The sequence below is a fragment of the Cnephaeus nilssonii genome (genome assembly GCF_951640355.1).
Source record: "Cnephaeus nilssonii genome assembly, chromosome: 7".
Classification (NCBI taxonomy): domain Eukaryota; kingdom Metazoa; phylum Chordata; class Mammalia; order Chiroptera; family Vespertilionidae; genus Cnephaeus; species Cnephaeus nilssonii.
Window position 1 is genome coordinate 70,656,117 of NC_137078.1, and position 105,142 is coordinate 70,761,258.

Here is a 105,142-nt window from a genome sequence, read left to right on the forward strand (position 1 = left end):
AGTTCATTTTAATTGCCTCTGGAAAGAAGATTGGGGACTTGCATTAATCTCCTCACTATAACCCAAGCAGGAAAGGCGGGTGGGGTGGATAGAAATGATAGCAGAAAAGGGAGAAACAGGTCAGATTTGAGACATATTTTAAACATAAACTAGCCAGGATATAATAAATAGGAGGGAGAAGAAAACAAGAATTCCACAATGGATTTGTTAAGTTTGAGATGTCTATGAGAACTCCAAGTAGAACTGTTCAATAAATAGCTATAGGCAGTATGGACCTCACAAGAATGGTCTTGACTAGATAAAGGTTTATTTGCTTTATCATCATTAACTTATTTCCTCCTCTAAAGTAATCGTATTTTTTAGAAGAGAAAGTGAGGACTTTAAATAGGAAAGGGGGAAGCATACATAATGCAGATATGTACTGCTTATAAACTATAAATTAATGATAAATTTCCCAGATGAATAATGTTGGAGTATCTCTGCACATAATCTTTATTTGCATCTTTAGAGACCATTACTATTTAAATTTTGATGTATTTCCTCTTAGTACATAGACCTTTCCTCAAGGTCTATGTAGATTGGTATTATTTTTACATGTTATAATCATGAGCCCTTGTCACTCCCCATTAGAAACCCTTCTTAGTATCTTTCATTGGCTGCAGGATATGTCATAAAAGAGATATGTGTCAGAATTATTTTCCCCTTCCTTTTATAGGACACTTAACCTTTTGCACTCGGATGTCGAGTGTGACTCGACACGGTTAGCATTAGAATAAAGGAATCGAGAAAAAAGCAAGCGAGTGCAAAGGGTTAAATTGCTTTACAAATGAAAACATGTGGCCCAAATACTCCATGGGTGTGCAATCCAAAGTAACTTCTGCAGCAACCAATACAAACCAGACCTGTTCAAATTGATAGAATGTTTTACAGTTTAACAAAGCAGTCATATCTACTCTCATATGATGCACAGAAAAAACCCTACAAAGAAGGTATGAGCAGACCTTATTACTTTTAATTTCGTCAATGAGGAATTTGTGGCTCAGGGAAGGAAAATGCTTTGCCTGATGTCACAACATCAGCTAAAAGTGGGTTCTTTGGCTTCCCACTCTTTCCCCTGCCCCAGCTATCCTTGGTAAAAGGAGAATTATTAACCAGTCTGTGTCAAGAAAGAACACGGGGCGTTTTTTCAGGAACAGAGGGCAAGACCAAAGATTATAAAATCCTTTATCTCAGAAGTAGGCAGGAGGAGCCAACAGTATTGGCTTTTAGACTTGGCAGGGCTCAAGGTCTAATAAACAGCAATCCAAAAGGGCTTGAGTAGCAAAGATCTATTAATGAGACCACTTTGATTTAAACACCTACAGAAATTTATTTAAGAATGTTAGTTTAACGGAGGATTAATTATTGTTCTCTAGCACTCTTTTTTAAACAAAATATATTTTTATTGATTTCAGAGAAGAAGGGAGAGGAAGAGAGAGATAGAAACATCAATAATGAGAATCATTGACTGGCTGCCTCCTACACTGGGATCAAGCCCACAACCTGGGCATGTGCTTTGACGGGGAATCGAACTGTGACCTCCTGGTTCATAGGTTGATGCTCAACTACTGAGCCATGCCAGCCCGGCCTACTCTTTTTGTTTTTTTAAGAAATTTACTTGTTTTATTATTTTTAAATTATTTTTTGAAATACTGTTATTTAATTTTTAGAGAAAGAAAAGAAGGGAGAGGGAGAGAGAAACATCAATGTGATAGCAAAACATCGATCAGCTGCCTCCTGCACATCCCCCTACTGGGGATCCAGCCCACAACCCAGGTATGTACCTGACGAGGAATCAAATCAGCAACTTTTTGGTGCATGGGATGATGCCCAACCAAATGAGCCACACTGGCCAGGGCATCTACCACTGTTTTTTTTTCCACACCTGCTCACCTTTCTGCCTGGAACATAACTCTAGTCCACCTCCACCAAAAAAAATCTACTCTGTCCTTGAAACACCACATTCAATGCCTCCTCCTCTATGACAGCACCCCAAATGATGACACTGTCCCAGCATTAAACAGGGTACTTTACATGTCTCTCTCTGAAGATGCTTCTCAAGCTCTCCTAGGTATAACAGGTATTAGTATGAATGTGCCCCCTGCCCCCATACACACTGGTCATGTTTAATTCTTGTTTCACTGCAGATAGCAAATACTAAAAGTATGCTCAACAAAGGAGCACCAGAACAACAACAAAAAGGCTCAGTGCACAATTATTAATCACATAAGTCTGTATAATAAGCCTGTCTTTCCTTAATTCAATAAGGAACTCAAAATCTTTGTGGAAAATATAGTAAAATATGGTATAAAGACAAAAAGAATCCAAAACTTTACCAGGACACAAATCCAGAGACATTTTTGGTTTTGCACACTATATTATATAGCTGAATTTATACCATATATAATTTTGTACTCTGCTTTCTTCACTGAATATTATAAGTTTTCCCCACATCAACAAAATTTTTTAGAAACTTTTTTTTTTCAGAGAGGAAGGGAGGAGAGAGAAAAATAGAAACATCAATGATGAGAAAAATAGAAACATCAGCTGCCTCCCCTATGCCCCCCACTGGGGACCGAGCCCGCAACCCGGGCATGTGCCCCCAACTGGAGTCAAACCCGGGACCCTTCAGTCCGCAGGTCAACGCTCTATCCACTGAGCCAAACCAGCCAGGGCAGAAACATTTTTTAATGTGCTACATAACATTCCATCCAATGGAAGATATTTATTTAACTAAGCTGCTACTGTTGGTAGACAAGTTTTTCAAAAAAATTAATATAATGCAGTTATGTACTGCTTATACACTATAAATTAATGATAAATTTTCCAGATGAATAATGCTGGGGTGAATATCTTTGCACATCACCTTTATTTATATTTTTAGTTATTTCCTTAGGTTAGAATATTAAGAAAATTACTAAGTTAAAGAAACGCCCCTCTGCATCAGAAGGGAAACTGATATTCTTTTTTTTTTAAATATATTTTATTGATTTTTTTACAGAGAGGAAGAGAGAGGGATAGAGAGTTAGAGACATCGATGAGAGAGAAACATCGATCAGCTGCCTCTTGCACACCCCCTACTGGGAATGTGCCCGCAACCAAGGTACATGCCCTTGACCGGAATCTAACCTGGGACTCTCAAGTCCGCAAGCCGACGCTCTATCCACTGAGCCAAACCGGTTTCGGCAGAAACTGATATTCTTGATGATGATAAACTTTCATCAAAATAGGGACTACCACAAACCCAATGTCCCATGTGAAAGCAGAAATAATCTACACAGCTCCAGAGAATTAAAAAGACATCTTCATCAAACTTTCACTGAACAACTCTCCAACCAGGCTTGGGCACAGGGGACAAAGGATAAATGAATCATCTTCAAGAAGCTCATGATCTGGTGAGCAAAAAAATTAGCTGCCTGTTCAAAGGTCATATTCCCTATTTGTGGTGGTTTTAAATATGTCCATAAATTCTTTGATATTCCTGGTTTTGAGGGGTGGACTTTTAAGTTCTCTCCCCTTAATGTAGACTAGACTTACTGACTCACTTCTAATAAATAGAATGTGATGGGAATGAAACATGTGTGACATCTAAGGGTAGGCCATTGAGGATTCATCAAAAGACACTGAGGATTCCTTCTTGCTCTCTCTCTTGGATCACTCACTCCGGAGGAAGCCAGATGCCATGGCATGAGGACACAGAGAGATCCATGTCACAAGGAACTGAGGTCACCTGATAATAGCTGGCAAGGAACAGAAGGAAGTATTTACCAACAGCCGCATGAGTAAGTCATCTTAAAATGGGAAAATCCAGTTCCAGTCAAGCCTTCAAATAACTGCACCCCTAACTCCCTGGCTAATGTCTAAAAAATCATGAGAGACCCTAAGGCACACAGCTAAGCTACTCCCAAATTCCTGACCCATAGAAACTATGTGAAGTAAATTTGCTAGGATAATTTGCTATTTAGAGTAGATAACTTAAAAACTATTCCAGTAATGACTGCAATAGGGTATGAGGAGAAAAGATAGATGAAGGGAATTAACCATTATTGATCCCCTCCTCTGGGCCAGGCATGTACTTATGCCTTACCTACTTTTGAAGCATAATAATCCCTCTTTTGGAAAAACTGCTGTTTGAAACTGCTGTTTGAAATTCTCTGCTATTAGATAGTCCCTTGTTCTGTAAGTCAACTGTTATTTTTAGACGGTCTCTTATTCTGTAAAATGACTTTGCTTTTTTAGCTTGAATAATAGAGAAGATAAACTTAACTGTCTGACCTTGCAAGCTAGCCATCTAACATAAGGGGCTGATACTGAAAATACTCCCATATTCTCATGCCAGGTGTTTATGTTTGTTAGATATATGCCCAAGGTTACAAGCAGTCTGCAAAAATAACTTACACAGAGCTCTGTGTAAAGTCTGCAGACAAAGAGCTAGAAAGATATAAAAATAGGAGAAGCTTCCTCCTTTTTTTTGCTCAGAAATTTGGGAGACATCTCCCTCTGGGCCCGCTGGTGTTAATAAAGACTCCCAATTAAATTGGCTCACTAAGGCCCTAACCAGTTTCGCTCAGTGGATAGAGCGTCGGCCTGTGGACTGAAGGGTCCCAGGTTCGGTTCCAGTCAAGGGCATGTACCTTGGTTGCGGGTACATCCCCAGTGGGGGGTGTGCAGGAGGCAGCTGATCGATGTTTCTCTCTCATCGATGTTTCTAGCTCTCTATCCCTCTCCCTTCCTCTCTGTAATGTAAAGTATCAATAAAATATATATATATAAATTGGCTCACTAAGGCGTCTTCTGTCAAGCTCGCTGATTTACAACACAACACTTTATCCTTTTTAATCCTCACAAAATCCCTATGAAGTATTTTATAAGTGATGTAAAAGGCACAGAGGTTAAGTGACTGGCTCAAGATCCCACTCACTACTTGCAAATAACATTCCCTGAGGTCTGCCTAACTTAAAAGGTTGTACTCTTCCCCTCTCCATTCTGCTGAACTCATTTCCAAATCTTCCTGCAACGTGCTCCCCCAATGCCTGTGAGGACCCTTCTGCAAAGAGGGCTCAGTGTGAGGTCAGCACTACTATCGATGACAAGTACCAAGGAAAGCAGGCCCTCCTTACCTTTTCCGGTCACATAATAGGCCCCCAGTTTGTAGCAGCTATCACTGTGCTTGTTATCTTCACAGTTGAACTTCAACACCTTGGCAGCCTCATCAAAATTCTTCTGGATCCCTTCCAAATAGTCTACCAGCCGATAACAACCTGTGAAAAGAGGGCAAGAGCTTTTCTTCACGCCTGGGGCCATTGCTTAGCAGTAGGGAGGGTCAAGGTGTGACAGGCCAGATGTGTCTTTCATTTAGGACCAGCCTCTGTTCTCCTGAGGTGTGACAAGGAATGCAGGTGGTGTTCAGCATTCCTACAAAGGCATTGTCTGCCCTGGGGCAGGGACTGAGCAATGTTAAGGACTGGGGAGACCTTGGCCCCTGCACGGACTCCTCCTCTCACCAGCCCTTCTGCTCTGCCAGCCAGGCCAGCCCAAAGACACAGTGACTTCCATAATCGAAACTCTGCTAGCTTCGGAACTTCTTCGGAAACTCAGTAGTCAAACACAGAAAACCAAACGGGTCCATAGGCTAGTCTTTGTAGCAGCGAGAAAGGGGTGCTTCGATGACTGTACCTAACCCCTCAGCCAGGCTCAGAATGTGAAGTCTGACAACAGAGTAGAAACAGCAGCTACCAAAGGAGTTGGAAATATATCCTCTCTCCTTGGCAGGCTCTAGTCCCAGCAAGCCTCTCCTTAACATCTCTCCCCTGTCCCTTCTTCATCCCCAATAACATCCATCTCTCATTCATTTACAATCAAACGATATTTGACCATCTATGTTCATCTATGCACAAAACACTACACTAATCCCAGAAGCTGGGAATACAGTCCATTGCCCTCCTAAAAATTACATTCTAGAGCCATGGTCGGCAAACTGCGGCTCTTTGGCCCCTTGAGTGTGACTCTTCCACAAAATACTATGGCCTGGGCGAGTCTATTTTGAAGAAGTGGCATTAGAAGAAGTTTAAGTTTAAAAAATTTGGCTCTCAAAAGAAATTTCAATCGTTGTACTGTTGATATCTGGCTCTGTTGACTAATGAGTTTGCCGACCACTGTTCTAGAGGAGTAAACACAATAAGTGAACAGGTGAACAAGATGTATTCAAACAGTAATAAATGTTATGATTGAAATGAAACAGGATTATAAGATAGTTTGTTGTGCATGTTGGGGGAATGGTTAACAGGTGATCAGGGAAGACCAATTCCCTCTGACCAACACCAGAAATCTTTCCCAGCCATCCTGCTCAAGTAACTCTCCTGTGAATTCTCTCTCCACTTAGGACATGGACCAGCTCTCAAAGAACAACCCTGGGTTCTTTTTAAGCATTATATAATACAGAGCAACTCTGCGCAGTTGATTAGCATAAAAAAATAGCAATATCGCCCTAGCTGGTTTTGCTCAGTGGTTAGAACATCCATGGGCACACTGGGCTTGATTCACAGTCAAGGGCACGTACCTGGGTTGCAGGTTCAGGAGGCAACCAATGGATGTATCTGTCTATACCAATGTCCCCCACCCTCTTCAAAAATATCAATGGGAAAAACAAACAAACAAAAAAGAGTTATATCATGTTCTGGAACTAGGCTGCAAGCCATTATAAGGTAGGGCCAGTGCCATTTTTTTTCCTCTATAAAAAATAAAGTAGGAAGCCCTGGCCAGTGTGGCTCAGTTGGTTGGAGTGTAGACCTGTATACACCAAAAGGTGGTGGGTTTCCTGCCCAGTGGGGGCGCGTGCAGGAGGCAGCCAATCAATGTTTCTCTCTAAAATCAATCAACCAATAAATAAGTAAAGTAGGAGGAAGAAAACCACCCAGAGGCACTGGATTCGGAGTGGCCCCTCTGGACACCACCATTCACCCCACACTCAAGTCAACTCAGTGTTCCCAGCACACACAGGGCGCATTCATGTCCTAGGTCCCTGCCACTCACTGTTCCCTCCGCCTGGCATCGACCTCCCTTCCCTTTCTCAACCCTCAGTTCAAACGCCATTTTCTCAGTGATTCCCCCTGACTACTCCATTTAAAATTGCCCTCCATAATTCCCGACACCGCTGTCACGTCTTCCCATTGCTCTATTTTCTAACACACGATTTCGTTTATTTCCTTATGTTTATTGTCCAATTCCCCCCCACTAGAATGTACGCTCCATGAGGACAGGGAATCTTATCTGTTCCCGGATAGGTCCCCAGTCCCTCTACCCCAAGTGCCCTGGCCTTTCTCCTTCCCGGCCGGCCTCCAGGTGGAAGCCGGCGGAGCACTGCCCCACGGAGAGTCCGGACAGCCCTCGTGGAACCCAACACGCGCAAGGTCGCCAGTGTCCCACTGACCCCGTCCCGCCCCGCCGTGCCCCGGGCGCGCGACCGCTCCCAGATCCCCTCGGAGGTCGCCCACGTGACCTTCCGGCCCCGGCCCCTCCTCCACGGGCTCCCACGTGTTCCCAGGCCGCGCCGGCAGCGCTTACCATCCGGGTCCTTCTCGCGGTAGCACTGGTAGTTGCATTCCACCTCCATGTTCTCCAGAAACGACTTCACCTGCTCCTCGTCCTGGAAGTCCACCACGCCAGCCATGGTTCCAGCTCGCCCAGATGAGATTAACCTGTCGCTCCGGCCCAGGCCACGCGGAGTCCAGCCCCACGGTCCCGGGAGCCGGCGGAGGGGCGGGGCCTGGGCGGGCGCGCCGCCGCGGGAGGTCTGCGCGCACCCGCTCAGCTCTTTCGCTAAGGCCTGGGCGGGGCCTGGGCGGGGCCTGGGCGGGCGCGCCGCGGCGGAGGTCTGCGCGCACCCGCTCAGCTCATTCGCTAAGGCCAGTCCTCACACTGTTCGTCTTTGGCGTTCGAATCTTTTCCTCTGGCCCTTCCATTCCTAAAACTGAGGGCAGTCTTTCTGCAGCACTTTATGGCCTTAAGTCACTTTCTGCCTGTAATCTCCCCATACATTCATTAGTTCCATAATCTCTAAGGGCCTACTGTGTGCCTCACCAAGTGCTTCCTTCTAGTAATTCAACAGCTAGGAAAAATGGTCCCTGCATTTAAATAGCTTGCAGTTTAGTAGGAAGACATTTATTTATTCATTCAACAAGCAATTTGAGCACCTCCTATATATATATAAGTCTGTACAACTGCAATAAGAAATATGGTTCATCTCTATATTCCTCCCAGACCCACCCCCTGCTCCCAACATGAATGACCAAAGGCTTGTGCCGGGTGATGACTGGAACACAATAGCTGTAGAAGTTGTACAAATAATATTGTTGTGATAGCTAATGTTTAAACAGGGTTGAACTTTGTTCCAGATCTATTCTAAGAGCATTATACAAATTCTCATTTAATTCTCACTATGACACTCCTTGTGACATTATAGGGTAGGTATTATTATATTCCCATTCTGCAAATGAGGAAACTGAGGTACATAAAGGTTAAGTGACTTGTCCAAGGTCACACAAGAACTGGGAGAGTTGTTGTAGAGTAAATATCTTTTAAGTAAAAGAATGGATGAGTTACAAGAGGAATGTGTCAAGGAGATGGGGAAGAGGAAAGGAACTTTTTTTATTTGTTCTACTCAGAATCATCAGCTTCATAAAGCCTAGACTGAAAGCTCTCCAAAGACAGTCTGTTCCTGTTCATGTTTTTGAGTCCCAGCCAGCCCAAGACTAAAGCCCTCAGTGGAGTTCAATCCATGGTTTCCCACCACCTATAGCAATGCTTCCCCTATAACTCCCCTATTAGCCTACCCCTAATGGCATCAAAGAGTGTACAACTTCCAAACACTTTCTCATTGGGAAGCAACTTACTGCAACTGGGAAATGTCTTTCAAATACCAGTTTTATTTTAAAATTCATATTACTTTACATCCAATTCCACAGTACATCTTTTATAAAAAGAAAACAATATTGCCTTTTCTTCAAGTCTTTGAGTAAAATTGAAATTCCAGGTGATATGCCACATTTACCTGTGGTTTCTCAAACCCTGATCACATTGGGAGATCCCTGAGTATACATGCCCCAGGTAGGGAAGGCTGACCTTGGGTTTTGAGCCCACCTTCCTTAGCCTGGCCTTTAAGGTCATGTACAATCTGATTCTAGCCTCATCTCCTGCCTCTGTTCCTCCACACCCCACCCAATCTTCTATTCTCTGAATAGGTCCCAACTTTGTGCCCCTGTTTACTGCTGCTCTTGATGTGTGGACCACCCTTCTCTGCCCAAATCAGAGATTCTCTCCTCTGTAAAATAGGTTTAGATGTTCCCACTCAGTGTTTCACACCATTTGGTTTATTCTGTTGTAATGCACTGGAAAGGACTGGCTTCGGAGGGCAGACAGATCTTAGTCAGAATCCATTGTGACCTTGAGCCAATCACATTTGTGACCCTGATTCCTTTTCTATAAATGCAGATCCCTTGTATGGCTGTCAGTAGGACTACAAGTTCATGTATGCAATGTGCTTAGCAGAGTGCCTGGCTCAGAGTCCTTTCTGTTCCAGAAATATTTCTTGTCATGCTCGTAATAGCTATATAATGCCTTAAAAGTCTGTGTCCCCCTCTAGACTGTGAGCTCTATGTCCCTTGTGCTGGTTGCAAGGCCAAGAATAGAGCAAGGTGTGGCGAGGGTGATATAGGTTACTAAGGTCAGGGACAGGCCATAAATAGTACTTTCCCTTAATCCTATTTGCTTAATTGAAATGAGAACACCTGAGCAGTAGAGGGCACTAGAGAGTTGAGAAAAAAGATGGATGAGAGGCTGGGCCAAGTATGAAATCACATATTTTAAAAAGAAATTTAAGGTCATTACAAAGGCAGCCAGCTTCCTTTACTAGTCCTGTTCTTATCTCTGTAGTTTTATTCTCCCTATTCTTTTTAAAGAAATATATTTTATTGATTTTTTACAGAGAGGAAAGGAGAGGGATAGAGAGAAACATCGATGAGAGAGAAACATCGATCAGCTGACTCTTGCACACCCCCTACTGGGGATGTGCCCGCAACCAAGGTACATGCCCCTGACTGGAATCGAACCTGAGACCCTTCAGTCCGAAGGCCAACGCTCTATCCGCTCTATCCACTGAGCCAAACCGGTCAGGGCTATTCTCCCTATTCTTATAAATTTTCACATTTACTGTTTTTGTGGCCAGATGATTTCATTTATTTCTGGAATCCAAAAAACAAAATAAGCAAACAAGCAGAACGGAAAAATAGATACAGAAAACATTTTGACAGTTATTTTTTATTCAAATAATACATGAATATATGCTTATTGTAAATTAATCTTATGCTTTTAGCCCTTTTCGATAAGCATGATGCAATCTGTACACACTGTTCAGACTGTTGCAGAGAAATGGAGGGCCAAAGAAATTAAGTGACTTACCCAAAACACACAGTGAGAAGACCCAGAGAAACCAGGTCTCTTGGAATCTCAGAGTTCACAGCAATCATCCCGGAATGTGAAGGGGAAGAAATCAAGAGCATTAGAGCACTTGTATATGGCAGGTTCAATTCCCGGTCATGGAATATACCCAGGTTTCAGGTTTGATCTCCAGTGCCGGGGAAGCAACCTATTGATGTTTCTCTCCCACATTGATATTTCTCTTCTCTTCTCTTCTCTTCTCTTCTCTTCTCTTCTCTTCTCTTCTCTTCTCTTCTCTTCTCTTCTCTCTCTTTCCCTCCCCCTCTTCCCTCTCTCTAAAACAAAAAACAAATAATAATTTTTTAAAAATATGACCAGTATGGAAAAATGCAAATAAATTTCCACAATGAGATACCACTACACAACTACTAGAATGGCTATAATCAACAAGACAAGCAATACCAAGTATTGATGAGGATGTAAAAAAAAGAAAAAGAAAAAGAAACCTGGAACCCTTATACATTTCTTGTTGGAACGCAAAATACAGCAGCCACTTTGTATTTTGTTCGTTTGAATTTTATTTTATTTTTGTAAGAACACAATGTATCTGTCCTATTAGCAGATTTTAAGTGTACAATAAATTATTGTTGAATAAAGATACAATGTACAGTATTATACAGCAGATTTCTTGAGTTTTCTCATCTTGCTCTACTGAAACTTGTGCCCTTGATTAGTAATTCCACATTTCCTCTTCCCCCTCAGCCCCTGCAACCACCATTTCACTCTTTGAGTCTATGAATTTGACTATTTTAGATACCTCATATAACTGGAATTATTCAATATTTGTCTTTCTGTGACTGGCTCATTTCACTTAGCATAATGTCCTCAAGGTTCATCCATGTTGTAGCATACTGCAGAATTTCCTTCTTTTTTGAGGCTGAATAGTGTTCTAATGTATGCATGTACCACGTTTTCTTTATCCATTCACCTGTCGATGGACATTTAGGTTGTTCCACATCTCGATTACTGGGAATAATGCTGCAATGAACATGGGGATGCTAATATCTCTTCACAAAGCTCGTTTCAATTCTTTTGGATAAATGCCTAGAAGTGAGATTGCTGGATCATATTGTAATTCTATTTTAAATTTTTGGAAGAACCTCCATACTGTTTTCCAAAGCAGCGGCACCATTTTGCATTCCTGTCCAAAGTGTGCAAGGATTCCAATTTCTCCATAGCCTCAACTTGTCTTTTTATTTATATAATCCTCACCTGAGGATATGTTTTTATTTTATTTTATTGATTTTTAAGAGAGAGGAGAGAGAGAGAGAAACACTGATGTGAGAGAGAAACATCCATCAGTTACCTCCCACACATGCCCAGACTAAGATCAAACCCACAACCTAGGTATGTGCCTTGACCAGTAATCGAACCACACTTTTCTGGTGTACAGGATGATGCTCCAAAAAACTGAGCCACCCAGCCAGGGCTGTCTCTTGATTTATTTATAATAGCCATCATTATAGGCATCTCATTGTGGTTCTGATTTGCATTTTCCTGATGATTAGTGACTTTAAGCATCTTTTAAAAAATTGATTTCAGAGAGGAAGGGAGAGAGAGATAGAAACATCAATGATAAGAGAGAATTATTGATCAGCTGCCTCCTGCACACCCCCTATCGGGGATCGAGCCTGAAACTAGGGCACGTGCCTTAACTGGGAATTAAACCTTGACCTCCTGGTTCATATGTTAAACACTTAACCACACTGGCCGGGCAACTGTGAGCACCTTTTCATATATCCATTGGCCATTTGCACATCTTTGGAGAAGTGTGCACTCAAGTCCCTAGCTCATTTTAAACTAGTTGATTAGTTTTTTGCTTTTGAGTTGTAGGAATTCCCCACATATACTGGAGATTAACCCCTTATCAGATATCTGGTTGCCATATGTTCCATCCGATGCCTCTCCGCGCTATTGATTGTTTCCTTTACTGTGCAGATGCTTTTTAGTTTGATGTAGTCCCATGTTTTGTTGCCTTTGCTTTTGATGTTATTAAAATGTGCTTACATTTTTGGTCCAGAAAGTCAACTTCCAAGAATGTATCCTATAGAAAATCTTACACAAATAAGTATTTGCTGCAGTTTTTGTTGTTGCTGCTGCTGCTGTTATGATAATAGAAATAACAAATATCCAAGAATAGGGGATTTGATACAATGTAGACATTAAAAGGAATGAATTAAGCCTATTCATGTCAACATTGAAAGCATTGTCCTGTACACCAAAGGCTTGTCAGTTCCATTCCCGAAGGCAACTGATCCATGTTTCTCACACATCAATGTTTCTTTCTCTCTCTCTCCCTCCTTCTCTCTAAGCATGTCCTCGGGTGAGGATTTTAATTAATCAACTAATTAATTAATTAAAATAAATACACTAATAAAATATATTAACTTATTTTTAAGATGTTCAAATGTATTGTTAAGTGAACGAAAGTTATATAGTATAACTTAATTTTGTTTAAAAAGTAACCTTTCATATAGTCATAGAAAAAAACCAGGGTGAAAATACACTGAGCTGTTAATAGTAACTATGGCTTGGGGAGGAGAGAGGGAATAGTGTATAGGGGACTTGCAGTGTCTCTATTCCATCTTTATCTTTATAATAATCATATATTACTTTTGTAAGCTGACAAATAATAAAAGTGTTTTTAATTACATAACGTTCAACTGGTCATTTCAGATATTAATATCTCCATTTTATAAACGAGGTTCTGAGAAGTAAAGTGATTTCTTCAAGGTCACACAGCCCGGCAAGTCTCCTCCAAGGCTACGGATCCGTGAGCTGACAGGATCCGCCCAGTGGGGAAAGACCAGACCAATCACGTTTGCTGTGATGTCACTTCAAAGGCCTGGGATTGGTGCAGCTGCACGGTGGCGAAGACTGTGGATCATGAGGCTTTCCCAGGGTTGCGGCGGTCTTTGCCCTCTTCAGGTCCCCTGAGAAACCTCCGCATTGGCCGGGTTAGTCATGGAGGCGCCCTGCCCTTCTGGCTGTGGCCAGTCCCCTAGGCCTTCCTCCCGGCACCCTTTCCACCGGAAACAGGGAAAGTCACTGACAGGTGCCAGCTCTGCTCAGACTCGCGTTTCAGCAGCATGATTGCACATTGCATAGTCCCCACATGACCCGCTTGGCTTTCAGCCAGCGCAAAGCAATGAGAAACAGGATTCAATGTAACCTCTAATTCCCTGCCTGTCTCTGAGGCACCCAGGTTGTTCTGCAAGCTGGAAAGGCCCCTGCTTTATAGAGAAGAGAACTGGGGTCCAGAGGGAAGAAAGAGGCTTGACCCAGAAAGTTAATGAGAGAGCCACGGAAGCCACAGACTCTTCCTTCAGCGCAGCAAGTTGGGTGGTAACCTTTCCAGCTTTATCTTCACCTCCTCCGGACAAATACCCTCCCTCCTTTTTGTCTCTGGTTTCTTCTGTGTCCCTTGCCCATAGATCATTAGCTGAGGCAGCAAGGTTTATCAAGAATAATAAAGACTTTGGAATCACACTAACCTTAGAATCCCATACTTGCTGTGGGAACTTGGACAAATTGTGTTACTTTTCTAACCTAAAAGTCCTCATCTGCCATGGGATATTAATCTCTACTTACTAACACCTTATTGGAATAAAAGAAATTGGGAGGCAGTTTGGTCTAGAGCAATAGTTTTCCAAGTATGGTCCCTGGACCAGCAGCATCAGAGTCATCTGGGAATTTGTTAGAAATGAATATTCTCTGGCCCCACCCCAAACTTACAAATTGAAACTCTGGGATCCAGCAATCTGGGTTTAAATAAACTTCAGGCATTTCAGACACATGCTAAGGTTTGAGAATCACTGGTATACGATGGGTAAAGCCATTGGGTTTGGAGTCAGACAATTCTGGGTTCTTCTAAAAGTGTCTTAGTTCTGCCTTTTACTATTTGGGAAGTCTCAAGCAAAGCATTTTACTGACCTGCTCCTTAGTTTACTCATCTGTGAAATGGAGGTAATAGTTGTATCTACATATCAATTATTTATTCACTCATTCAACAATTCTAAGTTCTAGGGATTCATCAGTGAACAAAACAGACAAAAATCTTTGCCCTCAATTAGTATTTGTTCTAATGATATTTTTGAGAATTAATTAAAACAATTATGATAATGACATACAAAGCTTAGTGCAACACTGGCACATATTGAGCACTCAGTAAATGGCAGCTATTATTCATGATGGGGAAAGGACTTCTAAACAGTAAATGTCATATTAAATTAAGCTATGAGCTCTCTGAGAATTGTCTGACTCATGCCTATGTCATCCAAATCTAACATAGGGCATGGTGCAGATTAAGGTTCAGTAAATATTTGATGAAAGTATGTACAAAAGTTACAGATAAATACTGACTGGGTTTCCTTTACAATCCATCTTTAGAGTTGCTATCTCAACAATAGGCTACACTCTCCAATAAGCCTTCCTCTCGCCTTACATTTGTATATTTCACTCTTTCCAGTTATTGAAAAGTGACTTTCTCTACATTCATGTTGTGACAGGTCTGAAATGTAGTTGGTGCATGATAAATCTGTGTTGAGTGAATGAATGGATGCCTGAAGCAGGAATAGCAGTGGAATAGGGGTCAGAAAACTTCAATCCTAATTCCTGTTCTGCTACTTCTATAGTATTAGGCCTTGGCTAAGTCTGTTTTCTTTTCAGACCCTCAGTCTCCTAATCTGTAAAATCAGATTTATAATCACTAGCCCACCATGATGCTGGAAGGAGACAGACCAACTTTAATACCTAAGTTTTATCTTACTTCTCAGGAAGAATCGCTGAAAGTAGTAAAAGGAGACCAGGTAGGTAGACTTCTTTGTAAATCTTTAAACACTGTAAAAATTAAGATACTGTTTCTAATCAGGTAATCTACAACTTACAGAATTTACTGGCTAGAAATGACTCTAAATCCTTGCTACTGAAAGTGTGATCTGCAGCATCAGCACCATTTGAGATCTTAGTAGAAATGCAGGCTCTTGGACCCCACCCAGACCTACTAAACCAGAATCTACATTTTAACAAGATCGTCAGGGAATTTGGATGCACAATAAAGTCTAAGAAGCGTTGCTGTAAATCAGACTCATAGGACACATGTACTGAAAAGGTTCTGAAGGTATCTTCAACTCCCTCATTTTACCGATGAGTACACTGGAGCTCAGCAATGAAAGGGACTTGTTTTTCAAAAAGGCAGATCCAAGTGTGTCACACCCATGTTGTAAACCAGTGGCTCCACATTGCCCACATCCTTCTTAGCTCAGCTCAGCATTGACCCCTGCTTACCACTTAGCTCATCTGGCCCCGACATACCACTGCACTTGATACCGCCCCACCTATGAAACCAGCCAAGCACTCTGACCCTCTCTTCTTCTCTGAACTCCTCGGGCTGTTTTCTCTCGGTGGGCTGTCCTTCCCACTTTTCTTCAGCCTCAGCTCAGACTATGACACCCTTGATACCAGCTCAGACATGACACCCCCAGTCCTTGCTGAGGACCCCTTTCTAACCATTACTGGTTGACAGTGGGCTTAGGTTAGCCAGCTGAGGTCTCCTCCACCTCTTGAAGCTCTGTGGTCATTACCTGTTTTTACAATGCCTGTTTTACCAGACGGTGAGCTCCTTAAGGGTAAAAACCAGAACTCAGGTCCCCACACAGAGCCAGGCACTTTGTAAGAGCTCAGTTTATCCCATTTGACTAATGATTTTTAAGGTGTCTTCCAGATATAACTTTCTGCATTTTGAGACTGTGGACTCCCAGAGAGCAGGGACTTGATGTTCTCTCCCTGTGTCTGATAACAGTAGGCACTCATTCACTACCCAGGCTGACTGTTCTAGCTGTTGCAACTGTAGCCATTCCCATAATGTGCTCCCTACCGGGTTCACTGCAGCATGCTCAGGGAAGTACAACTGACCCTGTGGCGGGATAGTAAGAAGCGAGGACTGGGCAAGTGGCATAGGGAGACTGAGACAAGAAAATTAAACAAGGCTAAATAGTTTGGGCAACGTGCAGCCAGCTTGTGAATCGAAAGACCTTATCCTCCCCAACCAAGGGCGCTTGGAAGCAAATGGTTTATACCTCTCCTCCCTAACTAGAGAATACATAGTTTAAATCACCCTGGTCAGGGAAATAGACCCAATTAATGCCATTTGTGCCAGCTAAACACAAGGACAGATGAAGTCTGGGGAACGAATAAGAAAAAAACCATTAAAGCCGGACAGACCTAAATAAAAGTAAAACAGACCAAAGAATAATCCCAAACTCCCCTATACATGAATTTTGATACATCAGCATATTAAAAATGTACCTGGGAAGCTGATAAATATTCTATTGAAACCCTTCCCTAAGATTCTCCCATGAAGGAAAAAAAAGGGTGGGGGGATAAAGAGCCCTTAGGATAAAGACTCAGTGCAAGCTCACTCTGGAGCACACCCATGCCCTTTCCCAGGCATGAACTTTTTATTTCTTCCTGAACTCCAAGGGTCCCCACGAGACTTGCAACCAGGGGAGCGGTGGCAGTGGTAGCTGGTTCAGGACTCAATCCCTGATCCTGTCTCCAAGGCCCCCTTTTCTCTGACTTCCCAGCGAGCTGACAGCAGCCACACCGTGGCTCATTTCTTTCCTAGAACATTTCCAGAGAACAAAAGCAGAGCACCGCCTAAGCTCTCTCCTGTTGTTTCTTCTACCCTAAGTCCCTCCTTTGTTTCACTGTCCCAGTTTTAATAAACATACTCTCAAAGTCACCTGGACTCAGATTATGAAATCTTTCCTACACAAAGTCAAGAACCCACACACTACAGACTGGTCTAAGGCACACCCATTCCAAGCCGGTCCCTTGGAGTAGGTCTGGTACCCAACAGGTTGCAACACCAAAGGTAAAGAAATCAAATTTCATGGTAAATCATCTCAAGTCTGGGCTGAGATTTAGTGCCTTCTAAAAAAGCTCACAAGATTTCAAATTGTTATCCTGAGGCTTTCTATCCCTACATGAGAACTGATACAAGTGGGTGCTCAGTACACGTTGACGAGTGAATCAATGAAAGGGTAAATTAATCTGGGCTTCTAAATGTAACCCAATGATGACTGTCAGTAAGAAGCATTGGTGTAGGAAAAGAGTTGTGACCAAATGTCACATAGTGTTCAAGATGAAGTATAAGCTCCTTACCTTTGCCCTGCTGTAATTTACTGCCCCAGCCTGCCTCTCCAGCTGTCTCTTCCCTTCTATGCATACTCTTTGTGTCTCATCCTAAACTATTTGTAGAGCCAAAATACATCATCTGGTTTCATGCTCCAGTGACTTAACACCTATTGTTCCCTATACCTAGAATACCCTTTCCTCCCCTCTTAATTTCAATCATTCTTATTTACCTTTCAAAGCTCAAGTCAAGTAGGACCTCTTCTAGGAAACCCTCTCTGACTGCTCCACTGGGCTGGATGCCTCCTTTGTGCTCTGGTAGGTGCCTGCTTCTTTTTATAAAAGTGCTGATCATATTGTTTTGCTGTTATCTATCCTTTTCACCCACAAGACTTGAGCACCTTGAGGGCAAAGACTGTGTCTTATTTATTTCTGTATCCTCAGTGTCTAGCATATGGCATAACACAGAGGAGAGGCACGTGGTCCAGTAGAAAGAATGCATAGGAGAAGAGTTATTATCATTAATCAGAGAATTTGCCACCCATAGAATTCCAGGTTTAAGAAGGGCTTTGTTACACCTGAAACTAATACAAAATAATATTGAATGGAAACTGTAATTTAAAAATTAAAAGAAGGGCTTTGCAAAGCCTCATTTAATATTTGCTGAGGAATAAATTATTTACGTGCATATGCCTTCGGAAAGGGATAGGACAATGAATAGTAAATGACAGGCAAGGATGCCTGGAAAAGTGGAATTTACACACATTCACACACACACACACACACACACACACACACACACACACACAGCTCATGGCAGATGCATCATTTGTAGTACATGGATGAATGACCCTCTAAAGAAGGGTATCCTGGGGACAAGGCCCTAATAGTCTGATTGGGATGACTGTTCCAAACTAGCTGCCACATCTTCCTTTCTCCCATCCCACTCTGGCAGAGAGTAGCAGAAGGGTTAAAGGCAAAGGAAAAAATTTGCACACAAAATATGAGACCTGGATCAGTTACCAAACCTGGGAGTCAAGTTAACTTATAACCTGGAGCAAGTCACTCCTCTCTCTATACTTCAGTTTCCTCATCTGTAAAATAGGGATAATAATATCTAGCTTGCAGAATAAGTGATAATAGTTAATACTCATATTACATTTATACTCTGCCAAGTCCTATTCTAAGAGCTTTAAATATAATAGTAACTTAATCCTCTCTAAAACTCTATGAGGTAAGTACAATTTTCATAGCAATTTTATAGATAAAGAAACAGAGACACAGAAATGTCTTTTCCAAGATCACACAGCTAGTAAGTATGGAGCTGGGAGTGAAACCCAGACAGACTGGCTTGCTCCAGTCTATGCTCTTAACAAGTACTCTAGTATTTCCTTTTAAAAATGTCTTATCTTTCAACTATTACATACTCCTGTGATTGGAAGGTTTTCTGTCTGAGTAGTCCAGGCTATTTTAAGATGCCCTAAAGGTAAGTTGGCTTTGCCTTCGTCTGAGGAACTGGAACAAGTTCTTAGCACTTCAGCCAGAGGGCATTCAAGGGATATGAGGATCCCATGAAATTAATTCCTCCGGTCAAGCCATGTTCTGGGCCCTGAAGACAGAGCTGAATGGAATCCACCCAATGCTCTCAAGGAGCTCACAGCTTAATTGGGTAGGTAAGCAACAGAGACAACCCTAGGATAGTGCTGCTATGGAGGGAAGCTCATAAGAGACATCTAACTTAGTTGTGGAGGGATTGATCAGAAAAGGCCTTCCAAAAGAGGAGGCACGTGAGTCTAGTATCAAAGGCAAGTGGAAGACATGTTTGAAGAAAGCAAGAAGGGTTTCTTGGCAGAGAGAATGCTATGAGCAAATATATAGGGGCTTCAATTAGCACTCTGTATTCCAAGAACCATGAATAGTTTAGTATGGCTAGAACAGAGCTAGGAGACATGAAACGAGAGTGCTGTTGCCCAAGGCATAGACAGAGGCCAGTTGGGAAAAGGGGTTTGACTGTGTCTGTAGAAGATGTAGAGCCACTGAAAAGTTCCAAACAGGGGTTTAATCCTATATAATAAAGCCCTAATATGCAAATCGACTGAACTGTGGAACAACCAGTAGCTATGATGCATACTGACCACCAGGGGGCAGATGCTCAATGCAGGAGCTGCCCCCTGGTGGTCAGTGCACTCCCACAGGGGGAGCACTGCTCAGCCAGAAGCCAGGCTCACGGCTGGCAAGCGCAGCAGTGGTGGCGGGAGCCTCTCCCACCTCCATTGCAGGTGGGTGCTAAGGAATGAGGGGTCCTGGACTGCGAGAGCCCTGGAATGTGAGAGGGATGTCTGACTGCAGGCTTAGGGGATTGGGCCTAAGCCAGCAGGTGGACATCCCCCAAGAGGTCCCATAGACTGTGAGAGGGCGCAGGCCGGGCTGAGCGCCCCCCCACCCCCAGTGCACAAATCCATGAACTAGGCCTCTAGTATGGAATCAAAAGATAATTTTGGTAACAAAAGGGGGTTGCGTTAGAGGTTTAAAACTGAAGACAGCTTTCAAACACATGAAAAGTTGCTCAACATCATTAGTCATTATGGAAATATAAGTTAAATCCACAATAAGGTACTATTTTACACCCATTGGAATACCTATAATAAAAATGATGAACAAAAACAACTGTTGGCAAAGACATAGAGAACTGGAACCCTCATACTAGTCCATTGCTGATAGGAATGTAAAATGGTGCAGCTGCTTTGTAAAACAGTTTAGCAGTTCATCAAAAAGTTAAATATAGCCCTAACTAGTTTGGCTCAGTGGATAGAGCGTCGGCCTGCGGCCTGAAGGGTCCTGGGTTCGATACCTCAGTTGCAGGCTCCCGGCCCTGGTTGGAGCATGTGGGAAGCAACCAATCAATGTGTCTCTCTCACATCAATGTTTCTCTCTGTCTCTCCCTCTCCCTTCCACTCTCTCTAAAAATCAATGGAAAAATATCCTCAAGTGAGGATTAAAAAATAAAAAGTTAAATATAGAGTTACCATATGACCCAACAATTCTACTCCTAGGTATATATACCCAAGAGAACATGCATGTAAGAAAGCCTCTTACATGCATGTTCACAGCAGCATTATTCTAAATAGCCAAAAAGTGGAAACAACCCAAATGTTCATCAGCTGATTAATAGATAAACAAAATTTGCTATATCCATACAATGGAATATTATTCAGTCATAAAAAGAAATGGAGCCCTGATACATACCACAACACAGATGAGACTTTAAAACATTGTGGAAGAATCCAGACACAAAAAAACCATATCATACGATTCCACTCATATAAAATGTTCATAGTACCCAAAGCCATAGAGATAGAATATAGATTAGTGGTTGCCAGGGGTTGGGATAGGAAGGAATGGGGAGTGACTCCTATTGGGTACGGGCCTCTGGAAGTAGTGGTGATGGCTGCACAATTTTGTGAATATACTAAAAACCACTGGATTACACACTTTAAAAGGATGAGTTTTATGGCATGTGAATGATATATCTCCTCCGCCTCCCAAAAAATACTGGTAGCAGAGTTACCAGTGAGGAGGCAGAATGGTCTAAGCAACATGCTTCACACAGGGGAACTCACACCCCTGGAGGTTCATGAGGACTTTACAGGGGGTATACAAGCATGAATAATCTCTACATCCTGAACTTCTATGTGCTCTTTCCTAAAATTAATCTGCCTCATAATGTGCCTTTTATTTCTCCTCTTTCACAGTAGCATTTCTCTCACCCTTAAAGGAAAGTTAGATGTCTCCCCTATCTTAAATATTACTATGAGGGTATTGCCCTGAGGGTAAAATGTCTGGAGCACCTTTGAAAGGGATAGCTTAAATCTAAAGGGCTTTAAGGGAGAGTCCCAGGACAGCAAAGCAAGAACATTCAGTAAGCAATTATCAAAGTGATAATAAAAAGTAGATGTCAAATTAAAAATGTGTGAGGAGGACCATAGATTCTACAAATTTTTCTAGAGGGTACCAGAATGTAAAAGTCTAGAATTACCTTTACCTTAGAATCATCTAGGGTGCTCAAAATGAAAAACTCCAGTTCTTGTGGTATGTCTAGACAATAGGATATTATTCTGCGCTAGAAAGTCATGCGCTATCAAGACATGAAAAGACATACAGGAAACTTAAATGCTTGTCACTTCTACCAAGTGAAAGAGGCCAACCTGAAGGCTTGATTCCAACTATATGACAATCTGGAAAAGGCATCTACTCGGTGTGACACTAATATCATGCATACATTGTCCACACCCATTGAATGAATAACCTCAAGAGTGAACCCTAATGTCAACTATGGACTCGAGGTGATTGATTGTGATGTGCCAGTTTAGGTTCATCAATTGCAATAAATGTAACATTTTAGTACATATGGTGTGGGATTTTGATAATGGGGGAGGCTATGCATGAGTGGAAGCAAGAGGTATTTTGGAAATCTCTATACTTGCCTCTCAATTTTGCTGTGAATCTAAAACTTCCATTAACAAATTAAAAGTCTTTTTTTTAAAAAAAAACAACCACCTCCTGTACTGGAGCCCCAGCCCAGTCTGGTTAAATTAGATTATTTAGGTAGTGAGCTAAGGCTGTGTAATTTTTAAAGCTTCCTAGATGATTCTAATATGAAGTCAGGATTGAGAACCACTTAAAGAAAGGCACCGGTGATAGGGATATCAAGGAAGCGGGAAAAGAATTGAGAAATCACTGTGATGCATGGGTAATAGTTACCCATGTTCTAACAGTAGTAGAACATGGGTAATTTCTTGGTTGTAAAGGGTGAAGGAGAGGAAGATATCAAGGATGACTGCCAGGTCACCCTTAAAAACTCATCTATGGGTATCTGCTTCTGAGATAGAGAGCACAAGAAAGGGGGAAAGTTTGGGGGAAAGATAGGGAGTTAATTTTTGGACATGTTGCTCTGAGAAACCAGTGGGATATCCAGATGGAGTTTGCTTTTGGCATTGGATGTGTAGATCAGAAGTTGGGAGAATGATTTGGGAGAAAAATTTTGGACTCACCAGAATATAGGGCTGGCCTCTCCTTGTCTACCTGAAGACATCAGAGAATTTGTTACCATTCAAGGAAAGCACAGAGAGTACAAAGGTAAAGAGATTGTGATGCATGTGTAGGATGTTTTCAGACAATAGACATGGAAACTGAGACGTGGGGTGGCTGAAATGGAAGGGAGAGTCATTAGGATTGAGATGATCAAGGAGCAGAGAGGCCAGAGAGCTAGATGAGTCACTGAGGTAAATATTGAAGTCACCCAAGTTGTTGTAGGATTGCAATAGCTCTCAAACTTTAGTATGGATCAGGATCAGTTGGAAAATTTCTGGGCTCCATACCTGGAGTTTCTGATTTTGTTGGTCTTTGTGACCCAAGAATTTGTATTTATAACCAAGTTTCCAGGTGATGATGATACTGGGGACTAAACTTTGATAATTACTGCAACAGAGTAAAGCCCGGGTCAGGTGTCTATGAATGTGTTTAGCGGTTGAGAACAATGAAGAGGGAGAGATACCAAACTTAAACAGTTGATTGAGAATGTGGCCCTGACCCTGGGACACTCCACCTAATGGACACATACTCCCCCCTGCCCTCTATACTAGCTCTACTTTGATTCTTTGTTCTATGGAATACACTTTACCTTGATGTTTGAATCAGAAATAGCTAAAGCCATCTTTATGCTAAAACCAGTAACTTCAGAGGGAAAAAGAAGATTTAACTGCCTTCTACCCCCAGAGTTTTTATTATGTGTTGAGGAATGAAGAAAGGAAATGGAGTCCCGGGTCTGGGTGAGGCCGTGGGCCCCTGGATCCGGGTGAGCCTGGGTCCCGGGTCCGGGTGAGGCCGTGGGCCCCTGGTTCCGGGTGAGGCCGCGAGACCCTGGGTCTGGGAGAGGCCACGCGCCCCTGGGTCCGGGTGAGGCCACGTGCCCCTGGGTCCGGGGGAAGCTAGATTCCGGGTCCGGGCGAGGCCGTGTGCCCCTGGATCCGGGTGAGGCTGGGAGGCTGGACCCCAGGCCCGGGAGAGGCCACGCGCCCCTGGGTCCGGGTGAGGCCGTGGGCCCCTGGATCTGGGTGAAGCCGTGCCCCTGGGTCCGGCCGAGACCAAACCAGAGGGAGTCGGACCTGCATTACCACCATTTGTCCACCATCCAGAGCTGAGGGGTCAGTGCCGACATGTACTCATAAGGAACTGGTGGACATTGATATTGGGTCTCAAAAGAACTGTTGGTCCAGAAAGAAACTCACTACAGACTGATTCATTTGCCTGTCAGCATAACTATTATTGCTCATCACACATTCAATTCTTATAAGTATATCTCTAGTGACACATGATTTCGCTCATCTAGGGGAAAGGATGAACAACATAGACTGATGAACAAGAACAGAACCAGAAACAAGGAGGCATCGATCGGACTATCGGGCCTCAGAGGGAGGATAGGGGAGGGTGGGGGGAGGGGGGAGAGATCAGCCAAAGGTCTTGTGTGCATGCATATGAGCCTAACCAATGCTTAAGTTCAACAGGGGGTTGGGGCATCCATGGGGAGGGGTGTGGGATGGGAATGGGGGGATGAGGACAAATATGTGACACCTTAATCAATAAAGAAATTTAAAAAAAGAAAAAAGAAAAAAAGAAAGGAAATGGAGCCCAGCCTATGTGACTCAGTGGTTGAGCCAGGAACCAAGAGGTCACAGTTGGATTCCCAGTCACAGCACATATGTGCCAGGGTTGCATTCCCAATAAGGGGGTGTGCAGGAGGCAGCCAAATGATGATGTTTCTTTCTCATCGATGTTTGGTTTTTTTTTTAAATATATTTTATTGATTCTTTACAGAGAGGAAGGGAGAGGGATAGAGAGTTAGAAACATCGATGAGAGAGAAACATCGATCAGCTGCCTCCTGCACACCTCCTACTGGGGATGTGCCCGCAACCAAGGTACATGCCCTTGACCGGAATCGAACCCGGGACCCTTCAGTCCGCAGGCCGACGCTCTATCCACTGAGCCAAACCCGTCAGGGCTCATCGATGTTTCTATCTCTCTATCCCTCTCCCTTCCTTTTGCTAAAAAAATCAGTTAAAATCACCAAACATATAAAAATATTTAAAAAGAAAGAAAATGGAAAAGAAAATACTAGGGAGGTCATTTATAGGTTAAGTGAATAAGGCAGATTTTTCAAATTAATGCTCTTTCTCACAATAAACATGTTTTGTGACTTTATGCAACTCTCTGAAATATATTTTACAAGCTTTAGGAGTTAACCTTTTCTATTTACATTAAAAGTCAGGAAAATAAAGGAAAAACTTGTAACTTATATTAAAAAGCAGAGCATGGTAAAATGTAATCTTACTAGAGAGCTCTGCCTCAGCCTGATTAGTCACCTAAGAAGGTTCATTTTATATCACTGCACTTATAGGTCCAAGGAGTTTGTTGCCTTTCTGTACAAAACCCTCTGTTCATTGTTTCTTTTTAATTAAAAAGAATGAGAAGATAGTTAATTGATTTTTAAACCACATTTCTCTTCTCTGGAGACATAATTTCTGATTCCACAGTCAGGAGTTTTCACCAGTTCCCCCAAGAGGTCTTGAAGCCATCATGTGAAGAGGATTTCCCAAGCACTATCTGATTTCTCAGAGTTCTTGTGTCTAATCTATAATAATAAAAGCCTAATATGCTAATTAGACTGGAAGACCTTCCAGACGAAGCTGGGGCTTCTAGCAGACGGGGGAAAGAAGACCTACTCTTGCACGAATTTTATGCATCAGGCCTCTAGTATTAAATATTAGCTACTTTCTGTCTACTCTGGAGGCATAGGTACCTAGTGAAATAGCCTCTAGCTAGAAAAATATAGAACCAGAATATTAGAATTGGTAGAGACCTTGGAGTTTACCCTCCTGACCACTCATCTCCTCAAGACATTTTACGAATAATCAAACCGCCCCAGGGAGAGGAAAGATTTGCCCAAGGCCTCAGTATCTCAAGGGTGTAAGCAGCCTTAATTAAAGGTACCAAATCCCACTTCCCCTGTGTCAGAGCCCGGGGCTAGAATTCAACCCTCTGATTCCTGGTACAGTGCTCCTCAGTCTCGTCTGGAGACAGTACACTGGTTTTGCTGTTCAAAGCATCTTCATTTGCCTTCTGGCACTAGGAAGGAAGGAGAGAGTAGGAGAGCAGCAATCCTAGTTCCTTCCTAGATTAACCTCACCAGCATCTTCTGGGAATGTGCTAGGATGCAAAATCTTGAGTCCCAACCCTGACTTAATAGATCAGAAAGCCTCGGGGAGGGACCTAGAAAACTCCTTTAACAAGTGCTCCAGCTGATTCTGATAGACACTAGAAGTTGGTGATGGATTATAGCAGAAAATTCTGTATCAGAAAGACCTTTTGTTCACCTGGTCCTTCCTGTCCTAGAGAGAAATTCCAAGGCTGTGCGATAGAAGAATGAGCTCTGGGGTCAGATTTAGCCCTTCCCCAGCTGATTGGTGATGTCTCCTATCTCTAAGCCTGTGTTCTCATCTATCAAATGGGAAAATAACCCTTTCTACCAGTCCCAGGGGGTTGTGGTGAAGATTAAATGTGAGGTTGGCTGGTAAACTGCTTTCTAAAAAACAGCGTGCTGTGATTTTGTGAGGGATTGCTAAAGTTTGTCTCTAGATTGCTACTTTTAGCTCTGAAGAAAAACCTCTCATACTACGTAGTTCTACATGGAGAGTAGTCAGCCCACCAACCAGGGTGAACTGCTAAGAGATGATGCTTATTGGAAACTTCTGCCCTGAGTCTTGGGTTCTGATGAGTGGTTGGAATGGAGCTCAGCACCTCATGCTCAGGAGTAGCCGGCTGAAATTCACCATACTCAGTAAGTTTGCTATCCCCTTATTAAATTGCTAAGGAGGAGCTTGTTTATTTTTAACTGGGAGTCTTTTTCATTATCCCACAAACTACAAAATACCGTAGACCGTTTAGAATGGTCCCCTCCCTTAAAGATTCAGGGCACTGAATGTTAAAAGTAACAGGAAATCCTGCCTCGGAAATAAGTGAGTTGTATTGAAATTTCTATCCCTTTGCTTTTGCACTTAACTTTCTTGAACCACTGAATTTTAGAATTAGAAGGAATCTGAATAATCATCAATTCTATTTTCTTACCTCCTTATAGAACTCTTACCTATCGTATTCCCAACATTTTGTCAATTTCCCCCCTTTTGCTCTTTTCTGGTAACCAAGAGTTTCCTATAAGTAGTCTATTTCATGCAGAATAATTCTTGCTCTTTGAATGCTCTTCCCTCTGTTGAACTGAAATCTATCTTCCTATAGCTTCCCATCCCCTCTTTGCCTCTAGCTTTACATTCCAGGACAAAATGGAATTGATATAATAATAATAATAATAATAATAATAATAATAATATCAGCTATCATTAAAATTATAAATAAATCTTTCAATTTCTGTAAACAATTGAGTTTCTGGAGAAATAAATTATTATAAAGTCCTGAATACCTTAAATTCAGTCTTGATTATAGTTAGAGAACAAAGGTTTAATAGCAGGACTTTTTAAAGGATACAAGTGTTTTTAAGAGGGTGGAGCACTGAATTAACCATTAACTTTTGTTTATATAGATAAGAGGAAACACTAATATATAATTACATACAATTTATCATTGAATTTAAGTTAAAGCTATATTTACTCTGAATCTTTCCTCATAAAGTTGAGTTTCTATGTTTATCAAAAGAACCAAAGTTTCCCAATATTTAAATGTTTATTTTAGTAGTTCCAAAGAATCTCAATTTGTAATCTTGAAATTATGAATTGTTATAGGGTACTACATTTGTTAGAGTGTTTGTTATAGAAAACAATGTTCACTTAAAGTTATAAGTTCTGTTTGCCAAAGGAGGTTGATTTTTTTTTTTTTTTAATCCTCACCGGAGGATATTTTTTTCCCATTGATTTTTAGAGAGAGTGGAAGGGAGAGGGACACCAATCAGTATAGTCAGTATGGTTTTGGATTCTTCTCCACTACCACCCCTCCAACCTGACCCACACCCCATTTTGCTGCAGGTTCAGAGTTAGAGAGTTTTGTCAGGTGAGTACAAGGAAAGGAGAGCAGAACTGGAGAAATGGAGGTTAATATCTGGGAATGCCTTTGATGATGGACAGTAAAATCTAAGCTGTTCAAGAAAGGAAGTGAGGACATAGGGTAGTGTGAGGAATAGTGAAAAGGTAGTAGGATCAATGGGTTTCGAGTCTTAGTGGAGTTGGGTATTAGAGGAAGAGAGCGAGAAAGGAAGGAGTTTTCGGTGGGATAGTTGGATGATTAAAATAGAGATTTTAGAGGGGTTGCAATTACTGGTAATGAAAAGATCTTAGGTATGAGTGTGGAAATGAGAGGCTGAGGCAAGCGTGATCACTAAAGGAGAGGAATTTGAGAGGCCAGGGCACTGGAAGAATCATCTAAAAGAATTGAAATCCCTAAGAATTAGGACAATGGTCAATAATCCCTAAGAATTAATGACAATGAACCAGAAGCACAGGAGTCTGTGACTGCAACGAACGAGTGCTGTCGTCTCCATAATGACGTAATATTTAAAGCTCTTTATTTTTAACGGGAGAATGGGATTTGAGGGGGTGTGGTTGCTTTAAGGGCCTGGTAGGGAGAGAAGTCCAAGGTGGGATGCCTGGTCCAGACTCCAAGGACGAGTCTGCGCAGTGAGAGTGGAGGCGGGGCCAAGCTCGGGCTCGTGTGCGAGGGCGGGGCCTCGCGGGGGCGGAGTCTGCGCTCTGGGGCCGCCGCCGCCGCCGCCGCCGCCGCCGCGGTGCAGCACCTCCAGCTTCAGAGGGAAGGAGGCCGCGGCCTGGGCCGAGCCTGGAGCCGCCGCTAGCCGCCGCTAGCCGGAGCCTCCTGGAGCCCCCGCGCCGGCTCAACCTGGGGGCGGGCTCAGGCCCGGCCCGCCGCCGAGCCCAGGACCGAGGCCGCATGCCCGAGGACCAGGCTGGCACAGCCATGGTGAGGGAGCAAGGCCTGCCTGAACCGCAGTCGCCCGCCACCCCGGCTCCCGCAGGCCTGCCCGGCCCTCGCTCGGGTGCCCCCCTCCGCGCCCCGTCTTGGCCTTACCTCCTTGTTACCGCCCCCTCGGTGGCCCGCTCCTCCTTCCCGGGGCTCCCGGCCACCTGCCGGGCTGACATCCCCCTGTTCCCTTTCCTCCCAGGTGACACCGGTTTTTGTGTTTTTGTTTTTAATCGCCCCCGGTGACAGCCTCTTTCGCGTTCCCCTCTGCCGCCCCCTCCTCGTCCTTTAACCCGACCTTCCTTTTCTGCTCTACCATTTTGCCTATAATTATCTCTCTTTGGGGAATCTCTACTACTTACCTCTTTTCCTCCCCATTTCCCGTTCCTGCGCGTTTTGCTCTCGCTTCTCACCCCCTTTCACCATTGCATCCCCACCGCCCCCTCCTTTCCGTATCATCTCTTCCCTGCGTCCTCTACCCTCCACGTTTCCTCTCCCCTTGATCCTCCCTCCCCCGTCTCTTAACAGCTGTCCCCATTTCCTTCTCCGGATTTCAGGGGTCTAAGCTGGAACAATTTGAAGGCAATTGCCTCGCTGGAGAGGTAGGGCGGGCAGATGGGAATTCGCTGGCTTTTCTTTTTGTAGAGGGGAAGGGCGATATTGGAGGTATTGGGGAGGGCCTCAAAGCCTTATTACCCTAGTGTCATTGCAAAACCCAAGTGGTAGTGTGTTTGGAATGATGGTGTGAGGCCAGCATGCATTCTAGATGACCTGATGAGATATGGAGCCTTTTGACAGAAACAACTAAAAATGTTTTGGAATGCATTTTTTATTTTGAGGGCTTTTTAGTGTGAAGGTACAGTTTGGAAATTTTCCAAATATTTACAGGTTTGACTATTACTCAGAACCAATGGCTTGTTTTCACTTGGAGACAGAGACCAGGGCTTCTAAAGACTGAAAATCAGGTTGGCAGTCAGATTGTGACAGTTCTCCTTAATACCTTCTAATGCCTTCGTTTGTTTTGCCCTCTCTGAATTTAGTTGGGAGACTCTTATATTTGCAGTGTTTCTCCTTCCGGTTTCAAAATAGGTTGAGGTTTCAGTTGGTTTTTCATTGAGTTGGGTCACTCATTGTTTGCAGGACCATACATTCATGAACATATTTCTCCATCATATGCAGTAATCTATATTTTGGTTTTTGGGAGGAATAAGACATTCCAGTCAAATCTAAGTCCTGGTAATCATGTTCTCCTAGAAGGCTAGTTAATTTCTATTTTTTTTCCTCCCATCTGTTTTTTAGGAAAGTGGTTTATAAATGAAATAATTTAATTTGTGAGCTTTTTCTAACTCACTGACTCTGCATTTTTGGGTTGCCATTCTCCTGTGTCTGCCTCCACAACAGCCTTCACATTCACAACCGATCACACTGTCATTGTGTTAACCTGTTTCTCCCCCTGAGATGTGAGTAATTGTAGACAGCAATTGTGCTTTACTTCTTTCTGTAATTCCCAGTGCCCACTTAAATATAATAAGGATATGTTCTGAGAAATGCATTGTTAGGTGATTTTGTTGTTTGATCATCAAAGAGTGCACTTATACAAACCTTGTGGTATAGCCTACACACCTAGGCTATATGATATATATATATATATATATATATATATATATATATATATATATATATACCATTGTTGTATGTGCAGTACATCATTGACCCAAATGTTGTTTGTTATGGAGTGCATGACTGTAGTAGAGATGTCTAAGACAGAGGCCATCAAACCTTACCATGAATCAAAATTAACTGGAGAGCTTGCAAGCTGCCATCTCCAGAGTTTGATTTATTAAGTGTGGAATAGAGCCTGAGAATTTGCATTCCTAACAAGTAACCCATGTCATGCTGATGTTCCTGGTCTGTGAACCACTAGCCCAAGATATAGTCCTAACAAATAACCCAGCAAATTGATGTTTCTCTCTCCTTCTCTCTCTAAAAAAATAAAATAAAAGCCTTAAGTCAGGGTAAGCTATAAAGTGATATATGTGTGTATGTGGCAAATATTTTAGTTAGTATGGTTAGGCAGCAACATTAATAGCTAATATTTATTGAGCATGACTGTAGAGACCCTGTTTTAAGTGACTTACATATTTTTTTTCATTTAATCCTCATAGCAACCCAGTGAGATAAGTACTAGATCTATGAATGTAGAGACCATGTTTATTTGGCTCATCATTGAATCTTTAGCATATACATAGTGCCTTATGCATAAGTGCTCAATAAATATTTCTTGAGTGAATGAATGACTTTAGGCATGATCAGAAAGAGAGGAAGGCTTGGTTGAGAAGGGGGCATTTGAACTTGGGTCTCAATAGGTGGGGCTTTATTGGATAAGAATTTGGGAAGGAAAGTCATTCCTGGCAAAGGTACCAGGTTGAATGTTGAAGCTGAGACAGAGTAGGCATGATGTATTTTGGGAAATATGTGACTCTAGATTGAGGGTGTGACTCTAGATCTAGGAGATGAGGCTAGGTGAGCCTATGGTCAGATCATGGAGGACCTTGAATCATAGATTCAGGAGTTTTGACCTCATTGTAAGACTGAGTTACCTTGAAAGTTCTTTTATGTGTGAAGGGATGTCATAATTAAGAGATTTGAAGGGATGATCACTATAAATCAATATGAAACACTAGAGGCCCAGTGCATGATTTAATCATGCACCTGGTGCACCAGCGGGCTGGCTGTCTGCCGGTGCACCAGGCCTTCCGAAAGCCTCAGGCGCGGCGGAGGCTTTCGAAAGGCCTTGTGCCAGAGCAGACAGCTGGCCAGCTCCCCCGCTTTGGCTTTTGATCGCGGGGGAGCTGGCCGGCTGTCTGCCGGTGTACCAGGCCTTCCGAAAGCCTCCGGCGCAGCCATGACATAGACGCTGAGCTCGCGGCACCAGTGGCGCTGCGAGCTCAGCGTCCTGCTGGCCCAATCAGCTACCCCGGCCACCCTGAGTCCCGCCCCCTGCGCCTCCTGCTGGCCCAATCGTGGGCGTAGCGGAGTGATGGTAATTTACATATTACCATTTTATTATGTAGGATGGTTTGGAGTGGGAAGAGCTATTGTACTCCTCTGGGTGAAAAATAAGTATGTGAGCTTTCTCCCTAGCCTTGTTATGGTGGTGGTGATTTAAACTGGAGGGAGGAGAATATAGGGAAATGAAATATGAAGATCTGCCACACCACTTTTAGTGAATTTTCCATAGAGACATTACTATGGAGTTGTACAAGAAACACAGAATCAGTAAGAGTTTTGCAATTCTACTCACTGGGCCTCAGTTTTCATATGTGTGCAGCCTTTAGGAATTTATGAGAATATTAAAACAAAGTAAATTTACTATACCAAAGTCCTTTATTTACAAACAGTAGGTCTCCCAAAGGTAATGTATTAGGTCATGTAGAGAGAATCAGTACTTTCCAAACTTACTCAATTTTTTAAAATTATTCTTAGAGAGAAAGGAAGAGAGAGGGAGAGGAAGAGAAAGAGAGACACATTGATGTGAGAGCAGAACATTGGCTGCCTCCTGCATGTCCCCTACTGGGGATCAAGCCCTTGGGCATGTGCCCTGACCAGGAATTGAACCGGCAATTCTTCTGTGCCCAGGATGACGCCCAATTAACTGAGCCACACCAGCCAGGGGGCAAACTTATTTAATTTTAAAAATATTTTTTGTGTGGTATGAGAAAGGAGTGATTTTAAGTAAAATATATTTTATTTTAAATTACATGTATAATTTATTTAATAATACATTGAGCAAAATACATTAAAACAAATTTCCTCTTCCTATTTAACAAATGACACATTAATATGAGGTAAATCATTGTCATATTTTAAAATGAATATATATTACAATGTAGAATGAACTTAATTATGTTTATGTTATCAAAATAGATAATAACTGACTTTCTAACCTTCAATTTGGAATTCTTATATTTTTGTACTTAAAAACAATAGGTTTTTATAATTGTTCTGTTTTGTTTCTAAATGACAGACTAAAGGGAATGTTTCCATGCTGCTACTTGAAAGCCTATCTCCATAAATAAAACATTGGAAGCATGGATAGTTTATATCCAATAAATGAAGATCCTAATGGGATATAGCTATCACCACATTTTTTTTTTTAATGCTTAAAAAACACTAAGCTATCTTGCCCTGGCCAGTGTTGCTCAGTTGGTTGGCCTTTGTCCTGTGGACCGAAAGGTTGCTGGTTCGATTCCTAGTCAGGGCACATGCCGAGTTTTGGGCTATATCCCTGGTAGGGGGCATGCAGGAGGCAGCTAATTGATGTTCTGTTCTCACATCGATGTTTCTCTCTCCCTCTCCCTTTCTCTCTCTCTAAAAATCAATTAAAAAAATAAACACTGAGCTATCTTAATGTAGTACCATTTAAGAATCCTGATCAGATAAATGCATTCATTTACTTGTTTCATCATCAATGTAGCTAATGTTTCTTGTCTTTAACCAATAGTTCATTATAAGAATAAAAATAATTTTAATGCGATGATCAGTGTTCAGATGAAGTTATAACAGTTGAACCACTATAATATTATGAGCCAGTCTTCTAATTTTTATTAATTCACTTATGTGTAGCAGATAAAATTTTGGATACTCTCAAACTATTCTGTTTTTTAAAGGAGAAAAAATGTAATAATTATTTTATTAAATGGTTAAAAATATGCATATTGAGATAGACATCAGTATTGAATTTAATGATGTGAGCCATTGGGAAATGCTGGCTAGACCACTACTTTTTTAATTGGTTCTAAAGCTAGCCCTTAAAAACACATTTAACCAGTAAGTGGCAGAAATAGTCATCATTTATAGTGGAATAAAAGACATTTTTAATGTGAATAGTAATTAAAATAGGAAAATAATGTTAAAACAATGTTCTTGAATACTGGGACATATATTTAGAGGAGCATGATCTCATACAACAGCTTTCATTTAATGAGCACCCAGTGTGTCAGATGGTATACTAATTAATCTTCACAGTCCCATAAGGTTGATAATGTTTTTTCATTGCACACATAAGAATACTGAGGCTTTGAAAAATCAAATAACTTTCCTGAGATCATAAAGCTATTAATGACAGCAGGATTCATGCACAGGATTCTCTGACCCCTAAGCCTATGCTGTTTCAAACACATTCCCTGGGCTCTTATGTGGTTGTAGGAATCTAAACTGAATTCATGCATTTAAAATACTTGTACCATTGTTTCCACTATAAAAGTAATTCATATTTATTGAAAAAAAATTGGTCAAAGGGTATGTACAGTTTTATGGTTCTTGATCCATATTGCCAAATTGCCTTCTACAAAGCACTTGAAGCAGAACATCAGATGTTGATGGCATTCTGTCTTTAGCATTTAGATACCTTTTGAACATTGAAAGCTTGTGAGATATGACAGGAATATACTTTCAGAACACATTAATTTGGGGGGAAAAGCAAAAGGCTGGTAGGGATTCAGTATTATTTTAAAATGATGCTGCTCTTAATTCTAACAGCATCTATTATGCATTAAAAACAGCATATATTTCAAGATATTATTATATATAGAGAGAGCATACTTGGTATGAATGTGGATTTGTAGACTTTTTTATGGTGCTAAGGAGCCTGCCATTTAGACTCCACTAGTTTACAGTGTTCTTATAGTACTGCTATGGCCACACAGGCCGTACTGTACAACTCAAGTGGCAACCACACATATGGATAACAGTGGGTCTACAAAGATCTGTATCCTGTGTACTTGTTAGTGTCTAGGACATAGTAGGGGCTTAGCAAATAGTTGTTGAAGGAAAGTGTCTTGAGTATTATATTAGGACCCTTGTGATCTAATCGTTCAATGAATAATCATTTTATGAAAAAAAGTGTTTTCAACCCTAGCCGGTTTGGCTCAGTGGATAGAGTGCTGGCCTGAGGACTGAAGGGTCCCGGGTTCGATTCTGGCCAAGTGCACGTACCTTGGTTGCAGGTTCCCTGGCCCTGGTCAGGGTGTGTGCTGGAGGCAACCGATGTTTCTCTCTGTCTCCCTCTCCCTTCCACTCTCTCTAAAAATCAGTGGAAAAATATCGTTGCGGGACGATTAACAACAACAACATAAAAGTATTTTCATCTTATACTCTGTAATACTAAACACACATTATGCTGTTTTTCCTGCTTCTGAGTTTTGCTTACACTATTTCATTTTTCCTAGAATGCTGTCCCCCTTCCTTACTATTTAATCTTCATGTGTTGCCTTAAACCAGGGATTTTCAACTGGTGTGCTGCGGCAGGCAGGCACAGTGGTGTGCCGCAAGAAATTATAAAACATGCAATACCTTACTATTTAGTTAGTGGCACTGATCTCTTTTCCCTGTCAAATAAAAAAAATGACAACAGTCAATACAGCAATAGCCATCCAATGTGAATTAATCAAAATTACTAGCATACCTATTTTTTATCATATCGGCAAAAAATATAGCATATTTTTTATGTGCTGCAGAATTTTAGTAATTAGTTTATGTGTGCCATGAGATGAAAAAGATTGAAAACCACTGCCTTAAACGTTACCTCCTTTTTGAAGCCTTCAGTTACCTTCAGGCAGCCTTGTATACTTTTTTCCATATGCCTTTCCTGCACTTTGTATATGTCTTGGTTACAACAGTTATTCTATGGTGGTAGTATTTTTTAAAAAAAATTTTTTTTTTTTGAGAGAGAGAAACATTGATTTGTTCCACTTTTTTATGCATTCACTGGTTGCTTCTTGTACGTGCCCTGACTGGAGATCGAACTCACAATCTTGATGTATTGGGAGGACACTCTAATCAACTGAGCTACCAGGCCAGGGCCAGTATTGTTCATTAACAAGTCTCGCTGTCTCTCCAGATTGTGAGCTCTCTGAGGGCAAGGACAGTACAGTGTTTTATCAGTTTCAAGTCTTAAGCACTTTCCATAATGCCTGAGACATACTAAGAAGATAAATATTTACTTATTGAAAGAATGTATTTGTAGAGAATTGAATAAGGTGATGTTAACTGAGATGTGAGTTGTAAAAGAGGGCAAAAAAGGTGAACACTGTCCATAGGTACCCTGAGGGGGAAAAGAGGTTTGATGGGTAAGAAATGTTGGATCAGATACTAACCTAAATGGTACTTTTGACCTAAGATACATATTTCTGTCCAGAAGAGTTGAGCTGGAGTTAGGAAGGAAGCCAAGTGATTTCAAGATGAATTGCAAAACAATATCCCTTTGTATAAATACTTGCAAATTACTTGTTTATAATTTGTGGAGGTGTCCTTTCAGAGAATAGAATATTTAAACACAGACAGTAAAGACTCGGTTACAAGGTAAATTTAGAGGGGTGGTTAATCATTTAAACATTTTGTTAGCTCTATAAAAAGATCTTTTGTTTTTTTTCTTTTTTCCTGTCTCCACTTCTGTTTTGTATAAACATTTTTCTTAGCTCTCCAGCATCTTAATGCCTGTTCAATGTCATATTCTCCTTTTCTAAAGGCATTTTTAAAAAGTTTGAATGTTCTTGGTTATGTATTGTCATTTACTTTTCATGGGCCTTGTAACCTTTGGCAAATCATTTCACCTCTCTATGCCTCCATTTTTTTTTATTCTAATGAAACAGTTGTATTAAATCCTCTCTGCCATCCCTTCCACCTCTTAGAAAAATGTAAAACTCTGGCAAGTTAAAGGTAAGTATTATAGTAGAGTGGGTATGTTCTATTAGTTATAGTACTATGGGATAATGGGAAGCTGCTTTTATAACTTTAAATTTTGTATACACTTGAGCTCTTATTTCCATGAATATATTACCCAACTTTCATACCGGAAACTATTCAGTTATGTTAATATTTGCATAGTACTTTAGTATTTTAAAGGCATTTTCATATACATCCCATCTATCCCTCAATACCATTTTGTGATTGTCAAGATAGAGGTTTAGCATCAATTTTACAAATAAGAAAACTGAGAAGTTAATTTATTTTCCCAAGGTCACACAGCTACTAAGTAGCAGAGCCAGGACTGACTACAAGCCCAGTGCTTTTTCCATTATTAACCTGGCTTCTCTGTTTACCATATTCTGTTTCAAAACTTATGCTGAAAGTTAAGAGGAAAATGATGCTAAAGTATCTCTTTGAGTTAGTGATTCCTATGATCTACTCAATAGCTCAGTGATTATTGACTTGAATTTTTTGTTTGTTTGTTTCTTGGAATAGTTTTGCTACATGTGCTAAGATGGAAGGGGATTTATTTACCTTACCAGGCCATGATCTCTTATAGATGGAACTCCAGCTTCTTGTCCTTTGGCACATAGTCATTTGCCGCACTGGCCAGTCCATGAAATGATACATGCAAGAAGCTTGTCTTACCTGCATTATTTGACATCTAGGGATCTCTGAAAGTAGTTGGTGGTTTTTTTTTTGTTTGTTTGTTTGTTTTTTTTAATTGTTTAAAGTATTACAAATAGTAGTACATAGGTCTCCTTTTTTTTTTTCCCCCCCAATTGACCTTCCCCCAGCCTCTCCTACCCCAGTTGGTGGTTTTTAAAACAGAAAAATAACTTCCCACTGTTCATGCCAAAATAGTTTATTATATTTATACCCTTGAATACAATATATATTTTAATCCTCACTTGAGGAGTGAGGACATTTTTTCCATTGATTTTTAGAGAGAATGGTAGGAAGGGGTGGGGGAAACATTGATGTGAGAGAGATACATCGATTGGTTGCCTCACACATGCGCCCTGCCTGGGGGTGGGGATTAGACCTGGACCTGCAACTCAGGTACATACCATTGACTGGGAAGCAAACCTGCAATCTTTTGGTGCGTGGGCTGACATTGTAACCACTGAGCAATACCCACCAGGGTGGTACTATATTCTTGACTTTTTTCCTCATTTGTGAAATGACTGTGTTTGGGGAAGGAGAAGGTAAATGGATTATATGTATCTAAGGTTATATTAGTGTTTATCCCTAATAACTTGGTTAAATCAGTAGTAGAAAGTATAAGGAAAAAAAAACTCCCATAAATGAAGGAGGGATTTCCCATGCAGTACTACAAAAATGAGGAGTCAAAGATTGTCCAATAGCTGAAATTTCTTGTACCCATTAACTCAAATGACACTTGTCTGCCTTTCAATCCCATTGTTTAATTTCAAGGCTGGACTTGGGGCTTATATTTCTCGCTGGACATACAGTCTCTTTCTCTAGAGGGAAATAAGTATTTTAAATACACCTAACAATAGATTTGTGCTTGATTTATCATTTATTCATTCAATAAACATTTAGTGTCCATTATGTGGTAGGCATTATTTTAGGTTCTGGCAATAACAAAACATAGTGTTTGTTTTATGAAGTTTATATTCTATAATAATAGCTAACATATCTTGAACAGTTAATATGTGCCAATCACTGTTCCATGTTTCTTTCTCTTAGAATTTATTTAATGCTGACAACAATCTTATGATATAGTGACTATTAGTGTCTGCATTTTACAGATTTTGAAACTGAGGTGCGGGGAGATTAAGAACTTTGCCTAAGGTTACATAGTTTTTTATAAATGGTAGAGCTGACATTTTAATCTAAGCAGTCTGACTCCCAACCTCACACTTTTCACCACAGTATTACACAGCCCTGCAGAGAGATGTCAATACAAATTTTATTTATGTCAACTTTATAATCTTTATAATCACCTGGTTTTTGGCCCAACCTAAAAAAAAAAAGGCCGAAACCGGTTTGGCTCAGTGGATAGAACGTCGGTCTGCGGACTGAAAGGTCCCCGGTTCGATTCCGATCAAGGGCATGTACATTGGTTGCGGGCACATTCCCGGTAGGGGGTGTGCAGGAAGCAGCTGGTCGATGTTTCTCTCTCATCGATGTTTCTAGCTCCTATCCCTCTCCCTTCCTCTCTGTAAAAAAATCAATAAAATATATTTTTAAAAAAAGTCATCTAGGGATAAAAAAATGGAGCACTATCAGAGCCATTTTCTTCTACTGGAGGATTTATCAGTTTTAGGAACCTTTCAGACGGGAGATGAGATTTTGAACCTGATTCATAAGTTGGAACTGAGATAGCTACATAAAACCAGGATTTTAAATTGCCTATAGCCTTAGCGACAAGGTAGACCAAAAAATATCTGCCTGATAGTGTAAGGAGATAAAGAGGCTTGTTTGTCTTGGTATAAACTCTGGATTGGAAAACTCTCTTCTTGAGGATTTACAACCATGAACTTCCTGTCCTATGTATCTGAAACTTAAATTTATATTACTTGCATAAGATTGTGTCTAGTAAGTGAGAAAGGAACATTTACTTAGTAATTAATTACTCCATCAGGCATTATGCTGGGGGTTTTTGAGCTTCATTATAACAATAGCATACTGAGATAAGTATTAATATCCCCATTCTACAAAGGACAGAACTGAACGTCAAAAAAGCTAGATATTTTGCAGTATAATACACTATAATTCAAATCCAGGTGTAGTATTCTTCCTGCTAACCACAATGCCTCTGTCAAAGTGTCTTCATTTTTGTGTCTCAGTTTCCTTATTTATAAAATTAAAGATGTAATATTTTTCCTTTCACTTCATAAGGTTATTGTGAGTATCAAATAAAGGATATGGATATGCTTTGTTTACTATAAGACATTGTTACCAGCATCTATACTAATAAAAGGGTAATATGCTAATTAGAGTGGACATCTTCCAGACTTCCTTCCAGACAAAGCTGCAGCGGCTGTGAGGGCCAAGGCTCAGGCAGCCGTGGGCGGCTGCGAAGGGCTGAGGCTCACGCTGGCAGTGGCAGCAGCAGCAGGGTAATGGGGGTGGTGCCTTCCCCTGATTCCCCTGATCTCACCTTCCGCAGAGGGAGGCCAGACTGCGGGCTGAGGCAGAGGTGGTTAGGGGCGATCAGGCCAGCAGGGAGGCAAGTTAGGGGCAATCAAGTCAGCAGGGGGCCAAGTTAGGGTCAATCAGGCCGGTAGGGGGGCAAGGTAGGGGCGATCAGGCTAGCAGGAGGGCAAGGTAGGGGTGATCAGGCCGGCAGGGGGGCAAGCTAGGGGTGATCAGGCTGGCAGGGGGGCAAGCTAGGGGTGATCAGGCTGGCAGGCAGAGGGGTTAGGGGCAATCAGGCAGGCAGGCGAGCGGTTAGGAGCCAGCAGTCCTGGATTGCGAGAGGAATGTCTGGCAGTCAGACATCCCCCGTGGGGTCCCAGATTGGAGAGGGTGCAGGCCAGGCTGAGGAACCCCTCACCTCCATGCACAAATTTCATGCACCGTGCCTCTAGTTATCTATAACGTGTTTTTCCTTATGATTAACCAACAGAGAAACCTCATACTCAGTTATTATAAAGTCCACAAGGTTGGTCTTGAGTTAAAACAATTTTAATATTTTTTATATCAGATGTAATGGTGCCATGAGGAGAAATAAAATGAGTGATGTGCCCTGACCAGGAATGGAACTGGCGACTTTTTAGTGCATAAGACGACACTCAACCAACTGAGCCCCAACAGCTGGAACATCCATATTCTTGTTAAAGCAGATGTCTATAAAACTTTCCACTGTAACTTGGGAAAAAAGGGGTGGGTAGGCTATGAGGTTTTTTGTCTCACCTAAGTGGGACAGACAAAAGACATTTAAGAACTACTAACTTTCTTTGAACTCATAGTCTGGAGGGGAGACAGCATCTAAACGAATAAAAGTTATACAATGGATAACTAATAGAACTATATACAAAATGTAGTGTGATTATATCTACTTGTGTTTTTGTAGATATGTGAAGGACAGCTTTGTGGAGGAGTGGATATATGTACTGCTTCTTTTAGTATGAGTAGGAATTTGATAGATGGACAGGTATGGAAGGGCATTCTAAGGAGAACAACATATATAAAAGGGAGGCATAGCTACTATTAGTAACATTCCTTCTCTGAACCTGTTTCCTCAACAAAAATAATTTCAATTCTCCTTACCTTACAGAGTCATAATGATTGTTTTGAAAAGACTTTATAAATTGAAGCACTAGGCAGATGTTTAATGACAAAGATTCTTTTTATTATTATTTGCTTTTCTTCTCCTCTCCCCCAACATTTGAAAGCCTTGGTGTCTCCCCTAGGTAGTATTCTGTCCTCCATGACTCTGTTCTGTGATATCTAAAGGCAGGAGCAGAAGAGAAGATTTGTGATATACCTAGCTTTAATAGTAGGAGAAATTCTTTAATTGCGGATGTATAACTATTTAAGTTGTGACCTAGGTAGTCTAGTTTCAGAGCAGTGACATAATCCATGGAACACAATCCTGCAGTCAAAATGTCATTTAGAAATAACTCAAAATTTTTATTTGCAAAATTTGGAACATTGTGAAGTAGAATAGAGTTCACAGATCTTCTCAAAATTCTCTTTTTATTTTCTATCTACTTCACTTATACATCATAGCTGCTCCTGGGCCTTTCCACTGAAAACTCTCCCAGTCCATCATTATCAGGTGGTAAAACCTCTGGGGAAGTGGTTGGCAAACTCATTAGTCAACAGAGCCAAATATCAACAGTACGATTGAAATTTCTTCTGAGAGCCAAATTTTTTAAACTTAAACTTCTAACGCCACTTCTTCAAAATAGACTCGCCCAGGCCGTGGTATTTTGTGGAAGAGCCACACTCAAGGGGCCAAAGAGCCGCATGTGGCTCGCGAGCTGCAGTTTGCCGACCACGGCTCTGGGGAATGTAAGACTAGATAGAGAAAAGAGAATAAGCAGTAGAGAGAATGGTTAATTTAGGGGGGGAAATGTGTGTATGTATGGGCCAACACTCAACCACTGAGCCACATGGACTGGGCCAAAATTTTTATTTTTGTCTTTTTTTAAATTTTTAATAATTTGATATATTCAGAAGATGATATGAAACATTTATGTAAGCCATGGAACATAGTAGACAAATATTTAAAATCCCAGCATCCAAGTTAAGAAATAGAACAAGACCGCTGCCATTTTCCCCCCATGTACTTTATGTCACTTCTCCCACCCGCAAGGTATCCACTATCCTTTTTTATTTTAAACCTTTTCCTTGATCTTCTCTATAGATTTACCAACAAATTGTTTTATTTTATTTGTTTATTTTTCCTTTTTATTGGTTTATTAGGGTGGTACTGGTTAACAAAATTACACAGGTTTCAGTCACACAATTCCACGACAGATCATCTGAACACTGTATTGTGTGTTCACCATCCCAAGTCATGTTATTTAATTTAGATGTAATTTTCTAACCTTCTGAAATAACTTTTCAGGTAATATTTCCTATGCCTAATTGATGTTTAATTGAAATGTTGCTGTATATGTAGTTTTTATTTAGCTCAGATTAATATTTTATTCTCAGCATTTTACCATGTTGTAAAAAGTTATTCATAAACTAGAGACCCAGTGTGCGAAATCGCGTGAGACCCGGGACCCCTGAGTCCCGCTAGCGCTGCGGGACTCCCCTGACTCCCGGCGTGCGGAGGGACCGAGTCAAGTCCCCGCCCACCTGTGCTCGCAGCCCTGCCCACCCGTGTGCACCTTGCCGCGCATGCAGCCTCCTGGTGACCGGTCTTTGGTTGTTAGGGCATTATGACCACTGGGTTTTTATTACATAGATGTACACATTGCTGTGTAATATTCTGTAGAGTTGATATAGCATAATTTGTTTACCATTTTCATTATTTTAGACTTTTGTATGTATTTATGGGTTTTGGAGTTGTTTTTTTTTAATATATTTTATTGATTTTTTACAGAGAGGAAGAGAGAGGGATAGAGAGTTAGAAACATCGATGAGAGAGAAACATCGACTAGCTGCCTCCTGCACAACCTCTACTGGGGATGTGCCCGCAACCAAGGCACATGCCCTTGACCGGAATCAAACCCGGGACCCTTGAGTCCGCAGGCCGATGCTCTATCCACTGAGCCAAACCGGTCTCGGCTGGAGGTTTTTTTGATTGGAAAAACTGTGATTAATCTTTTGTTACTACCTTTTTAAAAAAAATTGATTGTGTGTGTGTGAAAGAGAGAGAGAGAGAAAGAGCGAGAAAGAGAAAGAGCGAGAGAGAGAGAAATTGACTTGTTGTTCCACTTATTTATGCATTCATTGATTGCTTCTTGAATGTGCCCTGACTGGGCATCAAACCTGCAAACTTAGCATATGGGACGACACTCTAACCAATGGAGCTACCCAGCCAGGGCACTTTTTATTTCCTTTTTTTTCTTCCCTTTTCCCCCCACAAATTCCTGGATGAAGAAGTACTGAATCAAGAGTATGGGTGTTTTAAAGATAATTATTAAATCCTTTATATTCAGAAAAATCGTGCCAGTTTACACTCTGACCAGCAGTGTTTGAGAAGACCAATCTTGGCAAATTCTATTTCAACAATTCACAATGTTGCAATTATATCCTGTTTCAGAAAACACCACATTAAGCAAAGGAAATTAAAGGGCTATGCTGTTCTTTCCGAGTGGAGTTGTTGTTTTTCCTATTTGCATTCGGATATTTTTCAGCCAGTGTTCAGGTACTCTGTCATTTGTCCTGCTGTACTTTGTGATAATTAGAGGGCTTAGTTATCTCTGATCACTCCAAGAGTTTATCTAGCTGTCACCACTAGGGGGTGAAACTTAAATCTGTATAATCTGCTTAGTTCGTTCACCAAAGCTTTAGTTCCTCTTCTGTACTTGCCAAAGCAGACAAACTCTTTATGAGCATAACAGATTCCATTGAAGAAATAATCCCTTGCCTAGTTTTGTTTGTGAAATCATGGGAGTGTTAATCACTATTTTGTTTTCTAACTTTTTTTTAATAATTTCAGACATATAAAAAGTTACAAAAGTGATACAAAGAATTCTCATGTAGCATTCACCCAAGTTCCCCAAATGTTAGCATTTTATTCTGTGTGCTTTATTGCGCTCACTCTCTTCTCTCTCTCTCTCTCTCTCTCTCTCTCTCTCTCTCTCTCTCACACACACACACACACACACACACACACACACCACTTTCCCCCCTCTGGTTAACTATTACTTTAAATAAATTTTGGAGTATGTGGTTTTGTTTTGTTTTTTAACTAATTTCTCCTCCAAAGAAGAGAGGTTTTTTTTAAAATTGATTTTAGAGAGAAAACCATTGATGTAAAAAAGAAACTTCCATTGGTTGCCTCCTGCACGTGCCAGACCACGGATTGAACCTGCAATCTCAGTATGTACCCTGACAGGGAAGCGAACCCACCATCTTTTGGTGTATGGGACGATGCTCCAACCAACTGAGGCATACAGGCTAGGGCTTGGAATTTCTTTTTTAATTGATGATGATGATGATGATGATGATGAGAGAGAGAGAGAGAGAGAGAGAGAGAGAGAGAGAGAGAGAGAGAGATTGATTATAAATATTTCTCTTTCGTGTCCAGCGCAGCTAGAGAGTGGTTCGGTTTCTGAGTAGGGGCGACGGGGGATAGAGAAAATGAAAGACACAGACACAAATACAGTAGGGAAAGCTGGGACTGGGTGGGACCATTGTCCTCTGATGGAGAGACAGAGACCCAGAGCCCATACAGCCCTTTTATTTTATACAGCAAAAACCAGGAAGTTTTACTAAAGCCCAAGACAAAGGAGATTATGTGCATTCTTGTGGCTTTGTAGTCATCACTACTGGATGGGCCCGGATAATCGTGTTTGTTCCTGGTGCTTGGCTGGATTTAGATAATGAAACCTGCCCCCTGGCGCCTGAGCTGAAGGTCAAGCTGACAATACACCTGTCTCTGGCAAGGTGTGTTTCCAGGACATGGCTCTGCCAACGCCACTGGATTCAGCTGACAATAATTAAATGCTCATGTGCCTTCCCAGGCACTCTCTACAGTATATTTATTTTTATACTTATTTATGCATTTATTTGGTTGATTTTTGTATGTGCCTTGACCAGGAATCGAACTGGCAACATTCTAGTGCACGAGATGACAGCCAACTAACTGACCCACACCAGCCAGGGCTGACTTTATATTATAGCCATGCTCGTAGGTGTGGAATGCTATTTGATTGTGATTTTGATTTGCATTTCCCTGATGATTAATGGAATTAAGCATCTTTCCTCAGATCATCGGTCATTTGTATTTTTTTTTTGAGCAATGTCCTTTCAGACCTTTACCTATTTTTAATTGTCTTTTTATTCTTGAGTTGTAAGAGTTCTTTATACTATACTAGGGGCCTGGTGCACGAAATTTGTGCACTCGGGGAGGTCCCTCAGCCCGGCCTGCACCCACTCGCAGTCCAGGAGCCCTCGGGGGATGTCCAACTGCCGGCTTAAGCCGGCAGTCGAAAATCCTTAGCACTGTTGCAGAAGCAAGAGAGGCTCCTGCCACTGCCACTGCACTTACCAGCTGTGAGCCTGGCTTCTGGCTGAGCGGCGCTCTCCCTGTGGGAGCGCATTTACCACCAGGGGGTAGCTCCTGCATTGAGTGTCTGCTCCCTGGTGGTCAGTGCACATCATAGCGACAAGTTGTTCCACCATTGGGCCCAAACGGGCTTTCTGACATCCCCTGAGTGGTACCGAATTGCAAGAGGGTGCAGGCCAGGCTGAGGAACCCCACTGGTGTACGATCGGGGCCGGGGAGGGACATAGGAGGTTGGCCAGCTGGGGAGGGACTGAGGGAGGGCTCCAGGGCGTGTCTGGCCCATCTCGCTCAGTCCCGATTGGCCAGACCCCAGCAGTTAACCTACTGGTCAGAGTGTCTGCCCCTGGTGGTCAGTGCACATCATAGTGAGCAATTGAGCGGCCTTAGCATATCATTAGCATATTACACTTTGATTGGTTGAATGGCCGACTGGATGACCCGACATTTAGCATATTAGGCTTTTATTATATAAGATTCTAGATCAGTGATGGCGAACCTATGACACGCGTGTCAGCACTGATACGCGTAGCCATTTCTGATGACACGCGGCCGCTGAGGCGGCCGCATGCCGAGGATGAAATAATGTTTTTTCCTTAAAGTGACACACTACCCGAGTTATGCTCAGTTTTTTGGCGAAGTTTGACACACCAAGCTCAAAAAGTTGCCCATCACTGTTCTAGATACAAATCCCTTATTAGATATATGGTTTGCAAATATTTTCTCCCATTCTGTAGGTTTTCTTTTCACTTCATTGATGATAACTTTGAAGCACAAAAGTTTTGTTGTTTTTTTTAAAGATCTTTTACTTGACTTTTTTAGAGAGAGGGAGGGAGAGGGAGAGAGAGAGAAACATTGATGTGAGAGCGAGACATTGATCAGCTATTTCCTGCACATCCCCCACTGGGGATGGAGCCCACAACCTGGGCATGTGTCCTAACTGGAAATAGAACCAACAACTTCTTGGTACACAGGATTATGCCCAACCAACTGAGCCATACTGGCCAGGGCAAAAGTTCTTTATTTTAATGAAGTTCATTTATCTGTTCTTTTTTTTTAAGGTTGTGCTTTTGTTATTATATCTAAGAAACCAATTACTAATCCAAAGTCAGGAAGATTTATATCTATGTTGTTTTTTTAAGAGCTAATAGTTGTAGCTGTTACATTTTGGTCTTTGATCTATTTTGAGTTAGTTTTTGTATCTTGTGAGATAGCACTCTTATCTTTATCCTAAGTATTTTACTCTTAATTTTATTGTAAATGGAACTGTTTTCTTAATTTCATTTTCAGCTTATTCATTGTAAGTATACTATAGGAATATAATAGATGTTTTTATATTGATCTTTTATCCTACAACCTTGCTGTACTTGTTTTATTGTTCTGATAGGTATATATTTTTTATATTATGAGCTCCTTAGGATTTTCTTTATACAAAACTATGTCACCTGCAAATAGAGATAGTTTTACTTTTCCTTTCCAATCTGTAGGCTTTTTATTTCCTTTTCTTGCATAATTTTAGGACCTTCAATACAGTGTTGAATGGAAGTGGTAAGAGAAACATCTTTGTCTTATTCCTGATTTTAGGGGGAAAATATTCAGACTTTCAACATGAATTAAGTATGATACGAACTGGGTTTGTTGTAGGTGACCTTTATCTGGTTAAGGAAGTTAATCTATAAAAATTTTTATGCCTTATCCTGTATTATAAGCATCCTTCTACGTGATTAATATATCTTTTAACTATAATTTTTTAATAGCTGCATATTCAGTGATTAAAATGTCACATGTAATATGTGGTTAAGAGCTGTACTCCTGAATCAGTTTTTAATTTGAAGCCATACTTTGTCACTTACTATGTGTGAAATGCTGAGAAAGGTGTTACTTTTCTGAACTGGTTTTCAGTTATACAAAAATGAAGATAATGCTTTACTACTTCATAAAATTGGGATGAGGAATAAGTGAAATAATATGTAATGCATGTAAAACACTCAACACAGTCATATTGAAGGTACCTAATGGATGGTAGCTACTAGAATTCTATCTAATAAAAGAGTAATATGCAAATTGACCATACCTCTGCTACACCCACAAGCCATGCCCACCAGCCAATCAGGAGTGAATATGCAAATAAACCCAACCAAGATGGCTACAGCCACAGAGAGCAGGAGGGAGGCTTGGGTTTCCCCAGCGATGGAGGAAGCCAAGCTTCTTGCACACCCTGGCTGGCCCAGGCCTCTGCTCAAGGCTACAAAGTTTCAATTATAGAAGATAAGTAAATCCCAACAAAAATGGCTATGGCCACGGAGCGAGCAGGAGGCTTGGGTTTCCCTGGCGATGGAGGAAGCCAAACTTCCTGGCTGGCCTTGGCCTCCACTCAAGGCTACAAAGTGTTGGAGACCTGCTCAGACAGAGAACAGGGTAATCCTGAAAGTAGGAGACGGTGACGAGGAAAAAGAAAGAAAGAGAAGCAAAAGTGGGGGTCAGGAGGACCAACAGCAGGGCTGCTGCTGAAGGCAAGTTTATTCACAGAGAGCAGTACATTTATATCCCAAATTTTGGCTCCCCTCCCGAACTCCCGGGCGTCGTGCTATAAGTCTGGGCAGCGAGCCACACGCACCTCCTTGTGGAGACAAAGCAATCCTTGAGACATGGACTCTTAATCCAATCTTCCTTGAGCAAAGTTCACTCCAAGAACACTTAACCTCTACATCTGTTACTATTACAGTTTGCTTATACCACACTCATGTGACCCCTTTCCAAGGACAGGCAATCACGCAGCTGCCTTGGAATAAGAACACCAGTTAGAGACAGACCCTTTTCAAGGCCCGTCTATCCAGTGCCCTTATAGGGAGGCCCCATGAATTTTTCCCACAACAAAGTTTCAATTATAGAAGATAAATAAATCCCAGATCCCAGGGCCTCTGCTTGGGTTGTCAGGGGGCGTGGCCAGGCTTCAAACCACCACCGGCCCCTCACCCAGGCCGCCCCACACCCCAAGGGAGCTTCCACCCTGATCCAGGACACCCTTCAGGGCAAACCAGCTGGCCCCACCCGTGCACCTGGACTCTATCCTATATAATAAAAGAGTAATATGCAAATTGACCATCACTCCAACACACAAGATGGCTGCCCCAGTGTGGTCAAAGATGGCTGCCCCCATGTGGACACAAGATGGCCAGGAGGGAAGGGCAGTTGGGAGGGATCAGGCCTGCAAGGGACGGCGGTTGGAGGCAATCAAGCCTGCAGGGGAGGGCAGTTAGGGGTGACCAGGCCGGCAGAGGAGGGAAGTTGGGGGTGACCGGGCCTGCAGGGAAGGGCATTTGGGGGGGACCCAGGCCTGCAGGGGAGGGCAGTTGTGGGGGACCAGGCCTGTAGGGGAGGGCAGTTAGGGGCAATCAGGCTGGCAGGGGAGCAGTTAGACATCAATCAGGCTGGCAGGGCAGTGGTTAGGGGGTGATCAGGCTGGCAGGCAGAAGTGGTTAGGGGCAATCAGGAAGGCAGGCAGGCGAGCAGTTGGGAACCAGCAGTCCTGGATTGTGAGAGGGATTCCGGTAGGATCGGGCCTAAAAGGGCAGCCAGACATCCCTTGAGGGGTCCCAGATTGGAGAGGGTGCAGACTGGGCTGAGGGACACATGCCCCCTGTGCACGAATTTTGTGCACCGGGCCTCTAGTCTATATATATAAAAGGCTAATATGCTAAGTGTCCATCCGGGTAATGATGTCATGTAGCAACGCCCAATTTCCTCTCCCTAGCAACAACTAGGCTGCTTGCAGTTTCTTCAGCTCAGTAACACAACTTCCTTTATAGCCAGGTGGAAACATTTCACACTGTAACCAAATGTCTGTGAAGTGTTTTCCCATGCCTCATCTCATTTGATCCTCACAGAAGTCCTGGAGTAGGTAGATAGGAGACTCAGTGGAATCATATTTTCATCAGTCAGAAAACGGAGATTTAGAAACTTGACCCAACTGAAAAGAAGTAAGAAATGGTGTACCTTGAAAATGACTTCAGGTTTTCTCAATGCGTAGAATGTAGTCAAACACTGTTGCAGTTAAATATTTTACCCTTTGTTCTCCCTGCATCATCTACAATAATAATCTGCTTCATGTTGATATTTACTGCTGTGTTGCTGACAATTACCTGAAAGAGAAGTTGGGGTGTTTCACTGGGCTGGAAAAAGTTTAGCTAAATCAGAAAGCAGGTCTAATTAAGCAACTTTATTCTATATCTATAAAAGGCTAAGTTGACTTGTGCATGCGCAATACATATAAAGCTCGCTCTGGCACCAATTGCACAGGTGTGTTTCCATCTGTCATTGTTGATCATGAATTTGGTTGACACATATTATAGAGAAAGGGCGAATAGCAATATTAAAATATTTCTTCTAATTAATTTCCTTTCAATGTGCACAAATTCGTGCACTGGACCACTAGTTATAATATTGCTTTGGGAGACATTGTTTAGAGCAGTGATGGGCAACCTTTTGAGCTTCGTGTGTCAAACTTTGCCAAAAAACTGAGCATAACTCAGGTAGTGTGTCACTTTGAGGAAAAAACATTATTTCGCAAATGTTTCATCCTCAGGAGCAGCAAATGTTTCATCCTCGGCATGCGGCCGCCTCAGTGGCCGCGTGTCATCAGAAATGGCTACGCGTGTCAGTGCTGACACGCGTGTCATAGGTTCGCCATCACTGGTTTAGAGTGTTTATTTCTGTAAACTCTTAGACTTAAATTTTTGTGCTTATTTGATTAGTTCTTTATTTCTCAGACTGGAATAACTGGGTTAACCTTTTTCTTTTTTGAGAATGCCAGCACCTATAGCAAATTTTTTTTACCCAAATAAATTTATCGTGTTTGAACTATACACTGACTGGCCAGATTATTATGATCTCTGAACGCATAATAATCTGGCCACTCAGTGTATATCCTATATAATAAAAGGCTAATATGCAAACTGTCCCCTTGACCAGGAGTTCGACCAGCATGCAGGCCAGCCAACTACCCATGTCCCCTCCCTCTGGCCAGGCTGGCCGGACCCCACCCATGCACGAATTCATGCACCAGGCCTCTAATATATATATATATATATATATATATATATATATATATATATATATATATATATATATATATATATATATTTGAATGGCCAGATTATTATGTGTTCAGAGTTCATAATAATCTGGCTACTCAGTGTAGATTGGGATGGGGATTTTGTGGGAAATCAAGTTGGAAAGTAAATTGAGGCTAGGTTTTATTTTTTAAATCTTAATTATTGAAAGTATTACATATGCCCCTTTTTTGCCCCTATTGATCCCCTCCAGCCCTCCCCTCCCCCCCAGACCCAGGCCTTTTACCACCCTATTGTCTGTGTCCATGGAGGCTAGGTTTTAGACCTCAAGCATCAGTCTAACAATCTCAGATTATTTTTTTCTTCAGGCCCATGGGAGGCCATTGAAGGTTTGAGCAGAGGAGGGGTCCTGGTAATAATTTAGGAAGATTAATCTTCTTTGCTTCTGAAGGTCGTTCCTGACCATCCTTGACTTTTGGGGCTCCCTGCTTTGTGCTTACACATTACCCAATATGCCCTCTATTACAGTATTTAATAGGCTTTATTTAAATAATAGGCTTTATTCTCTTCTCCTACTTCTTGAGAACATGGTCACATGTTGTATTGCCTAACAAAGTATCTAGCATATGGTGCACTTGTTATTGGTGGAGAGAGTTCCCCATCCCCACCAGTTGCTCTTGGGAGTGGGCTTCTTGCAATATTGAGAGAAAAGGAATTTTCTGAGACTCACATGGGAGGATGGAATATTGTAGAAAGTTTTATTTCTGTGGAATCAAACCCCTGAGTTTCCAAGGTCCCATTTCCCTTCTTTCCCCCAAGGAAGAAGTATAGCCATAGCTTCAGTAAAGCTAGTTTCCAGAATTTTCACTCTATATTGGAGCAGTGTCCAGACCAGCATCAAGCTAGCTTAGATTGTGTTCCCTGCTGCAGTCTATTAGTCCTTTGTGTGTGGGTCCACAGGCCACATGGTTATGGAGGAAACATGGGCAGGAGCAAAGCCAAAGGAACCAGAGAGCCAAGAGAGCCCCAACCCAAAAGCTGCAAGAGCCAAGAGAGAGAAATTCCTTTGTTTGGGGGATTATATATCGCCAAATAATCACAGGCTCGCAGTGGCTCCATCCCTTTTAGCCAATGATTTCTGTTCTCAAGTTTGAGTGACAGCAAGTACCTTCTCAACTTCACTGTACTTGAGTCCATCCTCCCCTTTGTCCAGTCCCTTCCCCCAGCAATCTGCAGGCTTCCTGATGAAGATGCCCAAATGACATGCCTGTAATGTCCGGCTTCTCCCTTGGCTTCTTTCCTATTATTAATAAATAGCTAGTTACAACAAATAAATGGTTACAACAGTATCACACTGAGTAAAAATACTTGTTGAATGTGGAAATGAATGTTTTGTTCTCTACTTCTCTGGAAACTAACTTATTGGCTTTTGTGTTTCCTTTATGTTTCTTCCTGGGCTCCAAGGAGGAGGCATCTCCCTATTCCTTACTTGATATCTGCTTGAATTTCCTGACTACACATCTTGAGAAGTTCTGTTCAGCAAGACAAGATGGAACATTGTGTTTGCAAGAACCTGGAGTATTCCCACAGGAAGTGGCTGATCGACTGCTTCAGACCATGGCCTTTCATGGTAAAAAATAATATAATCAGAGAAAACAAAAATTTGTGCTGTTAATTTTCACTGGGTTTTGAAGTGCTACTGTGGTCATTTAATTATTTTCTTAGAAATAACAGCAAAGGCCAGATGAGCCTGATTCCAGGAAAATAATTTTGTTTATTTTTGCTTGCCCTGCCACTTTTTTGTAATTTGGAATAAGCATTTTTTTTTTAATCTGGGAAAATTGCTCCCCCCCCCCCCTTCTTCTTCTCCTCCTCCTCCTCTTTCTTTATTTTTTTTTTCTTTGAGAAGCCATACTCAAAGCAAAAATAAATTCTCTAGCTTCCAAAATATCCAATTAGAAGTCTGCTGATATAAAAAATGTACCTTACATCTTTTTTTTGGCAGTGGGAGAATCAATAAAAAATATACCTTACATCTTTATTTGGCAGTGGGAGGATCAATAAATACTATTATAGAAAAACTGTTTCTGCTTTTAACCTTTGAAATGGGAAATCATAGCTAATGGGAAATCACAGTACTTCTGTCTTAAAAAACAAATTCTAAAAATAAATTGTTAAGTTTCATCTGTGAGATTCTGGTTATGTATATTTCTTACTTCTGTTTAAGGTTTAAGTCGAAGAGATATAATACCTTAAGGTCCTGGCCAGGTAGCTCAGTTAGTTTGAGTGTCTTCCTGATATGCCAAGGTTGTAGATTCAATCCCTGGTCAGAGCACATACAAGAAGCAACTAATGAATCCATAAATAAGTGGAACAGCAAATCAGTTTTCTTTTTCTCTTCCTCTCTGTCTTAAACTCGATAAATACATTTTTTAAAAGAAAGAGGTAAAATACATTTCTATATAGGATTTATAAAATCTTACAGTAGGAAATATAATTTGTTTACAACTATAAAGTACTGTAGAATGAAAATATGACGATAATATCATTTTTTGATTGCTACATGCCAGTTACTTTATATGTTTTCCTTAAATTTTCTCAAAAAACAATATAAGGAAGCTATTATTGTCCCATTTATATACAAAGTAGAGGCCTGGTGCATGAAATTCGTGCATGGGGGAGGTGGGGTCCCCTCAGCCCAGCCTGCACTCTCTCCAATCCAGGACCCCTCAGGGGATGTCCGACTGCCAGTTTAGGCCCGATCCCAGGGATCGGGCCTAAACTGGCAGTTGGACATCTCTCTCACAATCCGGGACTGCTGGCTCCTAACTGCCTCTGCCTGCTGGCCTGATCACCTCCAATTGCCCCTCCTGCTGGCCTGGTCACCCCTCACTGCCTCCCATGCCTGCCTGGTTGCCCCCAACTGCCCCCCCCGCACTGGCCTAGTCGCTCCCAACTTCTCCCCCTGCCAGCCTGGTTGCCCCCAACTGCCCCCCCCACCAGCCTGGTTGCCCCCAACTGCCCCCACCCCTGCCAGCCTGGTCACCCCTAACTGCCTCCTGCTAGCCTGGTCACCACTTACTTCCCCCCCTGCTGGCCTGGTCGCCCCCAACAGCCCCCCTGCCAGCCTGGTCGCCCCCACTTCCCCCCTGCCAGCCTGGTTGCCCCCAACAGCCCCCTGCCCCCGTTGGCATAGTCGCTCCCAACTGCTCCCCCTGCTGGCCTGGTTGCCCCCAACTGCCCCCCCCCCGCCAGCCTGGTTGCCCCCAACTGCCCCCACCCCTGCCAGCCTGGTCACCCCTAACTGCCTCCTGCCAGCCTGGTTGCCCCCACTTCCCCCCTGCCAGCCTGGTTGCCCCCAACAGCCCCCTGCCCCCATCAGCCTAGTCGCTCCCAACGGCTCCCCCTGCCAGCCTGGTCGCCCCCAACTGTCCCCCACCGCCAGCCTGGTTGCCCCCAACTGCCCCCACCCCTGCCAGCCTGGTTGCCCCTAACTGCCTCCTGCCAGCCTGGTCGCCCCCAACAGCCCCCTGCCCCCATCGGCCTAGTCGCTCCCAACTGCTTCCCCTGCCAGCCTGGTCGCCCCACGCAGCCTGTGTTTGGTTTTCTGTCTGGTTGTTTTGGTTGTGATGGCCCCTGGGTTTTTATATATTAGGATAACGAAACTTAGCTTCAGATAAGTAACTTGTTAAGGGTTACACTGCTAATAAATGGTAGAATCCTGGTTCAAATGCAAATATGACTGATTCCAAGTCTATGCTCTTTTCCTGTGCCACACAACCTTTTCTACACTTACATTATAGGTATCCCTGCTCCTCGATGGCAAATAACTGTATATACATTTAAACATAAATATTTAAAGCATAAATGTAGATAAAGTATGCCAAGGAAGGGTAAGATAAATAAACCTATAAATAAGTCACTTTGGAATAATTTAGTAAAAAAGAAGACTTCTGTACTCCTTCATTTTCACTAAATTGCTCAAGTCTGTAGTCCCTTTCAATTCTTTCAGCCTGTCAAGGGAACTAAGGTAAATTTCAATAGGTACTATATGTGTTAGAGTTCAAGATTCCTTACAAAGCTGCACAACAATTTAAGAGATTATGGCAGTGCTAACATTTCTTTCTAGTCTCAATTTAATGATTATGCTTAGCATATTAAATTTAATATATTAAATGCACTGAGTGGCCAGATTATTATGATCTCTGAACGCATAATAATCTGGCCACTCTGTGTGTGTGTGTGTGTGTGTGTGTGTGTGTGTGTGTGTGTGTGTGTGTGTATTAGAGGCCCAGTGCATGAATTCATGCATGGGTGGGGTCCGGCCAGCCTAGTGTGTGTGTGTGTGTGTGTGTGTGTGTGTGTGTGTGTGTATTAGAGGCCCAGTGCATGAATTCATGCATGGGTGGGGTCCGGCCAGCCTAGCCAGGGGGAGGGAACATGGGCGGTTGGCTGGCCTGCCTGCTGGTCAAACTGGTCGAGGGGACAATTTGCATATTAGCTTTTTATTATATAGGATATACACTGAGTGGCCAGATTATTATCTGTTCAGAGATCATAATAATCTGGCCACTCTGTGTATAATGAGCATATTCCACTTAAATATATACTTAAATATATGTACAACTAGTCTTATAAATCAAAAGAATAAATGTTAAAGTTTTAACTTTGCCAGATTCCTAATGATGGCAGTTCATAGTATTGGTTGAATGCTTATTATCTGTCTATATATGTAAAAGGCTAATATGTTAAGTGTCCTTCCAGATAATGATATTACATAGCAACGCCCGGTTTCCTCTCCCTAGCGACAACTAGCCTCCTTGCATTTTCTTCAGCCCAGGAACACAACTTGCTTTATAGCCAGGTGGGAACATTTCACACTGTAACCAAATGTCTGTGAAGTGTTTTCCCATGCCTCATCTTATTTGATCCTCACAGAAGTCCTGGAGTAGGTAAATAGGAGACTTGGTGAAATCGTATTTTCTTTTCATTAGCCAGAAAACAGAGATTTAGAAAGCTTAGAAACTTGACCCAACTGAAAAGAAGTAAGAGATGGTGGACCTTGAAAATGACTTCAGATTTTTTCACTGTGCAGAATATAGTCAAACACTGTTGCAGTTAAATATTTTACCCTTTGTTCTCCCTGCATCATCTACAATAATAATCTGCTTCATGTTGATATTTACTGCTGTGTTGCTGACAATTACCTGAAAGAGAAGTTGGGGTGCTTCACTGGGCTGGAAAAAGTTTAGCAAAATCAGAAAGCAACTCTAATTAAGCAACTTTATTCTATATCTATAAAAGGCTAAGTTGACTTGTGCATGCGCAATACATATAAAGCTCTGTCGCCAATTGCACAGGTGTGTTTCCATCTATAATTGTTGATCACGAATTTGGTTGACACTTATAGAGAAAGGGCGAATAGCGATATTAAAATATTTCTTCTAATTAATTTCCTTTCAATGTGCACAAATTCGTGCACCGAGCCACTAGTTGTATAATAAAGCACTGTGGCAAATGCTTTAAATCAAGCGTGTCAAACACACAGGCAGCATGCAGCCCACAATGAATATTTTTGGGGCCCAGCCAATATAACAGTATGTAAGAAACGTTTTAATAAAAATTTCTTACTTTTCCTCCCCACAATAGCCTGTTATCTATAACTAGAGGCCCGGTGCACGAAATTCATGTATGGGGGGGTATCCCTCAGCCTAGCCTGCACCCTCTCCAATCTGGGATCCCTCTCATAATCCAGGACTGCTGGCTCCCAACTGCTCACCTGCCTGCCTTCCTGATTGCCCCTAACCACTTCTGCCTGCCAGCCTAATCACCCCCTAACCACTGCCCTGCCAGCCTGATTGATGTCTAACTGCTCCCCTGCCAGCCTGTTTGCCCCCAACTTCCCTCCTCTGCCGGCCTGGTCACACCTAACTGCCCTCCCCTGCAGGCTTGATTGCCCCCAATTGCTCTCCCTTGCAGGCCTGGTCCCTCCCAACTGCCCTCCCCTGCTGGCCATCTTGTGGTGGCCATCATGTGTCCACATGGGGGCAGGATCTTTGACCACATGGGGGCAGCTATCTTGATCTTGTGTGTTGGAGTAATGGTCAATCTGCATATTACTCTTTTATTAGATAGGATAGAGGCCTGGTGCACAGGTGGGGGCCAGCTGGTTTGCCCTGAAGGGTGTCCTGGATCAGGGTGAGGGTTCCCTTGGGGCATGGGGTGGCCTGGGTGAGGGGCCTGTGGTGGTTTGCAGGCCAGCCACGCCCCCCGGCAACCCAAGCAGAGGCCCTGGTATCTGGGATATATTTATCTTCTACAATTGAAACTTTGTAGCCTGGAGCGAAGCCAAGCCTTCTGCTTGCTCCATGGTGGCAGCTATTTCTGTTGGGGTTTATTCACCTATAATTGAAACTTTGTAGTCTTGAGTGGAGGCCTGGGCCGGCCAGGGTGTGTGGAAAGCTTGGCTTCCTCCATTGCCGGGGAAACCCAAGCCTCCCTCCTACTCTCTGTGGCGGCATCCATCTTGGTTGGGGTTAATTTGCATACTCGCTCTGATTGGCTGGTGGGTGTGGTTGGTGGGTGTAGCGGAGTGATGGTTAATTTGCATGTTACTCTTTTATTAGGTAGGATTATTAATAATGAACTACAACATTTTCTAATGACTGATTACTATAATAGTGTTGTATTCATTTCCCTTAAGCGCCTTACACACAGGTGCACCATTTCTCTCCACTAATACTAGCAGCGAATATTTTAGCTGATTGCCACATCATTAGTCTTGTACTGACTTGTTTGGTGTGCACAACAGGAAATATTTCACTTTTGGAGAACAAGAAAAATAGATTTATTTGCGTTATGCTTATTGATTTGTGCAGTTATTCAGTGTCTGGTAAGTTAATGTTCAAGAAAAAGTATTAATTTTTATTTAAATGTTTTATTATGTTAATGATTACTCATTTATTTCAGCCCTCTGTATTCAGCATGTCTCTATCAAAATAAAGCTACGTTTCTATGAAAATTGAAGCTTTTGTTTTTTTGCGGCCCACATAAAGTTAAACCTTGTTTATTTGGCTCTTGTTAGCCTTTGAGTTTGACATGTTTGCTTTAAATAGATAAAATAATGGAAGTAGTTTTTAAGTCACTCTAACTAGATAATTATCCTCTGGAGTAGTGTCTTGTAGAGGCTGTATGCTTGACTAAAATGTGTTTTCTACTTCCTCAAGCTGCCTTCTGATGAGAAAACTGAGGGTTAGAGAAGTAACCTGCTGCCCCCATTTGTGTTACCCCAATATGATTACCTGCATTATTCACCAAAAAGTATTACTAGATTATTTAATCTCTTTGTAAAAATCATATCCACCTTCAAATAATCAAGAGTGGATACTACTACTAATATGCAAAAGAACATATTGCCAATTCTTGTCACAATTTTAGAAAGTTGCTTCATAAATTTTTCTGTGTGTTTAAAAATTTTCATAATAAAATGTTTTGGGAAAAACATTCCATGAATGCTTTTAAAATTGGTAATATCAGCCTGGCTGGTGTGATCATGGCTCAGTGGTTGAGTGTTGACCCATGAACCAAGAGGTTGCCAGTTCGATTCCCTGTCAGAGCATATGCCCAAGTTGTGGGCTAATCCCCAATGGGAGGCATGCAGGAAGCAGCCAATCAATGTTACTATCTCTCTATCCCTCTTTCCTTCCTCTCTAAAAGAATCAATAAAATTGATAATATATTTTTCTAATAGCGTACTGATTTTTAAAAATACTTTATTTACATTAAAAAATTTTTACTTATTTACCAAATTCAAAGGATTAATGAGATTGTTAATAGTCTTTATTAAAATAAACCTGATGCTCCCCTGGCCAGGGGTGTTCAGTGGTTAGAGCGTCACCCTATACATCGAAGAGTTAAGGGTTTGATTCCCAGTCAGGGCTCATACAGGTTGCGAGTTTGATCCCCAGTCAGGGTGAGTGTGAGGCAACTGATCGATGTTTCTCCCATCAATGTTTCTCTCCCATCCTCTCCTTCTAGAATCAATGAAAAACATATCCTCAGTTGAGGATTTAAAATAATAATAAACCTGAAGCTGAAGTTTTCTTACAGAGATCTATAATTCTCTTACCATAATTTCTGCTCATTCTATCTGTGTCTCAGTGCTCAAAATTTTCCAGGAAATGTGCACTTATGAGCTACGAATCAGAATAAGAATTTTGTCATCTAATGTTAATGTGTCTGTGTTATACTGCCTACCAAACCTAAATTGATACACCTTGACATGTTCAGGTATGGGATTAAATTGAAACCTTTTGAAACATGAATTACATCCTTGAAAGCCAAATAGACTTTCTAAATGATTGAGGGTGTATAGTCCCAGACCAATGCCCCATTTATCTGGAAGTCATATTTCTGGTCACCTCAGCCATCTATAGACTAAAGCAGAAAGAAATAAAAAATGCTTTGGGGCAAATTAATTGCATTAATGCTTCTGTACTTTATTTGTTGAAAGAACTCATTGAGGAACCCTCATTTAGAACATATTGATTCTTTGACCCTGGCAAATTAAGAATTTGCCCTGGGCCCTGACCTGGATAGAGCATCGGCCTGCAGACTGAAGGGTCCCAGGTTCGATTCCGGTCAAGGGCATGTACCTTGGTTGCGGGCAGTAGGAGGTGTGCAGGAGGCAGCTGATCAATGTTTCTCTCCCATTGATGTTTCTAACTCTCTATCCCTCTCCCTTCCTCTCTGTAAAAAATCAATAAAATATATTTAAAAAAAAAAAGAATTTGCCCTGGATGGCATGGCTCAGTGGTCAGAGTGTCGGCTGCTCACTAAGGGTCTCAGGTTTGATTCCCGGTCAAGGGCATGTACCTGAGTTGCAGGTTCCATCCCCGGCCCGGGTAGGGGAACCTGTGGGAGGCAACCAATCGATGTGTCTCTTACATACTAATAGATGTTTCTCTCTCTCTCTCCTCTGTCTGTCTCCCACTCCTTCCCTCCTTTCCACTCTCTCTGGAAAGCAATACTATATAATAAAAGCCTAATATGCAAATCAACCAAATGGTGGAATGTCTGGTCGCTATGATGTGCACTGACCACCAGGGGGCAGACACTCAATACAGGAGCTGCCCACAGGCCCCAGGCCAGCCAAGGCGGGTGCCAGTGGGAGCCCCTGGTCATCCCGCCTGTTGCCCCACAGATCGGCTCTGATTGCTGGCCAGGCCTAGGGACCCTACCCGTGCACAAATTTTGTGCACTGGGCCTCTAGTAAATAATATCTGTGAGGATTAACAAGCAAAACCAAAAAAGAATTTATAATCTGGCCCTGACTGGTTTGGCTCGGTGGATAGAGCATCAGCCTGCAGACTGAAGGGTCCCAGGTTTGATTCCAGTCAAGGTCATGTACCTTGGTTGCAGGCACATCCCCAGTAGGGGGTGTGCAGGAGGCAGCTGATGGATGTTTCTCTCTCATCGATGTTTCTAACTCTCTATCCCTCTCCCTTCCTCTCTGTAAAAAATCAATAAAATATGTTTTTAAAAATTGATAATCTGAAGGGGCAGGCTGTCAACTACAACCCAAGCAGATCGAATGACAGCAAAGGAAGATTTAGCTCAAATACATTGTAGCAAGTACAAGTATTGGTCATGGAAAAAGACAGACGATTCTTTAGTATGTTTATTTTTGAAAGAAGGAAAAGATCTAGAAAGATTTCTTTCAAATATAATTAACGACGTTTGTATAGTGCAGTGGTCGGCAAACTCATTAGTCAACAGAGCCAAATATCAACAGTACGATTGAAATTACTTTTGAGAGCCAAATTTTTTAAACTTAAACTTCTTCTAATGCCACTTCTTCAAAATAGACTCGCCCAGGCTGTGGTATTTTGTGGAAGAGCCACACTCAAGGGGCCAAAGAGCCGCATGTGGCTCGCGAGCCGCAGTTTGCCGACCACAGGTATAGTGCATTCAGTTTGCAAAGTGCTTTGTATGTATATTGTCTTATTTCATCTTTACAGCAAACCCTGTGAAGGAGATATAACTTCACATTTTACAGATAAGGAAAATTAGACTTGTGGAGTAATTTGTCCGGTGTCAAATAGCAAATAAATATTGGAATCAGGACTTAAATACAGGACTGGTTTCTAAACCTCAGTCTCTCTTTTTTCCTTCTTTAAAATTTCTTTGCTCTTTTAATTCCATTACTCTCAATTATAGACCCTTAAACTTAGTAATTAGAAAAATTCACTTAATGTACACTGACCCAAATAGGCCAGGAGTAACCCATTTCACTAAATGTATGTATACAATATCAAAAGGCACTGTGATAGTCACTAAGATTAAAATCAGTCTAAATTAACTCAGGAGGTTAATTTCTTCTGTAAAACATTTAAAAATATATGAAAATTTAATTTGTGGCATAAACTAGGTAAATATTGATCTTAACTAAGTGTCTATTCCCATTTTGTTTTTTACAAGAATCCTTAATAGAAATCTTTAACGTATTGTGAAAGGAGTTACTAATGAGTGCAGAAGAGGCTCAATAGAAATAAAATGTATAAGAAGCACGTGCCAGAGGAGAAAATTATTGAGCACCTGTTGCATGCCAGGCACTGTGTCAGGTGTTGAGCATACAATATTAAACACAAATGTTGCTCACATGGGGTATATAGTCCAGTTGGAGACATACTAGTAATTAAGAAGCAAACAAACATATAGGATTACAACTTGTGATATATTCTCTGAGGGAAAAAAGAACATGGTTTTTAGGAAAAATTTTAAAAAAGGAAGGTATCTACTTTAGGTTGGATGATGAATGAAAGCTTCTCCAAGGAGGTGATAATTAGGCTGAGATCTGAATGATGAGGAGGCCGTTCAGTAATATAAAGCTAAACCTCCTCAGCACTGCCTGGGAATTCTTGAGTATTTCTCTGATCATTATTAGTGCTCCTAATAATTGTTCCAGATGTTTTTTGCTCTTCTCAGACTTTCTGTCACTTATTAGCAAGAAATTTGAAACCATCAGATGGATTTCCCTTAATTCCATGTCAACACTTTTTAATTTTCTGCAGTGATCTCTTTAAAATTGAACTTTGCATTTTTAAGACAATTGTTGAGTCACCTGAAGTTGTAATAAATAATATAGATGATATCCTCTTTCTCCAGTGGAAGTGAAACCATAGTACAAAATCACAACCAGGATATTGACATTGATATGGTCAAAATTTCCATCTCCACAAGGATCCCTCATGTTGCCCTGTTGTTGTTTTTTTAATGTATATTTTTATTGATTTCAGAGAAGAAGGGAGAGGGAGAGAGAGAGAGAGAAACATCAATGATGAGAGAGAATCATTGATTGGCTGCCTCCTGCACGTCCCCTATTGGGAATCTAGCCCGAAACCCCGGAATGTGCCCTTGACGGAATCGAACCTGGGACCTTTCAGTCTGCAGACCAATGCTCTATCCACTGAGCCAAACCAGCAAGGGCCATATTACCCTTTTATAGGCACAATCACTTCTCTCCTTCTCCTTACCCCTCCGTAAACTCTGGCAACCATTTCTGTTCACCATTTCTGTAATTTTGTCATTTTAAGAATGTTATATATGTGGAATTATTCAGTATATAACCTTTTGGGATTTGCTTTTGTTACTCAGCATAATTTATTCTGGAGACTCCTCCAGATTGTTGTGTATATCAATCATTCCTTTTTAGTAGGTGTACCTGTTAATAATGGTGGATTTTGTAATCAAAGAAAACACGATAATTTCAAGAGAAACATCAAAAGTGCTTTATTCAAAGTAATGTCCATCACTAGCTACACATTTCCCCCATCTTTCAGGTAATTTGTGGATACCATCCCAATAGAACTTTCCTTGTTTTGAGCCAAACCCTTCAGAGACCCAACTTTCCACTTCTTCGTACATTTTGAAGTGCTGCTCAGAAAGTGTGTGCCATTCATCAGAACAAGTGGTAATGTGAAGGAGCAAGGTCTAGTGAATACGGTGGGTGGGTTAATACTTCCCAGGCAAGATCTTTTAACGTGTCTTTAACTGGTTTTAACGTGTGTGATGGTGCGTCGTCATGAAGCAAAATTACTTTGCTGTGTCTTCTGGCCCATTCTGGTAGTTTTACGATCAAAGCGTGGTTCAAATTGATTATTTGTTGTCGGTAGTGATCAGTATTAATGGCTTCACCTGGTTTTAGAAGCTTATAATACACCATACCTTCCTGATCCCACCAACCGCAGAGCATTGTCTTCTTTCCGAAATGATTTGGCCTTGCAGTCCATGTTGATGGTTGACCTGGATCAACCCATGATTCTGTGCATTTGGGATTCTCAAAATACAATTTTCACCGCCCAGTCACAATTCAATGCAAAAAAGACATTCTTTTGTGCTGTTGAAGCAACATTTTACTGATGACTTTTCGGTTTTCCATTTGTCTTTTGTTCAGTTGATGTGGCACCCATTTTCCTTCCTTTAAAATCTTTCCCATTGCTTGTAAACGATCGGAAATTATTTGCTGAGCAACATTTAATCTTTCTGCAAGTTGTTTTTGAGTTTGACACGCATCTTCATCCAATAATGCTTGTAATTGTTGGTCTTCAGACTTTTTCGGTTGACCTGGATGTTGTCTTTCACATCGAAATCACTTTTAAAGCGTTTAAACCAGCGTTCACTAGTATCTTGAGATGGAACATGTTCACCATAAGCTTCCCGAAGTATTCAGCAGAACTTTTCTTCAAAATAAAGTAATAAATTAAAACTTCCCCCAAATGCTCTTTTTTTGGCACGAAATTCGACAGTTTTAAGCGTAAAAATATCTATGGTGTTAACACTTCAGAAAATTTGACATATGAAGTTTTGAAGCTTGTTGTCAACACAACAAAATAGCATAATATCAAATCACATATATATCAACATATGTGTAACTCCATCTATTGAAAAACAATCCGCATTATTAACTGATACACCTAGTATTTCTGATTAGTAGTCCATGTTATGAAGTACATCTGTTTGTATAACCATTCATCCACTGGGATAAATACCCAGGAGTGCTCTTGCTGGGTTGTTTGATAGTTGCATGTTTAGGTTTTAAGAAAAATGCCAAACTGTTTTTAAGTATGGTAGTACCATTTTACACTCCTGCCAGCAATATAGGACAGATTCAGTTTCTCCACATACTTGCCAGCCTTTGGTGTTGTTATAATTTTTTATTTGGGCATTCTCATAGCTATTATTTCTTTTAGTACTTTTCCAACCCTGTCCTCTTTCTCCTCTCTTGGGACTTCAATGACAAATAGCTCTGATCATTTCTTTTCAGTGTATTTTTTTTCTGTTTACATTTTAGTGATTTTTATTATTTCATCTTTTACTTTACTGATTCTTTCCTCTGTTCCTTCCATTCTAGTTGAACCCAACTATTATTGTATTTTTTAGTTCTAAAATTACCATTTGGTTTTTCTTAAGGTCTTTTATTTTTTGCTGAGGCTTTCCATTTTTTATTTGTTTCAAACATGTTTGTAATTGCCCACTTAAGCACTTTTTATTGTGGCTCCTTTAAAATATTTGTCAATTTTAACATTTTTGTTATCACATATTGAATTTATAGATTATCTTTTTTTTTTCAGTTTGAAACCTTACTGGTTCTTGGTATAGTGAGTTATTATTATTTTTATCTCTTAGGGACTTCAAGAGGTTACTATGTTCACTGTATTTGAGTTCATCTGACAGGGAGGGTCTATAACCTCTAGATCCTCTTTTTTGTTGTTGTTGTTAGATCCTCTTAGTAATATTTTAGATTTTATTAGCTAGTAGTTTAATAATGAACTATAGACATATGTGCTAACTATATTTGTATGTAGATATGTGTTTAATAATGTGTTATAGTGACTTAAAGGGATAAGCTTTAAATGCATTACTAACAAATTTACCCCCAGATCTAGGAGCATCACACAAAGTTTAGACCTCACTCATGGTTCATAAATGCTGCAAATTTATGAAGGGTTCTGCTCCATGGTCACCCTAGGACATAGGCTGATAGAAGCTCCACTCTCATAAAGGTTAACTATCTAGAATTTGAAGGCTCCTCATTTGTCATAGCAGGAAAAGATTGAATGAAAAATTATGCAGTGCGTCTCAGGTGCTTCAGGTTACAGCAGATTTGGCAGATCTAGGGAAATAACCCCATCTAACTCCAAGGGTGTTCTGGGAAATGTAATTGTCCATGAGTTCAGGAAGATGAGGAGAACCAGATGTTAGTTTCAGTAACGTCTACCACAGTCCTGAGTCTGCCACTTGCTAGTTCTGGGAAAGTCACTTTTCTAAGCCTCTGTTTACTCATCTATAAATTGTAGATAATATTTTTACCTAGGCCAATTGTTTTATATATATATTAAATGAAACATTGTCACATGGGAGTGCTTTGGAAATGTAAAGTATGCTGGAAATTTTAGCTTTTCTTTAACCATTTTTTGAAGTTGAAGTACTGCTTTTTTTTTTTTTCAGGTCTCCTGAATGATGGAACTGTAGGTATTTTTAGGGGCAACCAGATGCGCTTAAAGAGAGCTTGCATTCGCAAAGCCAAGATCTCTGCTGTTGCTTTTCGCAAAGCCTTCTGCCATCACAAGTTAGTGGAACTTGATGCGACAGGTGTGAATGCTGACATCACGATTACAGACATCATCAGCGGGCTTGGCAGTAATAAATGGATCCAGCAAAATCTCCAGTGCCTGGTGCTGAATTCATTAACTCTGTCCCTTGAAGATCCTTATGAGCGGTGCTTCAACCAGCTTTCTGGCCTTCGAGCATTAAGCATCACCAACGTTCTCTTTTACAATGAAGACCTGGCTGAAGTTGCCTCATTGCCAAGATTAGAGAGCCTGGATATTTCTAACACCTCGATCACAGACATCACGGCTCTGCTGGCTTGCAAAGACCGACTCAAGTCTCTAACCATGCATCACTTAAAATGTTTAAAAATGACAACTACTCAGATACTGGATGTTGTTCGAGAACTAAAATATCTGAATCATCTTGATATATCAGATGATAAACAATTTACATCAGACATAGCCCTTCGATTATTAGAACAAAAAGATATCCTACCCAACCTGGTCTCCTTGGACGTTTCTGGGAGAAAGCATGTGACAGATAAAGCTGTTGAAGCCTTTATACAACAACGGCCCAGTATGCAGTTCGTAGGTTTGCTGGCCACTGATGCTGGTTATTCTGAATTCCTCACAGGCGAAGGGCATTTGAAGGTTAGAAAATGAATTATTTGTCAGGCTGTCTAATGTCTTAGTTACATAAGACCCATTAAGATGAATGTCTAATAATATCTGGACCTTGCTTTAGAGTCAGAGTCCTAACAAAAATCCCAGCTTGCTTACTTATGATCCAGAGCAAGCTATGATGTAATTTTTTGAGTCTACATTTCTTTATTTATAAAATGGATATCATTCCTACCTTGCAGAATTCTTTTGAAGATTAATAATTACATATGTAAAGTGAAAGTCATGTAGTAGACCCTAGAAAGCCTAGAGATTTAGAAAAATCTCTAAAAATCTACTGCAGAAATGGTAAAATTTTGCTTTTCTTAGGTTTCTTATACCTAGTGGTTTAAATTCAGTTTAGCAAGCATCTATTGAGCTTAATACAGTTTGGCATTCAAAGATGAAAAAGATACAGGATCTGCCTCCCAGGAGCTTAGTCTGATAGGAATGGTGATGGTATGGTCACAAAAAAACAAGAAGTATTAAGCCAAGGATAGCTATAGTTGCTATAAGAGAGTAGGAGAAATTTCTTCTAGCTGGAGAATTTGGGGCTTGATGGAGAAAATGGTATCTGAGTCAGACCTTGAAGAAAAGAATGTGACAAATTTAAGGAAAACTAATATTTTTCTAATATACATTGTATCCTCTAGATTCTTTATATTGATAGGTATTAACCCCATATTATAGATGTCAAACATAGACTCATACATTTTCTGATTTACTGTTCATTAGAACCAACATTTGGATCTACATGTCTAGTTCCAGAGCCACATTTCCCTCCCTCCCCCCTTATTACCTTTACCACTTAAGCAAAAGCATTCTTTGATCTGACCTGGTGCAGTGTCAGGGATGGCCTAGAAGTGAATATTATGGCTACAATGGCAACGTATCTTTTTTGAGCAACCATCATAGATTTCAATAAAGGAAAAGGAAAGGTTAATTATAAATATCTTATAAATATCTCAATTCCTAGGTTATTTATAAATTTAGACTTTAAAAAATAGAATGTAGAAAATGATTTTGAGTTAATCTTTTTTATTCATTCAATAAATATTTATCAGGTGTCTCTGTACACTAGATACTGTGCTGAACATGGGTTTTTGATTGTGAGGCCAGACAAATATGATCTTGCCCTCATGGAGCTTGTAAATAGTGAGGGAGTCAGACAGCCAAATATTATATGCTATGTGGCTGTGTTTGCAAATATATATGGTCACAAAAAAACAAGAATATACATATATAATATATATATATATCTATACTAATAATAGCCTAGGCCATCACGACCTAAATGACCAGACAGACTAACAGTCACCAGGAAGTGCATGGAGCACCTCTTGGTCCCTCCCCCGTGGCCCACAGGCTCCTATCACAGCAAGGCTGGCAGCAGGCGGGTGGGCGGGGTGGTGGTGGGTGAGCAGGGCAAGGCGGGTGCAGCGAGGTCATTAGCCTCTGGCCAGGGACCGGTCTGGAGGCCTAATGACCTAGCTGCAGCTGCATATCAGGCCTAGAGAGAGAGGCAGGGCCTGATTAGCAGCCTTCGCAGCTGCTGGCAAGGCCCAGAGAGAGAGAGAGAGAGAGAGAGAGAGAGAGAGGCAGGGCCTGATCCGCAGCTACCCGAAGATAGGCCAGGAGAGAAAGGCAGCTGTCAGCGGGGCCGTTCTGGATTTTCCAGAAGAGCCAATGGCTGCCTAGGAGGTGGAGCTTTTTTTTTTTTTTTTTTTTTTAATATATTTTATTGATTTTTTACAGAGAGGAAGGGAGAGGGATAGAGAGTTAGAAACATCGATGAGAGAGAAACATCAATCAGCTGCCTCCTGCACACCCACCACTGGGGATGTGCCCGCAACCAAGGCACATGCCCTTGACTGGAATCAAACCTGGGACCCTTCAGTCCAAAGGCCGACGCTCTGTCCACTGAGCCAAACCGGCTTCGGCAGGAGGTGGAGCTTTTGATGCTGACTGGTATAGAAACCGACCAATCAGAACCTAATCTGGGTGAACTGCGAAGGCAGATCCTAAGGTGGGGGCTGAGAAGGGGTTTTAAGAGCAACAGTTTTTGGTATAAGGTGTAAGAAAGTGGTTCAATTTTTTAATAACCGGTTTGGCAGTATAGTGCATATGGCTGGTTATCAGTCCAGATATAGGGATTATGTATTTTTGTCTGCAAAGAGCATCTCCTCCTGCTGAAAAAGGCTTCCCTCCCCCATTTAAGCAATCCTATCCTATGTAATCTATACCAGTGGTCAGCAAACTCATTAGTCAACAGAGCCAAATATCAACAGTACAACGATTGAAATTTCTTTTGAGAGCCCAATTTTTTAAACTTAAACTTCTTCTAATGCCACTTCTTCAAAATAGACTCGCCCAGGCCGTGATATTTTGTGGAAGAGCCACACTCAAGGGGCCAAAGAGCTGCATGTGGCTCACGAGCCGCAGTTTGCCGATCACGGATCTATACTAATAAAAGGATAATATGCTAATTAGATTGGGTCGACCAGCCATCTTCTGGACGTCCAACTTCCTTCCGGACAAAGCCATGGTGGTGGGGGCTGAGGCAGAGGCAGTTAGGGATGATCAGGCCAGCAAGGGAGGGCAGTTTGGGGCAATCGGGCCAGCAGGGGAGGGAATTTGGGGGTGACCAGGTTGGCAGGGGAGGGCGGTTAGGGGCAATCAGGCCGGCAGGGAAGAGCAGTTAGGGGTGATCAGGCTGGCAGGGGAGAGCAGTTGGGGGCAATCAGGCTGGCAGGGGAGCAGTTAGGGGTGATCAGGCAGGCAGGCAGAGAAGTTAGGGGCAATCAGGCAGGCAGGCAGAGAAGTTAGGGGAGATCAGGAAGGCAGGCAGAGGGGTTAGGGCAATCAGGCAGGCAGGCAGGTGACTGATTAGGAGCCAGTGGTCCCAGATTGTGAGAGGGATGTCCAGTTGGAGAGGGTGCAGGCTGGGTTAAGGGAACCCCCTCCCCATGTACGAATTTCATGCACTGGGCCTCTAGTAATATATATAAAAGATGTGTGGCAGGAAGGAGCATAGTACATTCAGGGAACTGAAGGAAGGCTACTTGGATAGAACTCAACAGTAGAAAGTCACAGAGTGATGAAATGAAGTTGGAGAACTAGATGCCAGGGCCAGATTTGGCAACATCACACAAGCCAGGTGTAGGACAATAAGAAGTATGAGGAACTTACTTAACAGCCCTTTATGAAACAAGCTAGGTTTCTAGTGCATGACTTGTTGATGAAGGGAGCACAAAAATGTAAATTACTATTTTAATATTACTTAAGTGCCTAATAAATCAGTCAGATAGTAAAGAATTGTAAAAATTAAAGGGCAAGAAAGCCCTGTGTGTTGGGAGTTGAGGAAGGATTTCCCAGAGGAGGTGAGCTTGACCTGCATCCTGAAGGATGACAAGAATGTGTCCCTGGTACATTAAGCCAAATAATCTCAAGGTAAAAATCCTATAAAAGTTGTGATCCAAGTTTGATTTTACAAATGCAACTGTAATTACTGTGAAATCTTGGCCCTAGCAAACACCGTATTTGTTATCATTATCTAATTCCACCTGTGTAACTCTTGAAGCAGTGATTCTCAACCTTGACTACAAGAAAAATCACATGGTGTGTAAGTATGTGAGATGATGGTCATGTTAACTAACCTTACCATTGTAATCATTTCATAGTATATACATGCATCAAATCATGTTGTATATCTTAAACTTACAATATTATATGTCAACTAGAGGCCCGGTACATGAAATTTGTGCATGGAGGGGAGGGGTGTCCCGCAGCCCGGCCTGGACCCTCTCGCAATCTGGGACTGCTGGCTCCTAACCACTCTGCCTGCCTGCCTGATTGCCCCTAACTGCTTCTGCCTGCCTACTTGATCGCCCCTAACCACTTCTGCCTGCCTGCCTGATCGCCCCTAACCACTTCTGCCTGCCTGCCTGAACACCCCTAACCACTTGCCTGCTCCTAACCACTCGGCTGCCTGCCCAATCACCCCTAACCACTCGCCTGCCTGCCTGATCGCTCTTAATCGCCTCTGCCTCAGCCCCCACCACCGTGGCTTTGTTCAGAAAGATGTTCAGAATGACGTCTGGAAGGTTGTCGGCTATAATAATAAAAGCATATTACGCTTTTATTATTATAGATTATTCTTGATAAAGCAAGAATAAAATTTTAATTGAAATAACCTGGGCCAAAACCGGTTTGGCTCAGTGGATAGAGCGTCGGCCTTCGGACTTGAGGGTCTCAGATTCGATTCCGGTCAAGGGCATGTACCTTGGTTGCGGGTGCATCCCCAGTAGGGGGTGTGCAAGAGGCAGCTGATCGATGTTTCTCTCTCATCGATGTTTCTAACTCTCTATCCCTCTCTCTTCCTCTCTGTAAAAAATCAATAAAATATATTTAATAATAATAAAAAAAGAAATAACCTGGGCCCTAGACAATGTTGCTAGGTGGTCAGAGTATTGCCCTTCAATTCTCAGTGAAGGGCACATACCTGGGTTGTAGGTTTGATCCCTAGCCCCAGTTGGACTGCCCTGGAGGCAGTCAATCGACATGTCTCTTTCACATGGATGTTTTCTCTCTCCCTCTCTCCCCCTCCCTCCTTCCCTTCTTCCCTCTTTTCTACTCTCTCTAAAAATCAGTCAAAAAATATATCCTCGGGTGAGGATTAAAAAAAAAAAAAAAGAAATAGCCTGGAAAGCTTGAACAAGTAAATCAGAATCACAGGGAGGTGGAACTCAGGCTTCAATATTTTTTAAAACTGAGTAGGTGATTAATATGCAGCCAAAGTTGAGAATCATTGTTTTAAAATATTTTTAAGATAAAGATAATTGGATCTTTGCCCTTTATTCAACTAAATACAACAATTTATGTTCTTTTTACATTATTTGACTACTGATTTGAAAACTGGAAAATAACAGGTCATGTTAAGGGAGGAGAGCTGATGTTGCCATGTCTCGTTTTGTAGAATTGTCTAACTTAGTAAAGTTGATGAAAAACTTGTCTGAAATAATTGTCTTAGTATTGTGATGCTTTAAATTAGTTGAGACTGGTTTTTTGGCTTTACATTCCGAGTTTTTTAGGTCAGACTGAAGGATGCAAGAAATAGAGACAGTGTGACTTCCTAGAATTCTTTATAAGGCATTGCATATATGGTACTCTGAGTGGTTAGTTATAAGAAGAGGTTTGTGGGGATTTGGGGGGGGGGGGGCGGTATTTTTGCATTTATATATATACTAGAGGCCCAGTGCATGATTGAATCATGCACGTGTAGGGTCCCCTACACACTTTCGCTTTTCGTGGTAGAGCTGGGTGCCTGTCCGCTGGTGCGACAGGCACCCAGCTCCCACACTTTTGATGGTCCGTGGCCGCTGAGGGGGGCTACCCTGCTGTTGAGAGGCGCAGGGGGCGGGAGTCTAGTTCAGTGATGGGCAACCTTTTGAGCTTGGTGTGTCAAACTTCGCCAAAAAACTGAGCATAACTCGGGTAGTGTGTCACTTTGAGGAAAAAACATTATTTCGCAAATGTTTCATCCTCAGGAGCAGCAAATGTTTCATCCTCGGCATGCGGCCGCTTCAGTGGCCGCGTGTCATCAGTAATGGCTACGTGTGTCAGTGCTGACACACGTGTCATAGGTTCACCATTACTGGTCTAGTTTGTATTAGACCTTGTAGCATATCATATCAATGGTTGAAATGTCAGTCATAATGCAGCCCTTCATTTCCTCAAAGCTGCATTTCCTTTCTAAATACTATTTGTTCATATAAAACCCAGTTTCTGAGTAATATATTTTTTAAGTATTTATTTTTCTTTCATCCTGCATAATGTTACTGCCAAAAAATACCTGTCTTCCAATTTAATGAGATTATATCTTTCTGAATGACAGGGTTGTTGTTGTTTTGTTTTGTTTTTACATGTTTTTAAACCTTATTATAAAATAAGATGGATACAAAGACTGTAAATAACAAATGTATACTGTAGTGAGTGAAAATAAGGTGAACACATTTGAGACCATCACTCTGTTAATAAATAGAACTTTGTCAGCTACCCTGAAGCTCTTCCATGTGTCCAATTCTGATTACAACTCCCTCCTTCTCCACAAAAGTATCTCTATTCTGACTTTATAATAATAATCATGTCATTGCTTTTTTTATATATAGTTTTATGACCCAACTATTTATCTCTAGGGACTTAGTCTTGTCCATTTTTTCAAAATTTTGTCTTTTGAGTATCTTTTAATTTACAAGTTCTCTCCATCCCTTTCTTTTCCTTATGATGTGTCTATGAAAGAATCCAGCTTTTTTTGACTTGTAGAATTTCCCTCAATCTGGATTTTCTTGACTATATACTTTTTTTTTTTTTTTTTTTTTTTACTATATACTCTTGATGCATATTTCCCTGTGTTTGAATTTTATACAAATTGGTAGTTAGATTGGGAAACTTAATCACACTCATGTTTGATACCTTTGGCAGGACCCTTAAGGTGTCATGCTGTTTCATTAAGGAAGTATATAATGTCTGGTTGTTATTTGTTCTGTGATGTTAACAGTTGTTGAAACTTAATACCTAGTTCCATTAATTCATTGGAGATTATGGTGCTATTCTAATAATTTCTCTTTCACTTATTAGTTGGATTACTTTTATAAAGAGCCACTTCTTATTATATACATTTGGTTACCCAATGGTACATGAACCATAGTTTAAGTGTATTAACCTTTATAAATGGGAAATTCCTAGATGGTCTTAATTTTTAACAGAACCTCTTGATGCTGAATGAGAGCTTAATAAATCTGGGAAAATTAATTTATACATTTATGTGATGAATACTTACTGAGTTTTTACTGTGAGGCACACATAATGCCAGCTGTTGGGATACAGTGGTGAATGGGTCAGTCTAGTTGGGGGAGGGGTGGTTATGATAATGGCTATGAAGAAGATGTTTCAGAGGGACCTGACTTAGATTGGTGGGTCAGAGAAGGACTTGCTAAAGAAGTATTATTTAACTTGAATTGGGAAGGTTGAGTAGAAGAGAGGAAGATTTCAATGAGAGGATATTATAAACTAGAGGCCTGGTGCATGAAAATTTATGCACTGGGGGGGGCGGTCCCTCAGCCCAGCCTGCCCCCTCTCACAGTCTGGGAGCCCTCAGGGGCGGGAGGCAACCCGGTGATCAGGGGAAGGCGACACCCCTATCACAGCTCTGTTGCTGCCACGCTGACAGTGCAAACCTTGGCCGTCCCTGGTTACTTGAGCCTCGGGCGGCCCTGGGCGGCTGCGCAGCCACCATCCAAGGCTTGCCTGCACCTTGGGCCGGCCCTGGGCGGCTGGGGGCTGAAGGGACTGGGGAACTCCAGAGTCAGGCATGCAGAGCAGCCGGACCTGCCTGGGGGCAGGCCAGGCCATGCCGCGCGCCTGCCGCTCCGGCGGGGCTGAGGGTACTGGCCGCCGCCATCTTTGAGGGTGTGACAGTCAATTAGCATATTCCCTCCTTATTGGCTGTGGGCACTGCCATCTTTGTGAGGGTGTGATGGGCAATTAGCATATTCCCTCTTTATTAGATAGGATACCTAGAGGCCTGATGCACGAAATTCTTGCAAAAGTAGGCCTTCCTTCCCCCAGCTGCCGGCACCAACTTCCCTCTGGCACCTAGGACTCTGGCTTCCCTCCAGCCACTGGCAGGCACCCACGACCCGGACTTCCCTTGCAGCCCCGGCTTTGTCCAGAAGGTCGTCCGGAAGGATGACTGGTCTAATTAGCATATTATGCTTTTATTATTATAGGTGATTTTTTCCTGGGAAAGAGCTTGAGTTATTGAAAGATCAGGAAAATAGCCCATATGGCTATAACATTGTATGTTAGGGGGAGAGAGTACCTTAAGAGGTAGATAAAAGCCTAATCGCAAGGCAAGACCTTATAGATCAGTGATGGGCAACCTTTTGAGCTTGGTGTGTCAAACTTCGCCAAAAAACTGAGCATAACTCGGGTAGTGTGTCACTTTGAGGAAAAAACATTATTTCGCAAATGTTTCATCCTCAGGAGCAGCAAATGTTTCGTCCTCGGCATGCGGCCGCCTCAGCGGCCGTGTGTCATCAGAAATGGCTACGCGTGTCAGTGCTGACACGTGTGTCATAGGTTCGCCATCACTGTTATAGATAGTATTAAATAAATTGAGATTTATTTTAGGTGCAATGTAGAAAATTTTACCCACAGGCTTATAGTAGGGTCTGAGTCTATCCTATATATTAAGAGAGGAATATGCTAATTATCCGTTACACCATGAGGTGTAACGACGATGACCGCGTAACGATCAGATCACAGATCTGCAGATGGTGGGGGAGTGAACTACAAGCGGGTGGCAGAGAGCTATGGGACGGGGCAGGGCAGCAAGCCAGTGGGAGGTGGAGAGCTACAGGAGGGGGCAGGGCAGCAAGCTATGAGGGGGGTGGGGGAGAGCTACAGGAGGGCGGGCCAGTGGGCGGAGAGCTACAGGAGGGCAGCAGTGACCTACTGGTGCACGGATTCGTGTGCAGGGCTACTAGTCTAATATATATCTCTATCTCTATATATCTTTATCTATATATCTATATCTCTCTTTAACATATGTGCACCTGCATAGGATGACTATTCTGATTTGTTTTAAGCCTTACGTAGCTATCCTGGATGCCATCTATACAAATGATGTTTGGATAGAGAAAGTTAGGGGGTTGAGAAGAACCTAAAAGCTAATTTTCTGGCTCTGTTCAAAGGTGTCTGGAGAAGCCAACGAAACTCAGATTGCAGAAGCATTGAAGCGGTACAGTGAACGAGCATTCTTTGTCCGGGAAGCTCTATTTCATCTTTTTAGTCTGACTCATGTGATGGAAAAAACAAAGCCAGAAATTTTAAAGGTAAGAATAAGAAACTGGATATGAAAAATTTATCTGCCTGGATAGATGATGGTTTTGTAAAGAAAACTGGTGAAAATATGCATTTAGCCTTTGACTTTTTTTGTAATAGGATTGATGATGTATGACTTCACTTATTAGCAGTAAATGAGAAAGAAAGAAGATAGTTGCATAATGTTTTTGAAGTTATATAGCAGTCTCATTAAGCAGTATGAATATTACTTCCAGATGATATTTAACTACCTAAAACCAGTGACCAGTGTGATATTTTCTCACCAGTTGTAGTTGAAAATGGAAGTATATCAGGACACTGCAATAGATATTGGCCCTGTATTGCTTCAGTATATGCTCTTTTTAGAAATACAACATTGGAATTGCAATGCCATTTATAAACCTCCTGTGTTTTCCATGCCATTTATAAACCTCCTGTGCCATTTATAAACCTCCTGTGCTTTCATAACTAAGCCATGTTATTTTAACCAAGACAGCTTTTAAAGGGCAAGTAAGAAAGATTCTTAATTTTGTTGATTGCTTAGGGCAGTGTTTGTCAGAATGTGGTCTTTGTCTACCAGATGTCTGGTATATTGCCTATTTTAAAAAGCAGATTTGTGAACCCCACCCCAAGAAATTTAGATTCAATAGGGGAATCTGCAGGGGAAGTGATGAGAAGAGATTAACCAAAGAATTTATATGCATATCCCATCCATACAAGACAATAGGAAGGTGAAGGCCTGGGGGAGGGGAGGGGAACCGGGAAGAGAAGGTCAAAAGGGAAAAATGAGAATATCTGTAATACTTTCAACAATAAAGATAAATTTAAAAAAAGATAATTCTTATACACATTCATTTTTGAAACCAGTGAGTATAGGAGTATATTATATTTGGTACCTCATTTGTGGGCACCATAATCCCAATTGATAAGTTGTACTTCTATTTTATAGATTGTGTAACTGAGGATCTGTGAGGTTTAATAACATTAAGTTAGTGGCACAACCAGAAATGACTTAACCTTCAGGGATCTTACATTTTGAGAATGGTGTACATGAATAGGAACAAGTACATTTCAGATCCTAGTATATTATCCCCAACACCTATCACCCACTCCATACATACCAGAGGATATTGGCACTTGGCATATGCCTTATCTATTTATTTATTTTTTTAGCACCAAAGGACTAGATCTCTAGTCCTGATCTGAAATATTTACTCATTCATTCATTCATTCAGCGAATGATACAGAGAGAAAATAATATAGGCAGTAATTTTAAGAGATTTTGCTACAAAGGGGAGCAAAGGAAAAAAGGTGGTAGTTGGCTGAGGAAATGGGTTTGTTTTTAAGATGGGTGACAAACTAGCTTGTTTATATGATGATATGAATGACCTATTATAGAATTTTTAAAAATATGTATTTTTATTAATTTTAGAGAGAAACATCAATGTTAAAGAGAAACATGGATCTGTTGCCTCCCATGTACACCCCGACCGGGGACCAAACCTATAACCTGGGTATGTGCCCTGACCAGGAATCAAACCAGTGACCTTCCAGTATAAGGGACGGCACTCAACCAATTGATCCACACTGGCCAGGGCATCTACTGCAGAATTTTAAAATGGTGTAAAAGTGAGAGGGGAGAACAACTGAAACAATATCCTTGAGTAGACAAGAAAGGGAGGATCTAGGACATAATGGAGAGATCACCTTTAAACAGGAGCCCACAGAAATCATTTATGGTAACATGCAGGAAGGCAGCATGTGTATATGCTGGTTAGAGGGTACATGTGGTAGTGAGAATCTGAAGTTCTTTTCTGATTGCTTCAGTTTTCTCCATGTAGTTGGAAGCAAGGTCTTCAGATGATAATGAGTAGGAAGGATTTATTGGGGGTTGATTAGAGAGGGAAAGGTAGGAAATAGTTATCAAGGCCAGAAGGAAGTGAATGGATTTTATTGTGCTCTAACTAGCATTCTCAAGGAACTGAATGTTGGAATTTGAAAGTGGCTTGAAGTGATCTCTGAAAATAATTTGCTATTCACTTCACCCAGAAAACCCTACAAATCAAGGTTCAAATCTTTGTGTTCCCTTTAAGAACACTTGTGAAATTGCCCAGGCCATCAAGTATATGCAGGCCACCAAGTATCTGAAGGATGTTACTGTACAGAAGCCAATGTGTGCCATTCTGTCTTTAGAATGGTGGAGTTGGTATGTTTGCCCAAGCCATAGAGTAGGGGAGGATGCAGGGTCAATGACCAAAAAGAGTGCTGAATTTTTCCTGCATGTGCTTAAAAATGCAGAGAGTAATCCTGAACTTCGGGGTTTAGACGTAGGTTCTCTAGTCATTGAGCACATCCAGCTGAACAAAGCTTAAGATGCGGCGCAGAATTTACAGAGTTCATGGACAGATTAACCCATAGATGAGCTCTCCCTCCCACATTTAGGTGATCCTTACTAAAAAAGAGCAGATGGTTCTTAAACCAGAAGAGGAAGTTAACATGGAAGAAAAAGATATCCCAGAAGAAACTGAAGAAACAAAAACTATGGCTAGGGAGTAAATTCAGCATAAAATAAATGCTAATAAAAGTAAAAGTAGGGGGGAAAAAGTAAGTGAAGTTTAGTCTACTGCCATATCACCCTGAACGTGCCCAATCTCATCTGAAAGTGGTTAGCCTCTGCTTTACTTTGTTCAAGTCTTTAAGAATTTATTGTGTTAACCATATAACAGATACTGTAGTAAGTCTTGGATACACAAAGATAAATTATCTGAATAAAAAAGATTCATTAGTCTTTTTTTTTAAATTTCTTTATTGATTAAGGTATTACATATGTGTCCTTATCCCCCTATTAACCCCCCAAACCTCCCCCCACTCATACCCTCACCACCCTCTTGTCTGTGTCTATTGGTTAGGCTTATACATGCATACAAGTCCTTTGGTTGATCTCTCCTCCTTACCCCCACCCTCCCCTACCTTCCCTGTGAGGTTTGACAGTCTGATCGCTACTTCTCTGTCTCTGGATCTGTTTTTGTTCATCAGTTTATGTTGTTCATTATATTCCATAAATGAGTGAGATCATGTGGTATTTATCTTTCTCTGACTGCCTTATTTCACTTAGCATAATGCTCTCCAGTTCCATCCATGCTGTTGCAAATGGTAAGAATTCCTTCTTTTTTACCGCAGCATAGTATTCCATTGTGTAGATGTACCACAGGTTTTTAATCCACTCATCTGCTGAAGGGCACTTAGGCTGTTTCCAAATCTTAACTATGGTGAATTATGCTGCTATGAACATAGGAGTGCATATATCCTTTCTGATTGGTGTTTCTATCTTCTTGGGATATATTCCTAGAAGTGGGATTGCAGGGTCAAATGGAGTTCTATTTTTAGTTTTTTGAGGAAACTCCATTCTGTTCTCCACAGTGGCTGCACCAGTCTGCATTCCCACCAGAAGTGCAAAAGGGTTCCTTTTTCTCCGCATCCTCACCAACACTTGTCCTTTGTTAAATTTGTTGATGATAGTCATTCTGACAGGTGTGAGATGAATCCGCATTGTCATTTTGATTTGATTCTCTCGTATAATTATTGAGCATGTTTTCATATGTCTCTTGGCCTTCCTTCTGTCTTCTTTCGAAAAGTATCTATTTAGGTCCGTTGCCCATTTTTTGATTGGATTGTTTATCTTCCTTTTGTTAAGTTGTATGAGTTCCCTGTAAATGTTGGAGATTAAACCCTTATCAGTGATAACATTGGCAAATACGTTCTCCCATGCTGTGGGCTTTCTTGTTGTTTTGTTGGTGGTTTCCTTTGCTGTGCAAAAGCTTTTTATCTTGATGTAGTCCCATTTGTTTATTTTCTCTTTAGTTTCCATTGTCCTAGGAGCGGTGAAGAAATTGCGTGAAGAAATTGCTTCGGCATATGTCTGAGATTTCTCTGCCTGTGGATTCCTCTAGTACACTGGTCGGCAAACTGCAGCTCGGGAGCCACATGCGGCTCTTTGGCCCCTTGAGTGTGGCTCTTCCACAAAATACCACGGCCTGGGCGAGTCTATTTTGAAGAAGTGGCGTTAGAAGAAGTTTAAGTTTAAAAAATTTGGCTCTCAAAAGAAATTTCAGCCGAAACCGGTTTGGCTCAGTGGATAGAGCATCGGTCTGCGGACTGAAGGGTCCCAGGTTCGATTCCGGTCAAGGGCATGTACATTGATTGCGGGCACATCCCCGGTGGGGGGTGTGCAAGAGGCAGCTGGTCGATGTTTCTCTCTCATCGATGTTTCTAGCTCTCTATCCCTTCTCCCTTCCTCTCTGTTAAGAATCAATAAAATATATTTTAAAAAAAAAAGAAATTTCAATCGTTGTACTATTAATATTTGGCTCTGTTGACTAACGAGTTTGCCGACCACTGCTCTAGTATTTTTATGGTTTCCCGTCTTATGTTTAAGTCCTTTATCCATTTTGAGTTTATTTTTGTGTATAATGTAAGTTGGTGGTCTAGTTCCATTTTTTTGCATGTATCTGTCCAATTTTCCCAACACCATTTATTGAAGAGACTGTCTTGACTCCATTGTATATGCTCTTGCCTCCTTTGTCGAATATTAATTGGGCATAGTGGTTTGGGTCAATTTCTGGGTTCTCTATTTTATTCCATTGATCTATATGTCTGTTCTTGTGCCAGTACCAGGCTGTTTTAAGAACAGTGACTTTGTAATACAGCTTGATATCTGGTATTGAGATCCCACCTACTTTGTTCTTCTTTCTCAGGATTGCTGCAGCTATTCGGGGTCTTTTTTTATTCCAGATGAATTTTTGGAACGTTCGTTTTAGGTCTGTGAAATATGCCCTTGGTATTTCAATGGGGATTGCATTGAATCTATAGATTACTTTGGGTAATGTGGACATTTTGATGATGTTGATTCTACCAGTCATGAACATGGCATGTTCTTCCATCTGTTTATGTCTTCCTCTATCTCTTTTTTCACTGTCCTGTAGTTTTTTGCATATAGGTCTTTTACCTCCTTAGTTAAGTTTATTCCTAGGTATCTTAATTTTTTTGGTGCGATGGTAAATGGGATTGCTTTTTTAGTTTCTCTTTCTGTAAGTTCACTATTGGTATAAAGAAATGCCATAGATTTCTTGGCATTAATTTTGTATCCTGCTACATTGCTGAATTCATTTATTAAGTCTAATAATTTTTTGATGGAGTCTTTAGGGTTTTCTATGTACAGTATCATGTCATCTGCGAATAAGGACAGTTTTACTTCTTCTTTTCCAATTTGGATGCCTTTTATTTCTTCTAGTCTGATCGCAATGGCTAGTACTTCCAGTACTATGTCAAACAGGAGTGGTGAGACTGGGCATCCCTGTCTTGTTCCTGTTCTTAGGGGAAATGGTTTTAGTTTTTGTCCATTGAGTATGATGTTGGCTGTGGGTTTGTCATATATGGCTTTTATTATGTTGAGGTATGATCCTACTATTCCTACCTTGCTGAGAGTTTTTATCAAAAAAGGGTGTTGTATTTTGTCAAATGCTTTTTCTGCATCAATTGATATGACTGTGTGATTTTTATCTCTCAATTTGTTTATGTGATGTATCACGTTTATTGATATGCAGATACTGTACCATCCTTGCATCCCAGGGATAAATCCTACTTGGCCATGGTCTATGATCTTTCTGATCTATTGCTGGATCCGATATGCTAGAATTTTGTTGAGGATTTTGGCATCTATGTTCATGAGGGATATTGGCCTATAATTCTCTTTCATTGTGGTGTCTTTATCTGGTTTTGGTATTAGGGTAATGCTGGCTTCATAGAATGAGCTTGGAAGTGTTCCTTCGTCTTGAATCTGAGGAGGATAGGTTTTAGTTCTTTCTTGAATGTTTGGTATAACTCCCCTGTGAAGCCGTCTGGCCCCGGGCTTTTGTTTGCTGGGAGCTTTTGATGACTGCTTCAATTTCTTCCATAGTTATCGGCCCATTGAGATTTTTAGAATCTTCCTGAGTGAGTTTTGGAGGGTTGTATTTTTCTAGGAATATGTGCATTTCCTCCAGATTGTCTAGTTTGTTAGAATAGAGTTGTTCATAGTATTTTTTAACGATCCTTTGTAATTCTGTGGGGTCTGTTGTTATTTCGCCTCTTTCAGATTCATTAGTCTTACAGAAAAATTTCTGGACATGAACAAGGTTCACAGGAACTAAGTGTTAGTGAGCAACTGCTATGTCCTAGGCTCTTCGCACATGAGGATAAAAAAGATACTTAAGATATTTTAGAAATTATTACATATTAACACAATAATGTTGCTATGTGAAGAGGGCTTGGATTTATAAGGTGGATTAAGAGAACTAATTTTTTTTTTCCAGCTTGTGGTCACTGGGATGAGAAACCACCCTATGAATTTACCAGTGCAACTTGCTGCAAGCGCCTGTGTATTTAATTTAACCAAGCAGGATCTTGCTGCAGGAATGCCTGTCAGACTCCTGGCTGATGTGACCCACTTGCTGCTGAAAGCTATGGAACATTTTCCTAATCACCAGCAGGTAAGCATATGGGAATCTGCATTCAAATAGTCCTTTTAGTGTCTCCTACATATCTCCTACCTCCATATAGTTCAGTTTAATAGACCAAGGGTGGAAAAACAAATGCCTTTAGAAACTGTACAGTAATAAATTTGTGGTATGACTGAGTGTAGGACGACAGAGAAGTAGAAAACTAAAGTGTGCATTCCCTGCCTAAATAGTATTTAAATCCAAATGTTTAGGGAAATAGTGCAAGCCATGTAAAACTCATTTTCAACCTAGATCTTGAGTCTAGGCATAGAGCATCTATCTGTTCTGTGCCATATACTATCAAGTACTGGGATACAGAAATGAATAAGACAAGTAATTTTTATGTCTAGCAGTATGGCAGACTATATAACATAGCCAGATGAAAACTCAAAATACTGCTTAAATTATATATATATTTTTTTTAATCCTCACCTGAGGCTATGTTTTCATTGATTTTATTTTATTTTATATATATACTAGAGGCCCGGTGCACGAAATTCGTGCACGGAGGGGGTTGTCCCTCAGCCCAGCCTGTACCCTCTCCAATCTGGGACCCCTCGGGATGTCCGACTGCCCGTTTAGGCCCGATCCCGATCCCTGTACCCTCTCACAATCCAGGACTGCTGGCTCCCAACTGCCTGCCTTCCTGATTGCCCCTAACCGCTTCTGCCTGCCAGCCTGATCACCCCCTAACCACTCTGCTGCCAGCCTGTTTGCCCCCAACTTCCCTCCTCTGCCGGCCTGGTCACCCCTAACTGCCCTCTCCTGCAGGGTTGATCACCTCCAACTGCCCTCCCTTGCAGGCTTGGTCCCTCTCAACTGCCCTCCCTTGCAGGCCGGGTGCCTCCCAACTGCCCTCTCCTGCTGGCCATCTTGTGGTGGCCATCTTGTGTCCACATGGGGGCAGGATCTTTGACCACATGGGGGCAGCGATATTGTGTGTTGCAGTGATGACCAATCTGCATATTACTCTTCTATTAGATAGGATAATTATTTTTTATTTATTTCAGAAAGGGAGAGGGAGAAAGAGAGAGGAACATCAATGATGAACCCTCGCTGGTTTGGCAAGGTGGATAGAGCATTGGCCTGCAGAGTGAAGGGTCTTGGGTTAGATTTCGGTCAAGGCCACATGCCTGGGTTGTGGGCTCGATCCCCAGTAGGGGGTGTGTAGGAGGCAGCCAATCAGTGATTCTCTCTTATCATTGATGTTTCTATCTCTCTCCCCATCTCCCTTCCTCTCTGAAATCAATAAAAATATGTTTGTTTGTTTTTTTAAAAAGAAACATCAATGATGAGAGGGAATCATTGATTGGCTGCCGCCTGTTAGGGATCAAGCCTGCAACCCTGGCATGTGCTCTGACCAGGTATCAAACCATGACCTTCTGGTTCAGCCATTGAGCCACACCAGCTGGGCTGTTTTTATTGATTTTAGAGAGAGATTAGGGAGAAACATTGATGTGAGAGAATCACTGATCAATTGGTTGCCTCCTATACTCACCCTGATCAGGAATTGATCCCACAACCTTTCAGTGTACAGGATGATGCTCCAACCAACTGAGCCACCCAGCCAGGGCTTAAATTATATTTTTAACTCTAAAAAGTTAGCAATGAGTTGGCAAATTAGTAAAAAATATGTCTAAAACCAAGTAAAAATGGCAACCCACATTGGTGAGTGGATCATTAAAGACAGCTTCCCTCAAACTAGATAAACTTTGGTCTTTGTTTTTCATGGCCTCTGGAAGCCAGGTAGATAGCAGACAAAACAGGACCCACCCAAAGTCTGTCAGAACAGAGGGAAATTAGCTGGAATTATCCTACTTCTTATCCTATTTGTCATCTAAAGGAAAAGAAAAAAAATGTTCTGGTAAACTTATATGTGTCCAGTGGAAGTCATTATTTCAACAGTAGGTGGCCAAAATAAAGGTTGTAAAACATAAGTGGGGTTTCATCTGTCTTCCTCTGTTTTTTGTGTTTTTTTTTTTTTTAATATAGAGGCTACTCCTGTTTAAAAAATAACAAATAACAAAGCATTATTTTATTTAGGATTTTTTTCTCCCTTTGGTTTTTTAGTTGCAGAAGAATTGCCTCCTTTCACTTTGCAGTGACCGGATCCTTCAAGATGTTCCATTTAACAGGCAAGTGATAGTCCTAAAGCTTAAAATGGGACAAAACAGAATTTTAGAAATCTGTCTTGAGTAATTTCTTTTTTGTTTTTTGTTAATATATTTTTATTGATTTCAGAGAGGAAGGGAGAGGGAGAGAGGGATAAAAACATCAATGATGAGAGAATCATTGATCGGCTGCCTCCTGCACGCCCCACACTGGAGATCGAGCCTGCAGCCCAGGTATATGCTCTGACCAGGAATCAAACCATGACCTTCTAGTTCATAGGTCGACGCTCAACCACTGAGTTATGACAGCCAAGCCTTAGGTAATTTCGTACCAGTTATATCCCTGGTGTACAATTAATCAAGTAGATGGGATTATATGTTGTCTTATAGAATGCTAAATCTACTTTCTCTAGTTCAGTGTATTGATATTCATGATAACAGATGGGCCCCTGTTTTCATAGCCCCTTGCTTAAGAATTTATATTGGTTATAGTTTTTAAAATATCCACACAATAATGTGGGCTAAAGAAACTGAGGCATATAGAAATTCAGTGTCTTGCCCATGGTTTTGTGACTAGAAATTACCAGACTAGGAGTCTTCTAGTTCTAGTCCAGTGTTCTTTTCTCTGTATCATACCTCTTATTATTAGTTATTTGATATTGAATTATAGAAGAAACTTTTTAAGAGGAAACTTTTAAGCAGAGGTTTAAGGAAGACTGGATTCCAGTAAGTAAAAAGGGTTCTTTTGTTTTCTAAGATGCTATAATTTGGGAGCTAAAAGAGATTTTTTTTTCATTTTTCTATTTTATAATTTTTTTAAAATATATTTTTATTCATCTCAGAGAGGAAGGGAGAGGGAGAGAGAGATAAAAACATCAATGATGAGAGAGTATCATTGATAGGCTGCCTCCTGCATGCCCCCCACTAGGGACCGAGCCCACAACCCGAGCATGTGCCCCTGACCGGAATCGAACCTGGGACCCTCCAGTCCCCAGTCCAACGCTCTATCCACTGAGCCAAACCAGCCAGGTCCTATTTTATAATTTTTAATGATGATATTTTAAAAAAGAAATTTATACTGAAATGTATATTTCTCAAGCATCCATTTTAATGTGATTTAATTTTATTTTGTTAACAGTACACTGTTATCTGGCATGGCTGAGGAATGAGGTGTTCCATTTACTATTTAAAATGAGTAGTTTGGAATATATATATAGTAGGTTACTAATTTAATTTTATAGCAGTGCACTCTACTAGAGTTGAACTTGTTTGTGGTTAGAGACGGTGATTGATTTTATCTCTTTGTCTCTAGTGCTTAAGTGGATGTTTAATGGATGGAAGGATGAATGAATGAGTATAATAGAAAACAGAATTTTTCATAGAAGAAATAACAGAGTGAATTGGGCCCCCAAACAAGGAGGGAAAGATTCCATCTGATTAGTAATCATTAAAGATTTCATGTTAGTGATGGCATTTGAGATAATGAGGATAACTAACATGTATGAAGCACTGGAATCGCCAGGCACTGTGCTGTGTTTTACATATGCTTATTCAGTCCCTACATCAGTTCTGTGAAATGATTACTCTTGTAATCTTCATTTTACAGATGAGGAAACAGAGGCACACAGAGGTTTAGTAACTTGCTCAAGGTGATAAGATAGTAAGTAGCAGAATTTAGATTTAAATCTAGACTGACTGAGAGACTGTACTTTTTACGCCATGCTCTATGCTTTAAAGATGAAGCTAGTTGATTTGATTGTTTTATGTTTTGGGAACTGTATAATAAAGGCATGGAGGAAGTCAATAATAATACTAGTAAAAAAATAACCTTTATCAAAAGTTTGGTGTGTGTCAAGTTCTATACTAAGTCTTAAGCTTCATATGTGATATCATTTAGTCCTCATGATGGTCCTATAGAATAGATCTTATTATTTTACTAGAGGCCTGATGCACGAAATTTGTGCAAGAGTAGGCCTTCCTTCCCCCAGCTGCCGGCACCAGCTTCCCTCTGGCACCTGGGACCTGGGCTTCCCTCGCAGCCCTAGCTTTGTCAGGAAGGATGTCCGGTCTAATTAGCATATTATGATTTTATTATTATAAATAGATGAGAATATTGAAGTTCAGAGAGATTAAGGAACTTGCTCAGGGTCCCAAAGTTATTAAGTGGTAGAAGGTGATATTCGAGTTCAGGCTGACTCCAAAGTTTATGATGTTTTTGTTAATCCTCACCCAAGGATATTTTTCCATTTATTTTTTATTTTATTTTTTTATAGGGAGGGGGAGAGACACAGAGAGAGAAACATTGATGTGAGAGAGACACATTGATTGATTGCCTTCCACACAAACCTCAACAAGGGCCACAGATTGAACCTGCAACTGAGGCACATGCCCTTGACAAGAATCAAACCTGGGACTCTTCAGTCTGCAGGCTGATGCTCTGTCCACTGAGCCAAACCAGCTAGGGCCTATAATGTTTTTTGTTTGTCTGTTTGTTTTTAATCTTTATTGTTCAGATTGTTACATGGCTAGCCCTTACTTCCTCTAAAGTTTCAGTGAGACATTCCCTAGGCACCCTACGTAAAATTTCAACATTTCATGTCTTCTCTTTCACTGCTTTTTTCTCTCTATAGCATGTCAGTACCTAATTGTACCATATACTTTACTTATTATCTGATTTATTATCTGTTTCCTCCAGTAAAGTGTAAACCCTGTGAGAGTAGCGATATTTTTATTTTATTCAGTACTCTGTCTCTGACACCAAGAACAATGTTTGGCATAAGCAGGAGCTCAATAAATGTTTGTGAGTGAATGAATTACTGTTGTGCTAGCTACTGTGAGGAACTCAGAAAATACTTATTACTACATTATAGAAATCACTACAGAATAGAAATGTGTTATAATTTTAGAAGATGAATGCCCAATAGTTTTGACTCTTATTTCATTACAAAAGTGTTGTCAGAATTAATATTGAGGTATTGTTTCCAGAACACTAAGTATAATTATTATTCTCTGTTAATATAATTATTATTCTCTGTTAATTAAGAGGAATTATCAGTTTCCAACTGGGACTCTGAAATTGTGCCTGCCCCTTCAGAATTAGTTCATGAACCCATTTGTGTGTTTTCAGGTTTGAAGCAGCTAAGCTTGTCATGCAGTGGCTCTGCAACCATGAGGATCAAAACATGCAAAGGATGGCAGTTGCTATCATTTCCATTCTGGCTGCCAAGGTACCTGAGCTCATGTTTCCATTATAGTTATTATTTTCCCAAAATCTGAAAGCCACAAAGGTTAGTAAGCCTCTCACCCTTGCAATTCAATATTGCGGAATTCCAGGTTGATCAAAGATTTTACTCTGACCTTAGTCTGTTATAGTGACTGATATTACATTCACACTAGTAGGTTCTTGGACATTTATTTTGTCTGCTTGCTTGCAGCTTTCTACAGAACAAACTGCACAGCTTGGTGCTGAGCTCTTCATTGTGAGGGTAAGTGTTATCTCCTCTATGCAGACCACTAGACAGTTTTCATTTTCATTGTTTTCAGGCAGTGTTGTGTATCTTCTGATATTTTATATTTTAAAAATTATTTTTTTTCTTCTAAATGAGTATATTCCTTTTTATAAAGGCAGCTTTACTCCTTAACAGAGATGGAAAGAGCCCTGAACTAAGAGTCAGATGACCTATAATCTAATTTGTAAACTCATTTTGTGAATTTAGACAAATTGCCTGAACTATTAGTGTGTACATAAGCCTTAAGATCTTATTGAGTTCTAAAATTCTGTGATTTTGTTAAATTTATGAAGAAAATGTAAAGATGATTATACACACAGTCTTAAATGTAAAATTGTGCTAGCCCTAGCTGGTTTGGCTCAGTGGATAGAGCGTCGGCCTATGAACTGAAGGGTCCAGGGTTGGATTCCAGTCAAGGTCACATGCCTGGGTTTCGGGCTCGATCACCAGTAGGGGCCATGCAGGAGGTAGCCGATCAATGATTCTCTCATCATTAATGCTTCTATCTCTCTCTCCCTCTCCCTTCCTCTCTGAAATCAATAAAATATATTTAAAAAATATTTAAGATTGTGCTAGATGATTTGGGGAAGAATATAATTTAAATAGTTCATATATTATTTTGCTTGCTTACACAGTTGAGGAAATAATATAATGAACAGTAAAAAGTTAAAAACCTTTAAAGAGAATAAATATGAATAGTGCTTTAGGGAGAACTGGAGGGAAAACGTCCACTTAGGGGCTTCCTGTTACAATCCTGGCATGAGGTGCTTGAATAACCATAGTAGATGGAAAAGTCAAGTGAGAAACTCCTTTTTTCTATAACATAAATTATGTATGTAATGACAAAGTAAATCATTCATTTGATAGGTAATTATACAATACTCATCACTACCACCTTAAAATGTTAGGGATTCACATTGAATTATATTTCTAATAGCTTCCCATAAGAAACTCACAGTAGAGTAGAGAAAATAGCTATGTAGATGTAATACAGTTTAATAAATATAATAATAAAGATATGAATGAAATAAGTAACATAAAAAGAAGGCTGTAGTAATAAATGGAAAGTGTAGGAATTCTTAAATTGACATATCTAGGTTTATTCCGAATTCTGTTATTTATTAGTGGTCTGATTTGGGGCAAGTCACATAAATTTTCTTAAGGGTGATAAAGAATACTTCATACAGTTATTATGAAGATTAAATGAAAAGGAAAAAAGAGTAATTGAAGGAATATATGCTAAGTGCTAGATGATACAATATATATATTAGTTAAGTGGAAAATGATGATTTTACTTATTTTTACTATATTCAGAATGGCATTTTAATTATGCCTTTTTATTGCTAAATATATGTGTTTCAGTACTTTTAGATTGAGACATATTCAAAAATTTTAAGGAAATAGCCCTCTCATATGCTTTGGGGGAAAATTAAGCTTAGCTTAAGCAGGAATGAGCAGAAATTAGTAGTAGTAGTAATGATGATGATAGCTTTTCTTTTTCTTTTTGCTTTTAATTATCACCTACAATTTACAAATGAAGAAACAAAGAATTGGCAAACAAGGTTACACAGTTAATCAGATGCAGAGAAATTATTATATTTAAGCTCAGGTAACCTGATTCTAATGCCAAACTCTTAGCCTCTATGCTATTAATTAATTAATTTATTTTTAAATATATATATTTTATTGATTTTTCACAGAGAGGAAGGGAGAGGGAGAGAGAGTTAGAAACATCAATGAGAGAGAACCATCAATCAGCTGCCTCCTGCACACCTCCTACTGGGGATGTGCCCGCAACCAAGGTACATGCCCTTGACCGGAATCGAACCTGGGACCTTTCATTCCGCAGGCTGATGCTCTATCTACTGAGCCAAACCGGTTAGGGCTATGCTATTAATTTAAATAATTGCACAGAAGTGTTTGTGTTCCTTAAATATTTTTCTTGAACTGTATGTAACTTGAAGTAAGTGTTCATTAATGTTTTCTTGTATCTGTTTTAGCAAACTGTCTCTTATTCCCAAAAGTGTAATCTAAAAATGGAATTATGGATGCTTTATGTAGGTGTTAAAACATTTAACTTGCAAACTTTAAATTTCGGAGGTTAAAGCTATGACAGAGATAATATACAAGTGGAATTTCAAAAATATTATTTTATTTAAATCCAATATAGACTTAATTTTTTTCCTGCACCCCTGTTTTCTTTTTTAAAATGTATCTTTATTGTAAATATTACAGATAGCCCTTTTTTTCTCCCCATTGACCCCCCTCCTCCCGGGAAATCCAATATAGACTTTAATTCTCTTACTATTATATTTAGTTTGTCCTTTTTTTTTTTTCTTAAGGTTCTTCCAAAAAGTTCTTCCATTTCTTACTTTCTCATGCTAAGTTGACTATGATCAAATTTAATACCTCTCAGACTGAATTTCCTCTCCTGAAAAATGGGGATAGAACTGCTACAATTTAGGATATAATTTGTTGATGCTAAATAAATGTTTGCTTCATTCTCCCCTTCACCTTTTATATACCAGGATCTGAAATGAGTATATGTTGTCACCGATTGGGTAAGATAGTTGGTCCCAAGCTTTAATCATTTTGCTTTTCATTTTATTTAGAGGTGATTAGACTATAGGTACAAACAGAATAACATAGAAGTATTTGTGAAGTTCTTATACTTTTTTCTTGTTGGAGGAATAGTCTGGTCTAGGAGGCTGTTTGTTATACTTATAAAAACCTTTATAGGAAGTGTCTTAAGCCATGAGACTAAACCTTATGGACTTTTAGTTATTACCACTAATAACTGTAATAACAATTCAATAATGAGAATTAATTCTATTTTCCTTCTTTTAGCAACTTCTTCAAATAGTGAAGCAGAAAACCAATCAAAATTCGGTGGATACTACTTTGAAATTTACTTTGAGTGCACTTTGGAACCTCACAGATGAATCTCCAACCACTTGCAGACACTTTATTGAAAACCAAGGGTTAGAACTCTTCATGAGGGTTCTAGAGGTTAGAATGGGAATTTAGCCTACAGTTTTTACATTTATTGATTGAATTAAGCATTTATTATATTTGATTCTTTAGGTAGTTATAGGTTTCTCTTTCTTTTTACAGTCTTTTCCAACTGAGTCATCCATTCAACAGAAAGTTCTAGGACTTTTGGTAAGATATAAGCATTTCCTGCTTAATTCAAAGCTATAATTATTTTCTGTCTGAGGTAATACATTGAAGTTGCTATTGTATTTATAAATACTTAATGACATTAGAAAACATATGTATTTTAACTAAATAAAAAAGCAGTGTACAAAACTATATGTACATATTAAGATTTTCACCACATTAAAAGGAAAAATGTGAATTACATACTTTATATTTTTGATATAGTACAAACTTCATGAGCATGATTTACTTTTATAATCAGAAAAAAATATCATTTAAAAATGCCACATATAAAAAAAGAAAAAAATGTCACTAACCTAAAGTATTTTTAGAGGCTGTGTTTGGTAATTAATAATTACTACCTAAAAGACTACTTAACAAATCATATATTCAGTAAATATATTGGATTTGGTAAAAGTGAGCCCTCTAGGAATTTGAGACAAAGATGAAAGATTAAATGTTTTATGGATCAAAGATAAATGATCAAATGCTTTAATCTCTGCAACAGGCAAAGTGCCCATGTGGTAAAAACCATTTTAGAGCAGACCTCTGTTCTTAAGGAATTAGATCATAGGAGGCATAGATTAGTGAGTAAAAATATGTAGATTTGTGTTTGTTTTCCAGATGCAAGACTTTGAAATACTGAGCAATAAGAGATGGATTTGGGGGACAGCTGGAGGCTGGCATTTAAGAAGGACCTATCTATTCACTATAGCTTTAGTTATATAAAGTAGAAAATGTAAAATGATCTAATGCCCAGTAATAAGGAAATGTTAAATCATTTAACTGGTTAGAGCATTTTTCTAATACACCAAGGTTGCAGGTTCAATCCTGGGTCAAAATCAACCAATGAATGCATAAATAAGTAGAACAATAAATCTATGTCTCTTTTGCTCCCTATCTCTCCCTTCCCTCTAAAAATGAATAAATTTAAAAAATTAAAAGTTACCCTTAAAAAAAAAGAATGAGGATTAATCTTTGAGTAGTGTGATAAATTGGAAACCCCTCAATTTTTTCCCGTGTGACCAGAGGTCCTCCTTATGTGCTGCCAAGGGAAGCCATTACATCACAAGTCCAGATAAAACACCTGTCTTCTATAGTCCAGCAGGCAAACTTCGGTGGTATTCAGTGGGGATCTAAGGCTATGAAAATTTTGAGGCACAAGATTGATATATTGCTCAAACAAATGGATGCTTTTTGTCTTAATCTTATTTAGGCTCTCCACAGTATTCAGAACTACTGGTTCCTTTAACCTTCTGATATACTGACCCTTCTCTGCTTTCTAGATACCAAACATTTCTGGTTTTCTTCCTACCTCTCTTGCTCTTGTTTCCTAACTTGGGTTTTAACCACAGCCTTGTATGAGGGTAGGCCCCTGGTTATAAATTATAAGGGAAGACTTCCTTTTAGGCCAGAGAGTAGGTTACAATAGGTTGCTTTTTCATGTGCCTATGTTAAATCCACTCTTTTATTGAGGTATAACACTTTGAAAGTCCTTCTTTTGTATATGAAGTCTTAGTTCCAATTTTTAGCCCTTACCGTCTGGCCTTGCATGGCTATTAAAACCAGTTCTCTGCCCCTGCAGGTTGGTGATGAACTATAACTGCTCTAGTTTGGTTCTGTTTGCTACATATTTAAGGGTTGCTAGCTATTATTCACCCAGCACTTCTGATATTTTATATCAGGACATTTTTAGGTTATCTATTTAGCAATTTTGCCTGAAAAGGGACTCACTACTGTTTATTATTTTGTTTGGAGAGGAGAGAAAAAAATCACCCATAATCCCACTATGCTAATATAGCAACAGTCTTCAGCTATGTCCTTATACAGGTACATGTTTAAATCATTTCAATCTCTGTTGTTTCATAAAGTACAAAAGGTCATAGGCATTTACTATATATTACTTTTAATTTTTTTTCCAGAACAATATAGCTGAAGTACAAGAATTGCATTCTGAATTAATGTGGAAGGATTTTATAGACCACATCAGTAGTCTCCTACATAGTGTGGAAGTGGAAGTCAGTTACTTTGCAGCAGGAATTATTGCCCATTTAATATCTAGAGGTGAACAAGCTTGGACATTGAGCCGTAGCCAGAGAAATTCTCTTCTGGATGATCTGGTAGGATCATTTGATGTTTTCTGGAAGCATACACACAATATTCATAGTGGTTAAACTATCAAAGCTTCATAATGCAATAAGGCAGTGCTAAATAAATATTGTAATCCTTTTTTGTGTGTCTTGTGTCTTGCAGCATTCAGCTATTTTGAAATGGCCAACTCCAGAGTGTGAGATGGTAGCATACAGGTAATTAGCAAGATAATTAATATTAAGACAGTAACCTAGTCATTTTGCTTGCCTAGAGGTCTTACTACTAGTAAATGTGTAATTCCTACTAGGTACATAATCCCCTCTACCCCCCGTCCCCAGGTATCGATCTTCCTACTGGTTTTAAAAGAAGCAAAGTATTTTTACTTTCTGCTACTTCTCATTCATCATTCCTTCCTTTATTCCACTTTTTTTGAAGACAAATGCCAGGGACTTGTTTTTTTGCTCTTGAAATTCAAAGAGGAGTAAGAGATGGGGCTTGCACACAAGAACCTCGTGAGGGAGACCAAATGTGAATCAGATATAATTCACTATTATTCGAGTTTTGTGCATAGAAGGCTATACAGTTAAAGACGAGAGTAGATTATGAGCTGAATTTTGAGAGATAATCAAGTAAGGGCATAAGATTTTAAGAACAGGAAACAGTATATTAATATAAGGAGTTCCAAAACAAGATCGAGAGATCTAGAAGTAGCACCAGATTAGTTTAGGGAAACAATTTATAATAATTTATTAAGGTGCATACTAGATGCCTAACTCTGCTTATGACAATTAGTTGACTTGATAGCTAATTACTAATTACTTGAAATATTCCAGATGGCTGCATAATATTATTACAACTTATTATTGTGTCTACTTCATAAATGCTGATGCTGCCAACATTTATGATTCCCCCAAATTATATTCTACCCACTTTTGGGCAGAAGACCAGTAGAAATAGAAAGGCTAATTCTAGACCTCCTTCATGGTGTTCTTCCAGTTAGTTACCAACTAACTTTTTCTTTTCTAGGTTGTCCAGCCAAGGTCTGTTATTCCTTAAATGTGTATCTTCAAGACCAAAAAAGTACTTTTGAAAAAAAATAAATTTCTGTGTTAGTACCTTGTTCTAGTCACCTTCCATCTTCTCTACCAAGACTTCTCAGAATATGGTCCTTTTTTCAAATGGCTAAGACAAAGAAAAGATATACTGATAGCTTATTTATATTAGTTTAAAAATAGTTGGATAAAATTTATAGAAGGAAAAGCTCAGGAATCATTGCTTTAGGAAATGACACTAAGTCCTGGCTGGGTGGCTCAGTTGATGGGAGCACCGTCCCGTGCACCAAAAATGTTGTGGGTTTGATTTCTGGTCAGGGCATATACCTTGGTTGCGGGTTCATCCCCCCGTCGAGGTGTGAACGGGAGGCAACTGATTGCTGTTTCTCTCTTACATCCATGTTTCTCTATCTCTCTCCCCCTTTCTCTCTAAAATAAATAAACTTATCCTCAGGTGAGGAATTAAAAAAAAATAAAATAACATTAAGTAGAGGACGTAACTTTTCTTTTCTTTTGTACTTTTAGGTCCTTTAATCCATTTTTCCCATTACTTGGCTGTTTCACAACACCAGGAGTCCAGCTATGGGCAGTTTGGGCCATGCAACATGTCTGCAGCAAGAATCGTACGTACCAAAAAGAAACTGGTTTTCTTCCTCAAGGAAAATTCTCCTTACATAGAAAAGCCATTTCTGAATTGTGTATTTAAGTGATTTTTAAGGACATAAACTTTTAAAAATACTATATAAGAGAATCTTAGTTTATAAAGTACATTTATTTTTTTCAGAATGAACTTGCCAATAGTAGATACTAAATGATAATGGTGAATGAGACTTACGTTGTTCTAACATGGAATATAAAAATTAGGAGCCACTCTAGCCGGTTTGGCTCAGCAGATAGAGTGTCTGCCTGGGGACTGAAGGGTCCCAGGTTTGATTCTGGTCAAGGGCACATGCCTGGGTTGCAGGCTTGATCCCCTGTAGGGGGCATGCAGGAGGCAGCAAATCAATGATTCTCATCATTGATGTTTCCATCTCTCTCTCTCTCTCCTTTTCTCTCTGAAATCAATAAAAATACATTTAAAAATAAATAAATAAAAGGGTCAAGAGAACCAAAGTTTTATTCAACAACCCAGACATTTAAAAAAATAATAAAAATAGTGGCTTAGCTGGTTAAAGCGCCTGTCTAGTAAAAAAATAATAATAAAAATAAAAATTAGGAGCCTACAGTGGGTTCATTTTTTTAGCAAAATGTCTTAAGGAGATCCAATATTTATGGTACATTCCAGTATCCAGTCCTTATCTACACAAAATTTTCCCATTCAAGATGTTGCTCTCTGCACCCATAGTCTGTGGAGAAGCAAAGCATTTAGATCAGGGTTTTTTTGGTTTTTTTTAAGTTTTTAGAGAGAGAGAAGGGAGAGAGAGAGAGAGAGAGCAGAGAGAGAGAGAAAAAAAGAGAGCGATATCACTGTGCTGCCTCCTGCATGTACCCGAATGGGGAATCAAGCCCAAAACCTGTACATATGCCCTAACCAGGAATCAAATAGGTGACCTTTCAGTGCACAAGATGACACTCAACTAACTGAGTCACACCAGCCAGGGCCTAGATCAGGTTTTATATCTCTTTTTTAAAGATTATGAATCAACTATTTCTCAGTTATTTATTAATACAAGTTCATTCCATAAATTATTTTAAACGTTGCATAAGAAACACATAGGAGCACTGTTTTTTAAATTAAAAATCAGGACCAACATCATCAGTCATTAGAGAAATATAAATTAAAGCCACAATGAGATACCAGTTCACACATACTAGGAAGGATGCCTATAATCAAAATGATGGACAAGGACAAGTGTTGGCGAGAATGTGAAACAACTCTTTTACATTCTTTGCTGATAGGATGGAAAAATTATATAACCACTTTAGAAAATAATTTGGTGATTTCTTCTCAAGTTAAACATACATTTAGCATTTGCCCAGCATTCCAGGTATTTCCTCAAGATCTATGAAATGGAAAGTCCACCAAAAAACTTAAACAAGAATTATACCACAGGTATATTAGTACATTTGCAAAACTCATCAAAATGTAGATTAACTTTAATTTTGTCTTATCCTGTGTAAATTATACTTTAATAAATGACTAAAACTAATAAGGCTTTAAAAGTCATGTGTACAAAAACATTTTTAAATAAAAATGCAGAAATAAAATTGCATGTACAATATCAGTGCCATTAAATTAAAAAAACAACAACAGAAATGAGGGTGGGGGTGGAGGGTACTGGTGGAGAAGGTGAAGGGATTGAGAAGTACAAATTGGCAATTAGAAAAATAATCATAGGAATGTATAGTCATATAGGAAATACAGTCAATGATATTGTAATAACTATGTATGATGTCAGATAGGTACTGGAAATACTGGGGAAACACTTTGGAAAGTATATGATTTTCTAACCACTATGCTGTACACGTGAAACTAAAAAACAATAATATTGAATATAAACTGTAATTTAAAAATAAAAGAAAAGAATATATATAAAAAATAGGAAATGCATAAAAGTGTAACAAGCACCTATCTTGCTTGTGATTTGGGGTCAAATAAATTTTCTTTTCCAGATTGTCTATGTCTTAAGGTTATGATTAAAATATAAATGTAAATACATATGTGGTACGTGCATTATGCGCGGGAACTTGCAGTGTAGACATAACATCATTACAAAGGTATTTATCATTCTGTAGCATATGTTAGCGGTCAATAACAAAAGAGCTAAAATTTAAGTGTGAAAAAATAATTATTTTTGTGTGTGTGGAATAATTTTTTAAGTGTTTTAAGAAAAGCTCTTTCTCTTGTTTCTTTCAGCCTCAAGGTATTGCAGCATGTTGATTGAAGAAGGAGGATTGCAGCATTTATACAACATCAAAGAACATGAACAGACTGATCCCCATGTCCAACAGATTGCTGTGGCCATTCTGGACACTTTAGAAAAACACATTGTACGCCATGGGAGACCACCTCCCTGTAAAAAACAACCCCAGGCCAGACTAAATTGATAGCCATAGGCAACTGAATAATTGAATCACAGGCATCCTTTTTGTGATAGGCTCATTAGGAGTATCTTCTGTGATGTTTTGGGGTTTCTATAACAAGAGTCTTAGATCAGTTTGGGATTGATGATGTACAGTACTGCCCATGTGAACAGTCTCTAATTTGTTTTGTGATTTTTAACTTATGAGGTAAGAAGGGTCTCTTCCTTCATCATTGCTTTTTAGAAAAATTTCCATATCTTTCAGTGTTTGAACTTACCTGTGCTTGAAATTCTACAGTTTTATGATAAAGTTTGCACGAACCCTTAGGCCAGACTTTTCTGACCTTAAAGACCCTTCTAATCAGTTTGCAGTTTCAGATAAGCTGTTAACCTGATTTCTGAAACTGCTTCAGTTGTAAATTTTATAATGCTTGTATAAAATGCCTTTATTCTCCGTCTGTGTACCTTTTATTAGATGCCCTCCTTAGCGTGAAAGAATGGAAATCTGAATCCTCTCCTCGGGAAAGCTACTCACTGGCTGGAGCTTGGATAGCTGGAAGAAAAATATATTAAAAAGAAAAACTGTTAAGGGATAACAGAGTTTAGGAACTGGGAAGAGGTCTGGTCTTCCGGTATAGTTGTTAAACTGGAGCAGGCTATCCTTCTGGAGTCCACATCTCCTGGAGCAATGAGCAGTAGCTTCTTCATATTTATTCCTGGAAGCATGGGCTTCTGCTTCCTACACATATTCTCTAGAAATGTATCCCCAGGCATCACAGTGTAAAGTGTTACAGCATTCTGTGTTAAAGATTAACTCTCTAATCGATAGGTCACATCATTGTGAAAATGTGAATTTTTAAAATCTCTTGTTAAAAATGACCATTCTTGTCCCTCTGTTTCAAAGTAATTTTGTCCAGTGGAATAGAGAGACTACATATGATGTTACCTGCTCAGTTAAAATACAATTAACAACAGTAAATTTTGCCACAAGAAGTTAAATTTCTTTTGTTTCAAAATAACATGTATCTTAATGTTTTTATGTTGGAGAAGGATGTCCACTTTGTACTGCCAAAATGAACAAGAAGAATTAGACTGTTGTTAAATGTAGTGATTCTAGTTGCAGTGCATAAAAGAAAATACTTTTTGATGGATTTTTTTAATACAGTTGCCTTTCCTTTAAGATACCTGTTATAGTAAAGAATCAGTTATCATTATATCAATAACAGCAGTTGGGAGGCAGCAAGTCACCAAAAAGTTTAATTCCCAATTAAAATTTTACTTTGTGATTAAAGTTAATCACAATCTCAGATGAATGCATTTTTTTCTATAGATGACCAAATGTTTTCAGTAGAGATTTTAAATGGTATATTTAAATTATGGTGATTATTCAGAAGCCTTTTTATTTAGAAAGGAACTGGTTTACTAGTATGCTGATAACATTTTTGACATTCACATTTTGTACCACTATTACAGTAATCATACTTGAATTATTTGGTACTCCTCCATGGGGATGAAAATTTAACGTAGGTCTTTAAGAACCATTAAAAATCCAGTAAAATTGTGTGTTAATTCCAACTTAATTGGTTTAAAAAATGTTATAGATACAGGATAAATTTTTACAGAATAAGCCTATTTCAAAGGAAATAGAAAATTCTTTTAAGATTTCCCCCTTTTTTTCTGAATTCTGATGTCTAAGGCAGTGGTTGGCAAACCGCAGCTCGCGAGCCACATGAGGCTCTTTGGCCCCTTGAGTGTGGCTCTTCCACAAAATACCACATGCAGGCACGCACGTACAGTGCGATTGAAACTTCATGGCCTATGCGCAGAAGTCGGTTTTCGGCCTGGGCAAGTCTATTTTGAAGAAGTGGTGCTAACACTGAGCCACACTCAAGGGGCCAAAGAGCCGCATGTGGCTCGCGAGCCGCGGTTTGCCGACCACTGGTCTAAGGCAAAATATAGAAAATAGGGCAGCCTACAGTAGCTTGGAAGTTGCTACTAAGCTATGTTGACCACTTCCAAGTCTCCTAGCTTGTGTAGTAAAAGGAAAGCCTATTTGAAAAGCTTGGCTTTAAGTTTTTCTTATATTCTGTTCAAGACAAAGTGCATGTTCCTTATAGGCTAATCCTAGATTTTTCCTAACAAGTTCTTTTCAGAAATGGCTAAAGATGTACAGAAAAGAATAAATCTCTTACACAGAATAACTTGTTGATAGATGAAGACTCGGATATTTTAATTTACTACTTTGAGCACTGGTGATGGCCAAACACCTCTGAGTCTTAAAAGCAAAATAATTGATCACTTCCCAAATATGTAAAAATTGTAGTGCCTTTATTGTTGGGATGGTTCTTAAAATTGTATATCTAATTAAGGCACAGAATTGTTTCTAAGGTCTTGAATCTGGCTAAAATATCGAAATTATAAGGCATAACTGGCCTCTCTCTACAGTTAGAATCTATTAGGCCTTCCTTTTGCATTTGTTTAACAGAATTTAACAGTACTTGGTGCCTTCAAGGGTTACTTCTTCAGTGGCTAAAAGGTACTGTTTCAAGCACAATAAGACGAAGGTTGAGCCACTCATAGCTCAAATCAAGGTGCGCTCAGATATTGTAAAATAACACTACAGCAGTCCACAAGCAACAGCAAGAGATGAACAGGAAATGGAATTCGATTTTTTAGAGTATAATGATGCATGTTGGTGGTATTGTTAAGTAAAACAAGAGCAGTCTGAAATTAAAGCAAAATTTAAGCCATCTCATTGTTTCCATCAAGTAAGTTTGACTGTGGCCTTTGAACTCTAAAAAATCTTTTTTTTTCTCTTTTTGCAGAAAAAAACATAAATCAAGTAATAATAAAGGGTTAGTTTACCTTCTGGCAAGGCCTCGGTGGCTACTGACCTTAGTTGAGGATTTAAAAAATCATATCAGATCCACAATTCTAGGAATTGACTTAAGTATTACTACTTCTCTGGAACAGAAATGCTGTTTAGTGGTATCAGTCAACTTAAGTGAATTACCCATGATTGCAATGAATCACCGTAAAGCTGCCATGGGAATTTAATTTTATCTTTTGATTACAAACAGCCCAGGAATCACATTCATGTGTAAAAACATTAATCCTATATATTCAGCCTACGAAGTTGCTTTTACTAATGGAACCTTTTGAGTTGGCCCTTTTTCTCCCCATTCATTTTCATTTGGCTGTGTTTATTGTTATTATTACACCATGTGTAAGATGGCATTGGGCCATCTTCTAGCCCTTTGGACCACATTTTAAAAAATATATTTTTTTATTGATTTCAGAGAGGAAGGGAGAGGGAGAGAGAAATAGAAATATCAGTGATGAGAGAGAATCATTGATCAGCTGCCTCCTGCACATCCCCCCTATTGGGGATTGAGCCTGCAACCCAGGCATATGCCCTTGACCGGAATTGAACCCAGGACCCTTCAGTCCATAGGCCGATGCTCTATCCACCGAGCCAAACCAGCTGGGGCTGGACCACATTTTAATGAAAACATTTTATGTGTTAAATTAGGGAAGATCAGATTAAGGAATCATGGTTTTGGCTTAATGTTTCAAAATGCATGGATAACACTCACCCACCATGCCTTCCCTGCCATAGAACAATGTACTCAAGTTTGAAAAGACGTCATGAGTAGCTGGGAAAGTTTTTTATTTGTTGAAAACCTATCCCTCTGCTGCCCTCTAATGGTATTTTTACCAGTACGTTCTTTGGTTATTGTGCAACTTTTATCTTGGGATAAACAGTATTATTAAAACTAAAGGTATAAGTTATTGTCAGCTGATGTGGGCAGTTTTATCTGTATGATATTTATTTGGGACTTTGTGGTTAGAGCTTCAGGGTAGTATTCTAAGACAGTTAATAGAAAGATTTGCAAACTTATGGTTTCCCTCTCAAATCCATTGTAGCAGTTTCAAATGACTGTGGGTATTGGATATTTAATCTTTATCATTTGCTTTGTGTTGGCACATTTTTAATTTTTATTGTTAACTCATGAACTGATTATTTTAGGAATAATGCAAATCCAACCTTTATCCAATGATGAGAATAGCAGTATGATGGGAACATTGGCTGAATATGCTTTAAATGAGTAATTACTTTATCTTTTTTTAGTATTTCATAATCTTTGCATGACATGGTACACTCCTAATTATACATTCTTTGGTTTCCAGATCTTTTAATTTTTTTTTGTTTTGTTTTATTCATTTTAGAGAGAGAGAGGAAAGGGGAAAGAGAGAAACATTAGTTTGTTGTTTCACTTATTTATGCATTCATTGGTTGATTCCTGACCGGTGATCAAATCTGCAACCTTGGCATATCAAGGTTGATGCTCTCACCAACTGAGCTACCCAGCCAGGGCCAGTTTCCAAATCTTAACCTAAGAAATACTATGTTAACCGATGGGTAGCCTAAGAGAAAGCTTTCTCTGCCTATTTCTTTCCTCCCCCAGTTTTTTGGGGTAAACTATGAGCAAAATCAATGCTGTTCCTCCTTTCTCGGGATGAAGCAGAACTCTTTGACAGCACAACCTAACTTTATAGCTAGACAGAATGTCTATTAAGAATATTTAGAAAACCTAATCTTATAAAAATTATTTAATGGGAAATTATAGATCTCGTTCATTAATAGTATGTGCTCAATTTGGGACTCACTTTTGGGAAAACTGTTCAAATTGGATTCTTTTAAGCTTATTTTAATCAACCTAGAAGCAAGAAGCTACTTAGCTAGTGGAAGCTGAACACACTTTAATAAAAGCAAGAAATTCTTGAGTGTTTTTTTCCCTTAAATGGGAGGATGTTATATCAAGATCTATACTTTCAGATAACCTGCAAGAATAAAAATTTTTAATCCCTGACTTTTGTGTAATTCCCACTATCAAATTCTAACTTGTGAGTGTGAAAAAAAAAAAAGCTATCTTTTGCTTGAATTCTAGTGGAAGAGTTTAACTCCTTTCAAAGGATATCATTGGAAAGTATAATGTGTATACATTTCAGAGTCTCTCAGTTATCTGGACTGAAGGCACTGTTCTCACTGTGGCCAGATAAATGGCAGTGTTCTGTACATGAATCATGCTATATTTTAAACCAGGACATCACTTAGATATTAATGTTGTGTGTAAAGATTTTTGTTTTTGGAATTTCTTTTTTGCCTAAATAAATGTTATAAATTTTATGTAAAGTGTGTCTTGTCTACTTTGATTTTAGACATTTGTTTTAAAATTTAATACTAATGCAAGATTCATATTCCTTAGTTATCCTCTTGAAAAATTGCTTTTCGAAAAGACCAAAGGTTTTGTTACTGGCACTGTTAATTCTCAATGCTTTAGTTTGGTAAAGAAATGTAAGAATAAACAAATCATCTTTTCTATCAAAGAACAGTTTAGACAGCCACCATTTTGGTCTATGTGACTTGGCAGCCACCATGTTGGCCACATGGCTTGCAGCTCCCCTGGGGGCCGCCATCTTGAAACAGAAAAGGCCAACCCTTCCTTTGAATTAGCCAATCGCAAAAGACTGTGCGCCTGAGCTCCAATCAAGAGCAAAGGACAGGTCAGGTGTGTCAGGAATTACAAAGCTGAGCAGCCCGCCTGCTTGATGTGCACGCACTTCTAGACCATGTGTGCGCACCCTTCTATGTATAAGTAAAGGTATTTGCCTTACTGCCTGACTCCCAAGTGTGTTTTGTGTTCTACAAGGACCCCTGAATTGGAGGGGCTCACCTTATTTCTAACAGAAAGAATTCAGAGCCAAGAACGCTAACACAGAGGAAGTTTATTTAGCATGCAAAGTGACAGTACATTTGAAGAGAAGATTGGAGTGGGCTGCTCAGAGAGCGGCTTTGATCTTTTAGAAAGAAAGTCACAGAGGCAGAAGTGAGCCAGCTGAGCTGCATGGACTTGGGAAACAAGTTCAGAGGCAAAAAAAGGGCACTTGGAGAAAGGTTCAGGGGTTAGCCCACAGTGAGCTACTGCTGCCTGCTGCTTCTCTGTTTGCAAGTCTGGTGGGGACCCTTAGAGCTTAGGAGAAAGAAAGCAAAGATACATGCCTGAAGGAAGAAGACATGGGCATGCTCTAGAGAGAGAGAGTACCTGTACGGGGTCCTTTATCTTAAGGGATTTTAGCTATTTTTTAAAGGCAGGAGTTTCAGGGGAGGACCTCAATAAAATATTCATCAGCTTTCCAGGTGTGTCCTTTAATATGAGGATTCATAGCTTTAGGGTCAGGGTTGTGGTCTCTACTGATTGGTCGGCCGTAGGATAGGGGTTCATTGGTCATGCATCTGGTCCTGACACCAGCCATGGTGTTACTTCATGTGGTTTTGCTGCTTTTCTGGGCCTAGAGCTGAAACACAACTGAGGCCTAGATGTTATCTCTAGTTTGACCAAAACTCTGTCTCTCTGGTCAACAGACTGGAGGCTTTGTTCCTAAGATTTTTTTATGCTAATCAGAACCTCATTGTCCTGAGTGCTTAATGCTTAAAGGGGTGGTCATGCAAAGGAGAAGGAAGCAGGTGAGTCAGCGTGCTGGATGAGGCCAATTTGAATCCACTAGCTGTCTCCCCATTTCACTTGCTAAGGAATTTTCCTAGCTTCTTACTATCCTACCTCAATTTTACTGCAAAAGTTTTCTAGTGCTAGAACTCCATTTATTCATTTTATTAAATACCTATGCTAGGTACTGTGTAAGTGTTGGAACTTTTATCATCTATAAATCCCTCAGGGGACTGCATTGACCAAATATAGATTAGTGGAGAAGAAGAAATATTAAGAAAGATAACTATTATTTAACACTAGGGGCCCAGTGCACGAATTTGGGCACCTTGAAAAGAACTGTGGGCTGCAAGGCTGTGGTGGGCACAGGGGTGGGTCTCGGCCCATCCTCCGCATCCTCGCCCGGCCCCTCTTGCCGTGGCCCCTGGTCCCGTCTGCCAGCAGCCCTGCTCCTGCTGCACCACCGCCGCTCCAACCTGCTGATGGCACCAGCCCTGCTCGCACCTGCTGACAATGCGGAGTGATTGGGAACAGTGCCAGCAGTGGGTGCAAGTGGGGCTGGTGCCATCAGCGGGTGCGAGCAGCGGCTGTTGCCCCGATTGCCCCTCAGGAGCAGGGGGAGGTGGAGAAGGCTTGAGGGGTGATCGAGGCCAGCTGACAGTGCCGAGCTATTGGGGCCGGTGCTGGACGCTGGCAGCAGGCGCGACCGGTGGCTCCGGCACCAGCAGTGGGTGTGAGCGGGGCCAGCACTGGCAGCAGATGTGAGCACCTGGCAGGACCACGGTGTGCAGGAGCAAAGAATTTTCAGTAACCACCAGAGGCTTGCCCTGATGACAGCGACCAGCACCCCGCCTTGGTCTGGCACCCCTGCTCACCTGCTCCACCATCCCACCGTGGCCCATGCCCACCGTGTTCCACACTCTGCCACCTGCTGCCACCGCCTGCCACATTTCACGCACGCCCCCTGGTGTCAGTGCACGTCATAGCATCCAGTTCAGTTCAGTTGTTCGGCCATTCGGTCTATTTGCATATTAGGGTTTTATATATAGAGAGAGAGACTAGAGGCCTGATGCACAAAATTCATGCAAGGGGCTCGGCCCTCGCAGCCATGGCGGCTTGCCTCAACCCTCACAGCACCGACTTTGTCTGGAAGGTCATCCAGAAGGATATCTGGTCTAATTAGCATATTACACTTTTATTATTATAGATTGTTTTACAGACCAATACACAGTGCTTGTTATAGAGGCACAGAGACCACACATAAACCAAACTGGATACCTGTTAGACAGCTCAAGAAGACTTCCTAGAGAACATAATATCCAGGATGATGTTCATTCACACAACTATTGCAATAATTAACTGATATAGCCCTAACCGGTTTGGCTCAGTGGATAGAGCGTCAGCCTGTGGACTGAAGGGTTCTAGGTTCGATTCCTCTCTGTAAAAAATCAATAAAATATATTTAAAAAATAAAAATAAAAAGGAACCATTTCAATTACATATTTAGGATGCGATTGTCATATTCAAATATGGAGATTGAGTTACCAAACACATTTTCTACCTAATTCTTCAGTCTGCAGGCCGACGCTCTATCCACTGAGCTAAACGGGTTAGGGTTGTTCACCCTAATTCTTGATCTTATCAATTTAAAACTGCAAGTATGAATAATGAACCAAGTACTGTGTTCAATCTAACCCTCCGACACCTTATAAGGGAAGATTATTATCTCCTATTATACAGATAAGGGGAAGCCTAATGTCAAATGACTTGCATCCATCCACACAGATAGAAAATAGAGGGACTTGTAGATTAAACCTAGACAGTTTAACACCAGCATTCCTATTCTTTGTAGAATATTTGCTGCTTTGTACAATCTCAGTAGTGATGTATTTGTATGTGAAGACAACAGTGTAATCAAAAGCCCTCTGAAACTGGTTCATGAAATAAATCCCATTATTGTTTGTGGATTTAAAGAGTCTTCCCCTTTATAGACTTATGGGAACATAGCTATAGTTCAGGAGTTGTTAAAGAACAAAATTCAACAGAGTAAATTTGAAAATCTAAGTAATTCATGAATGGGGCAGTGTTTCATCTAGCAATTAGCAATTTGAAGGGCACTCCAAGGGAGCTGTACAAAATGTAAAGTTCTTAGAGGAAGAAGGATAATACAAAGGAGCTATTAACAAAAGGTAAAAAAGGATTACATTTAGACCAGGATGTCTTCTTTAGAGTTTTTATCATGCAGATGATCTCTTATTTGTATTGGTGGTGGCGGGGGAGTGGGGGGGGGGGGGGGGAAGAGAGTGCCCACGTGACAGATACCTCTGGTGGTGACCAGAAAATTCCAGACTGGTTGATTAAGAAACAGCTACTAGATGAGGTATTACATCTACGTTTGGTATCATGGGTTTTAGCACAAGTGCTCATGGCCTCTGGTTTTCTCTTGAACAGGGTCAATCAATTAGCACTATGGGCCAAGAACTATTATTGCAAGGGGTCAGTCATTTCAAATACCCACTAGTTATTAAATAGATTCCAATGGTTGACTAGGAGTTCCAAGGTAGCCAGAAAGCATATCAAGGCATTTAAAATGATCACTGTAGCTCCTATGCTGAGAATACCTATTAATGGAGAAAAGGTAGAAGCAGGGAAACCAGATGGGAGATCCAAGTGGGTAGTGATAGGGGCTTGGACCAGGATAGCAATGGTGGAAGAGGTAAGGCATAGACAGTCTCTGAATATATTTTTAAGATAGAGCCCACAAGCCCTGCCTGGGTAGCTCAGTCTTGGTAGAGTGTTGCCCCCGATACGC

At 40.5% G+C, this 105,142-nt stretch overlaps 2 protein-coding genes across 2 annotated transcripts in view; one reads left to right on the forward strand and one right to left on the reverse strand.

Annotated features, from left to right (window-relative positions):
- COA7 (cytochrome c oxidase assembly factor 7) overlaps nucleotides 1–7,851 on the reverse strand; it is a 16,663-nt gene extending 8,812 nt beyond the window's left edge. Inside the window, exons 1-2 of the mRNA XM_079777036.1 lie at nucleotides 7,603–7,851; nucleotides 5,160–5,300 (exon numbers count right to left, since the gene is read on the reverse strand). Of these exons, the coding sequence (XP_079633162.1) occupies nucleotides 5,160–5,300; nucleotides 7,603–7,708 (247 nt within the window). The 5' untranslated portion in view covers nucleotides 7,709–7,851. The remainder of the gene's footprint in view (nucleotides 1–5,159; nucleotides 5,301–7,602) is intronic.
- Nucleotides 7,852–28,492: 20,641 nt separating this feature from the next.
- ZYG11B (zyg-11 family member B, cell cycle regulator) lies at nucleotides 28,493–97,515 on the forward strand. Its single transcript, XM_079776480.1, has 14 exons — nucleotides 28,493–28,702; nucleotides 51,650–51,815; nucleotides 64,694–65,448; nucleotides 74,211–74,351; nucleotides 80,691–80,867; nucleotides 82,947–83,011; nucleotides 86,115–86,214; nucleotides 86,422–86,472; nucleotides 89,344–89,505; nucleotides 89,611–89,658; nucleotides 91,578–91,775; nucleotides 91,909–91,961; nucleotides 93,324–93,421; nucleotides 95,656–97,515. The coding sequence occupies exons 1-14, from the start codon at nucleotides 28,673–28,675 to the stop codon at nucleotides 95,844–95,846; spliced, it is 2,235 nt and encodes a 744-aa protein (XP_079632606.1). The 5' UTR covers nucleotides 28,493–28,672; the 3' UTR covers nucleotides 95,847–97,515.
- The last annotated feature ends 7,627 nt before the right edge of the window (nucleotides 97,516–105,142 follow it).

What these genes read in the sequence shown, in the direction of transcription:
- ZYG11B (XM_079776480.1), top strand. Translation starts at nt 28,673, where the DNA reads ATGCCCGAGGACCAGGCTGGCACAGCCATG. An exon ending in CTGAGCTCTTCATTGTGAGG is followed by an intron (nt 86,473 to 89,343) that starts GTAAGTGTTATC and finishes TCCTTCTTTTAG; the next exon opens with CAACTTCTTCAAATAGTGAA. An exon ending in AGAAAGTTCTAGGACTTTTG is followed by an intron (nt 89,659 to 91,577) that starts GTAAGATATAAG and finishes TTTTTTTTCCAG; the next exon opens with AACAATATAGCTGAAGTACA.